This window comes from Entelurus aequoreus, linkage group LG04 (assembly GCF_033978785.1).
Source record: "Entelurus aequoreus isolate RoL-2023_Sb linkage group LG04, RoL_Eaeq_v1.1, whole genome shotgun sequence".
Taxonomy (NCBI): domain Eukaryota; kingdom Metazoa; phylum Chordata; class Actinopteri; order Syngnathiformes; family Syngnathidae; genus Entelurus; species Entelurus aequoreus.
In genome coordinates, this window is record NC_084734.1 from 59754470 (window position 1) to 59876608 (window position 122139).

General features: G+C 39.1%; 1 protein-coding gene and 1 pseudogene across 6 annotated transcripts; both read right to left on the reverse strand.

The window, feature by feature from the left end:
• Positions 1 to 21328: 21328 nt before the first annotated feature.
• On the reverse strand, positions 21329 to 97796 carry csnk1a1 (casein kinase 1, alpha 1). 6 transcript variants are annotated; one of them, XM_062045385.1, is made up of 11 exons: positions 97074 to 97796; positions 96754 to 96860; positions 59016 to 59142; positions 55004 to 55102; positions 38310 to 38393; positions 34005 to 34144; positions 33520 to 33598; positions 33233 to 33307; positions 33040 to 33146; positions 32773 to 32885; positions 21329 to 22054 (listed from the first exon to the last, which is right to left on the reverse strand). In XM_062045385.1, the coding sequence occupies exons 1-11, from the start codon at positions 97194 to 97196 to the stop codon at positions 22047 to 22049; spliced, it is 1062 nt and encodes a 353-aa protein (XP_061901369.1). In that variant the 5' UTR covers positions 97197 to 97796; the 3' UTR covers positions 21329 to 22046. The 6 variants fall into 6 exon arrangements, with proteins under 6 accessions (XP_061901369.1, XP_061901366.1, XP_061901368.1 ...); XM_062045382.1 differs by having other exon boundaries at positions 32737 to 32885; positions 97074 to 97795; XM_062045384.1 differs by lacking the exon at positions 21329 to 22054 and adding an exon at positions 28691 to 29104.
• A 5147-nt stretch (positions 97797 to 102943) lies between these two features.
• LOC133647935 (uncharacterized) lies at positions 102944 to 115450 on the reverse strand (annotated as a pseudogene).
• Positions 115451 to 122139: the final 6689 nt, after the last annotated feature.

The window sequence follows — 122139 nt, forward strand, 5'->3', positions numbered from 1 at the left end:
AAAAATAAATTAACTGATATTATAAGAACAAGCAAACGGTTATATTATCAAAAAAAACTATATGAAAACAAAAATAATATAAAAGGAACTTGGGATGTTTTGAATAGTCTAATAAAACAAGGATATTCCAAGTTGACATATCCTGATTACTTTATTGATGAAAACGGTGAAGATTATAATATGACTAATGTAGTAAACAAGTTCAATAGTTTTTTTGTAAATGTTGGTCCTAAATTGGCTGTTGATATCCCAGACAATGGAGTTACAAAATCAACTATTGAACAGAATTCTTCGTCATTCTTCCTCTCAGCTACAAATGAGCAGGAAGTGACAAACATTGTGCGGAAGTGTAAAAGTAAGTACTCCACTGACTGCCATGATATCAACATGATATTGGTTCAAAAGGTTATCCTGAATATTGTAAAACCATTAACTTATATATGTAATTTATCATTCCAGACTGGCTGCTTTCCAAGTCAAATGAAAATCGCTAAAGTAACGCCGCTCTTCAAAAGTGACAGCAAACACGCTTTCACCAATTACAGACCAATCTCTCTTTTGCCTCAGTTCTCAAAAATCTTGGAGAAACTATTTAACTCTCGACTTGAATCCTTTCTTGAGAAGCATCATATAATCAATGACGGTCAGTATGGCTTTAGGTCCAAAAGAACAACTTCAATGGCAATAACTGAAGCTATTGAGGAAATTACTAATGCACTGGAGCATAAAAGATATGCAGTTGGTATTTTTATTGACGTAAAGAAAGCCTTTGATACCATTAATCATTCAATTCTACTAGATAAAATGGGAAGATATGGAATTAGGGGGCTGGCTGGTGACTGGTTAAAAAGTTATTTAACAGGGAGGGTACAGTTTGTTAAAATGGGTAAATTTTTATCTGATACTCTTGGCATTGCTTGTGGTGTCCCCCAAGGGTCCGTGTTGGGGCCAAAACTGTTTAATGTATACATTAATGATATGTTTAATACATCCAAAATACTGAAATGTATACTTTTTGCAGACGACACAAATTTATTCTACAGTAGTGATGACTATAATGAGCTCATAAATACTGTAAACACAGAACTAAACATAGTAAAAAAATGGATGGACACAAATAAATTATCTTTGAATATAAATAAAACTAAGATAGTAATGTTTGGAAATCGCAACATAACGTCTGAACAGAAAATAAGTATTGATGGTACCCAAATTGAAATTGTAAATGAGAATACATTGTTGGGAGTAATAATTGATAGTAAACTATCATGGAAACCTCATGTCAGACACATTAAAACAAAAATCTCCAAAAGCCTCTCAATTATAAACAAAGCAAAACTATACCTCAATGAAAATGCACTCCGTACTCTATACTGCACCTTGGTACTCCCATACCTTACATACTGTGTTGAAGTATGGGGGAATACTTACTAAAACACAATTCATCCTCATATTACAGAAAAGAGCAGTGCGGATCATTCACAACGTTGGTTATTTAGAACATACAGGGTACTCATAATCTGTTTATGCAATCAAAGTTGCTCAAATTTGATGACCTTGTTAAATATAATACATTAATAATCTTATATAAAGCTTTTAACAAATTATTGCCACCTAATCTACAACGTTTTTTTATAAGACGAGTGCAAGCTCATAACTTGAGAGGCTTTGGATATTTCTTATTGCCGAGAGCTCAAACCACTCGTAAACGTTTTTGTGTGTCTGTAAGCGGAGTAAAACTATGGAACAAACTGGACTTACAACACAAGCAATGCCAAAATATTAATCGATTTAAACTATTATACAAACATGGGGTCTGGTTCAAATATAGAGATGAGGGTCTTTAATTTGACCTGCTGCTGTACTCTGTCTCAAAGTGTAACATGTGCTCAATGTTTCCTTACCATTATTGCTATGTTGTCTATTACCATTATTGCTATGATGTCTATTACCATTGTTGGTATATTCATTATTCCTACATTGTTGATACAAATGATTGTTACAGTGTAATAATTATTGTTACCTGTGGTAATGCCACTATGATACAACATCTGTATTATAATCCTTGAACAAAGTGAGAGTGAAACTCATGTGAATAATCACTGAATGGAGAACTGGGGGTGGGATTAAATAAGTTCCCTTTCAGGCAAAACTGGACAATAATGCACTATATTAATTTATATTATTATGTTTTGTCAACTTGTATGTCTTTGTCATTGCCTGAAATAAATAAATAAATGAAAAAAGAAAAAAAGAAAATGAATGCTGACACGTTGTATGATCTATAAACTGGTTTAATTATAACGCAAGGCATACTTGCTCAACAGCCATACAGGTCACACTGAGGGTGGCGTATAAACAACTTTAACACTGTTACATATATGTGCCACACTGTGAACCCACACCAAACAAGAATGACAAACACATTTCGGGAGAACATCCGCACCGTAACACAACATAGACACAACAGAACAAATACCCAGAACCCCTTGCAACACTAACTCTTCCGGGACATTACAATAACATCTACGGCTTTTGGAGCTCAGTGCACAACTGCACACACAACAAGAAGGAGACGAAGCAGAAGAACGAAGAAGAGACATGGCGACGACGAGTAAGAAGAAGAAATATGCTTGCAAGTTCCAAAATGATTGGAAAAAAGAATTTCGTTTCATTCAGAAAAGCTGGAAGGGGAAGGGGTATGCTGCCTGCACCTCAACCCCGCCCGCCCAACCCCGCCCCCGCAACCACCAATGTAGGATCCTGTAACGACTTGGTATCGGATTGATACCCAAATTTGTGGTATCATCCAAAACTAATGTAAAGTATCAAACAACAGAAGAATAAGTGATTATTACATTTTAAAAGAAGTGTAGATAGAACATGTTAAAAGAGAAAGTAGGCAGATATTAACAGTAAATGAACAAGTAGATTTATAATACATTTTCTACCACTTGTCCTTAATAATGTTGACGAAATAATAGAAGGGAAAATGACACAATATGTTACTCCATATGTCAGCAGCTAAATTAGGAGCCTTTGTTTGCTTACTTACTACTAAAAAACAGTTGTCTTTGTTCACTTTATTTAAGGACAAACTTGCAATAAGAAACATATGTTTAATGTACCGTAAGATTTTTGGTTAAAATTAAGCAAATAATGCAATTTTTTGTGGTCCCCTTTATTTAGAAAAGTACTGAAAAGTTTTGAAATAATTTTGGTACCGGTACCAAAATATTGGTATTGGGACAACACTAGCCTTGACATTGAGCAACTCAAACATAATGTTGAAACAACATGCTTTTTGACAACGTTTAATCAATGTTTTGTCCTGACGTTGATTTGACCATTGAATTTGGTCATTTTTCTACCAATATTCTACAACACAAATACAACGTTGGAACAACACGCTTTTTGACAACCTTTATTCTGTGTCAGGTTGTGACGTTGATTTGACCTTTAAAATGTGGCCATTTTCCAACCAACAACGTGGATCCAACGTTGGACACCAACGCCAAATCAAATTCATCAGGCCGACGAGCATGTTTTATTTTGAAAATTGCATTTCCGCTGCAATAGAGAGCGCGCGTAGAGGCAGTGGCATCACAACACCACGACAACGTAACAAGTGGTGTGTGTATGTGGCAGTGAACCACGGAGAGGTTTTTAAAATGTTATTGCTAAAACACACCTGTCAAAAGAGCAATTTAAAAAATCATAAAGTGCATTTATTAGGGAGGGACGGGGGAGTTTATGGCAAGCAGAAAAATAATTGTTTATTTGAACTATTTTATGTGTGTTCAATTACTCGATTAATCGAACAAACTAATAAATAAGTCACTTACTAAACCTATTGATTAGAGATGTCCGATAAATACTTTAAAATGTAATATCGGAAATGATCGGTATCAGGTTTTTTATTATCGGTATCGTTTTGTTTTTTTTGTTTGTTTTTTTTTTTAATTAAATCAACATAAAAAAACACAAGATACACTTACAATTAGTGCACCAACCCAAAAAAACTCCCTCCTCCATTTACACTCATTCACACTCATTCACACAAAAGGGTTGTTTCTTTCTGTTATTCATATTCTGGTTCCTACATTATATATCAATATATATCAATACAGTCTGCAGGGATACAGTCCGTAAGCACACATGATTGTGCGTGCTGCTGGTCCACTAATAGTACTAACCTTTAACTGTTAATTTTACTCATTTTCATTAATTACTAGTTTTTATGTAACTGTTGGAGCTCAAAGTAAAGCCGCTGCTCCTCCACATCGAGAGGAGCCAGATGAGGTGGTTCGGGCATCTGGTCAGGATGCCACCCGAACGCCTCCCTAGGGAGGTGTTTCGGGCACGTCCGACCGGTAGGAGGCCACGGGGAAGACCCAGGACACGTTGGGAAGACTATCTCTCCCGACTGGCCTGCGAAAGCCTCTGGATCCCTCGGGAGGAGCTGGACGAAGTGGCTGGGGAGAGGGAAGTCTGGGCTTCCCTGCTTAGGCTGCTGCCCCCGCGACCCGACCTCGGATAAGTGGAAGAAGACGGATGGATGGATGGATGTTTTTATATTGTTTTACTTTCTTTTTTATTCAAGGCAAGGCAAGGCAAGTTTATTTGTATAGCGCTTTTCATACACAAGGCAGACTCAAAGTGCTTCACAGACAACAAAGTGAAATGAAAGAAAATAAAAGCTAAATTAAAATGCAGACAATAAAAATAAAAACAGTGCGGACGTTAAAAGATTAAAAGATTTAGCTGAAAGCTAAGGTGAACATAAAAGTCTTCAGTCTAGTTTTAAAAGTAGTCAGAGTTGGGGAGAGTCTGACATCTTCAGGAAGTTTATTCCAGCTATGTGTTGCATAGTGACTGAATGATGCTCTCCCTTGATTTGAGTTTACTCTGGTAACCGCTAACAGATTGGTCTCAGAAGATCTTAGTGATCTAGAGGGCTTATATAGTGGGAGCATATCAGTGATATACTTCGGTCCTAGACCATGTAGTGATTTATATGTGAGCAGGAGGATTTTGAAATCAATTCTCTGATGTACAGGGAGCCAATGTAAGGATTTAAGAATTGGTGTAATGTGCTCACATTATTTGGTCTTTGTTAGAACTCTAGCAGCAGCGTTCTGAACAAGCTGTAGCTGCCTGACAGTTTTTTTGGGAAGACCTGCAAGGAGACCATTACAATAGTCTAGCCTACTGGTAATAAAGGCATGTACAAGTTTTTCAAAGTCTTGAGCTGACATGAGCCCTCTAAGTCTTTTTACATTTTTGAGGTGATAGTAGGCCGATTTTGATACTGATTTGATGTGACTGTCGAAATGTAAATCAGAATCTAAAATAACCCCAAGATTTCTGGCCTAATTTGAGGTTTTCAGGGACAGTGATTGAAGGTGTTGGACGACTTTAAACCTTTCTTTTTTAGCACCAAAAACAATCTCAGTTTTATCTTCATTTAGTTGTAGAAAATTTTGACACATCCAGTGTTTGACTTGCTCAATGCACTGCACAGAAGATCTATGGGGCGATAGTCATTTGGTGATAGCGCTACATACATTTGGGTGTCATCGGCATAGCAATGATGGTCAATGTTATTATTTTGCATAATTTGTCCTAGTGGGAGCATATAGATGTTAAATAAAGTCAAGAAAATGTTTTTAATTTATTTATGTTATTTTATTTTATTAATTTAAAAAAAAAAAGGACCTTATCTTCACCATACCTGGTTGTCCAAATTAGGCATAATAATGTGTAAATTCCACGAAGAAATTTGGCGTGACAAAGCCCTAGTACTGTATAGTGGGCGTGTCCTGGGATTGACAGGTCAGCAGTTCCGGGTGCCTCTCGTCAGATGTCACGTGGCTGAACAGCTTGATCTGATTGGTTGGTCTCTTCTAGTGGCTAACACTGACGTGCTATCGATGTTTTTTGTACATATAGCCATTTTCATGCTTGCCAAAAAAATTGTAGAATATGCTTAAAAATCTGCAATGTGATGTCGACTGTATAACTTTGTCACGGGAAGTTCTGATCTTTCTTTCGATGGAAAGCCGAATGCGTATTTGTAGACATGAACCGCCGTGTTCTGGCCACCAGGTGGTGCGAGTTCAGTTGCAGGACGCAGAGGTCCGCTGACTCAGCATTTTGTCAGCGCGCACGGGCACGCGCGTGCTCACACGCACACGCACACGTCCAGAAACGCCTTCTTCCTCCCGGCGAATGACGTCATTCATTGACGGAACATGTTTTCAACCCACAAGAGCTCAAACTTTTTAATATCTCGTCTTAAATGTGTCCTGCTTGCTTGAACTCACTAGGTGCAACAGTGACACATGGGGAACATTTCGGAGTTTTTGTCACGTGACAAGTATGATGAACATTTTGAACCTTTTTCAAAATAAAAAAAATAAATAGATAATGCTTATTAATGTATTTAATATGTGTTTACTTACTATGGTACATTATGTATTTATAATTGATTTATTCACTGTTCTGTTACAAACAAAGAACAAGGAAAAGGGATAAAATTGCTATGGTATGACAAGGGGTAAATTAGGATTAAATAAACTCTGCTTTTTCCTACTTCTTTTCAGATGTGCTGTAATGAATCAACTGGAAATATGTGATGCATTACATTGTATCGTATGCATGCTCGAAATAGACATTTGTACACACTAGCCCAGTGGTTCTTAACCTTGTTGGAGGTACCGAACCCCACCAGTTTCATATGCACATTCACCAAACCCTTCTTTAGGGAAAAATAAAATGTTTTTTTTTCTTCAAATTCAAGACAAAGTTATATGTTTTTGGTAACACTTTAGTATGGGGAACTTATTCTAAGTAAGAGACTTAATTTAGAGTTGTTTGGACACTAGGGGAACATATTCTAATTTAAAGACTTAATTTAGAGTTATTTGGACACTAGGTGAACATATTCTAAGTAATAAAGACTTAATTTAGAGTTATTTGGACACTAGGGGAACATTCTAAGTAACAAATACTTAATTTAGAGTTATTTGGACACTAGGGGAACATATTCTAAGTAATAAAGACTTAATTTAGAGTTATTTTGACACTAGGGGAACATATTCTAATTTAAAAACTTAATTTAGAGTTATTTGGACACTAGGTGAACATATTCTAAGTAATAAAGACTTAATTTAGAGTTATTTGGACACTATGGGGAACATATTCTAAGTAACAAAGACTTAATTTAGAGTTATTTGGACACTAGGGGAACATATTCTAAGTAACAAATACTTAATTTAGAGTTATTTGGACACTAGGGGAACATATTCTAAGTAATAAAGACTTAATTTAGAGTTATTTGGTTAGGGTTAGGGCCAGGGTTAAAGGGTTAGGGTTATAATAAGGCCATGCCGAAGAAGGCATTAATAAGTACTTAATAATGACTAGTTAAGAGCCAATATGTTACTAATTTGCATGTTAATAAGCAACTAATTAATGGTGAATATGTTCCCCATACTAAAGTGTTACCATGTTTTATTACTGGTGCACAAAATGAACTGTGCATGAACATCACCTTGTTCAAACAACAAAACCAACACAGTGCATAAACTGAAACTCACAACAAATTACACACCTGCAAACCAGTCAGCTGTTGCTGTATCCGTAATACGCCGATAGGGAGAAGTTTTTATTTACACGATGAGTCGGGTGTGTTTTGACCTCCGCCGAACCCCTGAGGCCGACTCACCGAACCCCTAGGGTTCGATCGAACCCAGGTTAAGAACCACTGCACTAGTCTTTAAATAGACCCCCCCTTTTAGACCAGTTGATCTGCCGTCTCTTTTTTGCTCTGCCCCCCTCGCCTGCGTGGAGAAGTTATTAGGTGACCACAGATGAGCCGCTAGCTGTTCAAAGTCAGGACCCGGGGTGGACCACTCAACTGTACATTAGTTGGGGACGTCTCTGCACTGCTGACTTGTCTCCACTCAAGATGATACCCCGCTGGCCCCACTATGGACTGGACTCTCACACTATTAACTAGTTCCACTCGACGTCCATTGCACCGGTCGCCCAGGGAGGTGGGTCCAAGGTTTCTCATATGGTACTCCCATACACTAAAGTAATGTCCGATCACTACCTTGTAGAATTTGAAGTTCTGACTCATTGTCAACAACCTACTAATAACCAATGATTTAGCAGACGCGACATTAATGCTGTCACAACTACGACCCTTGCTGGCCTACTGCCTAAAGTAATGGCACCTTTCCCAAATTATGTGGGCTCTCTTGATAACCTCACTAACAACTTTAACGATGTCCTGCGCATCGCCATTGATAGTATAGCACCACTAAAGCTAAAAAAAATCCCCCCAAAACTCGTACCCTCTGGTTCACAGAAGAAACCAGAGCTCTTATACTATAATGTAGAAGGCTGGAACGCAAATGGCGTGTGACTAAACTTGAAGTTTTCCATCAAGTATGGAGTGATAGTTTAATAACTCATAAACACGTGCTTACCTTAGCTAAAACTAATTACTACTCCAATCTCATCCGCCTCAATAAAAACGATCATAATATTTGTTTAGTACAGTAGCATCGCTAACCCAACAAGGGACTCCTTCCAGTAGCTCCACCCACTCGGCTGATGACTTTATGAATTTCTTTACTTAGAAAAATTGAACTCATTAGAAAGGAGATTAAAGATAACACATCACAGCTCCAACTGGGTTCTATTAACGCAGATACGAATGTATGTACGATGGATACTGCCCTCCAAAATAATCTCTCTCTCTTTGAAGAAATAACATTAGAGGAACTCCTGCGACTCGTAAATGGGACAAAACAACAGGTTTACTTGACCCACTTCCTGGGAAACGTATCAACGGACGTTTAACAATTTCATCCGTTATCATTGAACTACGTGGCAATTTAATAGAACATACATATATGATGTATGCCTCTATCAGTTGATTATTTGAAAGTTAAGTTTAAATTGTCACACACGTGGCCTCTCTGACGCGTCACAGCTTTACAAACATTTGTACTAAACACAACTTATCACAAACAACTTCAGGCTGGCTATAATAGGTAAACAAAGTTTTATCTACACATTATTATTCACATCCAGCCAGGAAGAAGACGCTGTTGTAGCATGCATACACACACGATATCACCATGGCATCACACGTACATGTGACAAGCACTGCCTGGATTGATACGGTCTTTTTCAATTTAAAGTGTTATCTTTTTCATGGATGTCAGTGTCATTCATGTGTTAGTAAAACTTCATGCTCTATGATTTTCCACAAAGCCAAGGAAAAAAGCGTCACGCCCAAGTCCGCATTGTTAGTATTGAGCCTGCCTTCATGCACGACTTAAGCACTTCTGCCTAATTGATGCGGGGTGGGTGTGTCCACAGGCTGGTTGGGAGAAAACGAGTAAGAGAAACGAGCGTAATTACAAGCGTGTAAAACAATTGAATGCAAAGAGGGGGAATAGGACCCTTAATGCAATACGGTGCATAACAGTATACAAAAGCAAGTAATCGACAGTCCTTCATATTTAATGTTAGTAACTGTATCAGCACAATTGAGAGACACATGGAATGCACTGGACAAAGACTTGGCAGTCGAAGAACAAAGCGCTGATACTAGCTGATAAAAAAGGCGCATTCAGGCCTCCTGAAGTGGCCTAAAGGCGTGTTCACTAATGTGGGATGTCCCTCCCCTGAGTCAACACACAGACACATCACATGATAGTTGTTCGCCAAAAAGGAGTGGCGGAGAAGCACTCCAAACATTGTGTGTGTGTAACAGGAGCACACCTTGCAGGGTGTGTCACCTGAACTTCACTGACTCACTACTCTGCTATGAAAGTGGTTAGTCTGCACTGTGTGTGATTACATGAATGCAGGGTTTAAAGTGGTAGGCTATACACACTTTGGACGTTCTACTTGGGTCAATGTACGAAATGTGATTTTTTTGGGGGGGCTGCAGGTATATTATATTAAAACATTTGCCAACATTGAAAAAACAAATGAAGCGACATGATTCTTCTGGCATAACCTTCCAGTCAGCAGATCTAGAATTGTTGTTGCAACATCACTTTGTGGAGTTTGCATGTTCCCACCGTGCTGGCGTGGGTGTGCTTTCTCCCACATTCCAGAAATATTCATGTTATGCATTTGCATACACTTAATTGCCCTCAGGTGTTAACGTGAGTGTGAATGGTTGGTTGTCTATATGTCATGTGTGCCTGTGAGATACAAGATGACTTTTAGGTGTTAAGCTTTAAAATTGCTATGGAGAGCCTGGAGTGACAATATACAATTTTTTAAAAAAATACGCTCAATTAGTTTCACTGTTTCAAAGATTTTCAATGCAAACAAGTTCTTTGCTTACCGTATTTTTCAGACCGTAGGGCGCACCTGATTATAAGGCGCACTGCCAATAAGCGGGTCTATTTTCATACAAAAGGTGCTTTAAAGGGGTCATATGATTTTGTATTTTTTTTTACATTTAAAGCACTTCCTTGTGGTCTACATAACATGTAATGGTGGTTCTTTGGTCAAAATGGTGCACACATGTTTTACAGACCATCTTCAAGCCGCTTTCTGCACCATCTCTTCAGGATGCGCCGTTTTGTGGGTGCTCCTATTTACGTGGCTACACTTCGACAGCGTCATCTTTGTTGTACTGGTAGTTTTTAGCGCTTCCATAGCGAGTCTACGGACAGATTCAATTAGAACTGCACGCTACTTTGAATTAGAAATGGCAACAGTGGAGGATGAATGCCTCAAACGAGGATAGAGAAAAAGAAGGAGCTTATTGACTACGGCGCGGACTACAATGGCGGACGCGCATACATTTTCGGGACTTATGCAGAACCCATAAACACATCAGCAGATAAAAAAAAGTTGGTTTTGCATAATATATTGACACACAATTCCAGGTAATACGTCTCATAACGTGCCATTTTTGGGGTCCTTATACACACACACCAAAATAATACCTGTAATGCACCAACGATCCATCAAGCGGCGCTACTTCGTAGCTAACCAAAGTCGTACTAAAATATTTTCACTACTTTTTGAGCAGCGTGTGTAATGTTCTGTATCCTCGATAAAAAAAAACAACGATTTGGGCTCGCTTGCTAACCTGTACTTGCTAGCGTCATTTATTGAACAGAGAGCGTCAACTTGCAGTCCACACGTATATCATGTCTGACTGCCATCTACTGTTCACACTTATTATCACACCATGTACCAAATAAATTGCTTTGAGATCACAACTAAAGTTAATACATACATTAGGCGCACCAAGTTATAAGGCGCACTGTTGACGTTTAAGAAAATGAAATGATTTTATGTGCGCCTTATAGTCTGAAAAATACAGTACATTTATAGTACAGAAGAACAACACAGTGTCAAGTTTGATGAAGTTTGGTGTGACCCCAGGATGCAGAGATGGAAAGTGGCGTGCAGGTTAAAAGGTTTAATTCTTTAAGTAGAATGAAAAAGGGACTAGTGCAAGGCACGTAGCAGCAACAAATATGAAACATAACACACCGTGGTATACAGGAAACAATGAAACAGTTTTGAGAGGTAGATATGTAAATCCTCCTGATTGGCAATCAGGGACAGGTGAGGAGAATAGCGCTCAGAAGCAGGAGTAAAGACACTTCCGAACCAACCACAAAACAGGAAGTCAAACTAAAGTAAACTCCCTAGATAAAAAGTAACACTGAACAAAACAAAAACAACCAAACCCAAAAACAAAAGTTATTCTTAATAATACCATTTTAAATATGTAGCATCACACATCTTTGACATTACTTAGTATTTTAGAGAAACCATCAGAAGTGTTTTCTATGTCTTCAATTAGTTTTTTCCACCATTAGTTGATTTTAAGCAGGGATGGGTCTGGGTTCTTACGGGTTGTAAGAAACGTGAATGAACATCACTAAATCAGCGTCATTGCCCAGCTATGTTTTTACTGCCGGACTCTAGAAAGAGGTCCCGCAGCCTCCGTAGCAGAACCTCCAGGTTCTGTAACAGCTTCTTCCCTCAGGCCGTAAGACTCTTGAACGCATCATAATAATCCCCACAATTCCCCCCCAAAAACGGATTAACTCGCTGGAATATAAAGACAGTATAACATACATCCATAAACGTGGATGCATATGCATAAGTGCAATATATTTATCTGTACAGTAATCTATTTATTTATATCTGCACCTTATTGCTCTTTTATCCTGCACCACAACGAGCTAATGCAATGAAATGTCGTTATTATATGTACTGTAAGTTCAAATTTGAATGACAATAAAAGGAAGTCCAAGTCTAAGTTAACACACAAGGAATTTGACTTGCTCGACTGTGCTCTTTGTACAAGGTAAAGAATAAGTATCAACAAATAACTGGCATGTGCAGGCCTAATAAGACAATAGTGCAGTGGTGGGGAATATAGCAAAAGGATGGTAAAGTCAACATTAGCTCGGACATTTACAGTGACATGTTGCCAAAGATCACATGATCAACTAGGTCGACACTATGAGCAGAGACACAGGGATAAGCCTTTGATACGCCATCATCATAATGGTCCACTCCTTCATGAGCCAGTGAGCAGGAAGTGCGTTCTTACACCTCACACTGAGTCATCACATAGCATTTAGTAGTGCTCACTGTTGCTCTATGGCGCTTACTTCCTTTCCCAGGGAGCAGCTTAGTTCTTTGCACAGCTGAATTGTCACAAACTTTGCTTCCATGGTTCACACACATGTAACCCTCTTTTACAGCCGGACAATGTTTAATAGCCTCGCTTTATAAATGTGCAAAATGTGTTCCTTTACATTCAATTCAGTACAGATTGTAATTTGGTCAATATTCAGGATTAAAGTTAAAGTTAAAGTACCCATGATTGTCACACACACACTAGGTGTGGCGAAATTATTCTCTGCATTTGACCCATCACCCTTGATCACCCCCTGGGAGGTGAGGGGAGCAGTGAGCAGCAGCGGTGGCCGCGCCCGGGAATCATTTTTGGTGATTTAACCCCCAATTCCAACCCTTGATGCTGAGTGCCAAGCAGGGAGGTAATGGGTCCCATTTTTATAGTCTTTGGTATGATAGTTGTATCTCTGGGGTGTATTTCAGGCATGCAGGGTAAGTGAGAACTTGCAAAAACCCTGAGATGAGGGAAATTCTGGGGTTTCCGTTAAAAAAAAGAGAGAGGTAAGTCAAACTTAGAGTCAGTTGGTAACTTACTCCGTGAACCTAACCTGTTCGCTGGCAGGTTTTCTTGAACTGTTTGTTTTTGTACGTCTCCTCCCTCCTGATAAACCTGAAGCAAACTGTCAGACATGGTCATGTTTATTTGTACACATTAGAAATTAAAAGTAAATTAATTCCAAAAGATTTATGCCAGGAGAGGATTTTGAGTGTCATGGTTAGTTAAAATATACTATTATATAATACTGCAAAAAAAAAAATATATTGTCAGTTAATAAAAATAAAAAAAATCCTTGATTTTATATATTTAATATTAAATGGATTTGTTTGGATAAAAAAAACAACATAAAGATGTTTCCGTTTGTTTGTTTTTTAATCCAAATAAACATTTAGTTTTTCATTATTGTATGTAAATTAAAATATGTGCTATTTCCCATAGTCGCCGATCCCGTGGGTGCTTCAGGGCCCGAGCACCCACGGACAATGCCGAGCAACCCTGTTGGATTGATGGCATATTTCAATCTTTAAAATAATTTTTGAAAGATCAATCTTGTTGTAGTTAATTTTGTGGCGAGTTTAGCCCGTTTTACAAAATAATAAAGCCACAAATCATATGGGATATTAACTTCGCTGGATATCTATTTTTTTTTTAATACACACACACTGAGCACTCACTGGCATAAATGCAGATCAGCGCTTAGTATTTCCTGTTCGCAAAAAATAAGTAATTTTTTAAAAAACTTAGATTTCAGATATTTAATCCATGTTGGTCACAATTCAACTTGACATATTTTCATTTATTTAATTAAAAAGTAATTTTTGGGGGGGATTTGATCACCTATCCAACTTGACCAGAGTGTACCGATTGCAGCTGAGATAGGCTCCAGCACCCCCCGCGACCCCGAACGGGATTTGATCATTGTAAATATAATTAATTTGTGAGTAAATTGATCGCAATAAGCAAAATGACCTTTCCATAAGAGCTGAAATGTTTAATATATCTCAGATTTTAGTACATGCAATCTATGATCTGCAAAAAAAGAGTGCCTAATTATCCATCCATCCATCCATCTTCTACCGCTTGTCCCTTTTGGGATTGCGGGGGGTGCTGGAGCCTGTCTCAGCTGCATTCAGGCGGAAGGCGGGGTCACCCTGGACAAGTCGCCACCTCATCACAGGGCCAACACAGATAGACAGACAACATTCACACACACATTCACACACTAGGGCCAATGTAGTGTTGCCAATCAACCTATCCCCAGGTGCATGTTTTTGGAGATTTTGCCTCATTAGAAATATGAAAAATAACCATTCTATAAAAATTACTTTGCAATTGCATTGAATTTACACGTCAAATATAATTTCAACAAATATTTTCAGCTGTCTTCATGTGTTTTATACTGGTGGGATAACACCTAAATTAAAACAAGCTGTTATTCCATATCAATCCTCCACTTTTTTACCTGTGGGATCATAATACAATGTGATTAACCATTGAACCAATCAATTACTGCATTCAAACTTATGGATTGATTTGGGCGGTAATTATATCTCACTTCAGTCTAATATTATATTACTGTATTCCTTTTCTTTCTAGAAAAAAAATTGTTCATACTCACTATAAATATACATTAACACTTTCACTTCTAGCTGTGTAAAAAAATAACCAAAAAAAAGGGTTTGTTTTCTCAGTACCTGCATTATGATTTCCCTATCAAATGAATAAATAAATATTAAAAAAAACAACAAAAACCCAATTTTGGACAGTTTTTTGTTTGTTTTTTACTGTAAAATCTGATTATTTTTTATTTTTTTGCAGCATACAGAAAAAATATATGTAATAGTCAAAGGCATGGGCCACATAATATCATGAAGCAAATACATTTTGGTTGGTAGGGGGATCCAATACTTCACTCATTCAAATGCATGTTTAACATTTCTTTTTCCACATTCTATAAAGGAGACCTCATATGGAAAACCAACTTTTCTTACCTATTGGTACCTGTTTTTATGTATTTGAGATCTGCACAAGTGCAAACATTTTTTTAAATCAAACCATGGAGGCAGGGCGGAAAACACTGTTGCCTTCTATCACACTTCCTCCAAACAAGTCGTTTGGAATTTGCCCCATTAGTGACGTTTTTCCCAATTGAGATAGATGTCTGTTGATATCTCCATATATGGTAGAAATGTACCCAAAGTGCTTTGCGCAAGTCCGCCATTGTAGTTTGACTGTGTAGTCAATAAGCTCCATTTTTGCTATCCTCTTGTTGAGGGAAGGACTGGCTCATACATGCACATGCACATCCGCTATAGTAATGTCTAATACAAATTAGTGTACAATTCTAACTTATATCTGTCAGTAGGCTCCATAGGGAAGTGCTAAAAACTACAACATGGCTGACGGAGAGAAGACGCAGTCAAAGTAGAGCCATGTAAATAAAACCGCCCACAAATCTTGAAGAGACAGTCAGAAAGCAGCTTGAAGATGGTCTGTAAAACATAATTTATGCAACATTTTCATCAAAAAACCACCATTACACGTAATGTAGACCACAAGGAAGTGTTTTAAATGTAGAAAAAAAAAATCATAATATGACCCCTTTAAAACTTAACATAATTATCAACGGCTCTTTGTAGGGGTTAAAAATGGATCAGGGAATCAAATACTAAATGCTTTCAAGGCAACAACAACAGGGCTGGACATGTCTCACACCTTGACATACCACGAGTCACACCCATTCGTCTGATACTACCCTAAAGCTGAAAAGCAGACGTTGGTGCGGTTCACATAGAAGAGTAAAACTAAAAAGAGAAAGAAAAAAACACTTCGAGAGGCACTTGATAAGCTAATATTTACTGCAAAGTAAATATGTAGTTTATTTTTTTCATATTTGTATTCAGGAAGATTTTTATTTTTATCTAACTGCAGTAATTTTTGTTTTTGTAAGTCAAAAGCTTACATGTTTAATGTGTCTGAATGTTTGATATATGATGCTATTTATACATAACTAAATATAGTCACACAAATAAAGATTGCCTTCTAATAAATGCTCTAGTAGCCTGGTGCCCTCTACAATTAAGAAAACAGTCATTAGTGTTGGCTTAGTGTTGCTGTAAACGTGTTCTTGCAGGCAGAAGAGAATAAACTATGCATGGCGTGTCTCCATTTGTCCGTTTGAGGACTGGCTTCACAGGTTACACTGGTTTTCTTAGAGTTAGAACTATTTCCAGGAAGACTCTCAGCTGAGGTTTTCTACACCACTTAAGTTATTCCTGAATGGGTTTAACTGGACACTGGCCGAGAGTTGTTGGGCAGCCGAGGGTGGAGTCGGCTCTCTTGGTTACTTTGTTGGGTCTGCTCTTGTCTCTGGCCATGCTCCCCCCATCCCAGCAGACGACGGCTTGGAACACCGCAGAGGCCACTACAGTGTATATGTTTCATTGTTGTTTTACTTTTGCATCAGCGCTGCTCTTTTAATGTCTTTAATGTCCTTTGATGTTTCCATCTTACACACATTTATGTGTGCTATGGCTATGAGGTTTTTCCCCCTTGGCCTCAGTATGGACCCCCTCTCCAGGGGCCCAGCGTTGACTTGTTTCTCACCTTTTTTGTAAGGGGCGCCGGAAGTTGGCAGACCCGTCAGCAATCCTGTTCTGTCTCCCTGTAATGTATCTGCTCTTGAATGGGATTGTGCTGAAAATCTTAATTTCCCTTCGGGGATTAATAAAGTACTTCTGATTCTGATTGTTCAAACTATGTAGTAATTTATATATCTGCAAAATGAGCAAAACGTGTTAACATTAACACTTAAGTAGGTATGCTAACATGCTAAAAGTTAACGTGTGAAATTAAATATTGCAGTATTGCAAAACTATCTACAAAGCTAGCATGCATGAAGTAACAAAGTGTTTGACTCTAAAGTGTAAATCTGCAAAATGAGCTAAATAATAAAATAGCATGCTAACGTTAAAATGCGGCAAGTAACAAAATATTTGACTCTGAGGCATATGCCAGCAAAAATTTGATAAAATGCTAGCTAGCGAATTTCTTGTTACTTCACACATTGACTAACATTACCAGAGAGCATTTGACCTATGGAACAGTTTGAATCAGTTGAGAAATGTGAAAGTAGTAACACTTTTTAACAGAGAACACGTTTTTTAACGGAACAGTGGGAAATCGGGAATTTTTTTGGACCTAAAAAATAGCCTGAATGTTGAGGATAAGTGTAATGTGTTGATGGTAGAATGGTTTAAATCGGTAAAGAAATGTGGGAAAAGGTGGCAATTGAATAATTGTCCATTTGTTTTGAATTTAAAAAATGTACAACATTTTTTTTTACATTCTTAGAAATTAAAAAACGGTAGCAACAGCAAGCGTGACGTGAATGAGGTGAACATTTTGAAAGTGGAATGGTATCTGATGAATAATGGGGCATGCATGAGAAGGTGGACAAAGAAAAGGATGGGTAATACAAACCCCAAAACCAGTGAAGTTGTCACATTGTGTAAATCGTAAAATAAAAACAGAATAAAATGATTTGCAAATCCTTTTCAACCTATTTTCAATTGAATAGACTGCAAAGACAAGATACTTAACATTCAAACTGGAAAACTTTGTTATTTTTTGCAAATATTAACTCATTTGGAATTTGATGCCTGCAACATGTTTCAAAAAAGCTGGCACCAGAGAAAGTTGAGGAATGCTCATCAATCACTTATTTGGAACATCCCACAGGTGAACAGGCTAATTGGGAACAGGGGTGTGCCATGATTGGGTATAAAAGCAGCTTCCATGAAATGCTCAGTCATTCACAAACAAAAATGGGGCGAGGGTCAGCACTTTGTGAACAAATTTAAAAACAACATTTCTCAACGAGCTATTGCAAGGAAATTAGGGATTTCACCATTTACGGTCCGTAATATCATCAAAAATGTGTCTCCTCAGTTCCCAAACGTTTACTGAGTGTTGTTAAAAGGAAAGGCCATGTAACACAGTGGTAATAAGCCCTTGTGCCAACTATTTTGCAATGTGTTGCTGCCATTAAATTAAAAGTTAATGGTTATTTGCAACAAAAAAATGTTTCTCAGTTCGAACATTAAATATCTTGTCTTTGCAGTCTATTAATAATAATAATAATACCTGGGATTTATATAGCGCTTTTCTAAGTACCCAAAGTCACTTTACATGTTAAAAACCCATCATTCATACACACCTGGTGGTGGTAAGCTACTTTCGTAGCTACAGCTGCCCTGGGGTAGACTAAGTAGTATATTAAATTGAATATAAGTTGAAAAGGATTAGCAAATCATTGTATTCTGTTTTTATTTATGAATTACACAACGTGCCAACTTCACTGGTTTTGGGTTTTGTAATTAAGACACATTGTGTGAATGCTGAGCAGCATTCACAAATTCTTTCTTTATCTGCCTTATGGGTCAGGTCAAAGTCTCTATTCTTGATATGCTTGTGTGGATGTGTGCCAAATGAATTGGTGAGTGTTCATTCTTCACCCCTGTCAAACAAATCAGCCAACAAGCTTGTTCCCATCCCAACCTGTTCAACATGTTCCTGGTATGTCACCTACTTCACATACTGGCTCTACCACAACCAGCATCCATTCCAAGGAGCTGGGCGGGGTTCCTTCCAACTTTGCTGTCGGAGTACAATAAGTCTATTGCAACGTGTCCTTGGGGTCTAAAAGTCAAGCTTTTCCTGTCTGTTTAATGCCCATTTCTCTATTCCCTTTACACCTGTACATGAACACATTTCCCTTTTACCTTGAGGTCTCCAGTTGCCCCTTAAAGGGGAACTGCACTTTTTTCTAAATTTAAGCCCATCGTTCATGATCCTTATGAGACAAGACAATTTTTTTGTTATTGCCTTTTAACTTGTAATAATCTGCTCGTTGCAGGTGGCTAGCAATGCAGCTAATGGGAGCAAGCCATTCTTCCTCTAAATCACTTTGAAAATGCATCTAAAAAACCTCCAAAAATACTTCAGTTTCGTTTCGTAACCCGTATAATTACCAATCTGTAGCAACATTGTTACTGTTTTGTAGAAACACATCGCCATGCTACAGCGTTAGCCGTAAGCTAGCTAGCTATGGCAATTGATTGATTGAAACTTTTAATAGTAGATTGCACAGTACAATACATATTCCGTACAATTGACCACTAAATGGTAACACCCGAATAAGTTTTTCAACTTGTTTAAGTCGGGGTCGAGGTAAGCGAACAACAGTGTCAATGGCTTTTGAGTTTTTTAATGCACAACACAATCAATTGGACACCAATCTGTACTGACTGAAAAACACAATCATATTACAGTATAGTAAAGTGTTATTTCATGTTTTGTTTATAAACAGCTAGCTCGACAGCGTATGTACTGTAGTGTACGGTATGAGTTGCATGTATCATGAATAATATTGTGACTCACTCGATGGACAGCTGTCCGTTTGGTCGAGCTGGCTGGGGACATTTCTAGTTTATTTGAGTAAGCAATCCATCTATTTCCGCTTAGCTTGGCTCCAAGTTCCACATTTGCAGCGTGACCAAGGCAAGCCGACCTCACTCTCTCGGCTTCCGTCTGCTTCAATGTTTCACCCTTTCTTCACGCTCACTTCTATAACCAGTAGTTCATCCTCCATATATTCAGCTTCAAAAAGATAAGGTTGTGAATCCTCATTTGTCCAAACATAGTCGTCTTCATTGTCTGTAACCAAGTCTGCCTTGTATTTGTTTACGGAAGTAGGAAGTGTGCTGCTATGGAAACAGAAATAAATACGCCGGAGAAAGAAGTTCCGTCCGGTATTGCTTAAAATGAGCAAAATCCGGTAAATATACATATTGTTATGATCGTGTTTGTTACTACATTATATATCAGTGGTTCTTAACCTTGTTGGAGGTACCGAACCCCACCAGTTTCATGTGCGCATTCACCGAACCCTTCTTTAGTGAAAAATTAAATGGTTTTTTTTCTTTCGAATCCAAGACAAATTTATATGTTTTTTTTACTGGTGCAGAAAATTAACCGTGCATGAACATCACCTTGATCAAAGAACAAAATCAACACAGTGCATGAACTGAGAACAAATTACACACCTGCAAATCAGCGTGACTTCTGCTGTTGCCTTCGAGAGACCAGTTTAGATATGCGTGGCTTCACCTTGGCAAGTGCCACTCTCATGTCATTTTCGCAACAAAGTCTGTTCCTTTTCTTAGTTTTTATGTCCAGCATCCTCGAAAAGGATCACTCGCAAAGACTGGGGGTATCCATAATTTGCCGATAGGGAGAAGTTATTTACACGATGAGTCGGGTGTGTCTTGACCTCCACCGAACCCCTAGGGTTCGATCGAACTCAGGTTAAGAACCACTGTTATACATTACACACTAGTGTATATATAACTTAGTAAACCTTCCAAATGTCAGAAGGTCTTCACATTATTTCCTAAGGCTTTGAAAGCGACAACGGTGACTCTGTAATTAGCCACATCGTTTTATCTTTAAAAAAGAAAAATACATTAGTTGGTCTTTCTAAGAACGGTTGTGAATAGGCAAAAGTCGCCTTTAAGAGTGAAAGCAAATTATTTACAGAGTTAATCATTTTATTATATATACATATACTAACTTTTTGCAAAACAATGTGTGGTTTTCTTTCGTACACAGAGCGCCATGGCGAGCAAACCAAAGAACAAGACATTTCTTTTTAAATCCTTTTCACAAATTATTTTGGCCCGACAGTGCCTTTGGTGTGTTTCTACTATGAGATAAGCATGGTAAGGATAAGAATAGACATTTTTACTTGTGGCATCTAATCATCAAATCTAAACTGTCAGTTACATGTGTGAACAGCTTAAGCTTAGCTTGTTGAATTGCTCAAAGTGTGTCAATTACATTTTTCTGATTTATAAACATGTACAGTGCCATAGCATGCAAAAACCTGCAATTAAAGTACTTTATTTTTTAAAAGTCAACTATTCTTACAACTGTGGCAAAGAAATACATTTGGCAAAACCTTGTCTTCAATTCACAAAGGGAGCTTGTTACCTGTCGGACACATTTAGACTATTCATAGGGTTGTGCATTAGGTAGAAAATGATTTGTCCCCATAAGTCTGAGTTGTGTAATGTTTTATTTGTATTTCTGGAGAAGACCATGGGTTTTACAACAGATTTAATTATAAGTCATAGCTCTAAAGAAAGGGATAGAGCCAGAGTGTCAATCTACTACAGACTGTTGCCATCAGCTGCTTATAATGTCAGCAGGGAAACTCCTAACCACCATAGGAAAAACAAAACAAAAAATGATTCGTCAAAAGTTCACCTTTCTGTAAATAACCAGGGTTCTCTCAATCAGCTCTTTAGAAACAAGGTAAGAGTTTTTAGGTTTACATGTTTAAACATTTGCTTGGTAAAGCAGAGTGAAATAAGTGAAGAAAGGGAAGTGATTCTTTGAGATATTCACACAGAGAGAAAAAAAGGCCAGAGCTGACTAGTTTTCAACAAAACTTGTACAAAAAGTCAACAATGAAAAGGAAGACAAGACAGGGATAGATGAAAAGGTATGTCAGGTCAGGGTTGGGGCAAGTGGGTTACAGCTTCCACATCCAGAAGGTCCTCCTATTCCATTCTTTCTTTCAGAGTGTAGAGTTTTATTATATACAATAACAAATATATAGATGTACACACGTGTCTGCTGTGTTATCTATATATTTCCATTACACAGATAAGATAGAAGGGGGACACAAACGTTCTCTTTGTCGCTTGTCTAGGAAAGAGCCTTGTTGTTCCTGGTCGCCAACACTTCTGAAGCTATGCTCTGGGAAGACTACTCAGAAACCTATGGGCACACAGACAAGTGTCATCGTTAGCACAATTCTCACAGAGCAATGGCTGTAAGTGATGGCAAGATGCACATATTCAGCAAAGTTAGTAACAGAAAAGGAAAAGTGAACAGACAGGACTGGATTTACTCGAGCATTTACAAAAATGCTCTTAGAATTTATATTATCAGGCAATAATGTGTATGTGTGAATGTGGACTGAATGAAGGAGGGGTTGTCAGTTTTGACTGTAAAGAGCTTTGAGTGTTAAGGTATTTTCTATATAAAAGTAATCCATTATTAATATTATGTAAATGGTAAAACTACTGTTACCATTTTATTAGTCTGTATAGATCACCATATATCAGTTTAATTTGTTATTAAAATGTCAACTGTTGCAATGAGTTACTGTTTTTCACCTGCACAGACGACGAGGACCTGGTAAAATAATGGATTTGAACGATTATGGCTCAATATCTTTTAAATTTAGCAATATCGATATATGAAGCGCACACTTCTGGCCCCACAAAATCGCTGGCAAACTCTTGTCTGCTTTCGCTAACAGAATAAGACTCCCAGAAGAAGACTCCCAGAAGAATAGCTTTCAAATTTAAGGTTATCATTTTGTACTTGAAGAAACAATACCTTAACACAAAGTGCAGTAATAGAATATTGCAATACAAGTACACTTGCACTCCTTTCTTATTCCAAAAAGTGCAATTAGAGACTTTTAAGAAATTTAATATTTAGGTGCAGTTGGAATCAAATTTCTCGATTTGAAATTGAAATTTATTGGATTTGGAAAAAGGGCCATGATACTGAGCTCTACCCACTACGGTGAGCCTGTAGCTAAAACAACAGCTATAAAATTGATTATACTTCATAAGATGCCGACTCTGCAAACTGCAAGACGTGCTTGAAGGTGATACTGTATGAAGTATCGTCTGGTAAGTAACAGGACTCTTGCAAATAGAATGAACTAGGAAACACTGGTGTACCACTTGTCTAACATCGCAATTGTGCGGAATGTATGCACTTACGTACTCTAATGAGGCAGGATGACACAACTCAGCCTTTTATTGGAATCAAAGAAAAAATATATATATATTGAGGGGATAACTCCCAAATTTCACCAGATCTCCAACTACTGCGGCTCTCCTCTTCAGCATGGCATTTCCATTCTAGTCAATGTGTCAGTTTCCACCACCTGTGGACGTGCTGCTTCATAACTCTGGAATGGCTGCAGTAGTCCGGAGCCCTCCACTACATGTACGCAGGACTCTGATATTTGTTGGTTGAGGATGAAAAGCCTCATCAATTTCACAGAGATGAATTTATTCCATATACCAATTGTCTGGCCCAAATGGGCGCCATTTCACCACAATAACTTGTCGGAGATGTCACTCAGGTCCGGAGGAGCTACAACAGTGTGCATTACAGACACAGCTGGTGAGTATTGGCAGATACATTCCGCAGTGAAGAATAAGACACATCAGAAGGGTTCTGTGGTGCCAATTTTGCAACATTGTCGCTTTATTCAACAAAGAGAGGTATGCATTAAACACAAAAGAGAGGAGTGTGTCTTGGGTTGTGCATTTATCTGGTAATACATGTGGTCATGAAAGGTGAAGATTTCGCAGCGAGCCCAGACAGCGTAGTGTGATATAATAAATCTACAAGTACCAACATACAGAAAGCCTCCAGAAGTAACCCAGCATTTACCACCTCGATTAATGGCAAGAACTTGAAGCCACAGCTTGGAGACATTTTTTACAACACTTTGTACTCTTAGTGAAATAGGCAAACCGGTGGTGTTAAAAATTTGTGGAACACTTTTTTTTTTATGAACTCGCACATTGTAGAAATGAAATAAAACAATGAAAAACTGCAACAAAAAGGCATAATGTTATGAGAAAAAGCTGAAATGTTGACACATGAAGACACAGATGTGTCTTTAAATATATGTACGTTTTTTTAGCCTATTTCACTACATTTCATAACATGAGGTAACCTGACAAAACATGACGCACTCCTGTATTGTCTTCTGTAGTGCTTACCAAAAAAAATCTCAATATACCCTATATGAAAGTGTGATTATGTTTTAGAGCTGTCCCATGAAAACATAAAATATTTGCAGAAATGTTTAGTGGTAATCAATACAAACACTCTACTTGTTTGTCGTATCCAGTCTTATTTATCTGTTTACATATTTCACAGACAAAGCGAAATCTTCTCACTAAACAGGGACTTAACAGAAAAAGGTCTGCAGGTTTTGGCTTCTTCTTGGCAGGATTATTAGCCTCTTGCTAATCAAATGCTGGGATGTACAGTCTTTGTTTACAAACTACTGACTATCAAGAAATAGTCACACTTCCTGCCCCCACTCAGGAACTTGGTATGCCTCTGTTCCAAACCGTGTGGTTGGCTTTGGAGCACTTGATAAATGCAATGTGTGACATGAGAATGAGAGAGAAAGTTTGATGTAAATAAAAAATCTCAGCAAGTAGCACATAGTGTTTTTTCTTGTATTTATTTTGTGTATCTTAAATGTCCTTGTTTTCTGTGCACAGTGTGAGTGACTTAAGAGTTAATTTGTATATTTTAGGTATAAGATCCGACTTACACTAGAACAGGGGTCGGCAACCTTTACCACTCAAAGAGCCATTTTGGCAAGTTTCACAAATTATAGAAAGTAATGGGAGCCACAAAAAAAAATTTAAAATTTAAAATGAAAATCACCGCATACAAAGCTTACATGCTTTGTGCTATGTTAACCAGGGGTCTCAGACACACGCACCGGCACGCACTTTAATGTGGAAATTTGATGTTAGTGCAGCCCGCGAGTTTTGAATGAATGTCGCTTGATAGCCGCTTGATAGCGTCATACTTGCCAACCCTCTAATTTTTCCCGGGAGACTCCCGAATATCAGAGCGTGATGACACTACATTTGGCGCCCTCTACAGTCTGCCCTGACAGTGTACCTGCTCGACCGCAAGTGGAATGCTGTTCTAGCTTGCTCACGTAAGAGACAGCAAGGCTACTAACTCAGCAGCTACACATCTTACACTGACGGTACCAATACCCAGAATCCCATGCAGCCCTAACTCTTCCGCTCAACCAACGCACGGAGAGGGGCGGGGGTTGATGTGTGGGGGGATTTGGTGGTAGCGGGGGTGTATAATGTAGACCGGAAGAGTTAGGGCTGCATGGGATTCTGGGTAATGGTTCTGTTGTGTTTATGTTGTGTTACGGTGGGATGTTCTCCAGAAATGTGTTTTTCATTCTTTTTTGGTGTGGGTTCAAAGTGTGGCGCATATTTGTAACGTAACAATGTTAAAGTTGTTTGATACGGCTACCGTCAGTGTAAGCTGTGTGGCTGATGATTAAGTATGCTTTGCTGTCTCCTGTATGCAAGTAATGACAACATGCAACATGTGGCTGGACTGGCACGCTGTATGTAAATGCTATAGAGGACAATTGCTGCAGTGCAATTAGGGCACGCCCTTTATTTAGTAAGTAAGAGTGTAAATAGGATTATTTTTTCCCTGGGAGTAATCTATGAGAGACACTGAGATCCATAAATCTCCTGGGAAAATCGGGGGGGTCGGCATGTATGTAGCTGAGCCGCATCAGAGTGGTCAAGGAGCCGCATGCGGCTCCGGAGCCGCGGGTTGCCGACCCCTGCACTAGAACTTACATCACTGTTTAAGAATGGCAACACGTTCGTAACCCAAGGACTACCTGCATTAATGTGGACTTTTCATTCATATGAAGGTAACTCCACAAAGGGTTTTTGCAGTAACAAGTATTGGAAAACAAATTGTTTACCTGCAGTGCATTTTTCTCCTTTTTTTCATCTTTTTAATGGGCCACATGTATTAACATCAATTAAACCAAAATAATTTCAGTGGTTCCCATACATTTACTAATTTGTAGTGGGCCCCCCACAAAAAATGATGGACGCCACACCCTTTTTTGGGGGCAAAAATGTTTATTTTAAAATTTGACTTACAGGAAAGTAACACTTGGCTAAGTGCTGTCCTCTTCTGGCAATCATGTTACACATAACACGGACTACTACGTTTTTAGTGTGTGGGGTTAGATGCAACAGGCTTTCATAGCTACTCAATGTAATTGGTTAGTGTATTTTCTGATCCGATGTACCAGTACTGTCAAATCTATAAAATCTGTGCCAGTCAAAGTGAAACCTAAAATACTTCATTGACTATAAAGTCCAGATCCATATAAGGCGGCGCCTGGGTCCATATAGGATGATGTCTCGGTCAATATAGGACAACGTCTGGGTCCAAATTCGGACCGCCAGTTAATAAATCTTTTTATAGAATAATGTATTTAATGGGCATAAAAAATGTATTGATTGTGAATCAGAAATCAGTTTGAATGGAAAAATTAGTTAAATTGAGAATGTATTTTAAATTAAATCACCACTCCAAGAATCTGAATCAAACTGAATTAAAAACAATAGATTTTATCTACCTTAGAGATCAAATGTGTTGTCTGAAAGGGGAATTGTGTCATATACACATACATATCTATATATGTTTGTATGCATGTATTACATATATTAAGTGCTGTCTAGCGCTACACTTTTTTATTCATTTTGCTCTGTAATTAATCTAATCTTTTTTTAAAGGGAAACTTCGGTTTTTTTCAACCTGGGCCCTGTTTTCATAATTTTTTCTGTATATGTGAGTGCTGGATAAAACATTTTTTGAGGTCGCGCCAGTATTGAGCAGGGCAGGCAGCCTCCAGCCCAGCTAACGCTCGTACACAGGGCAACTGGCTCTCGTCAAAATTCGGCCTATAAACATGCATTTTTTTCACACTGACAGGCTCAGATAGTTACAATGAGTGTCCGACAACATACTAGAAAGGAGAAATTAACGTATGTCTCTACCTTTAGCTGGAGATCGCTGTTTGTTGTGAGCAGTGTCCAAATCTCACCACGCTACAAATCTCGTTCCGAAATCTCGCGATAACTCGCGACAAAACACCGGTGGAAAAACAGTTACCTGACTGAGGTGAAGAGAGATGACTGAAGTGATTTTCTGTTGGATTACCGAAGTAATCTTCGGTAATCCAACAGAAAATCACTTCAGTCATCTCTCTTCACCTCAGTCAGGTACCGTATTTTCCGCACCATAAGGCGCCCCGTGTTATTAGCCGCACGTTTAATGAACGGCATATTTCAAAACTTTGTTTACCTGTTAGCCGCCCCGTGCTATTAGCCGCACCTACGCTACGCTAAAGGGAATGTCAACAAAACAGTCAGATAGGTCAGTCAAACTTTAATAATATATTACAAACCAGCGTTCTAACAACTGTGTTCACTCCCAAAATGTAATGTACAAATGTGCAATCACAAAAATAGTAACACTCAAAATAGTGCAGAGCAATAGCAACATCAATAACTCAACGTTGCTCATACGTTAGTGTCACACAACACACAAAATAAACATTTAAAGCTCACTTTCTGAAGTTATTACTCATCTACAAATCCCTCGAATTATTCTTCTTCGGTGTGCTTCACTTGTTTTTTGACACCATCTGTGATGTGGACGCGCATGCAGTCGTAGATCAACAGGGACGGCGCTGCGTGAAAAAAGTCACCCGGTGTCTTCGCGTAAACGTCTATCAACCACTCGCTCATCTTTTCTTCATCCATCCATCCCTTCGAGTTAGCTTTTATGATGACGCCGGCTGGAAAGTTCTCTTTTGGCAAGGTCTTCCTTTTGAATATCACCGTGGGTGGAAGTTTCTGGCCGTTAGCATGGCAAGCTAGAACCACAGTAGGACGACTTCTCATTCCCTGTGGTGCGAATATTCACCGTACGTGCTCCCGTTGTATCCACAGTGCGGTTCACATGAATATCAAAAGCCAGTGGAACCTTGTACGCGTGTCTCTTAGTAGGAGACATTTTGTTGTCTTTACAGAAAAACAAATGAAATTAAATATCCGCGAGCTTCTTCTTCTACGGGGGCGGGTGCTCACCTTGGCGGTTGCTTACAGTAGAAGAAGAAGCGCTTCCTCTTCTATGGGGCGGTTGCTTACCGTAGAAGAAGAAGCGCTTCCTCTTTTACGGGGAAAAAAGATGGCGACTGTTTACCGTAGTTGCGAGACCTAAACCTTATGAAAATAAATATGAATATTAATCCATATATAAGGCGCACCGGGTTATTAGCCGCACTGTCTGCTTTTGACAAAAATTGTGGTTTTTAGGTGCGGCTTATGGTGCGGAAAATACGGTAACTGTTTTTCCACCGGTGTTTTGTCGCGAGTTATCGCGAGATTTCGGAACGAGATTTGTAGCGTGGTGAGATTTGGACACTGCTCACAACAAACAGCGATCTCCAGCTAAAGGTAGAGACATACGTTAATTTCTCCTTTCTAGTATGTTGTCGGACACTCATTGTAACTATCTGAGCCTGTCAGTGTGAAAAAAATGCATGTTTATAGGCCGAATTTTGACGAGAGCCAGTTGCCCTGTGTACGAGCGTTAGCTGGGCTGGAGGCTGCCTGCCCTGCTCAATACTGGCGCGACCTCAAAAAATGTTTTATCCAGCACTCACATATACAGAAAAAATTATGAAAACAGGGCCCAGGTTGAAAAAAACCGAAGTTTCCCTTTAATCTCACCCAAAGAAAAATTGGTGAGAAAAGCCCTGAACTTGAGGTATTTTCATTTAAATTCATTACATCATTGTGACAGATAAAAATATTTGTATATAACAAAAAAAGTGGCTCTGCAGTCATTTATTGTTTTAGCAGGCTTCAGCAGTCTTAGCCTTTCACAAAAAATGCTTTTCTGATGAATGTAAAAATAGTCAAATTAACATAAAAAACCCCCTGTAAAAACACTTTTTTTAAACAATACCAAAACCAATACTGAATATTAAACTTTGTTTTCCTTTTTCTGGATGTTGCCATCACTTAAGATTGCTAAATCTATCACCACTGCCGTCTTCTGTTGTTTATCCACCACCACTACGTCAGGCTTGTTCATCACCATTTTGTCAGTTTGGTCTTTTTGGATTTTAGCAAATGGCTGCAATGAAACAAAGAGTGAACATTTTAAAGGGGTCTGAATACTTTCCTTAGCCACCGTACATATACACACACATCCATACAAAATATATACATACACATACATATATACATGTGCATGCACTCTCTGATAATGTGATAATGCCTTATGAAAATCTACTTGCTAATTTCCTCTTCTTAGCTGGTTGGGCTCTGCTGTAACGGGGTTCTTATTAGACTACTGTTGAAGTGTACAAAGCATTTATTCTCTTTCTGTTTCACTACTTCATTGTTAAGATCAACCCAAATACTCCCTATTTTCCCTTCTTCTTAACCCTCCTCCAGGCTTTAGCATCTAGTGCTATTGCAAAGCGTTGAATATGCTCCTTGGGATTTGGACGTTGCTCGAGTTTTGCTACGTCATCAACTAGAGATGGGAATTGGTAAGATTTTTTCAGTTCCGATTCGACTTTCGATTCTGCTTAACGATTCAGTTCCTTAACAGTTCTCTTATCTATTCTTGTTTGGAAAAAAAAATGCATCCGATAGTTACGCCTTTAAATGTTGGACTCACGTGTGTTTTTAGACACAAAGCAATAGTAAAGGGTGAATGGAACGTACAGACTTCACAAAGCTGTACCATGTTACATTACTGACAAGGCAGAAAACAAGAAACGCGGTGTTAAGAAGCAATAACCTATGGTAGCCTCAAATGCACTGCTGGCTTATTGTAACGAGCGGGAAAAACATAGAATAAACTATTGAAGACGTGGCTCATGTGGCTGAGCGGTTTATTTTTTCGCCATTGATAAAACAAAAGGTACCGCTACTTTGGCAAAATATACAGGAACACAATTGTTTTAAAAAGCGATAAAAAAATAAAAAGTAAAAAGATAGGCAATATTTACTTGGAGCAAAGGATGAACATCTGAACAAAACCACCAGCGTCATTATTATGAAAGTCAATAATTAAGCATATTACTTACATTTGTAGGCTTCTCTTTATTTTCTGCCATTGTTTTTAACAGGCATAGTGTAAAGTTGAACATTTCTCCTCTCCCTCAATATCCTAGGGGGGTCTCGGGGCACACTTTATTTAGAGGGCTCTGAGGCCCTCACACTTGACCCTTTCCCCTTACTTGACGGGGAATTCGGACATCACTTCACAGACCTGAACGCGCATAACGAAGGGGGAAGGGCTAAAACAAGGGGCGAGGGGGAGTATTTGGATTGAACCTTAAACTATCTTAGCGCCACAGCAAGCATTAGCTTGTCTTCACCTCCTCCCTCAGTGTGTGTCCGCGCTAACCCAGTCAATGCATTACGTTATGAGAAACTTAGCTAATGGTTTGCTCATGCTAAGTTATATAAGCAAACCTAGAACAAATGTTTAAACATTAGCATTAATGCCACATTTTATAACTCTGTATTAGTTTAACATACGTAACTAATCGCAATTAAGTGTCCATCAATTCATGAATCGTCCACGTTCTAATCGTGATGCATTGGAGAATCGATAATTTTCCCACCTCTAGTTAACGGACAAATGTCTTACAAATGTTGGACCCATTAAAAAGCCTTTTAAATTTTTAGAGTTTTTAAGAGTGATCCAAGTCTTTTGTGACCCATTTTGTCTGTGGAAAGAAAGTTGTTGGAAGACCACACCCTCCCTCATTCCACAAAAACATCATATATATTCTCAGGGAATTTAATCGATCGCAATTGGAATTTTCAATTTGTTTTAAAATATGTTTTACCTCTCATCCAAGTAGGCTTAATAAGTTCAGCCTGCACCTGGGATCCTGTTTGATTTAGTAAATCTAGGTCTCACCAATCTAAATCTATGAGCATAAACTTGGATGAGGCAAAATGTCTTCAAATACAAACTGAAAATTACAGTTGCCATCTATTGAAAGCCTTGAGAATACAATGACCTGGATGAATGAGAACATTCATAAAGATCACCATGTATGTTAAAATTCATTATATATTTAGGTATATGTAGCAATGAGTTGGAAAATATGCATAAAAACGGTATGCTCAAATTACTTAATACTTGTGTGTATAATGTACTTGTTTGTGAGTCATGAAAAACCTAAGTACTGTTCATCAGTTTTCCTCTGTAAATGCTAATGAGACACCATCTTGTTGCAAGCGTTAATACTGTTGACAGCTAAGTTCAATGGGAAAAAAATGTTAAAAAAAGAATAGATACAGGTAAGGACAGTCAAGAGTTAAGTCATCAGAATGAGTTAGTCAATAGTCGCAGTGAAAGAGAGCCCATTGTCCAACCCCAACAAAGTAACATACTCTCAATGCAACAAAGTTAGTAGTCAAATTCCCCAAGGACGTCTTTGCTATAGCAAGACTGACCAATTGTATCACTATCTCATTCCTTTGACTTTTGGCTCTTTTGTGATTATTCCTTTCTGATTTGTCTAAGGCATCATTTCAAACAGCTTTGTCATTTTTGATTTTCATTTGGTTCTTTTAGGTAAGGGCACTGGGGCGTCTTATGTAATAATAGAGGGTTTTAGATTTTTCTACATTTCCCACAAGGCATTGCCGTTGGCCATATTAGAAGGCTTTGTTTGTATCAACCTCATTGCTGCTGATCATTCATCCAGTGATATTGATAATACTGAAATGTGCGATTGTCAACTGCTACAAACAAGGTGGGAGCGATATTACTAGCTTTTTTAAAATCACATTCTTAAGTGTATTTCTGGACAACGAAAGCGGCTAAAAAAAGAGTTAACGGCATGGATTGCTGCACTCAACAGAGATATGACGTGATATGATGACTTCGTGTTTGTTTGGATTAATTCCATTTCAGGTAATTAAGAAAATTTGGTAAGTAGAAATTAATCTAAATAAACAATAGCCCCACTTTTCGCTAACTGGATGTGCTTGGTCGAAAAAATGTGATAGTGTATTGATAAAAATAGTAATCACTTCTCTCTTCTGGATTGTAGCTTCCATATAAAACAAAAGTGAAGCAACATAAGAACAGCACTCTCCCGATCCTGCCTTAAAGTCACCGTGTGCTGAGATGACATTTAATTGGTTATCCGTGACCATCCAGGGTGTTAAACTTGGGTCAGTTCATTTCTGCGGGTGCACGCCTAGCCTGGCTTTGCGACACGATGTCCACTGGGTTTTTACAGATAAACAAAGATGTCATGAACCCATCCACAAACAAAGCGGTCATAGCTTTCTATACTCTTAAAATTTTAAAAGTCATTCAAGGTGTAAAATGGGTTGGGTCGAAAGTAAGTAAATCACAAATTCCGGGTAGTGGACATCGGGGAAGATGTTGTGGTCTCTACTCCACTCAGACTTGTCGATCTTGTACGGATCCTTGCATCCAATTACGACTGTTTTCTCCTTATAACAATGAAGGGACTTCTTATCCTATGACTCACAGTATTCTCCATCGAATCACCATGTTACCTTCCACTGAATAGTTTGGAAATATAACATGTACCGCTACCGTGAATGATGACGCTAGCCTTCTAATATGGTTTCTGGCAATGCATTGTGGGATACTTTAGCCAAAAATCTGAAGCCCTCAATAGCTAATGCCTGTTTACAGTACTGAGACTAAGCAATTGGTGTCTATAAAAAAACGTCGCTTGGCTGTTTGCTACTAACCTTTCATGTTAGGCTTGGGTTTGTCAGTTTGCTTGCCTGTGGGGGTTTGTGCCTGTTGGCCCTGGCCCCCGGTGGAAGCCCCCTGCTGCGCTGCTTTCTGTTTCAGCATGGTCCAGTCAAATGTATAGTCATATTGGTGGTTCAAAGTCCTAAAACACAGCAAAGACTTTAGTTAAAAAAAAAAAAAAATTGCCTAAGTTGGAGAAAAAAAAAAGAACCAAAGTTAAACGTTGTTGCCTTTTGAGTAGTACTGGAAAAATAGGTGGTCTCAAATTCATATTGTTCTAGAGACAGATGGTTTACCTGAAGAGGATGCGGAAGAGTTGGCGAAGATACATATAATCTGGAGCCTCCTCAAAGCGCAGACCACGGCAATAGTTCAAATACATGGAAAATTCTGCTGGAAAACCCTGGAGACATGTTTATTATTATACAGCGGGTTGTTCTGATGTGGAGGAAAATCATGTTAAGAAGTTCCATGGTTGCTTGTCTTTACCTTACAGAGAATCTCCACAGGAGTAGACATCTTTTTCTCCGAGATTTTCTCATATTTCTGCTTCTTTGTGGCAGCCTGACAACATCAATATTCAGTGTCACAGAAGCTTTAAACTTGTGTGAGACTGTTTTGTCTTAAAAACTGTACCAGAGCAAATATCTTTTTGGCAAAATTACCACGTTAGTATTCAAAACTGTCTGCCATTAACAACAGTTAGCAATATATTCAGATGCTTACTTATACCAAAAGAACATACAGAAACAGAAGGTATCAGCCACATCTCATACCTTCAGTCCTTGCCATGGTAGACTGGTTCTGTTGAAGTACATCAGCACATAGCCTAGTGACTCCATGTCATCACGCCGACTGAAAACAACAATTTCAGTTTAGCATACAAATTATTGTGCCCCTTGGGTTATAGCTTTGGGGGGCTGGAGTGCAGTGATGAACACCGACACAAACAAGTGCACATGTATCTGTATGGAGCTATAGCATGACAAGTATGTGTGTGTGTGTGGGGTGGGTGGGGTGTGTTGGGATGCAAAGGTAGTGAAACCACAGCAAGTTGGAATATTGTTTTAAACAAAACAAACAGTTTACGACAAATATTTAATCATTTACATAAAGAAAATTAACCTTAAAGTTGTTGCCAATGTTTCAACCCTCTTCACACTTAAATCATGTAATTTAAGTTGCTTCACATCACTGACAAATGCAGACTCCTTAAATTGAAGCTACTCAGGAATTACATTGGGCTACGGTTTCAACAGACCTCTGTTCAATGCCCAGGTGTGCATTGATGGAGGCATAACGTGCTGTGCCGGTCAGGTTCTTGTCTTCTCTGTAGGGGATGTGCTGTCGTGTTCGGTTATCTCTGTACTTCTTCGCCAATCCAAAGTCAATAAGGAACAACTGTGTAGAGAGACAGATAATGCATCATTTGTATTTAGACCGTAGGGATAGGAAATGAGCATGAACAACTTTATGTCAACAGTTTTTCTGTTACAATTGTAATCCAAAAGTATACTCTCCTATGCTAATAAGATTAGGGCCTGCGACCAAAGGGATCAGGTTCAATTCCATTCACCGCATAGACAGCAGGGCCTTAAAAACTGCCCACTGTATCACTTAAGGTGAAGAAATGCGGTGACCAATGTGATGACTATTACTCTCATGTTAATAATTTGTTGAGTATCCAAGGTTGTGGATGTGCCTGTAGTTTTGCCATGCAGCAGATTTGAACAAATCATATAATCTAGGAGGCAATATGGTTTTAAAAGTATGCCAACATTAATGATGTAATTGGAAGTGACATTGTGAAAAAAAACAGGCAAATCAAATGTTAAAAGCTGTGATGTCTGTGCTGATCAAAACTAAAATTTTCATTCATGCAGCCTCATGAAACTTAAATTTCACAGCCAATAGCTATTGCCGCACAAAGTCCAAAAGACTGTACTTTTCAAGTCAGTCAGCTGCAACCCTAAGCCGGAAGTAAAAAAAATATTGCAAAAGTCATTTGGCAAAAAAATGACTTTTGCAATATTTTACTAAGGTAAAATGACAAATCCCCGTAATTCTGTTCAGCAGCAGCTGTCAAAAAGGAACAGTGGTACAGTATGTTCTACTCAGTTGTGAAGTGCTAAATATGAATTATATGAATATACTGTTTCCAAATAGCCTTAGTGATAGAATGCTATTGTGACTGGCCCAAAAACTGTATTACAGTATATCCTTCAAATTCCAATTACTCAAACAAGCAGCTTTTAAATTAGTACAAAAAATTATACAGCCCTGCAATAAAACAGAACTGAAAATGATATTTTGTGCTGAACGACAAATTACAATATCTGAAACCGAACTACCACATAGAAATTAGAGTGTACTGTACATTTAACTTTTTCCCAAGATCAGGAAAAAAAACAGACAAACACATTGCACCTTTCCCCAAATATACTTAACATATGTCCACATTGCTCATGCTTTCTGCATCAGTGTTTTTTTCCCCCTTTAGATGTTGCAATTTTATAGCCCCAGTTGAATTTAAGTGTTTTACTTTGCAATTTAATGTCACCATAAAATAGAATACGTCTTACTATATTATTAATTTACTTTGCTATCTAAATTTTCAAATTACACAATGCCGCCATCAGTGTAAAAAATATAAAATAAAATAAAAATAAAAATGAACATGAAAAACGTGAAAAAAACTCCAACGTAATAAAGATGCAACATCAAAGGCAAAACAATACTTTTTGGTGGAAGCAAAAGCTGACAGAAAAAGCAGCATCCTTTGTACTTACAATATGATCATAACTTCTGATTAAAAATAGTTCTCGACACGTCTGTGAAGAGACTCTGCAGTTCTGTTAATACAGAAATTGTAACGTAAATCAGGCAAAGGTTGCAGTCTTTAGTAACTTGGCTAACCAACTACCTCATTAAAACATGGGATTTGCAAAATTATACTAATTTTATTTTTGGGGTGGGAAAATCGATCAAGTTTGATATACTGATTTATTTGTTAAAATACAGCATGGTACAATACTGATTGGTGGAGTTGATGATCAAAATAGCTACATTCAACTGGAAAGTTGTGCAGGTGTGTGCGTTTGCCTCTTTCCTTTCCCTCTGCTCCTTACTTTCGTCCCTGCTTATACCGTCCCAATGTGCCTGCGAACAAACGCTCGCTCCTGACTGCTCAGCCCCGGCTAACCACTGTTTTCCACTGGATGCTTAACGGTAGCAGAACGGCGCCGGACTATTTCCGTTGTCATTCAAGTAAATGTGTTCAGTTTCCACATCTGCGGAATGGCACCAACATGGAGGTTCCGTATTCTTGAGCTAAATACACGCAGAGCTTCTATATTTGCAGGTCGGCGCAATACATCCGTTCAATTTAGCTACAATCGGCTTGTGTTGGAAAAGAAGTCATGCACAAACAAAATACATTTTCCGGTTTACTTTCAAAATGAAATCCTCTTAGGCAGATTGTATTTTACATTTTGAAACGTCTGGATGGGCATGAAGTGGACCTTTCATAGGTTTTTAGACGTAATTAGACCTTGTTGACCCAAATGCTGATTCTGAAAGCCCAAAATTAAAGAATCATGTACAGACAAATCCCGCGCAGCCATGTGTGTACATGGGGTCCTGTATCAAATGCCTGCTGATATGGGGGCTTGGAAAGTAGGTTGTGGTTTGTGGGAGTTCAAAAGGATGTGTGTGTACAGCGCTCGCTAGCGATGAGCTTACTGTTGTTGTTGCTTGCTACAAAAACACAATAAAGTGGTCATTCTGCAAGGCAAAAGTGTTGTCTTTTCCACTAGTCAATTCAAGTCAGTGCCGTCATAGGCGCCCACCTGTGGGTATTGATAGACAGCAAAACATGAGAAGTTCCGCAATGTTGCACTTCAGCAGCCATTTTGAATCTCGAATAGCAGGACGAGTATTTGCTTCTGATCTTCTGGAAGAACAGAATAAACTGTGTTCGCTTTTTCTACAGCCACTTGTCACTCCCGTTACACATCCAGTGGAAACTCGGGGTAAGGCTAAAAAGTAAATTTGGTGTGTAAAAAGAAAAACTAGGTTTTATTTTGAGATGATTAGAATGCTGCACTCGAAAGTAGATACAAACAAAAACTCCCCCACATCAGTGGGCAACATTATTTAATGTTTAAGTGTTGGAGTTTGCCTTGTTCTGTACTTGCACTTCATCACTCTATTGTTGGAAAGACTGAAAACTTGGCCCAGAGGTCACTTTATTGTTGTGAAGACTGAAAACTTGGCCCAGAGATTAACAAGTTGAATTTTCCTGAAATATTTTTTCCACTTTTTTTTTTAAACAAAAAAAAGCTGATAGACAAAAAGTGTGTCTGGTGTGGGATTTCAAAATCACAATCTTCATATTTTTATTCACTGCATTTAATTTAAAAAAAGCAAACTCAAGCCTCAAAGATCCAGCTGGCTTAGCAGCAAACATGCATGAATGTATGCTTGTGTATGTACAGGATATTTTCACTCTCCATTTGTTTAGTCCAGCCTAGCGTCACAGTGTGTACTGTGATTGGCCAACATGTCAGGCACTGCTCATGCAATCATTAGTCATCTATAAACCATCACAACCACAACTTTGCTTAGTGAGATATTTCATACGTATATGGCACTTTATCTTTATCTCCATACTGTAGATTTTATGCCTACATCAAAGTGCCACCTATGTCTATCAAGCTCCATGTTCTGATGTTTAAATGTTACTTGTCTGGTTGTGGTTGTGTCTGCGCTTGTGTTTTTGTTCTGTTGTTTTTGTGTATGTTAAGAAAGCAATAATGCACTGTGCCCAAGACAAATTTCCCCGCGGGGACAATAAAGTTGAACCTTGAAGATATATATTTCTTTAAGTCTGTCAGGTAGGAAACATGAGTGTATTAACTTTACCAAGAAAAGGTAGAATTGTGAGCAACTATGACACATGGCCGATATTGGCCTGTCCCAAATCAGTTTGATTAAAACCCATTGCTAAAGGAAAAATTATATCTGGAAATTGTTCTTAAAACTTAAGTTATTTAAACTAGATAATGGTGTAAATTGAGGCATCCACTTTATTTTTTATAACCAGTGACAGTTTATATGTCTATTAGATTGGCTACCCTCCACCAACAATATTTTCTATCACAAGAACATGTAGCTCAAACTTCATCTTTAACATTCATCCCAAACTGTGCTTCTGTCTTTTGAAGAAGAGTTACACTCTCGCACCATGTTGTACATTGGTTTATTAAAAGCCAAGGCGGATTAATTTACTCACACGCCAAACATCACACAAGAGACTGCCTTTAGGGTAGGTAAGAAGAGCAATCCTCCAACCAATGGGGATATTACAAGTAGAGATATTTTTTCTAGAGCAGGAACATTTTTACCCTACTCTCCCAATGGAATGAAGTGCACACTAGGTGGTTTGGTATAATAATTGCAAGATGAGCGCTAATGGTCCGATTTCCTCAAAGCCTGTATAGTTAATTATAATTGCAAAGCGACAACTGCTGTTGTGAGGCAGCTGGTGTTGCGGTAAAGGTCACACCTGGTTTAATCCTGAGAAAGATGGGTCCTGAGAAGAGCTAACCGCCAAGCTTCTTTTCCTCTTCCCCACTGATGAGTCTAAACACTAGGGCAGACAGTAGAGGGGCAGGGGTCAAAAATCACAGCCTCTATCGACCTTAATTCACAATTAGCATGAGTACAACAGGCAATTCTAGTTGCACCCACTTAGTTTAATACTAAATACTTCTGTACAACAAAAGTACAAGCACTTCCTGTACATTTAAAATTGGACCTACAAATGTCTTATTTGGGTCTTTTTGCTTTATGTACGTATGAGCAAACTGGCCATCAGTCTGGAAGAATAACAGGTGTGGGTTTCTTCTGTCAGGACAATCAAAAGATCAATGTTGCACAAAAAGAGATATTGCTAGAAAAAAATTAAACTTCCATATCTTCTCTGAGAGCAAATGAAATAGTCAGGGAAGAATGGGCAATGGGATAATATATACTGGACTCAAAATTTGGGGGCATAAAAAAATAGACCATGTTTACATTTACAGAAAAGAAACTATGCCTTCACATCTACATACCGGTATAATTTTACTTTGCGTATTCAGTCAGTCAGTTTAAATTACCAAGCTCTATCTGAATATACATGTTAAAGGGGAACCACACTTTTTTGGGAGAATTTTGCTTATCATTCAAAATCTTTATGTAGGACAAGCACACATTTTTATTTTGTTGATGCATTATAACTAGTAAATACATGCAATCAAAAGTACGCTTACAATGGAGCCTATGGGAGTCGCTCTATTATTCCTACAAAGCGCTTAAAAAAACATCCAAAAACCTCTATCAAGGTTTTATATTCCCGCTGTAATAATATATGTATGTAGTAACAGGTACATTCATAACATGCAATATTTGCTTATTTTGATCATGTTAAGCATACAGCGGCACATTATTTTCAAAAACGCATCACAATGTTCGCTTTTTCCTTTGACAACATCGCACTGATTAATACTTGCTGCAGACTTCATGAGAGCCAACAAACAAAGCATAACTTCAGGTCTGTACGCTTAGCTTTTTCCCGAATAGCACCGTTGCTACCAGATGAAAAAAAAAAAAAAGCACAGAAATTTTTTTGTAGCACAGAAAAAATTCGGAGCAGTATGAAATGTCTTAAAGATCACAATTTCATTATTTAACACTCAAACGTACACATGTGCACTCATACATATAAACACATCGCCATCATAGGCCTAGTGTAACGCACAATTAAACACAGAACATCCCTGAACTGTGGAAGCACTGTCGCTTACGACTGTAGGGCTGGGTAATATGGACCACAACTCATATCCCAATATAGTTTGGCCCATAAACTAACCCATGAATGGAAATATCTGTTGATGTACAATGAAGAAAATAAATATTTGAACACCCTGCTATTTTGCAAGTTCTCCCACTTAGAAATCATGGAGGGGTCTGAAATTTTCACGGTAGGTGCATGTCCACTGTATGAGAGATAACCTAAAAAGAAAAATCCAGAAATCACAATCTATGATTTTTTAACAATTTATTCGTGTGATACAGCTGAAAATAAGTATTTGAACACCTGTTTATCAGCTAGAATTCTAACCCTCAACAACCTGTTAGTCCGCCTTTAAAAGTCCTCCTCCACTCCACTGTATTATCCTGAATCAGATGCACCTGTGTGAGGTCGTTAGCTGCATAAAGACACCTGTCCACCCCATATAATTAGTAAGACCAAAACATTCAGCATGGCTAAGAGCAAAGAGCTGTCCAAAGACACCAGAAACAAAATTGTACAACTCCACAAGGATGGAAAGGGCTACGGAGAAATTGCCAAGCAGCTTGGTGAAAAAAGGTCCACTGTTGGAGCAATCATTAGAAAATGGAAGAAGCTAAACATGACGGTCAATCTCAATTGGAGTGGAGCCATGCAAGATATCACCTCGTGGGGTGTCAATGATGCTAAGAAAAGTGAGGAATCAGCCCAGGACTTGGTCAATGACCTGAAAAGAGCTGGGACCACTGTTTCCATCGTCACTGTTGGTAATACACTAAGACGTCATGGTTTGAAATCATGCATGGCATTGAAGGTTCCCCTGCTTAAACCAGCACATGTTAAGGCCCGTCTTAAGTTTGCCAATGACCATTTGGATGATCCAGAGGAGTCATGGGAGAAAGTTTTGTGGACAGATGAGACCAAAATTGACCTTTTTGGTCATAATTCCACTATGCGTGTTTGGAGGAAGAAGAATGATGCGTACCATCCCAAGAACACCATACCTACTGTGAAGCATGGGGGTGGTAGCATCATGCTTTGGGGGTGTTTTTCTGCTCATGGGACAGGACGACTGTACTGTATTAAGGAGAGGATGACTGCAGCCATGTATTGTGAGATTTTGGCCAAAACCTCCTTCCCTCAGTCAGATCATTGAAGATGAGTCGTGGCTGGATCTTCCAACATGACAATGACCCAAAGCACACAGCCAGGAAAACTAAGAAGTGGCTTCGTAAGAACCATATCAAGGTTCTGGAGTGGCCTAGCCAGTCTCCAGACCTAAATCCAATTGAAAATCTTTGGAGGGAGCTGAAAGTCTGTGTTACTCAGCGACAGCCCAGAAACCTGACTGATCTAGAGAAGATCTGTGTGGAGGAGTGGGCGAAAATCCCTCCTGCAGTCTGTGCAAACCTGGTGAAGAACTACAGGAAACGTTTGACCTCTGTAATTGCAAACAAAGGCTACTCTACCAAATATTAATGTTGGTGTTCAAATACTTATTTTCAGCTTTATCACACAAATAAATTGTTAAAAAATCCTAGATTGTGATTTCTGGATTTTTCTTTTTAGGTTCTCTCTCATACAGTGGACATGCACTACCATGAAAATTTCAGACCCCTCCATGTTTTCTAAGTGGGAGAACTTGCAAAATAGCAGGAAGTTCAAACACTTATTTTCTTGACTGTAACTAAATATATCCACCACGCCTTCATTTAAAATTTCTGGACTGATGGGGATCCAAAATAAACAGTTACCAACAAGTAAGAAAAGTAGGTTTTGCATAATAGGACTCTGATTTAAGAGGTGTTTTGAGATTTTAAAAAAAGCCTTGAAAATAATAAGAAAAGTCAAACATAATCTTCAATCTTCTATCATCTTTAAACGGTTTTTTTTTTTAGCCAAATGCTAAATTCTTCAGCTAACAAAAACAAAAGAAAATATGAAATGAAGTGCCCTGGTTTAAACGTTAGCAGCAACATGAAAATAATTTACCTTTAACAATAAACATTATTATAGGACATAAAGATTTTAGCCAGGAACACAAATCTGCCAACTGTTTCATGATGTGTGACAGGCTGTGTTCTGAAAATTACTTCAACCTATTCCAGCTGAACTTGGGCGAGAGGCAAGGTACTATGAAAATAATCAAAACTGAAAAAAGCATTGCAACCATAACGGATAAAGGTTGGCTCGTATGTTGCTAGCAATGCTAACATATAATGGTCGGCCCCATTGACACGTTAATGAAAATCAGCATTGTGATCTTTTTAAAATTGTACAAACGTTTAACAAATTAGATTTTAACGTAACAAAATTGACACAAATCATTCAATTAATTTGTACTTAAAGGCATCAGTGTGTGAATGTGTGTGTGAATGGGTAAATGTGGAAATACTGTCAAAGCGCTTTGAGTACCTTGAAGGTAGAAAAGCGCTATACAAGTATAACCCATTTATCATTTATATAGTCACCAAACAGTGGAAACGAAGGGTGACCATCAAGTTGGTACATCTTGGCCAGTCTGCTGCTCAACACTGAGTGCGCTAATTAGCCATGTGAGCCTGTTGCTAAATGCTGCTCTAAATAGGGCTTCGGTTATTTTGATTAGTCAACAATTATCTTAACGATTAGTCGGACAATAAAGCGTACATGGCTCTAATTTTTCCATTGACTTTTAAATGCATTTTAAGTTATTTAGGCTTGTGCTTACTAACAAATATGACTAATTCATTCATAAATATGTTTTTTCACTGTAACCGTGCTGTTCATTCAGCTGCTAAAAATTAAAATGAGTATTGACCATTTAAAAAAAAAAAAGAGGCAAATTGCTTAAAAAACCCCCAACCTTTTTAATGTATTAAAAAAACCAGCTAAAATAGCAGCAATGAAAACAAAACACAAAATCAACTTCCTCAAGAAGAAAAAAGCATTTTGTGATGATGTTCAAAAAGTCGCACACTGGTATATTGACTATTGATTAACTCTTGGCAGTTTTAGCACTCTAATAGACTTAATGGGTAGAAATGTATATTTGATTCATTCTTAATATGTTGGCTATTTAATAGATTGTATGTTTAAACTTATGATACCTCCGCATTGGTGCCTGTCAGTCTCTTTGTGTGTTTGTGTGTGCCTGTTTTAAAAGGCATTGCAAATTGATGCTGCGTTAAAATGTACTCAAATTAAAGGCCTACTGAAACCCACTACTACCGACCACGCAGTCTGATAGTTTATATATCAATGATGAAATCTTAACATTATAACACATGCCAATACGGCCGGGTTAACTTATAAAGTGACATTTTAAATTTGCCGCTAAACTTCCGGTTCGAAACGCCTCTGAGGATGACGTATGCGCGTGACGTAGCCCGACGAACACGGGTATGCCTTCCACATTGAAGCCGATACGAAAACGCTCTGTTTTCATTTCATAATTCCACAGTATTCTGGACATCTGTGTTCGTGAATCTGTTTCAATCATGTTCATTGCATTATGGAGAAGGAAGCCAAGCAAGCAAAGAAGAAAGTTGTCGGTGCGAAATGGACGTATTTTTCGAACGTAGTCAGCCACAACAGTACACAGCCGGCGCTTCTTTGTTTACATTCCCGAAAGATGCAGTCAAGATGGAAGAACTCGGATAACAGAGACTCTAACCAGGAGGACTTTTGATTTGGATACACAGACGCCTGTAGAGAACTGGGACAACACAGACTCTTACCAGGATTACTTTGATTTGGATGACAAAGACGCAGACGTGCTACTGTGAGTATGCAGCTTTGGCTTTTTTTTGCGTATGTACGTAACTTTTTTAAAATATATAAGCTTTATGAACCTTGGGTTAGGTGAACGGTCTTTTGGGCTGAGTGATTGTGTGTGTTGATCATGTGTTTGAATTGTATTGGCGTGTTCTATGGAGCTAGGAGCTAGCAGAGGAGCTAGGAGCTAGCATAACACGTACCGTACCGTAAGTGCGCGTCACGTACGTAACTTTTTAAAAATATATAAGCTTTATGAACCTTGGGTTAGGTGAACGGTCTTTTGGGCTGAGTGATTGTGTGTGTTGATCGGGTGTTTGAATTGTATTGGCGTGTTCTATGGAGCTAGGAGCTAGCAGAGGAGCTAGGAGCTAGCATAACAAACACGCAGGTGTTATTATGCAGGATTAATTTGTGGCATATTAAATATAAGCCTGGTTGTGTTGTGGCTAATAGAGTATATATATGTCTTGTGTTTATTTACTGTTGTAGTCATTCCCAGCTGAATATCAGGTACCGTGAGTATGCAGCCTTGGCTGCTAAACATTCGATAACTTGACCGTATGTGCGCGTCACGTACGTAACTTTTTAAAAATATATAAGCTTTATGAACCTTGGGTTAGGTAAACGGTCTTTTGGGCTGAGTGATTGTGTGTGTTGATCAGGTGTTTGAATTGTATTGGCGTGTTCTATGGAGCTAGGAGCTAGCAGAGGAGCTAGGAGCTAGCATAACAAACACGCAGGTGTTTTTATGCAGGATTAATTTGTGGCATATTAAATATAAGCCTGGTTGTGTTGTGGCTAATAGAGTATATATATGTCTTGTGTTTATTTACTGTTGTAGTCATTCCCAGCTGAATATCAGGTCACCCCCGGCTCTCACAGCATCTTCCCTATCTGAATAGCTTCAACTCCCCACTAGTCCTTCACTTGCACTTTACTCATCCACAAATCTTTCATCCTCGCTCAAATTAATGGGGAAATTGTCGCTTTCTCGGTCCGAATCTCTCTCACTTCATGCGGCCATCATTGTAAACAATAGGGAACTTTGCGTATATGTTCAACTGACTACGTCACGCTACTTCCGGTAGGTGCAAGCCTTTTTTTTATCAGATACCAAAAGTTGCAATCTTTATCGTCGTTGTTCTATACTAAATCCTTTCAGCAAAAATATGGCAATATCGCGAAATGATCAAGTATGACACATAGAATAGATCTGCTATCCCCGTTTAAATAAAAAAAATTCATTTCAGTAGGCCTTTAAATCAAAGTTTAGCGGGCTGACTTTGGCCAAAATGATAGTTACTTTTCACACAACTTCGTCTCACACTTAGCTACATTTCTACATTATACAGTATAGTGTACATGAAAACACGTATAGTAGGGCTGGATATTGACAAGCACTTGAGTCATGACAATACAGTGTTGCAATGTATTACAATATTCTACATAGTTCATCAATACATTCAACATGTAGCTTAAAATACAAGTTGTATATATTACAATAGACGCCAATAAGAATTAACTGCACAAACTGAGTCAATGCTGTTCAAATGATCCACTTCCATTCATTGCAATTCTAAAAAAACCCCAATAAAAAACATCCATCCATCCATTTTATACCGCTTGTCCCTTTTGGGGTCACGGGGGGTGCTGGAGCTTATCTCAGCTGCATTCAGGCGGAAGGCAGGGTACATATTGCCGCTTAAATGTAATTTTAAAAAAATCCTCTACTTTTCAACTGTTGACTTCTTGTACTGCCTTCCTCACAACTACAGTACACACGCACATTGAGGTGGTCAGGCATGTGATTTGAACTTAATGAAAAAGACTGAAAATAAGCTGTGGGTCTGAGTGCCACAGGTCCCCAGCCAGGTGGGGACCTGTTTCTGGGGACCTTATCCCCCCTGGTGATGGGGGGGGAGGGGTAAGGGGGTGCAATAACCAATTTCTGTCTCTTCAACTCCCTCTCCACTTCTAATTGCTCCAAATGCAAAAACCATAAAGAGTACAAACAATGTTTATTCTATTAGCTAACTTCCTTTATCTGAATAGCCATTTGTGATTTATAGCATGAAATAAATATCTTGCATTCATGTTTGTTTCAAAATGATTCAACTATTCAATGTCAAAATATAAACCGTACAAATAATTAACAAAATGTCAGCTACTGTCTTGTTCTAAAACACCAATAAAAATAAAATTTAACATTAAGACCAGCTATACTATAGCAAAAGTCATCACGTCTGCCACAATCGTGTGTTATTAAATGTGTATTCCACGTCTTCATTGTCGAGAGCAGTTTTGATTTGGAGAATCCCTCTGCCATCTTCCACTAGTTCTTTTAATATATAAATCGCCCGATTGAATATTCCCTCTTCTCTTCTTCAACTCTGTCGCCATGTGGGATGTGCGTGTCTGTTGTGATTTCCTTTCCTGGTTCGATGACCCGCCCTATCTTAGACTTAGACTTCCTTTTATTGTCATTCAAATTTGAACTTTACAGTACAGATAAGAACAAAATTTTGTTGCATTAGCTCATGGTAGTGCAGGATAAAAGAGCAATAAGGTGCAGATATAAATAAGTACATTACTGTACAGATAAATATATTGCACTTTTGCATATGCATCCACGTTTATGGATGTATGTTATATTGTCTTTATATTCCAGCGAGTTAATTTATTTTTGGGGGGAATTGAGGGGATTATTTTAATGCGTTCAAAAGTCTTACGGCCTGAGGGAAGAAGCTGTTACAAAACCTGGAGGTTCTGCTACGGAACCTCTTTCTAGAGTCCAGCAGTGAAAACAGTGATAATATTACCTCTGAATGGCCTGTACGTAATGTTTTGCCCAAATCTAATGGATTTTCTTATATGTAAACCAACCAATCATCATTGATATTTCCCGTATATTTTGTCCTCTGCCCGTGGAGTTAATAATTTTTAAGGGAAAACCGTAGTTTTTACCACTGGATTATCAAAAACCGTCCTCATTACGGGAAAACCGTAGTTGTTGGCAGGTATGGCAAAGAGACGGATCAAGATTTTAACACTGATTGTACGTCGGAAAAAACGAAGGAAAACGGGAAATATTTTTTTTACATTTTTACAAAGATAAAGACAAATTTTTGACTATAGACGGAAAAATCACATGCCTGGGTAGTAGTGCAGCAACAGTTTGTGGAGCAGAGCAGCGGAAGTTGGCCCAAAAAATGACTTTTACAAAAAAATTGATATTAAGTGGTGATGTTGCTAGGTACGCATCCTACGTCCCTTACACATTCAAATTTGAAAGGACGCAATATCCATACGTCCTAGGGACGCACCTCATTTTCCACATGAAATACGATACATTGATAATGAAAAAACAATCATTGTAGACGTTAATTCAATTATGAATACAAACAATAGCTTGGGGTGTGGGATATACTGTAGCTCTTTAAAAAATTTGGGGAGCCATATCACGCATCTAAAACATTTGTAATTTGAGTTGGATCAGTTTAAAGGCCTACTGAAATGAATTTTTTTTATTTAAACGGGCATAGCAGATCCATTCTATGTGTCATACTTGATCATTTCGCGATATTACCATATTTTTGCTGAAAGGATTTAGTAGAGAACGACGACGATAAAGGTCGGAACTTTTGGTCGCTGATAAAAAAAAGCCTTGCCTATACCGGAAGTAGCGTGACGTCACCGGAGGAAGGACTCCTCACATTTTCCCATTTTTTACAATGCAGCGAGAGAAATTCGGACCGAGAAAGCGACGATTACCCCATTAATTTGAGCGAGGATGAAAGATTTGTGGATGATGAAAGTGAGAGTGGAGGACTACAGTGCAGTGCAGGACGTATCTTTTTTCTCTCTGACCGTAACTTAGGTACAAGGGTTCATTGGATTCCACACTTTCTCCTTTTTCTATTGTGGATCACGGATTTGTATTTTAAACCACCTCGGATACTATATCCTCTTGAAAATGAGTTGAGAACGCGAAATGGGCATTCACAGTGACTTTTATCTCCACGACAATACATCAGCGAAGCTCTTTAGCTACTGAGCTAATGTGATAGCATCGGGCTCAAATGCAGATAGAAACAAAATAAATAAATCCCTGACTGGAAGGATAGACAGAAGATCAACAATACTATTAAACCATGGACATGTAACTACACGGTTAATAATTCCCAGCTTGGCGAAGCTTAACAATGCTGTTGCTAACGACGCCATTGAAGCTAACTTAGAAACGGGACCTCACAGAGCTATGATAAAAACATTAGCGCTCCACCTACGCCAGCCCTCATCTGCTCAACACCCGTGCTCACCTGCGTTCCAGCGATCGACGGAAGGTCGAAGGACTTCACCCGATCATCCGTGCGGTCGGCGGCTAGAGTCGGCTAGCGCGTCTGCTATCCAAGTCAAAGTCCTCCTGGTTGTGTTGCTACAGCCAACCGCTAATACACCGATCCCACCTACAACTTTCTTTTTTGCAGTCTTCATTGTTCATTAAACAAATTGCAAAAGATTCACCAACACAGATGTCCAGAATACTGTGGAATTTTGAGATGAAAACAGAGCTTTTTTGTATTGGATTCAATGGGGTACCAATACTTCCATTTCAACGATTGACGTCACGCGCATACGTCATCAAATATAGACGTTTTCAACTGGAAGTTTAGCGGGAAATTTAAAATTGCACTTTATAAGTTAACCCGGCCGTATTGGCATGTGAATGAATGAATGATATTTATTGTCATTGTGCATGTACAGGTACAGGTCCAACGAAATTTTGGTTGCTTCCCTAAGGTGCTTTGCATTTAAAAATTGCAATGTTAAGATTTCATCATTGATATATAAACTATCAGACTGCGTGGTCGGTAGTAGTGGGTTTCAGTAGGCCTTTAAAAAACACACAATTCAAATCTCATCACGGCTTTGTGTTCAGTATACATTGTCTTTTTTACCACCCCAGAATATCCTAGATCCCAATTATCCACCATTACCATTTCAGTTGTGGTTCACACATAACACACTCCAAATTCATTAGTAACACGAATTTAAAAAACAAAAATATGATCTAAATCAGCTGGACAATTATTCAAATTTTAATCACAAATCCGTTTTAGGCTTCTACTGATCATAAAACTATAATCGGAAAAAACAATGGGCTGTGCAGCATGCATTCACATTCCTAAGCTTGCAATGGTAAAACGGATGAGGAGCAAATGGAAAGTGAGTGAAAAAAAAAACATGTCTAGTAGAAGTTTGGGATGTAACAATGGTAGCTACTTTTTATTGGACACAGCGCTATTATATCTAACCATAATCAATAATCACCAAACAACAAAAAATGTGGGGCATATAATTTCTCATTCACGTAACCAGTGGACAAATTCCGCTGTTAAAACGCAGAATATCATGGAAATTTACATAAGTGCGATTGAACTGCTGTCATTGTGAGGAAAGGGAACATTTGTTTGGGAAACTAGTGTCCGGGATCGCTCATCCATCCCAACTGCCCGGTCCTGAACTAAATGTCGAGACGGCCACTTAAAACGACTTAACTACGAAGCTAAAGCAATCCATACACCTACAGCAAATCTCATCTGCTTGTGTTGTTGTGAATGACATCATCAATGTAATATCAATGTACAAGCAGGACAGCAATTGTAACCTGAGAGGCTCGCTCTTTTTGTGTGTGTGTGTGTGTGTGTGTGTGTGGGGGGGGGGGGGGGTATAGCCCCAATACGTGTGAATATTTTATAATTTAATTACCAATGTTTGTATAACACAAAAAGCACATACCCAATGGTGGTAAAATAAGTATAAAAGGAAAAAAATGGAACAAAAAAAATAGGAAAAGTTAATTTTATTTTTTATATTGCTATTTAAAAGTATTATTGTTACTTTATTCTTACTTGTTTGTGACTAATTGATATGCAGTTGTGTGTGGTGTTGTGAATGACATCCATGTAATATTATTGTACAAACAGGATATCAATTGTACCTTAAGAGGCTAGGTCTTTTTTTGTTACAGCCTCAAGTTGTTTTTAGACATCAAGCTCAGAACTGCAGGACACTTCCCCCTTTCTAAGTAAAAGCCCTGTGCGCAACATCCAGTCTGACTGCACTAACAAAAAAGATACTTTACACAAGCATAATATACTTAACTTAAAGCACTTAATATATTTTCAATATTATTATGCATAAACTTAAAAAACTGGTCAACATTGTCCATAGATGTTTTGCACCAATACATGTGATTTTGGCATTTAATATATGACAAAAAAAAGGACATACACTTAATTCTCTCACACGGAGTAAAAGGTAGAAATGGAACAAAAAAAAATGTATTTTATTTTTTCATATTGCTATTTACATTTATTGTTCCTTTTTTTAACTTGTTCATTTGTTACTAATGTATATTCAGTTATTTTGAAAGATATATAAAGTTGACTTTTGGGAGTACAATCAATACTCATGTTTTCAGATAATTAATTAATCAGGTCACTAATCGGGATTTCAATATCAAAATCATCATGATTACTATTTTTACCATAATTTCTAGTTAATCTCATACTTTTTCATCCAAGTAGGCTCCTTAATTCATGCTCAGATTTAGATTGGTCAGATCTAGTCTAGAAGTTGGTGGCAAAACCCCAACTATTTATCCTCCAAAACAAGAAAAAAACAACTGTTGGGATGCAAAAGTGCAGCCTGTCATTTGCAACGACAAATAAAATGGCAATCTCTGTTAGCATTGAAGTATTTGAAGTATTGTGTTGCAAAAATGATTGTTGTGGACGATCAGCCCAAAACCAGTCAGACTGAAATCACCAACGTTAACATTCCATTCACTTTTAGAAATGGCACAAAAGGAGCATCTGGGACCGGAACGTTTCTAACTCTTGTTATTCTTATAAGAATGGTTGAAAAGATAGTGTTGTATGTCTACATCTATAAGCCTGTTGCAATTGATGAAGCCTACTTGGATAAGAGGCGAAACGTCTAAGAAGAAGACTGAAGAGTCCAGTTGCGATTTATTGAATACCCCGAGAATAAATTGACCTGGATAAACCCCATGTCTTATCAAAACGTGTTTTATTTATACATTTTCTAAAAACTTAAGTGTAAACATAGTTACATAAATAAAAAGTTTGTATGCTGTACATGAAATGCACATTCTACATAAGTAGCAGAAGTAATTAGCTGTAGCCGTTAATGCCATTGAAAGATTGGCGTAGCATGCAAAAGACTCCTCTCTACTTGCGTTGCAATGACGGGTTTCACAGACCACAGCACAGACCACATGTTAACATAATTCAGGAGATGTTTACTATAGGTGTGACTAGATCTTGTGTCACTAGATTAAAATGTGACCGTATTTCTCTTTTAAAGAAAAGCTGTTCACGGGCAGAACGCAGTCAGAAGTTGAGCTTTTTCCCCCCCCATAGTCAGAAGTAGGGCTGGGCGATATGGCCTTTGGCCTTTTTTTAATATCTCAATATTTTTAGGCCATATCGGGATACACGATATATATCTCGATATTTTGCCTTAGCCTTGAATGAACACTTGATGCATATAATCACAGCAGTATGATGATTCCATGTGTCTACATTAAAACATTCTTCTTCATACTGCATTAATATATGCTCATTTTAAACTTTCATGCAGAGAGGGAAATCACAACTAAGTCAATTGACCAACGCTGTATTTATTAAACAGTTATTAAGCAGTGGCACAAACATTCATGTCATTTCAAAACAGAACGTGCAAGATTGTCAGAGACATTTTAAAACAAGCTATTAGTGCACTTTTGTGAATGATGTCCTCAAGATGACAAATCAAAACACTAAATTAAAGTGCACTTTTTGTACAGAACGCCACTACAATAGTTTAAAACAAATAGTGCACTTCTGTGCATGATGTCACACAAGATATTTCAATAACTGTCAAATAAAAATTAGCTGCATAATAGGAAATCAAATTGTGTACGTCCTTCGCTATGTGGTAGGTTCCGGCGGACGTTATCTCCTTATGTTGTGGACAATTTTTTGCCTCTGCATTTTGTTGGTGTGGCACCGAACGGAGATGTTGACGTGCGGAGTAAGCACTCTTCATTCTTGAGCGGGTGACTTTTCAAATGATGCTACATATTAGCAGTAATGCTACTTTTTGTAGCAACGCTTTCGCCCCACACTTGACAAATATGTTCAACATATTCCCACTTGAAGCCAAACCACCGCCAGACGATGGACCCCATACTGTTTTTCTTAGGAATTAATTCTTCCTTCATTTGTTATCAGATTCGCACCTTCTTTCTCTCGTATTACCACTCGCACCACAGCTAACTTTAGCCATGCTGCTACCTCTCTGCTCAGCAAGGGCGTATACGTATGTGACGTATGTAAGAAGGTGCGCTTGTTTACGTCTCTGTGAGAAGGAGAGACTAGAAAGAGTGAGAAGAGCCTGTAGTGTAATGCCTGCAGCTAAAAGCAGCTGCATGAGAACGTATACCCGAATATCACGATATAGTCATTTCTATATCGCACAGAGACAAACCCGCGATATATCGAGTGTATCGATATATCGCCCAGCCCTAGTCAGAAGCATATATGCCGCCCTTCTTAATTTTGAGTTTAACAGCCAAAGCGCCACGCCATGTTTATGTCCAAGCAGAAGCAGGCTAAATTGTCAATCATGGACACAAAGACCTGACAAAAAGCACTCAGGACACACTGGATTGTAACCCCCAGCATCAAGATGCCACCACAGCAACAAAAATATACAGCTGATTCATCGATACATTGGCAGGGTTTCCCCCAGCTTGAAATCTACATGTGCCGGTGGGGGCACGGCTTGGGGCGTGGTCAAAGTGACATCATATAATTTGCACATTTGTTGATGATGCAGATATATATATTTTAATGCTAAAAATAATTCACATGTAAAAATAAGTGTTTTATTAGTAATACAATTTTTGTTATATAGTTTTTTTCTATTTTTATAATTGTTATTGTACAATGTAACATAGGATGTATAACAGTGGCAGCTGCTGGTCTTTCAAGTAGGGGAAGCTATTTATCAGCTACTCTTTAAACATATAGTCTTCAATAACAAATAAAACATATACACATGCTAGATTTTACAAAGAAAACTTAACTTAAAAAAATATAAATATCTCCATAACAGCAACAAACCGAATGAAAGTTTACAAAATGCTTTGGCAGTGTTTCAAATTTCAAGATTGCTGATTTGCTCATTTTGATGTCAGTCAAAAAAGGATTCAGCCCAGACAGGTCAATCAATCATGCGGAAGCCCGGCTACCCACTTTCGATCACTCTTATTTATTCGCTCATTGTCCGTGGGCGGGACAAAGTCAAGTATTTATCCAATGATAGTCTCGTTTGGCTCCAGCACTGAGACGTTATCACATCAATGAAAAAAGTCGCACCAACTGTCGCCAAAGTAGCTGATTCTAAAAACTTAAACACATTTAGTCAATGAAATGCAAACAAAATAATATTTTTTACCACTTTTTTTTACATTTTAGGAAAAGCTGAACTTCCCTTGTAGTCTTTAGCAATTGCCAATGCGGTATATCTGGCATATCATGTTAAAACAATGCCGCAAGTAAGAGAAGTCGGCAAGTCAGATCCGTAACTTCAGGACAAAAATTGGCTCTCATGGCTGGGTGGGTCTTGCTGGAGTGCAAAGCAGCGCTGTGCGCATCCCGCTGCTGGAGAGCCGCCACCCCATCGCTCTAGCCACCAGAGCAAAGGTGCGGCAAAGCAGCCGCGCGGGCTTCGCCTCGTCTTACCGCTGAGGCTCCAGACACTCGCGTGCGTCTTGCTTACAATTGATAAAAGTTTTTCAGTGGCCACATTTTCTGCGCATCACTGGTCAATAGTGCTTAAATAATATAGGCTATATATCCATTTATACTATATATAACTTTAATTTGTATCCATGTAAAAAAATCCTCATTTTTAAAAAGGTGTGACAGCTTCGATTTAGCCGTGGCACCACACCACAATCAGATACACATAGGGGAAACCCTGTCTTGACAACTGCAAAATCAGAGATGCAGAACACCCCTTCTACAAAAAAAGAAATGTATCTTTTTACTTTAACTTTGATTTTATTTCATTTTAGTATTTTATTTTGCAAGTTCAACACTTCAAAAGCTCATACACAAAATGTCATGCATGCGTCGTGCAGCCAAATTAAAAAATGTTTTTCTTGTCTAGTCATATACCTTGTCATAGTAGTTTTCTTAAAAGCAGGGGCGCGGTCAGGAATTCTAGGCCAAATAACAGTACATGGAGTCAATGACAGACAACAACTCAACTCTTTAACCAAATGCAACTATCGGTGGCCTACAAAGTGTCATCCAGGAAACCACTGCTCCAGCAAAACTTTACCCTTCCTTTGAATTACACCAATGCCATTTATTGTTGAGGTATAGATCTACCTTTTCCAAGTGGCATGTTGTGCCAGCAATTTGAAGCGCAGAGATAGAATTGGGAAAGTTAAGACATGTGACAAAATTTGGGGAGACAACATTTGGGGTGGCTAACTGGAACAAGCAAGCATGTAGGGGAAACTTTCAATTTCATACGAGTCTCTTGATCACCAAAAAACCCTATGGAAAATTAGCTAATTCTGGGCCAGAAGACCCAGGCCCAAAACAGAGTAGTGGAAAAAACTTGCTTACGAATGTCTTCCCAAGGGCAAACAACCTAAAGTCAAAGGTTAGGTTAATGACCATCGATGTCAAAACACAGTCAAGTTGTTCATCTTCCCCCACTGGCAGGATTAGGCTTATAATAGTCAGGTATGTTGATGCAATTTGGGTCCTCAGGAGAATTCTCTTAGCCACACACATTTCTGCTCAAGTGGGATTGGTCAAACCTGAATCACCCAGCAGGTTAGGGTTGCACAAAATCTACACCAACATGAAAGTTGGTGTGTATACCACTGCATTAGAAGGTACTGTAAATCGTGATGAAGCATAAAGCTTTTGTAAATTAAAACTGCATTGTCAAGATGTCATCATAGAATAAACCACTATTTGAGCATATATTGGTTGCTCTCTTGAACAGAAAGCCCAATGTCATTCACTGATGGCCTTGACCAGCCAATTTATAATCATAAGCCCCCTTTTCACCGCATCAACTTACCTGGGATTAAAAACAAAACAAAAAAAAAACTCTGCACGTTTCCATTGAACCCAGAAAAGACAGATGAAGGGCAAAAAATTATTTCTCAATAACCCCAAATTTCTCCAAAAAAAAGTACTTTGTGGGTCTTTTCAGAAACCAACATTCATTTTAGGGCAGGCTGTGTGCACAGAATGGTGATTGGTGCAACCAACTTGTTTCATTCACACACAATGTTAAAGATGGCGTGCAATTGCAAACTTGTTTGTTTCATTGATTGGACAATGCAGCAAAATAATAGAAACTATGAGAAGTGCACGGACGACTCTTCAAAGTTGGTGAAAAAGGGGCTAAAGTGTACTTTGGCAAGTATTTTTGTGGCTTAAGTCATAGCCATGATTACTGGTAAAACATCTTTACATTTAGACTGTAAAGTTCATATCAGCCATAGCTGGCGACAGCTTATATACAATCAACGTGTATTGAAAACTGTTTTTTGCATGTCTTACCTTGTTACAGTGACGGCCGATGCCCATGAGAAAGTTGTCTGGTTTGATATCTCTGTGGATGAAGTTCTTTGTGTGTACATACTCAATTCTGCTGATCATCTAAAATGAAAAGGTCAAATATTTCACTTTTATCTCCCAGACATTTGCAGATTTTGACTATTTGTGTTTATAGTTGTTCCTTCACTTAGATGAACTTGCTGAGCTAAAAACAGCAAGTATGCAATAAAAAAAGGTGAAATTCAATTATCAGCTTTCTGATAACTTTTTGAACTATGGCCCTTTTTGGACTTTTTTGGAATTTTGCCTATCCACAATCCATACGTTTTTCCCTTTTCTATGCATTTTAGAAATTGCTGGGATGAGGCGGCTAACAATGCAGGTAATGGATGGATGGTAATGGGGATTCTACTAATTAGTCTATCCAAACCCACAAAAAAACAAACTCGCCAACAACGCTCCATTTACATGCAATGATCTGCATATTAACCAAGGTGTTGCATCAATGTGATTGTAGGAGCTAACAGAGGAACTACTTTTCTGGTGCAGTGATACTGTGCTTTGCTCACAGCACCCCAGGCTACTATTGAGAGCTCAGAGATAATGCTTGCTACTGGAGTTGATGCTGCAGAATCGCCATTGAGTTTGAAAAAGTTTGACACTTACAAATTCCACACATTACCAGCTAATGATTTGGACTGACTGAATCATTAAATATTGTCTCTCAAATTTGATTTGACGACATCGCTACAAACCGAGAGCATAAGGCCCCCTTGTTCTAGCGCTTTACACTTGGTTTTACGCGTTCACGTCAATCAAGTGGTGTACGAATTCTCCGTAAGGTAAAGAGAAAGGGCTAAGTGTTATATTTTGCTAGAAACACCTGTAACTTTGTTTGATCAATGTAGAAAGAATAAACAGTACAGCCACACAAGCAATGTTTTCAATTGTTTATTGCATGTTTTAACAGCTTTTTTCAACGAGCTGGCAACGCGGTTGAAGCCATTGTCTGTTGTTTCGAAATACTGTGCTCCTTGTTTTTCTTATCTGCCTCATCAGCGATGTAACATGTTACATGTTTGTGAAAAGTCTGTACATTTACAGTCAGACTTGGCTATTGTCTGGAAACACACGAGAGGCCAACGTGTAATGGCATAACTATCGGATACATTTTTTTCCACAAGGACACACGTCAACTGATCCGCTTCAAAAATGACAACAAAAACGTCTAACTTTTCTTGATGCCTAGCAAAGCCGAACATCCTGTGCGACGGCATCTTGAAAGTAAACAAGCATCTGTTTTACGTCACTGCCAGCAAAGCAGCGAGGGTTGATGACGTAGCGAGACTCAAGCGATGTCTGAATTCCTAGGAGAGTAATTTCAACACTTTGCCATGGCATTAGATTCTAAGGGCCAAAGGGGAGGGTTAACACTAGGGCTGCAACAACTAATCAACTAACTTGGGGACGGCGTGGCGCGGTTGGGAAAGTGGCCGTGCCAGCAATCTGAGGGTTCCTGGTTCAATTCCCACCTTCTACCAACCGAGTCACGTCCGTTGTGTCCTTGAGCAAGACACTTCACCCTTGCTCCTGATGGGTCGTGGTTAGGGCCTTGCATGGCAGCTCCCGCCATCAGTGTGTGAATGTGTGTGTGAATGGGTGAATGTGGAAATAGTGTCAAAGCGCTTTGAGTACCTTGAAGGTAGAAAAGCGCTATATAAGTATAACCCATTTACCATTTAACTAAAACAATTAAAATAGATTATAAAAATAGTTGGCGATTAATTTAGTCATCGATTCGTTGGATCTATGCTATGCGCATGCGCTGAGGCTACGTTTTTTTTGTATTTTTTATTTTTGTTGAACCTTTATTTATAAACTGCAACATTTACAAACAGCTGAGAAACAATAATCAAAATAATAGGGGTGTAACGGTACGTATATTTGTATCGAACCGCTTCGGTACGGGGGTTTCGGTTTGGTGCGGAGGTGTACCAAACAAGTTTCGACACGGACATATTAAGTAGCGTACTGCACGTTGTGTAAACAATACTCAAAATGCCGGACATTTGAGGCATTTAAGAAACTCCGCCCTGACAGCTCCGCAAAAGAGGACATGTCCGGTGAAAAGAGGACGTATGGTCAGTCTATCGTAGCCCGTTAGCTGCTAGCATAAGAGGACATGTCCGGTGAAACAGACCGGGCTAGGTCCTGACCATACGTCCTCTTTTCACCGGACATGTCCTCTTTTGCGGGGCTGTCCGGGCAGTGTTTCTTAAATGCCTCAAATGTCCGGCATTTTGAGTTAGGGTTGCGTGTATTTTCAAAGTACGTTCAGGGTTAAGAAGGTTAAAAACAAAACAAATTTTGCGTGCAGCAGCATTCGTGAGGGAGGGGGAGAAACAGAGAGAGTGAGAGAGTTGTGATAAACGCGCATGCGTCGTCAGGCTCTGCTTTTTAACGATACATTTATCAGATTTAATTTTTTATTATCTATAGCAGGGGTGTCAAAAGTGTGCATTTTTGTAGCATTTTCCTTGTTTTATTTGGCAAGTTGAAAGAACATGGCGCCAGTATGCTGTTTTTTTCCCCAATAAAATACTGGAAAGGATAGAAATGTAGTTTGTCTCTTTTATCCGATTAATAATCGAAGTAATAATCGACAGATTAATCGATTATCATATTAATCGTTAGTTGCAGCCCTAGTTAAGACAAAGGGGGAAAGGGTAAGAGGGAGAATTTGGATTAAGCCTAAGTCTTGGGCTAAGAGATACAGCCATCCCATCAGTCGCCATACCACTGACAGTTCTGTCATGTTCTTATTTTGTTGAAACGTTTAGCACTAGTGTTTTTCATTAGCACAGTTTCATTAGCACTTTGTCATTACAGCTGGATCTGCTTAACACACAGCTTCTAAAACTTGTAGCTCATCCTCTGTATTTTCAGGCTGAAAAATATAAGGTTCTTGATCGTCATTTGTTCCAAAGTAGTTGTTGGCTCTAATGAAGTCTGCCATGATTAGCAATAGAAAACACAGAACACACTCTCAATGGTCTTGTTTTTGATGCTAGTGTTTTTGCATTTTGAGAAATCAATGCGCCCAGGTAAGAAGTTGCAGAAATTATTAAAATGACCAAAAATACTGTTTTATATGCTACCTAAAGTGCTACTTCGTAATTTTTGCCACAGAAATTTTTTATTGGAAAGACTATCACAAAAACAGCACTGCCGAAACCAGGATGTTGGAATGATGTAAGCTAAAAACATGCGGTTTGCCTGGAGTAGAGGCAGTGTGTCTATGATGTGGATGTACTTCAAGATATCTGAAATAGACCAGCAGACTGTTCTGCAAAACTCAGCAATATGCTCAATTGCTATTAGCATTTTTACTTCAGGACTATTCTGAATTTACCAGCTCAAGAAGAGCGCAGGTTTTTTGATGAAAGCTACAGCCTTCCATTCAGTCTGCTTTCCAGTGAGAGTGGACATTGCGACGGTTTTGTTACAGTTCGTTCTTATTTTGCTGATGAAAAATTTAGGATTAGTGCTCCATGATAACACTCCGAAGTTTTAACTGAGTCTGCCGTGAATAATAGTAGGAAAGGCACCAGTTGCTCTTTATGCTGTTGACAACATTGCATGTATGGAAAAAAGAAAGACAAAAAATTGAAGTATGACGGAAGTAGCCTAAGCGTTCTGTAAAATCAATCCGGACAGGAATAAAAAACATATTTAAGTATTACATGCTATTATGAATGCGCCTGTTTCTACATTACATACTTACAGCTTGTATACAAAACATTATTGGTTGTTTTTTTTTTTTTAAAGGCTTTATATGTGGAATAAATTAATCCCATTTACCTGCTTTGTTAGCCACCTTGCGATAACAGTTTTTACTATATAGAACACAATCTAACATTTGAATCCTGGATAAAATAAAAAAGTGCAGTTTTCTTTCAAGCAAAAATAATCATCAGAGAAGACGGCATTGAAATTTAATGTGTGTTTTGGCTACCTGGTCTGCCAACATAAGGACTGTTTTCATGGTGAAGCGGCGAGAGCAGAAGTTAAATAGGTCCTCGAGACTGGGGCCAAGCAGGTCCATCACTAGGACGTTGTAATCCTTCTCTTGGCCATACCACCTAAAAAAAGAAGTAATGAGGGTGAGTCTTTGTTGATACTATTCACATGTGTGATTGGCAAAAGACAAAAAAGTAGGTAAAAAATAGGCAGAGTTTCCCCTACATGTAAATGACTGTGCACCGCCACTGCAAGATAAATAAATGCTGCCACACCTTCAAAATAATATTTTTTTTTTTACATGGAAGCATTTTTTTTTAACATGTATACAGCTACAAAAGCGAAATAAAGATGACCGTAATATCAATCGTGCACCGAGGGACCCTGTATCCGTCCACCTCTCAAAGACTTGCAAAAAATAACGGATAGACAATTTTATTTGGCCAGAGACATATGTCCTATATATACTGTGAGCAGTAAAATAAATGTGTTCCTCTGTATGTGCCTTTCATGCATAGTAATATTTTTTCACTTGTTTGCACTTTATGATTGCACTCAGCAATGTCATATTTATTTTAGTTAGCCCTTTGTAAATTCTATTAATTTTTATAGTTTAATTTTTAAATGAAGGCAACGTTCACATAATGTTTGTTTAAAAAAGAAAGTGCAATAAAATATGTTTTAATTAGCAGTAAATAATCGTGATTAATATTCTTGATTTCAATATTGATGAAAAATAATTGTCATTATTATTTTGGCCATAATCGTAAAGCCCCAGTGTGGGTTTTCTCTGGGCACTCGAGTTAGCTCCCACATTTTAAAAATATGCATATTAGCTTCATTGGAGTCTGTAAATTGTTCATAGGTAGTATGAATGTGAATGTGAAATATTGTTCGTCTATACATGTACCCGGGCCAGGCTACTTTGGATTAACCTGTTTATGAGTTTGTCCATTGTACTTTAGCATCAAGCTAGCGGGATTAGAGCTCAACCTTTATACTACATAACTCAGGATTTTCCCTTAATGTTGTGGCGCACCGACAACATTTTCATTACCACCACACCTTGGAAACATATATATATATTTTTTTAACTTGAAAACAAATTAAAGTAATACAACTTATTTGTAGCCCCCAGAAGATATCAAACAAAGTCCAACGCTATTTTAAACTTCCTCATTCTCCGCCAATCACCTTTCAGGCACAGACGTGTGTTTGCAAACATGGGAAAAAACTAGAGATGGCCAATAAATGCTTTAAAATGTAATAACGGAAATGATCGGTATCGTTTTTTATTTTTTTATTAAATCAACATAAAAAACACAAGATACACTTACAATTAGTACACCAACCCCAAAAACTTCCCTCCCCCATTTACACTCATTCACACAAAAGGGTTGTTTCATCAGTATAGATCAGGGTTCACCAACGCGGTGCCCGCGGGCACCAGGTCACCCGTAAGGACCAGACGAGTCGCCCGTGGGCCTGTTCTAAAAAAAAAAAAAAAAAAAAAAAAAAAAAAATTCAAAAAAAAAAAAAATATATATATATATACTTTTTTTAAATTAAATCTACATAGAAAAAACACAAGATACACTTTCAATCAGTGCATCAACCCAAACAACCTCCCCCATGCACACTCATCCACACCCACTCACACAAAAGGGGTTAATTCTTTCTGCTACCAATATTCTGGTTCCCACAACACAGACAACACATCTGCAAGGGACACAGTCCCTGAAGCACACATGATTGTATAGGCTGCTGGTCCACTAACATTTTCATTAATTACTATTTTTAATGTAATTATTTTTATATTGTTTTACTTTCTTTTTTATCCAAGAAAATGTTTTTTATTTATTTATCTTATTTTATTTTATTTTTAAAAAAAGGGCCTTATCTTCAACAGACCAGGTTGTCAATGAAATTAGATTTGTTTAAAGGGTTTTTTAAACCAGGCCCAGTCCAGATAATGTCCAAGTCGGACTCAGCAACACACACCTTCATTCATGTACACAGAAAAAAATTAGGGAACACAATAGATTGCATATAATTTATAAACAAAATTACATTTTCAAAATAAGCATTTATGTACAGTCCAGATTATGTCCAGGTCACTCAAATTAGGGAACACAACAACAGATATCATATAATCTATAAACATAATTATACTTTCAAAATAAGCCTTTGAGGACTTCTCATCTTTTTTTAAATGTTTTTTGGCATCATTATCGTTTTCAACCATGTAACTTTCTAAAGTTAGAAAATACTGAATAAATGTTTTAAAGAAAGTAATACTAAGTGAATATCTGTTTTTGGCCTTAAAAATAAACATTTTACCGAGTACTATAATTAAATTGACTAAATCATGATTGTCAATGAACTCTCCTAAAATAACAGAAACCACATTAAGCTTCATAAACAAACCAATCCTTAAACACATTTTTTCAACTTCCACCCAAAACAAAGACACAATATGACAATATCAAAACAAATGCAGGGTGGATTCAGGCTCCTGACAACAAAATCGGCAATCATCTGACTCTGTCATATTTCATAATTTTAACATTTTCCCTGTGGGTAAGAAGTTATAAATAATTTGAATTTGAAAATAACGATTTTGCACATCGATAGTGGTTTTATAGATTAGTTTGAATATGGCATCCCATGGCAACGGGCAGTCAAAAAAGTCCTCCCATTTTCCATTTGTGTTGTATGAGGCAGCCTTCAAAGATTTCTTTATTAAATAAAAATTATATATTTTTCTATTTATTTTAGTTCATTTTTGCCAACTAGAATTTCTTATTAGAGGTTTACAAACTAATAATTTAGTAGTTCCATAATTAATTATTTGTTTCCATCTTTTCCCAATTACTCCAGTTAGTTGATAAAATGAAAAGCTTGAGCAAGCATCACCATACATAGCTCTAAATTCATCATACTTCATAATTTTACCATTCTCATTGATAATATCATTGACAAAAATGATTCCTCTTTCAAACATATTTTTCCAAAAGAAAGGCTTTCCATCTATTACAATATTAGAGTTCATCCATATTAACTGCTGCAAAATATCGCCTCTTTTTTCTGGCACATAAAAATTGAAAACACCACTATGAGTGGATTGTTTCCTTTATGAACCCCGCCATGTTTCCCAGCAGACTCTCTGGGAGGGGATCACTTGAAAAAAGGATACAATTTCTTTTGATACAGTACAAGTTTTTTGTCCAACAGGCTATTTGTGTACCACTCAATGTTTAAATACACCTTTGGAACAATTGATGCTTTTAAAGACAGACACATAGCTTCAAGGTTGAGAAGTTTCAGGCCCCCATATTCATACTCTTTGTACAAAACCTTTCTTTTAATCTTTTCTGGTTTGCCGTTCCAGACAAAATCGAAGACCGTCCGCTCATAAATCTTAAAAAAGTTTTGTGATGGAGCTGGTAATGACAAAAACAAATAAATAAATTGAGGAATAATTAACGAGTTGGCAATAGACATTTTACCATACAAGGTTAGGGATTTCCCTTTCCATAATTGCATAATTGTGTCCTGCTTTCTTAGTCGATTATCATAATTTACTGAGCCTAGATCTTCCAGATTTTCTGGGACAACAACACCAAGTATGTTAACCGGTCCATCTGTCCACAAAACAGGCACTTTGCATTCCATTCGAAAGGACGTTCCCTTTAGATTTCCGATCCTTAACATTCTACATTTATCATAATTAAGCTTAAAGCCAGATTGCTGTGAAAATATGTCCAAAAGATTAAGAAGGTTCCGCAAACAATGAGGAAAAATCTTATCTTTGTGAATCAGCCTTTTCTGACATGAACTTCATCAAGAACAAACACAGAACACACCTCACTGATGCACATCTGCAAGACTCACTCAGAGTTGCAGTGTCAAGTTACACACCAGAGTACAACACACTAGTTAACAGCATGCAATGCCAGGCTTCCCACTAACTGACAAAGAAACAGATAACAGATTTGGTGTCCAGTTCAAAGTGTGACATGATTTAAAAATTTGAGAGTTTACTTTTGTATTTTACATGAGTTATTATTTGTACAAACATGGTGCAAAGTAATTCATGATTTGTTAAAAAATGTTAGTGGCTAGCTAGTTAAAATGGGATATTGTGATTTCACAAGACTGTCTTAGAAGTGATCATTTGAAAATGTTCAATTTGAAAAATGTGCACTTAGAGAAAATATAAAAATAAAGTGTTGCATATTGATATTTATCTGTTTCTATATATATTTATTGTGAGAAATCATTAAGATGATCAGTGTTTCCACAAAGATAAATATCATTAATTATTAATAATAACAGAGTTAAAGGTAAATTGAGCAAATTGGCTACTTCTGGAAATTTATTTAAGTGTGTATCTAACTGGTAGCCCTTCGCACTAATCAGTACCCAAGAAGTAGCCCTTGGTTTCAAAAAGGTTGGTGACCCCTGGTATAGATCAATACAGTCTGGAGGGATACAGTCCGTAAGCACACATGTTTGTGCGTGCTGCTGGTCCACTAATAGTACTAACCTTTAACAGTTAATTTTACTCATTTTCATTAATTACTAGTTTCTATGTAACTGTTTTTATATTGTTTTACTTTCTTTTTTTATTCAAGAAAATGTTTTTAATCTATCTTATTTTATTAATTTTTAAAAAAAGGGCCTTATCTTCATCTTCACCATACCTGGTTGTCCAAATTAGGCATAATAATGTGTTAACTCCACGATTGTATATATATCGGTATCGGTTGATATCGGTATTGGTTGATATCGGTATCTGTAATTAAGAGTTGGACAATATTGGAATATCGGATATCGGCAAAAAGCCATTATCGGACATTTCTAGAAAAAACTAACATCAAATCCAAGCCACACGAACAAAAAACATTAACACCAGCTGGTCGTTACAGTATGAATTATTATGTATAGCCTATTTGCGCACTATTTACAAGTGATGTACTGAAAACTCAACCACCAAAAAAAAACTGATTACCAAAAACCGTGCCGCCGAAACCGGATGTAAACAAATCGCACGCCATTGTCTGGAGCATTGTCAGCATGTTTGCAATGTTGACGTAATGATAATATATCCCAGATATATCTGTGGACAGCGATCTACAAAATGTGCAAATATTAAGAGGACAGTGGTGGCTTTTGAAAAGGGAAAGTTCAACTGAAGCAACAGCACAAAGCAAGTGTGACGTGATGCTCGCTGCTGCTCGCCTTTCGTCAGGGACTTTGGAGGGACAGAAGTAGAGTTCTAAACCCGACTACATACTAGATTTGTTGCTCTTTGTTTGTAATAAGAAAAAAACTCTGGACACTTGAAAAAAAATCTCAACAAAGTATATTGTGCAATAAGCAGCAGCAATAGAAAATATGTCAAAACGATAAAAAAATGAAAATATTAGTTTTTAAATGTATACATTGAGCCTTTTTTAGGAAACAAATATCATCATGGCAAATTGTGCAAATTACTCAACGTCATGGTGACCACACTCATAACCACGGCCCTGACCACGCCCTCACTGCCAGAGGTATCTTGGCAGTCTAGGGGAAACTCTGCAACAGTATGTTTTTATTTTATTCCAAACTAAATTATTAATGTAACATTATTTCTACATGCATGTGCACTTCATGTGCTTAGTTTTACAATTACTCTGTTGTGGAGAATAGCAACAAAACACCAAGTTATCTTTTTTTAACTCTAATTAAAAAAAAACATTTACATATTTGGCAAACGAAATTGGAAAATTCAAGGGGTGCAGAACATAGAGTAGCCTGTGTTACCTTTTACAATAAGCAACAGCAATTAAAATTACATTGAAAAAAAAAATGCATGCGCACACTAGGGTTGTACGGTATACCGGTATTAGTATAATTTTTGGTACGATGCAGTCTCTGAAACGTACCGGTCCCGCATCCCCCCGCGCCCACGTTGAAGTCACGTCGTGACATTGCTGGTTTACGAGCAGACAAGCATGTTCGGCGGCACACAATCACAGAGTACCTACAAGCAGACAGTGTGTAGACAGAAAAGGGAGAACGGACGCATTTTGGCTAAATAACTAATGATAAAGGTGAAGTTATAACACTGAAACGCCCTCAGGAAGAGGTGCTTTAAGACATAGCTAGCTAGCTAGCGGCTAACGTCCATCCGCCGTCGGCAGTGTTGTAGCTACTTCTAAATCACTAATCCTCGCCTCCATGGCGACAAATAAAGTAAGTTTCTTACAAGTATCATCCCTGTAGGACGAGGAATTGCTAAACATGCTTCACTACACACCGTAGCTCACCGGCATCAAAATGTAAACAAACGCCATGGGTGGATCTACACCTGACATCCACTGCAATGATATGAAGTACAAGCACGTATAGAGTCGAAACTACTGTGATTACGTAGATATTTTTTGGCATCACAACATCTTCTTTCGTTTAAAAAAAATGTATATTATATTTATAAACTCAGGAAATATGTCCCTGGACACACGAGAACTTTGAATATGACCAATGTATGATCCTGTAACTACTTGGTATCGGATTGATACCCAATATATCATCAAAAACTATTGTAAAGTATCAAACAACAGAGGAATAAGTGATTATTAAATTTTAACAGAAGTGTAGACAGAACATGTTGAAACAGGAAGTAAGCAGATATTAACAGTAAATGAACAAATAGATTAATAAATAATTTTCTACCACTTGTCCTTAATAATGTTGACAAAATAATAGAATGATAAATGAATCAATATGTTACTGCATACGTCAGCAGACTAATTAGGAGCCTTTGTTTGTTTACTTACTACTAAAAGACAAGTTGTCTAGTATGTTCACTATTTTATTTAAGGACTTAACTGCAATAAGAAACATATGTTTAATGTACCCTAAGATTTTTTGTTAAAATAAAGCCAATAATGCAATTTTTTTGTGGTCCCCTTTATTTAGAAAAGTACCAAAATAATTTTAGTACCTGTACCAAAATATTAGTATCGTTACAACACTAGCGCGCGCACACACACGGCGTACTTACAAGCAGACACGATGTGTAGACAGAAAAGGGAAAATAAACGAATTTTGGATGAAAAACTAACGATAAAGGTGAAGCTATAACACTGAAACACCGCTCAACAAGAGGTGCTTTAAAACATGGCTAGCTAGCTAGCGGCTAACATCCTTCCACAGTCTGCAGTGTTTTAGTGATTTCTACATCACTAATCATCTCTGTGGCAACAAATAAATTAATAGCTAAAGATGGTTCACTAAACTTTGTTGGAGGATACAATAGCTCATCCTTAAAGGCCTACTGAAATGAATTTTTTTTATTTAGACGGGAATAGCAGATCCAGTCTATGTGTCATACTTGATCATTTCGCGATATTGCCATATTTTTGCTGAAAGGATTTAGTAGAGAAAATCGACGATAAAGTTCGCAACTTTTGCTCGCTGATAAAAAAAGCCTTGCCTGTACCGGAAGTAGCATGACGTCACAGGAGCTAGTATTCCTCACAAGTCCCCGTTGTTTACAATGGAGCAAGAGAGATTCGGAGCGACAAAGCGACGATTACCCCATTAATTTGAGCAAGGATGAAAGATTCGTAGATGAGGAACGTTACAGTGAAGGACTAGAGAGGCAGTGATGGACGTATCTTTTTCCGCTCTGACCGTAACTTAGGTACAAGCTGGCTCATTGGATTCCACACTCTCTCCTTTTTCTATTGTGGATCATGGATTTGTATTTTAAACCACCTCGGATACTATATCCTCTTGAAAATGAGAGTCGAGCACGCGAAATGGACATTTTAAGTGACTTTTATCTCCACGACAATACATCGGTGACACACTTAGCTACTGAGCTAACGTGATAGCATCGTTCTCAAATGAAGATAGAAACAAAAGAAATAAACCCCTGACTGGAAGGATAGACAGAAGATCAACAATACTATTAAACCATGTACATGTAACTACACGGTTAAAAATTCTCAGCCTGGTAAGGCTTAACAATACTGTTGCTAACGACGCCAAGGCTAATTTAGCAACTTAGCAACCGGACCTCACAGAACTATGATAAAAACATTAGCGCTCCACCTACGCCAGCCAGCCCTCATCTTCCCATCAACAGCCGTGCTCACCTGCGTTCCAGCGATCGACGGCGCGACGAAGGACTTCATCCGTGGGTTTGGCGGCAAGCATCGGCTAGGCGTAGTAAGTAGTCCTTGTTGTGTTGCTGTAAGTATTGTACTTAGCCGCTAATACACCGATCGATCCCACCTACAACGTTCTTCTTTGCAGCCTCCATTGTTCATTAAACAAATTGCAAAAGATTCACCAACACAGATGTCCAGAATACTGTGGAATTTTGTCGAAGAAAACAAGAGGTTTTTGTATCGGGTCGATGGGGTCCAACCACTTCTGTGGATTTTGTGACGTCACGCGCATAAATCATATCCAAAGGAGTTTTTCAACCGGAAGTGTGGCGGGAATTTTAAAATTGCACTTTATAAGTTAACCCAGCCGTATTGGCATGTGTTTCAATGTTAAGACTTCATCATTGATATATAAACTATCAGACTGCGTGGTCGGTAGTAGTGGGTTTCAGTAGGCCTTTAACAAGCCGGCACACCTCAGTGTTAAATGCCATGGGCGGATTAATGCTGTCGCAACTACAGCTCTTGCTGGCCTACTGTCCTACGGTCTTCGGTAATGGCACCATTCCCAAATGATGTGGGCTCTATCGACAACCCCACTAACAACTTTACTGATGCCCTGCGCAACGTCATTGATAATATAGCAATGCTAAAGCTAAAAAAGGCCCCTAAAAGGCATTAGTACCCCCTGGTTCACAGAAGAAACCAGAGCTCTTAAACTATCATATAGAAAGCTGGAACGCAAATGGCATGTGACTAAACTTAAAGTTTTCCATCAAGCATGGAGTGATAGTTTAATAACTTAAACATGCACTAATCACTCACCGGAGACAGCCCTCGCAAAAACGACTAAAAATGATCTATTGCTAACTATGGATGCTGATGAGTCATCCATGTTGCTGCTTTCAATACCGTTGATCATAACATTCTATTAAAATGTATCAAAACACTTATTGGTATGTAGGACTTAGCCTTTTCTTGGTTTAACTCCTATCTTACTGACAAGATGCAGTGTGTCTCCCATGTGAACTCTGAGTATGTTATGGTAACGTGCAGAGTTCCACAGGGTTTGGTTCTTGGCCCTGCACTCTTCAGCATCTACATGCTGTCGCTAGGTGACCTCATACGCAAACACGTTGTTAGCTTTCACTGTTATGCTGATGACACACAACTCTACATGCCCCTAAAGCTGACCAACACACCAAATTGTAGTCACCTGGAGGCGTGTCTAAATAAAGTTAAACAATGGATGTCTAGCAACTTTTTGCATCTTAACGCTAAGAAAACGGAAATGCTTATTATCGGTCCTGCTTGACACCGGCCGTTAATTAATAACACCACTTTGACATTTAACAAGAAAACAATTACACAAAACAACTTGGTAAAGAATATCGGTATTATCTTCGACTCAACTCTCATTTGAGTCACACATTAAGAGTGTTACTAAAACAGCCTTCTTTCATGTCCTTAATATCGCTAAAATGTTTCCCATTTTGTCTACTATCGACGCTAAAATCATTATTCATGCATTTGTTACGTCTCGATTACTGTAACATTATTTTCAGGTCTCCCTATATCTAGTATTAAAATAATACAGTTGGTACACCATGTGGCTGTTAGACTTTTGACAACAAAAAAGTTTGATCATATTACACCCATACTGGCTCACCTGCACTGGCTTCCTGTGCACTTAAGATGCTACTTTAAGGTTTTACTACTTACGTATAAAATACTACACGGTCTAGATCCAGCACATCTTGCTGATTGCATTGTACCATATGTCCCGGCCAGAAATCTGCATTCAAAGATCTCCGGCTTATTAGTGATTTCCAGAGCCCAAAAAAAGTCCACTGACTCGTCTCCGTTTAAGATGATCCCCTGCTGGCCTCTCAATGGACTGGACTTTCACATTAACCCTTGTGTGGTGTTCATATTGTTGTTACTTAGCCAGTGTTTGTGGGTCTGATGGACCCGTTGTATTTTGTGGCTTTTAATGCCTCACAATCAAACACTTTTTTGTTAAAATACTGACTTATCCCAAAAAACATCTGTAATGAAGTGCTTCGAGAGGCTGGTAAAGGAATACATTGTCTCCAGACTTCCCCCCACATTCGACCAATACCAGTTTGCTTATCGCCCTAACCGCTCCACAGAGGACGCCATCTCCTCTGTACTCCACCTGAGCTTAGCACATCTGGAAGGAAAGGACACACACGTGCGGATGTTGTTTCTGGACTTCAACTCGGCATTCAACACCATCATCCCGCAGCACTTGGTGAGCAAACTGGCCCCCCTTGGATTCAGTACCCCCCTATGCAACTGGCTGCTTGACTTCCTCACAGACAGACCCCAGTCTGTGAGAGTGGGCAACAACACCTCCAGTGCCATCTCCCTGAGCACCGACTCCCCCCAGGGCTGCGTCCTGAGTCCGCTGCTGTTCACGTTGATGACCCATTACTGCTGCGCCAGGTCCACTACTAACCACATTGTGAAGTATGCGGACGACACGACAGTAGTGGGCCTCATCCGCGACAACAACGACATGGACTACAGGGAGGAGGTGAAACATCTGGTTGACTGGTGCAGAACCAACAACCTGGTCCTGAACGTCGACAAGACCAAGGAGATCTTCGACTTCAGGAAGCACCAGTCCAGCCACGCTCAACTCTTCATCAACGGCACAGCGGTGGAGATGGTAAGCAGCACCAAGTTCCTGGGGGTGCAGATAACTGACAATATGACCTGGTCCCTACACAACGGAGCTCTTGTAAAAAGAGCTCAGCAGCGCATGCACTTTTTGCGTCGGATGAAAAGAGCACAGCTCCCTCCCCCCGTTCTCACCACATTCTACAGAGGCACTATAGAGAGCCTGCTGACCAACAGCATCTCTGTCTGGACTGAAGCAAGCAGTGCCTCAGACTGGAAGTCTCTGCAGAGAGTGGTGAGGACGGCGGAAAAGATCATCAGGACTCCTCTTCCTCCTATCCAGGAGATCGCAAAAAGCCGCTGCCTGACCAGGGCTCAGAAAATCTGCAGAGACTCCTCCCAACCCCACCAAGGACTGTTTTCACTGCTGGACTCTAGAAAGAGGTCCGCAGCCTCCGTAGCAGAACCTCCAGGTTCTGTAACAGCTTCTTCCCTCAGGCCATAAGACTCTTGAACGCATCATAATAATCCCCTTAATTCCCCCCAAAAATGGATGAACTCGCTGGAATATAAAGACAATATAACATACATCCATAAACGTAGATGCATATGCAAAAGTGCAATATATTTATCTTTACAGTAATCTATTTATTTATATCTGCACCTTATTGCTTTTTTTATCCTGCACTGCCAACCAGCTATTGCAACGAAATTTCATTCTTATCTGTACTGTAAAGTTCAAATTTGAACGACAATAAAAAGTAAGTCTAAGTCTAAGACCCACAAACGCTGGCTGAGTAACAACAATATGAACGTTGCATGGACATTTCAGTTTCTGCATCCCACAGGGATTCTTCTTTTGTGTTTCTGCACCTGCGGTTCCCACACAAGGTTGCAACATTGTTTGTCAACACTGTCTGCTCTCATTTTGTCGCACATTTGACCCTCTGATGTTCTGTGTACCAACACTCTGTCCTCCCCGTCTAGGCCTGCTCTGTGTGTGCGTGTGTGTATTAGCCCCGGGTCCAGTGGACCCCGGACATCTTATATGTAATAGAAATGTGTAGGGGGGGTGTATGGTGTGTGTTCATTAAATATGTATTCTGATATATATCCTTCACAGAAAATGAGCCAAAGCCAGTGAGTCTCAGTTTGAAAAATTAATTAACTGTATCATTTTTCTTTTAATAAAAATCGAAAACGGGTCCCACAGACCCGAACACCACACAAGGGTTAAGTTGGGACCCGGGGTGGACTACTCCTTATGCATCAGTTGGTGACGTCTATGCGCCCCGACGTGTCTACACGCAAGAGGATCCCCTGCGGGCCCCACTATGGACTGTACTCTCACATTATTAACCGTATCCACTTTCCATCTATTGCACCTGCCACCCAGGGGGGGTGACAAGTAGGGTTGGGTATCGTTTGAATTCGAACGATTCCGATTCCGATTCTTTGTTTCGATTCCGATTCCTGACGATCCTCGGTTCCGATTCTTTTAAGAGGCAGGGTCAAAAAAAAGTTTAGGATATTTTAAATGAGCTAGCTAACCTACAGTCTTTCTGAATGAAATAGTCTGACATTCTCCATCAATTTTAATTCTATTAACTTTTTATGAACTTTACTATAAATTCCTCACAGGGCTGTTTTCAACTAGAATATAAATATCAAATCTATGAACTTGAATATAAATATTATAAATTATGAATACATTTTCCCAGGGGTACACTTTCCTCAAGAGAGCTTTATTTTTGAAAACCTCATTAAAACACATTTACACACACAAGTATATGATGCTGCAGGTACTTAAAAATGTTACCGTGCTCCCACTGATGGGCTAACCTGGTGCAGAAAAGCAAATAAACAATAAGAAACAACTTGCAAAACCCAGTCCAGATTAGCAGCAGGTACAGTATAAAATCAGAGACAGTTCTTGTTTAGGAAAATGACCATATCCACCTTCTCAGGCAGGATGCGTGAGCGTTCTGGACAGATAGTGTCTCCTGCTGTGGAAAATACACGTTCGCTGGGTGTGGAAGAAGCTTGAACGCATAAATAGGAGAAAGCGCGATCTGACAGCAAAGGATAAGTCTTTTGTTGGTTCCACCGGACCACCACCATGCAGCAGGGTCGTCAGACATAAGTATCGGTGGAACGTCCTGGTACATCTGCAGCTCTCTCTTCACTCGTTTCTTGATGGATATGGAGCTCTGTTATTCCGCGGTTATTTCTTTTTTTTTTGTAAAGTAAAGCCACACTTTCGACCGCCGACGCCCGCTATCCATGCTTGAGCTTGACTGACTCGCTCGGCTATGCTAACACTTCCGGGGGTGGGCGCTTCTTCGTTGGTGCTCAGCGGCTTCTTCTTCCGGTTCGGCGGACATTTTTTTAAATTTATTTTTTCCCGGTCGGCGGACTGGGTATCGAAAATAGGAATCGAAATTTAAACTTTTGAACGATACCGGGAGAATCGGAAAGTTAGTCCCGGTTCCAATCGATACTCGATACCCAACCCTAGTGACAAGGGCCACATCTGCGGTCCCTTCCAAGGTTTCTCGTTGTTCCCATTGGGTTGAGTTCTTTCTTGCCCTGATGTGGGATCTGAGCCAAGGATGTCGATGTGAATTAAAGTGAATTATATATTTATATAGCGCTTTTTCTCTAGTGACTCAAAGCACTTTATATAGTGAAACCCAATATCTAAGTTACATTTAAACCGGTGTGGGTGGCACTGGGAGCAGGTAGGTAAAGTGTCTTGCCCAAGGACATAACGGCAGGGACTAGGATGGCGGAAGCGCGGATCGAACCTGGAACCCTCAAGTTGCTGGCACGGCCACTCTACCAACCGAGCTATACCGCCCCATGTGGCTTGTGCAGCCCTATGATGCAATTGTGATTAACGGCTATATAAGTACATTTTGATTGATTGATTTGAAGTACCTCCCTGAAGCAAAGTGAGCTTGCAGACCTCCCTACACTATCGAGTGTGAGGAGAAAAATTACTAGAAACTAGGGGTGTAACGGTACGTGTATTTGTATTGAACCGTTTCGGTACGGGGGTTTCGGTTCGGAGGTGTACCGAACGAATTTCCACGCGAACATATTAAAGGCCTACTGAAATGATTTTTTTTTATTTAAACGGGGATAGCAGATCTATTCTATGTGTCATACTTGATCATTTCGCGATATTGCCATATTTTTGCTGAAAGGATTTAGTATAGAACAACGACGATAAAGATTGCAACTTTTGGTATCTGATAAAAAAAAAGGCTTGCACCTACCGGAAGTAGCGTGACGTAGTCAGTTGAACATATACGCAAAGTTCCCTGTTGTTTACAATGATGGCCGCATGAAGTGAGAGATTCGGACCGAGAAAGCGACAATTTCCCCATTAATTTGAGCGAGGATGAAAGATTTGTGGATGAGTAAAGTGCAAGTGAAGGACTAGTGGGGAGTTGAAGCTATTCAGATAGGGAAGATGCTGTGAGAGCCGGGGGTGACCTGATATTCAGCTGGGAATGACTACAACAGTAAATAAACACAAGACATATATATACTCTATTAGCCACAACACAACCAGGCTTATATTTAATATGCCACAAATTAATCCTGCATAAAAACACCTGCGTGTTTGTTATGCTAGCTCCTCTGCTAGCTCCTAGCTCCATAGAACACGCCAATACAATTCAAACACCTGATCAACACACACAATCACTCAGCCCAAAAGACCGTTTACCTAACCCAAGGTTCATAAAGCTTATATATTTTTAAAAAGTTACGTACGTGACGCGCACATACGGTCAAGTTATTGAATGTTTAGCAGCCAAGGCTGCATACTCACGGTACCTGATATTCAGCTGGGAATGACTACAACAGTAAATAAACACAAGACATATATATACTCTATTAGCCACAACACAACCAGGCTTATATTTAATATGCCACAAATTAATCCTGCATAATAACACCTGCGTGTTTGTTATGCTAGCTCCTAGCTCCTCTGCTAGCTCCTAGCTCCATAGAACACGCCAATACAATTCAAACACCCGATCAACACACACAATCACTCAGCCCAAAAGACCGTTCACCTAACCCAAGGTTCATAAAGCTTATATATTTTTAAACAGTTACGTACGTGACGCGCACGTACGGTACGGTACGTGTTATGCTAGCTCCTAGCTCCTGTGCTAGCTCCTAGCTCCATAGAACACGCCAATACAATTCAAACACATGATCAACACACACAATCACTCAGCCCAAAAGACCGTTCACCTAACCCAAGGTTCATAAAGCTTATATATTTTAAAAAAGTTACGTACATACGCAAAAAAAAGTTGCGCACATACGGTCAAGCGATCAAATGTTTAGAAGCCAAAGCTGCATACTCACAGTAGCACGTCTGCGTCTTTGTCATCCAAATCAAAGTAATCCTGGTAAGAGTCTGTGTTGTCCCAGTTCTCTACAGGCGTCTGTGTATCCAAATCAAAAGTCCTCCTGGTTAGAGTCTCTGTTATCCGAGTTCTTCCATCTTGACTGCATCTTTCGGGAATGTAAACAAAGAAGCGCCGGCTGTGTACTGTTGTGGCTGACTACGTTCGAAAAATACGTCCATTTCGCACCGACAACTTTCTTCTTTGCTTGCTTAGCTTCCTTCTCCATAATGCAATGAACATGATTGAAACAGATTCACGAACACAGATGTCCAGAATACTGTGGAATTATGAAATGAAAACAGAGCGTTTTCGTATCGGCTTCAATGTGGAAGGCATACCCGTGTTCGCCGGGTTACGTCACACGCATACGTCATCCTCAGAGGCGTTTCGAACCGGAAGTTTAGCGGCAAATTTAAAATGTCACTTTATAAGTTAACCCGGCCGTATTGGCATGTGTTATAATGTTAAGATTTCATCATTGATATATAAACTATCAGACTGCGTGGTCGGTAGTAGTGGGTTTCAGTAGGCCTTTAAGTAGCGTACCGCACGTTGTGTAAACAATGCACACCGAGGCACAACACACGGCATGCTAGCAACGACCGGGCTAGGACAACATGCAAAAGCCAGAGCTGGAAGACCCTCCTGCCTCGTTAAGATCTCCCTTTTGGGAACACTTTGGCTGCGCGATACAACAATGGAGGACGGAGGTATGCCGACATTGTTCAGCAGCTGCTTCTGACAACACGTCAAACAGGCTAACACATTTGAAGCGTCACCACCGCATTCAAGCAGCCTCTCCTCGGCGAGTCAGGAAGGTGTTATGAGAGTAGCGTATGTGTGTGGGGCCCTTTAATATGTGACAGCATGTGAGGTGAGTGACGTGAGTGTGTGGGCGAGAGAGGTGAGGTAGCGGTAGCGTGAGTGCGGGGAGTGGCCAGTGTTTTGTTGGATTGGCTGTGTGCAAGACCTCAATAAAGCCACAATTTGCAACTAATCGCCGGACTCGTAATTTACCCTGGGGTCCGGAGCTGTGGAGACCCACTGCCGGGTAGAGTGAAAGGTGTTTTCCCCCGAGAATACATCGGCCCTGGAGAAGTGTCTCCCCTGCGCTCCTCGACTACGGTCTGGGAGCCGGAAGCAGGAAAGGTGCAACACAGGGCTAAAGCAATAAAAAATGTTTTCATAGCAGCAGATTTAACACCATATTGCATTAAAAACTAGATTTTGACCCACTTCTATGGTGAAAGAACAATAAGCCCATATATCCTCTTACTGCCAAGTAAGCCAGGCTGGGGGGGGGGGGGGGGGGGAGAAAAGTTAATCTGAGGCTGAGTTGACTTGAAACTGTTTAATGTTGCACTTTTTATATGTAGAAGAAAAGTTTTGTCATTTTATTCAATCTGAGCAACAACTTGAGGCAGTTTAATGTTGATTAACTTGGATCCCGACTTGAACAACGTGTTTGGGTGTTACCATTTAGTGGTCAATTGTACGGAATATGCACTGTACTGTGCAATCTACTAATAAAAGTCTCAATCAATCAATCAATCAATCAACAAAAGCACTTTATACGTAGAAAGGTTTTGTTAAGAAACCATTCTGAGCCTTATCTTATTTAGTTTTTATTTTATATATGTTGACCACATTAACTCTGGCAATGGACCCTGTGTGTATATGTACGTTATGCCATTGTTTACAAATTTGGTAAATAAATAACCAAAAAATTTGTATTTTGTTGTTTTCTTACTGTACCGAAAATGAACAGAACCGTGACCTCTAAACCGAGGTACGTACCGAACCGAAATTGTTGTGTACCGTCACACCCCTACCAGAAACACAAAAAAGCCCAAAATTGTAAGTAATAAGCGTAATTAATGATTTCCATAATTACACCTGTGGTTTTTGTCAGGCTTCAAACCTATACTACAGCACGTAAATATTGGCTTCAAAACACAAATACACAAACACATTTTACACACCACAAGCTGACGTGCCAGCACTTGCATATTTCCCCCAAAAAAGTCTTTCAAATGTCTTTTTAAGGTCAAGTCAGAGACAATCAAAGAAAACCAGCAACACCATCTTGAAAGTAAACAAACATTTGTCACATCTGCCTTACGTCACTGCTGACAAACAGCGAGGGTTGATGACGTAGCGGGACTCAATCGACGTCTGTATGCATAGGGGCACTAGATGCTAGAGCCAATAGGGAGGGGAAGGACGGGGAATTCGCATTGAGCCTTAAAGTTGGAATACCCTTTCGTGTCACGTAGCTTGCGTCCCCTCTGACGGCGTCTTGTTTGATTTATAGTTCTTCCATGTGGGTGGTAACAGATATATAATTCTCTTTTCTTTCAAAACACTAACCACGAATTTCCACTGCATGTGTAATGGCTGCGGGCCGACTTCACCGCTGGAGGGCGCCACCATCTGTCGTCTGGCAATCACCACCGCGGTTCTGTTGCGGCTTTGTCGTGCAGCGATATAGCGCGGACTTTTACGATATCTGGCAATATAGCGCATAATCACGTGATAAGGCAGTTAGTAATAAAGCAAATCACAAAACGTTTATTCTGCCCTTCCAGAGAATCAAAAGCTAATAAACTTGGTCCTGCCACAACATCACCCCTGGTGAGCATGTCAAACAATCAGTCTTTTGCTTCCCGGTTTACACATCAGCTGATATTTGACACAGGCCCCGTACCACCATTTAGCTGCCTGGGATATGCCTGTACATTATTCTTTAAATGTGGACCTGTAGAATCAGCATGTCTTCCTACATTTGTGTCAACAAGATTAAATTAAGTCCGAAAAACTTTAACAAGTTCAATTCATTAGGACCTTTCAAAGTGTAAAATTCAGTCTTTTATTTAAGATACTTATTTCTTGTGAAGAGTGACGATAGACGACAACCACATGGATATCTTTGTCTACACTGGAACTAATCGTTCAGAATCATTACATTACTTTTTAAATTACGTTTTACTACTCATCTTGCAGTGTTTTTAATCAGCCATAGTCTTTAAACTATATGCATTTTATTGTTGTTTATTATTTTTACAAACTTTATTTTGATACGTCAAGTGGACGGACTATTTTAAACGCATTTAAAGAGAAATATGAAGCCGGACTCGAAGCGGCGACCTCAGCTACCAGTGTTGTACGCTTAGCTTTTTCACTAGTAGCACCAGTGCTAAAAAAGGAAAAAAAAAATTAATAGCACAGAACATTTTTTGTAGAAATATTAAATGTCTTAAATATTACTATTTCATTATTAACACTCAAACAAGGTACACATGTGCCCTCATACATATAAACACAAAACCATCATAAGGCTTAGTGTAACGCCCAATTAAACACAGAACATCCCTAAACTGTGCTAGCACTGTCGCCAACACATGTGTAGGGATCACATGTGGATCAAAACTCACATCTCAATATATTTTGGCCCATAACTAACCCATAAATGGGAATATTCGTAGATGTTAGGGCTGGGCGATTATATGATCGTAACCGATCACGATTAATTTGAGTTGATCACGCTGATCAGCTGTTAGCATATTTCCTCAATCAAACATGGCGAAAAATGTGTGTTCGAAGTCACCGCAGTAGTAAACAGTAGGGAAGCAATGATGCTTAGTATAATCCTGCACAGAACAATCCACCTTTATTGACCGTGATCCTGAGTGTGTGTCTGTGAATGTGTGAGTTTTTGTACGTTTGTGTGTGTTTGTGTGAAAGTGTGTCCGTAACAACCATCTCCTTCCACAGTCTCAAAAGTCAGTCTCCTCACGATGTAATTAATGTTCAATCGCATTGTGCCTCGTCCCCTTACACAGCTGGAAGTGCAGCCCAGAAGAACAAGATAGATATTAATAATAAAATAATAATAATGAATTACATTTGTAACACACTTTATATTTGTTAAAATCTCAAAGTGCTAACAGTAGCATATAAATTGAAACATTTGGAAGGAGCACCGACTTTGTTTTCACTCTCTTCTGCAGCTACTGTAAATCCTGCCCCGAATGAGGACTTGCAGGCACGCAGAGAACGTCTGTATTGGTCAGGACTTGAGGATCAACACACCCATTAATTTAATCGGAAAATGACACTTTGAGTTCCATGTTTGTGGATGCATTTTTTTCCCTGACAATCATTGAACTTGTTTTGTGTTGATACACATTTTACAGTGCCTCAAATTTAAACTGCACTTTAATGTATTTTCATTCAAAATAAGATACTGAATTTAAGTTTAAAAAACTCCACTATTTGGGTCACCGCTTGCTTGCAGTTTGCTAAGCACTGATGTCCATCCATCCATCCATTTCCTACCGCTTGTCCCTTTTGGGGGGGTGTGGGAGCAAGTAATTAAAGAATACAAATTTGTCATTTAAAAGTGTTGTTTAGTAAATGTTGACCTGAAATAAAAGTCCTAAGTATTCACTACAGCAATTATACGGTTTACTGCAGATTGTTTGTGATGACAAGCAAAAAAAGTAAATAACTTTGAAAGGAAAAAAAAAAAGTGGTTTTCTCTACCCTCACAAGACGTACCGAAAAAGCAAAACTGTAACCCTAAAACCGAGCTTAGGACCGTAGCGTGGGTTACATGTACCGTTGCACCTTTAGTAAACACAAATATAAATATGAACAACATGACTGTTGTCAGCTGTTTGCATATATTACCTCAATCAAACATGGTGGAAATGTTTGTTACAAGATATAGTAAACAGTAGGGATGTGGCACTTGGTATAGTCCTGCACGAAACAATTCGCTATACAAATAATAAAAAAATGTGTGATACTAATCGAGATCTGATAAGTATGAAAAATACGTCTTTTACTGACCGGTTCCTCCAACGAAGATCTAGTTTCATTCATGTCGAATTGAGTGCGTGACCTAGGAGGAGCAGCCTTGCTCCCCTCTGTGCATGGTGCAGGTGGGATAGGGTGGGATGGGGGTGAATACACACTGCTCTCAGCACGAGTGATCCATCATTTGGTTAAGGTTTAAATTTATTTCAAACATGCTATACAGATGGGTGAAAATTTTACTCTAGTTTTATCAAATTTGGGTGGATTTATTTTAGGAACAAAATGCGATAGAAGGGTTAAAATCCCTTTTTGCACATGTGCGACAGGGTGTTTTTTTAAAGTAGCAAGGTCTATTTTTAGTCGCATTTGTGAGTAAATTGGTCACACTCGACAGACTCCATTTGATAAATGTGGAAAAAAAGGAGGCAGCACACGAGTGGAACAAAGGTAAACATCACATATTTATTTACTTTATTACATGTAGTAAAAGTAGTCAGTGACACTCCATTTGTGTAGTTATTAGCCTCAACCGAGTGAACAGAATGCTAAAGCCGATGTGTTCATGTGAGATAAACAGTGACATTTATTATTTATATATTGTTATTTACAGCTGAAATGGACAATAAGAAATTGTCTGACCCTCCTGAATTCTTCATTCACAGACCATGTATTTAAATTACTTAATTTTTAGTAAAAGAACTGTGACCTAATATTGTCTATTTATTACCATGGTATCAGTATAGAAATATACTAAACCACACGTACATACGTCAGCCTGATTTGTATAAACTACCCTGAACTGTGAAATGCGGTGAAAACAACAAACCGCACTTCTACAGGAACCTATAGATCTAAGAACCAAAGGTTCCTGAACCTTCGATGGAAAAGGGCCTAATGGTTACTTAAGTGCTAAATTTGGTCTCAAAATAAAGCTGACAATAATATTTTTTATCTGTAATAATTTGTTTGACAATTAGGGCTGGGCGATTTGGCCTCTTTTTAATATCTCGATATTTTTAGGCCATATCCCGATACACGATATACATCTCGGTATTTTGCCTTAGCCACTTGATACATATAATCACAGCAGTATGATGATTCTATGTGTCTACATTAAAACATTCATGTTCATACTGCATTAATATATGCTCATTTTAAACTTTCATGCAGAGAGGGAAATCACAACTAAGTCAATTTAGCAAAACTGTATTTATTAAAAAGTTATTAAGCAGTGGCACAAACATTCATGTCATTTCCAAAAGGTGCGCTTGTTTTAAAGTCTCTGTGAAAAGGAGAGACAGGAAAGAGTGAGAAACACATGCAGTTTAATGCCACGCAGCTAAAAGCAACTGCGTAAGAACTAAGGCTGCAGCTAACGATTATTTTTCTATCGATTAATCTATAGATTATTTTTTTCGATTAATCGGTTAATCTATAGATTATTTTTTTCGATTCATCTATAGATTTTTCCTTCTACCGATTATGTTTTTATTCAAAATGAAGATGAAAAAATAAATGTAGGCCAGTTTTTTCAAAAGGCATGGCTTTTATTTACAAAAAAAAAGAAGTATGGCCACTCAGTCAACATTGACAACAACATGACAAAATATTCTGTAACAATGTAAACAAATAAACATCCAGTCCAACACAGTACACAATAACCAACTCTACTCATTCCAGTGAGTGACTAACAGTTGTAATGAAGAAAGGTTTGCATGTCTACATGCTCTGGTTCTTTTCTTGTTTACAATATTCCCAGCAGCTGAAAATAGGCGCTCAGAAGGGGTCGATGTGGCTGGAACTGAGAGCTAATTACCGGTAGCCTTCACCTCAAGCCAGGACTGCGAGTGAGCTGAGCTCCAGTTTATATTCCTAGAAGGTCAACGGGCTCATAGTAGGGATGTGCGTATCGATCCTGTGGTATCGATATATCGATACTCACACGCTACTCATTTGGCATCACTTTTCTGAAAAAAGTATCGATATAAACCAAAAAACGGCGTGTGGGGGGTGCAAGCATCACTTTCAGATGTTTTTGATGACTTACTTAACTTACTATGTGCTGGGACACCCCTGTACCTGGCAGAGTATAGAGCTGGCCCAGTCACGTGACAGGAGACAGCGAATGAGCGTAGTCAACGTGCAACACGCACACACAGCCAGCCGACAGCGATGCAGCCAGGCATATCCAGTGTTGTCCAATTGTTGACTTAAAACAGGCATTGTTTTTTTTTTTTAGTAATGTTTACTGAATATTTTTGTTTAAATGATTATCCTAAATTCAAATAATTTCCACTCAGGGGAATTTACTGTTAGTTGAAAATTGCTTGAGTATTTAAAACAAGATAAGAAAGAGATACAATTTGGAGATTCTTCATCTTTGCATTACAGTTTTATTTTTTTCCAAGAAAATCTTGAAATATATGATTGAATGTGATTTTGGTTTTAATCTGTAACATCATTTCTTACATTTCAAAAACATTAGCCTATTTCATATTTCATTAATTGCTAATTATATCACAAACTTTAAAAAATAACTGCAGCTTCTTGCGATTCGGATTTGACAGTTAATTGGAAAGCCCTAATATCTAATTATTATTATATATAATTATTATTATATATAATATTTAATTTATTTTTCATATTCATGTTATTTATTTTAATTTTACTTTTATTATATATTGACCATAATAAATGTGGTATAAATTGTCTGTATTTGTCTTGTGATTTGTCTTAAATAATAACAATAGTAATAATATTTTTGAGTCACTGACAAAAATTGCCAATAAGAAATAAATGGTATCAGTATCGATGAAAAGGCAAGATAAAGTATCGGTATCGTATCGAATCCTAAAAGTGTGGTATCGCCCATCCCTAGCTCATAGTGATGTTACTAGTAGTTGACTGGGAGGTGTTTATTATCATTTGGGGAGAGTCCGCTGCCTGATGCTCACCTGCTAAACACCTATCTGCTCCACGCTGAAGCGCTGACTACATGCGCTCTGAATACACACTGCTGATTGGCTGGTAACGTTTTGAATACGCACTGCTGATTGGCTGATAACGCTTTGTATAACGCTTTGTGTGTACCAATCAGATGGTTGTGTGGGTGGGACAATGCTGCGTGCTGAGACAGAGGCAGCCGCAGAAGGAGCGAAGCAGCTAAAGTTAGCTTTAGCTTAGAAACTCGTTCGGTACACCCCCGTACCGAACCGAAAGCCCCGTACCGAAACGGTTCAATACAAAACACGTACCGTTACACCCCTAGCAGATACAAATGACACATTCATGTTTTTGTGTAATGATAACGTATACTCGCGCGGACGATTGACTAGTTGATGGTTTTCTTTTCAAATGTTCGTTCATAGCCGTTGTGCTGCTATGATAGGCCATTTCCGCTCGACACAGTGTGCATACAACAACATTATTAGGCTGTGTATTGAAATACTCCCACACTTTTGACCACTTTTGGCGTGATTTTTTCCCCCTCGCTCGCACAGTCTGCTTTGCGCTCCGCCATGACGGTAGTGTGACGTAAATATGCGACGCGTCGACGCACAAAAACGGCGTCGACGTATTTACGTAACAGATGACGTCGACTAAGTCGACGCGTCGTTTCAGCCTTAGTAAGAACGTATACTCGAATATCAACATATAGTCATTTTCTATATCGCACAGAGACAAACCCGCGATATATCGAGCATATCGCTATATCGCCCAGCCCTAGCGACAATATATCATCCGGCCTAGATCTAGTAAGTCCTTCAGTTTATTTTTTTTCTACATGTTGGAAGCCAACATTATCAAAGTGAACAGTAGGTTAGTGATGCTTCATGCACAAGATACCAACCAGGGGCCAGGATGAAGGAAACCCATATTAAGTATGCCTGTGAAACGATATTGCACAACTCTAAAGATATCGATTAAAATTTACTTTTTTATACAGCCTATGTATTGATGTAACTCAATAGTTCCTTAATGTTCTCAAAAAAAATGTTTGGGATAAAATATGTGCAATGCGTTGGAACATAAAAAAAGCATAGGAATGACAAGCACTTTTCAACCAATGACTGCAACATGTGGACAGCAGAGTAAACAATAAGGGAGCATTTGGGAGTGTTTGTTTTCCAAACTGTGCATTAATTAGTGATGAAACAAGGGATGGTAATCGAAAACTGGTTCTTGTTGAGAACCAGTTCAGAACGTTTAAATTCTTGGAATTCGTTTGCAAAACTGGCAAAGATTCTCGAATCGATTCCTGTGGATGACGACAATAGGGATGGGCGGTATGGCTTAAAAACTATATTGCAATATATATCCCAGCCTCTAGCGATAACGATATATCACTTTATATTTGGCATATTAACTTTCGATAGCCTGTTAACGAGCTGGTCCATTGTACGTTAGCATTAAGCTAGCGGCATTACAGCAAACCATGATTCTGTATAATTGTTAGAGGTGGCGGCTTTTAATGGCTGTTTAGTAGAGGAGACATGGACATCAGCGTGGATCAAACGAGAACTTTATTTTTCAACTCACATGTAAGCAAATACACCACAGCGTAAATTCCATTCCTTTAACAATCGATATTTCTTCGAAATTAAAATGTATATTCATATATTACGTATAACCTATTATTTGCGCACTATTGACTTAAAATAGACTTTGCTAACCGAAACATCAAAATGCATTATCACAAGACGATAGTATTAAAATCTTTATCACCGGCCAAATTGATATCATTCATATCACGCATTTGCTAAGAAGATCACAGCACAGGATTTCCCCCAGGTGGCCAAGATACCTGTGGCGGTGGGAAGCGTGACTAGGGGCATGGTCAACATGACACAATCATATAATTTGCACAACAATATATCTAGGATATTACGGTACGTCTACATCAAATCCTATTGCTTACGTCATCACAACATCGGGTTTCGGAAGCCTAATTTTTTTGCCACCGTACATTTAAAAAACAAATCTGTGTTAATTAGTTAACATTTTTTTGTTTCGCTCTATTTTGTAATTGTTGCTGCTTATTTTACAATGTACTTTGTAAGTTTTTCAAGTTTCTAGAGAATTCTACAATTCTTTGTGACTTTTTCTTTATTAAAAACAACAAGCAAAAAATCAAACATCTTTTTCTGGTGTTATCGAAGACTGAACTTGTGTTTAGAGACCTTTTACTTCTGTTACTCCTTGTATGCGACAAACAGCCAGAGCTGCACCGGGGCTGACGTCTGACTTGCTTCGTGCTGCAGTAAGCCTCTCTCTCTTTAAATGCTGCCACCGTCCTCTGAATATTTGCACATTTTGTAGATCTCAGGCATGTGATATGAACTTAATGAAAAAGACTACAAATAAAAATAAGCCGGGGATCTGGGGGCCGCAGGTGGGCGGAAACACCCCCGATGCTCCTGGTTTTTCAGCAATTGAACATGCAAAAATTAGCAAAAAGAAGCACCATTTAAAGGTGTTTCAGTGTTTAAAGAATTGAAAACTTATGAAAAGAGTTACATGAATACATACCCCATTTATCCAAATGAATCACTATGTATGTTTCAGTCAATATGTTATTTAGTAAGTAAAGTAATTATTATTACAACTTGTGTTCACAGCTACAGGAACCACATGGGTTAGCCTACTCTATACAGTATTTACAACCTAACTAGTGTTCACTTCACAGCCACAGATGGTTCATTTAGTTATTTACATTTACACATTACTTGGGTTCATTCACACATTAATTTGGCATTTTTTCTTTATTGGCTCTGACATGAGCCTTCCTGGCAAATTTCTGAGCAGCTTGCATTTTCTTTTGTTTCTGCTTTAGTGGATTCTGCCTTGGATTTTATTGCCAATTTCTCTCTTTGACTCCCTCTCCACTTCTAACTGCTCCAAATGCAAAAATTATAAAGAATACAAACATTGTTTATTCTATTAGCTTACTTTTTTAATATGATTTAAAGCATGAAATAAATATCTTGCAGTCATGTTGTTTGTTTCAAAATGATTCAACTACTTAATGTCAAAATATAAACAGTAGAAATAATTAACAAAATGTCTACTACTGTCTTGTTTTGGGGCTACCGGTATGGCATAGTGGGTAAAGCGGCCGTGCCAGAAACCTGAGGGTTGCAGGTTCGCTCCCGCCTCTTAACATCCAAATCGCTTCCGTTGTGTCCTTGGGCAGGACACTTCACCCTTGCCCCCGGTGCCGCTCACACTGGTGAATGAATGATGAGTGAATGATAGGTGGTGGTGGGAGGGGCCGTAGGCGCAAACTGGCAGCCTCGCTTCCGTCAGTCTACCCCAGGGCAGTTGTGGCTACAAATGTAGCTTACCACCACCAGGTGTGAATGAATGATGGGTTCCCACTTCTCTGTGAGCGCTTTGAGTATCTAATAATAGAAAAGCGCGATATAAAATCTAATCCATTATTATTATTATTGTTCTAAGACACCAATGAAAATTAAATTCAGCATTTAGACAGGCTATACTGTAGCAAAAGTCATCACATCGATCCATTATTTACCGCTTGTCCCTTTCAGGGTCACGGGGGGGGGGGGTCTATTTCAGCAGCATCCGGGCGGTAGGCGGGGTACACCCTGGACAAGTCACCACCTCATCGCCTCTCCTCATCATTTATATATATATATATATATATATATATATATATATATATATATATATATATATATATATATATATATATATATATATATATATATATATATATATATATATATATATATATATATAAATATATATATATATATATATATAAATATAATCAGAGCCGACAAACTACCGCTGCTAGCCTGCTAAACTAACAAAACAGCTTAAATTCAGACTCGCTGACGTCACTAGGCAATAGTAAAAGGCACACACACAATGCTCTCATATGAGACTTATCTCAACTGCATTATGCCAGATATTAGGGCTGCGAATCTTTGGGTGTCCCATGATTCGATTCAAAATCGATTTTTTTCTATTCAAAATCGATTTTTTTCTATTCAAAATTGATTTTTTCCGATTCAAAATCGATTCTCAATTCAAAAACAATATTTTCCCGATTCAAAACGATTCTCTATTCATTCAATACATAGGATTTCAGCAGGATCTACCCCAGTCTGCTGACATGCAAGCAGAGTAGTAGATTTTTGTAAAAAGCTTTTATAATTGTAAAGGACAATGTTTTATCAACTGATTGCAATAATGTAAATATGTTTTAACTATTAAATGAACCAAAAATATGACTTATTTTATCTTTGTGAAAATATTGGACACAGTGTGTTGCCAAGCTTATGAGATGCGATGCAAGTGTAAGCCACTGTGACACTATTGTTCTTTTTTTTTTATAAATGTCTAATGATAATGTCAATGAGGGATTTTTAATCACTGCTATCTTGAAATTGTAACTAATATTTATATTGTTGATAATATCCATTTTTGTTTCACTACTTTTGGTTTGTTCTGTGTCATGTTTGTGTCTCCTCTCAATTGCTCTGTTTATTGCAGTTCTGAGTGTTGCTGGGCTGGGTTTGGTTTTGGAATTGGATTGCATTGTTATGGTATTGCTGTGTATTGTTTTGTTGGATTGATTAATTTAAAAAAAATAAAAATAATAATAATAAATAAAAATGAAAAAATAAAATAAAAATAAGAAAAATAGATTTTTTTAAAATGAGAATCGATTCTGAATCGCACAACGTGAGAATCGCAATTTGAATTCGAATCGATTTTTCCCTACACCCCTACCAGATATTATAATTTTTTTTAAAGTTTATAAAAAATTACTTTCCCTAGTAATTTATTCCATTTATTAAAGATGCATTCCATTAGTAATTCATATACTTTTTTGTTTAGTCAAAATTGTGGACAATAAGATTTGACGTCGGCAATTATATTTCATCACTCGTGTTTTTTTCTGGGTGAAAGTGGGTCGCACGCAAAAAGAACGCCGGTGATAACATGTAAAGTTTGAGATGACCTCTTTTTCTTGTTTAAAAACAAGAATACCCTGATAATTTGGTAAAGTGGACCTTGTTTTTATGGCAGTACATCAGTGATATGTGAGCATTTAAAGTGGGGGCATAATGTCTGACATTTGGAGGGAAGATGCGGACTCAACCTTGGTAATAAGAGTATTAGCTTCTACCTTGGTAGCCAGCTAACAATAATGAGACGAAGTTGTGTGAAAAACCAAAGTCAGCCAGCTAAACTTTGTCTACATCAATTCAAGTATGTTTTAATGCAGTGTCAATTTGCATTGGCAAAAACAAAGGCACTTTTACAAACACGAACCGCGCGGGCACAACCGCACACACAAACACACAAAGAGAGACAGACAGGCACCAATGCGGAGGTATCATAAGAGTAAACATACAATCTATTAAATAGCCAACATTTTAAGAATTATTCAAAGACAATTTGACACATTGAGTCTATTAGAGTGCTACAACTGCCAATAATTATTAATCAATAGTCAATATACCACTGTGCAGCTTTTTAAACATCACAAAATGCTTTTCTTTTTGAGGAAGTTAGATTTTGTGTTTTGTTGTTTGTTTTCCATCTATCCACCCATTTTTCTACTGCTTGTCCTTTTCGGGGTCGTAAAGTAGACAGTATTTTAGTCGTTTTCATTTGTGTAACAGCTGAATGAGCAGCACAGTAACAATATAAATATTTATGAATGAATTAGTCATATTTGTTGTTTGTAAGCACATGCCTCAACATACTTAAGCTGCATTTAAAAGTTCATGGAAAAATTAGAGTCAATAAATACGTGTACTCTTTATTAGCTGATTAGTCAACTAATCGTTAGGATAATTGCTGACTAATCGACTATCAAAATAATAGTTAGTTACAGCCCTAGTAACAAGTAACCATAATAAATTACCTATAAAAGTCATTTTCAGAACACAGCTTGTCACACAGCATCATGAAGCAGTTGGCAGGTTAGTGTTCCTGGGTAAAATATTTGTGTGTATGTCCTATAATATTGCTTACCTATAAAAACACCATTGTTAAAAGTCAATTATTTTTATGTTGCTGCTAACGTTTAAACATGTCCTCTTAAACCAGGGCACTTTATTTTACATTTTGTTCTTTTATGTTTTTGTTAGCTGAAGAATTGAGCATAGCTAGATGTTTTTTTAAAAGAAGATTGGAGATTATATTTGACTTTTCTTATATTATTTTCAAGGCTTTTTTTCTTTCTTATCTCAAAACACCTTTTAAGTTGGGATCTTATTATGCAAAACCTACTTTTTTACTTGTTGGTAACCGTTTTTGTGTATTTGGGATAAGGCTGAAACGACGCGTCGACGTAGTCGACGTCATCGGTTACGTAAATACGTCGACGCCGTTTTTGTGCGTCGACGCGTCGCATATTTACGTCACACTACCGTCATGGCGTACCGCAAAGCAGACGATCAAAGCAGACGATGCGAGCGGTGCGAGCGAGGGGGGAAAAGCATGCCAAAAGTGGTCAAAAGTGTGGGAGTATTTCAATAAACGGCCTAATAATGTTGTTGTATGCACACTGTCTCGAGCGGAAATGGCCTATCATAGCAGCACAACAGCTATGAACGAACATTTGAAAAGAAAACCATCAACTAGTCAATCGTCCGCGCAAGCATACGTTATCATTACACAAAAACATGAATGTGTCATTTGTATCTGCTATGGGTGTAACGGTACGTGTTTTGTATTGAACCGTTTCGGTACGGGGCTTTCGGTTCGGCACGGTGGTGTACCCAACGAGTTTCTAAGCTAAAGCTAACTTTAGCTGCTAAAGTCTTAACAAGCTGCTTCGCTCCTCTGCCTCTGTCTCAGCACGCAGCATTGTCCCACCCACACAACCATCTGATTGGTACACACGAAGCATTATCAGCCAATCAGCAGTGTGTATTCAGAGCGCATGTAGTCAGCGCTTCAGCGTGGAGCAGATAGGTGTTTAGCAGGTGAGCATCAGGCAGCGGACTCTCCCCAAATGATAATAAACACCTCCCAGTCAACTACTAGTAACATCACTATGAGCCCGTTGACCTTCTAGAAATATAAACTGCAGCTCAGCTCACTCGCAGTCCTGGCTTGAGGTGAAGGCTAATTACCTCTCAGTTCCAGCCACATCGACCCCTTCTGAGCGCCTATTTTCAGCTGCTGGGAATATTGTAAACAAGAAAAGAACCAAACATGTACACATGCTAACCTTTCTTCATTACAACTGTTAGTCACTCACTGGAATGAGTAGAATTGGTTATTGTGTACTGTGTTGGACTGGATGTTTATTTTACACATTTTAAAAGCAATACTTAATGTTTACAGTGCTCCAGAATATTTAGTTTGGCACTTTTTTGTATTGGATGTTTATCTTTATTTTTGCACATTTTAGCAAATAAGCAATACTTTCACTTTTGTTGAAATGTTTACACTGTTGTTACAGAATATTTCGTTTTGCACTTTTTTGTATTGGATGTTTATCTTTATTTTTGCACATTTTAAAGCAAAATAAGCAATACTTTTACTTTTGAAATGCTTATACTATTGCTGAATATTAAGATTTGCACTGGATGTTGACTTTTATATTTGCACATTAAAAAGCAAATAAGCTACTTTTAATTTTGTTAAATGTTAAAAGTTTTAAATGTTTACATTGTTACAGAATATTTAGTCATGTTGTTGTCAATGTTGACTGAGTGGCCATACTTCTTTTTTTTGGTAAATAAAAGCCATGCCTTTTGAAAAAACATTTATTTTTTCATCTTCATTTTGAATTTAAAAAAAAAATCGGTAAAAGGAAAAATAATCTATAGATTAATCGATAGAAAAATAATCGTTAGCTGCAGCCTTAATTTGGGATCCCTATCAGTCCCCAACATTTTAAGTCAGGGCATGGTGGAGATATATAGTTAAGTCAACGGATATTTCCATTTATGGGTTAGTTTGTGGGCCAAACTATATCAGATATGAGTTTTGATCCGTATCACCCAGCCCTACACTCATGTTTGCAACAGCGCTAGCGGTTAAGGGATGTTTTCTGTGTTTGAGCATTACAGTAGGCCTTATGATGGCATTGTGTCTGTATGTATGAATGCACATGTGTACCTTGTTTGAGTGTCAATATTGAAATTGTGATATTTAAAACTTTTCATATTGCTACTAAATGTTTCTGTGCTACATGTCGCTTGAAAATTATCTTTTCTCTTCTGCGACACTCATCGTCATTTGGGATGTCTGTTGTGTTCTCCCTTCCTGGTTCCATGCCCCGCCCTATCTTGCCTCTGATTGGCCTGTCCCTAATGTTTGGCCCACTTTTAAACAAATCGTGACTCATCATAGTAAACCAACCAATCATGAATGTTCTTATACGTAAACCAACCAATCATTGATCAAGCTAAGGGCAGTGAAATAAATGTCAGCTGTGACTTGGAGTTATATAATAAAGTTAACTGAACATTTGTTGTGCGTCGGTGCCCTGGGGTGAAAAATGTGATGTGGAAGATATGTTTAAGGACCTGTAAAAGTACTACCTAGGGCTGGGGGATTCACAGAAAAAAAAATCTAAACCAAATTTTAGACCTTTTAACAGACGGGAAACTGCTACGTAGATTATTCCATTTTCCTCCCCTTGTAATTCTCTCTCTAATACACCATCCCCTTCAAATACAGGACTGATTGTGTAGTTGCATGACAGGAAGCCAGGTGTTGCAAAGCACGAAGGCCACCAAAAACCATGGCAGAAGAAGAAGTAGCAGCCAAGCAACACTGTTCCATCCAGTTTGCTACACATAAGCGTCATGAAGAAAAACTGAAACACCGAGCCAACAGTACAACGTGAAGTAAGCAGTTTGTACCCAGAATGAATCCTGTGCACCTTTGGCTACAATAAGGATGACGTTAACCAAAGAGTAGAGTTGTAGTTGAGCCATAGTACCACCAAAGTAAATATATGGAGAGCGTGTAATTCTTGCTGCTGCTGCCAGCATTCACAGCATTAGCAGTTTACGGTGCAGCCATCGGACCAATACTAAAAACCTGCTTTGTTATTAAATACGATACACATTTACAAGTAGAAATGATGTGAAGAGCATATGTTTCCTAACATTTGGAAAATTGTTGTTTACCTTTCAAAATGTCTTCATTATCTCCAAAATAAACACTGTACCACACTCAGGAGTGTAAAAATACTTCACTGTGTTATTTGTTCTATGTTGAGTAAAAAGTTTAAATATTTTTCTGTGTTCTTATATTGTTTAATTTGCTGCATTTACTTAGTTTGTTATTAAAAACCAATCTAGAGTTTTAGTTTTTAGTACAGATGCTTTAAAACTGTCAGGTTAAAAAAGTAATTGATCAAGATCAGATGATATTAAAATAATATTTAATAATGTTTTGCCACATTGCGCAGCCCTATGTCACACCAATATATCTGATGACATTTAAAAATGATCCGATAACCATAAGAATATATACAATGCTCCAATGAGGTGAGATTACCAGTACTGTGATGTTGGTGGGTTAGGGTAAGGAAAGCGCACATCTTCTCCGACATGCCTGTCATAAACCTGCCACCAGCTCATTGTAAACAAACATGGTGTCAAGCGAGTGGGATTTTCACTGTTTTAGAGGAAGACTTTGCGTGCTATTTGCGCCAAATGTTCTTTAAACATTTGTGAGGAGGGAAAAAAACATTGAGCTTCAAAACATTTAAACTTCACCAGATATATAAAACACCAGCATTGCTACAACGGGGTTTTGAAAGTCTACAAAGCTGCCCTTAAAGGCCTACTGAAAGCCACTACTACCGACCACGCAGTCTGATAGTTTATATATCAATGATGAAATCTTAACATTGCAACACATGCCAATACGGCCGGGTTAACTTATAAAGTGACATTTTAAAATCCCCGGGAAATATCCGGCTGAAACGTCGCGGTATGATGACGTATGCGCGTGACGTAGTCAGTTAAACGGAAGTTATGGTACCCCGTAGAATCCTATACAAAAAGCTCTGTTTTCATTTCATAATCCCACATTATTCTGGACATCTTTTGCAATTTGTTTGATGATCAATGAAGGCTGAAAAGAAGAAAGTTGTAGGTGGGATCGGTGTATTAGGGACGGCGTGGCGAAGTTGATAGAGTGGCTGTGCCAGCAATCGGAGTGTTGCTGGTTACTGGGGTTCAATTCCCACCTTCTACCTTCCTAGTCACGTCCGTTGTGTCCTTGGGCAAGACACTTCACCCTTTGCCTCTGATGGCTGCTGGTTAGCGCCTTGCATGGCAGCTCCCGCCATCAGTGTGTGAATGTGTGTGTGAATGGGTAAATGTGGAAATACTGTCAAAGCGCTTTGAGTACCTTGAAGGTAGAAAAGCGCTATACAAGTATAACCCATTTATCATTATCATTTATTAGCAGCGGACTACAGCAACACAACCAGGAGGACTTTGTTGGAGAGCAGACGCGCTAGCCGGCGACCTCACCTTGACTTCCTACGTCTCCGGGCCGCCAAACGCATCGGGTGAAGTCCTTCGTCCTTCCGTCGATCGCTGATCGTTGATGAGCAGATGAGGGCTGGCTGGCGTAGGTGGAGAGCTAATGTTTTTATCATAGCTCTGTGAAGTCCGGTTGCTAAGTTAGCTTCAATGGCGTCGTTAGCACAGCATTGTTAACCTTCGCCAGCCTGGAAAGCATTAACCGTGTATTTACATGTCCACGGTTTAATAGTATTGTTGATTTTCTATCTATCCTTCCAGTCAGGGGTTTATTTTTTTTGTTTCTATATGCAGTTAAAGCACGATTCTAACACGTTAGCTCGTAGCTAAAGCGTTTCGCCGATGTATTGTCGTGGAGATAAAAGGCACTGAATGTCCATTTCGCGTTCTCGACTCTCATTTTCAAGAGGATATAGTATCCGAGGTGGTTTAAAATACAAATCCGTGATCCACAATAGAAAAAGGAGAGAGTGTGGAATCCAATGAGCCAGCTTGTACCTAAGTTACGGTCAGAGCGAAAAAAAATATGTATTTCACTGCATTCTAGTCCGTCACTCTAACGTTCCTCGTCCACGAATCTTTCATCCTCGCTCAAATTAATGGGGTAAAGGTCCGAATAGCTCTAGCTGCGTTGAAAACAATAGGAAAATATGAGGGAGTGAACAACTGACAACGTCACGCTACTTCCGGTAGGGGCAAGGGTTTTTTTTATCAGAGACCAAAAGTTGCGAACTTTATCGACGTTGTTCTATACTAAATCCTTTCAGCAAAAATATGGCAATATCGCAAAATGATCAAGTATGACACATAGAATGGATCTGCTATTCCCGTTTAAATAAAAAAAAATCATTTCAGTAGGCCTTTAAGCCGTGGCGTTTGAATAGTGCAAAAAGTTTGCTAGAGACGATCCTAAAGGGATCTGTGATTTCATCGTGGAAATGATGGGGCTGGACGACCAGCCCTTTGCCATACTTGAAGATACTGCCGCTGGTATATCATTATTATTGTGATCACCAGTTATGTGCTCAGAAAATACTTCTCCACACACTGAAATCTTTTAACCAACCTTTATTTTTTTTTCTTAATGAGTAAACCAAAGCAGGGGAGCTCAGTTGCTCACACAGCAATGTGTTTATACAAGTTTAGCTAGCTACCCACTAGCGCTGCTAATGGCGAGCAAGAAATCAGCACGGTAGCTTGCTTCTTCAGGAAATAGAAATGTGAATCACAATTTTATGATAATTAAAATTTGAAACAATACCACTGACCGTGCAGAGTTTTACCATCAATACCGGTAATTGTTAAATACCTAGTCATGACAAATCTACAGGTACAGTTTGTCAAATACCTTTATTTATTAAGTATTTTACATAAACGTGTACACAATCTTATATTTAAATAGGATTTAAATCTAAATGTTAAAGTTATTAGATGCAGTCTCCGTTCGGGATGGTTTCCTGCTGGCCCCACTATGGACTGGACTCTCACTATTATGTTGGATCCACTATGGACTGTACTTTCGCTGATATGTTGGATCCACTATGGACTGGACTTTCACAATATCATGTCAGACCCACTCGACATCCATTGCTTTCGGTGTCTCCTAGAGAGAGGGGGGGGGTTACCCACATATGCGGTCCTCTCCAAGGTTTCTCATAGTCATTCACATCGACGTCCCACTGGGGTGAGTTTTTCCTTTCCCTTATGTGGGCTCTGTACCGAGGATGTCGTTGTGGCTTGTGCAGCCCTTTGAGACACTTGTGATTTAGGGCTATATAAATAAACATTGATTGATTGATTGACAGTCAACAATTGAGACGTCAAAATCAATTGTGGCAATGGTCCCCAACCACCGGTCCGGGGACCGGTACCGACCCGCACAGAAACATTAAATAATTTGTAAACGACTGCATTTTCTCTGACCTAACTTTCGCCTATCCCACTAGACACACCAATAAGCTTGTTTAAAGATCCATCCATTTTCTACCGCTTGTCCCTTTTGGGGGCGTGGGGGGTGCTGGAGCCTATCTCAGCTGCATTCAGGCGGAAGGAGGGGTACACCCTGGACAAGTCGCCACCTCATCACAGGGCCAACACAGATAGACAGACAACATTCACACACTAGGGCCAATTTAGTATTGCCAATCAACCTATCCCCAGGTGCATGTTTTTGGAGGTGGGAGGAAGCCGGAGTACCCGGAGGGAACCCACACAGTCACGGGGAGAACATGCAAACTCCACACAGAAAGATCCCGAGCCCGGGATTGAACCCAGGACTATTCAGGACCTTCGTATTGTGAGGCACATGCACTAACTCCTGTGCCACCGTGCTGCTCCCTGTTTAAAGATGTATAATAAAACTCTTCATAGTAAGTTGCCATTTGTTATAACTTTGTGACATGATACAATGCACATTAATGAACACCTATTCATCCATTTTCTACCGGTTGTCCCTCTTGGTTTCATGGGAAGTGCTGGAGCCTATCCCAGCAGCATTCGGGCGGAAGGCAATGTACACTCTGGATATGTCACCACATCAATGAACATATAAAATATTAATCTTCTCGCCCAGAAAAGGGTGGAGTGCCATCTCCGGGTTGGGGAGGAGACTCTGCCCCAAGTGGAGGAGTTCAAGTACCTCAAAGTCTTGTTCACGAGTGAAGGAAGAGTGGATCGTGATATCGACAGGCGGATCGGTGCGGCGTCTTCAGTAATGCGGACGCTGTATCGATCTGTTGTGGTGAAGAAGGAACTGAGCCGGAAGGCAAAGCTCTCAATTTGCCGGTCGATCTACGCTCCCATCGTCACCTTTGGTCATGAGCTTTGGGTTATGACCGAAAGGACAAGATCACAGGTACAAGCGGCCGGAATGGGTTTCCTCTGTCGGGTGGCGGGGGCTCTCACTTAGAGATATGGTGAGAAGCTCTGCCATCCTGGAGGAGCTCAAAGTAAAGCCGCTGCTCCTCCACATCGAGGAGCCAGGTGAGGTGGTTCGGGCATCTAGTCAGGATGCCACCCCGAACGCCTCCCTAGGGAGGTGTTTAGGGCCAGAAGACCCAGAATACCACGAGAAGACTATATTTCCCGGCTGGCCCGTGAACGCCCCGGGAAGAGGTGGACGACGTAGCCGGGGAGAGGGAAGTCTGGGCTTCCTTGCTTAGGCTGCTGCCCCCGCGACCCGACCTCGGATAAGCGGAAGAATATGGATGGATGGATAAAATATAAATGTGAGAGATTGTAGCCAAAGGCTGATTTCCATCTGCAGTCCCCAGCAGTTTGATCTCATTGCAAAGAAACAAGCCCAGGGCTCCCACTAATTCACTGTTATAGTGAGTTGTATTTTTCATGTACTTATTTTTGCTGTATTTATCTGACACAAGTGGAGAGCCGGTCCCTGAAAATAATGCCTACATTAAACCGGTCCGTGGTGCAAAAAAAGGTTGGGGTCTACTGGATTAAGGCAACATTCAATGCTGTATAAGAGATTAAATCACACTGACGTTTTTATAAGAGTTTCTGCACACAAGATCACACACTATAGTGTACTTTACTCATGGACTCATTAAAGTCTAGTACTAACCTCCAAGAAAATGTACTTAATTCAAGCTCAAATGATGTTAGCAACCAGAAGTCATTCCAACTTTAAAAATGTCCCTGAAACTAACAACTTGCGCACCGTTTATCAAGTTTGAATTGAACAGTTTGCATCACCTATCTAAAATGAAAAACAAAAACAAATCTGCTCATTCTGGCGCAGTTAAACCACTCCACGACAGGCTCAAGTTCTTATTTCCCCTACTGTGCTTGGCCGCCATTTTCTACTCCGAGTCGAGGAAGACATGTTAAGAATACAACAAAAGAGGAGCGGCCATTTCCACACAGAGCAACCTTTTCCTCACCCGCAACAACTGTCGTTGACGATAAATGAACACAATATGAGTGCGGCACATTAGTAACAGAACTACGAACGACAACGAGATGAATGTTGTGAAGTAACACGAAGGCATTGGAAGCGACATTGTTAGCATAGTTGGTTAGCCTTGAGGTGATCTTACGACAGCTTAATACAACTACAGTAGATGTATACTATAGACAAAGTACACGCAATAATCGACTTAAAACAGTACAATGACAATACAAGGTAACAAGAAGGCCCTTACCGTATATGTGGAATGCCGACACCACCTTGTAGTATTTTATACAGCTTACTTTCGTATAACAACTGTGGATGCCTGGCTTTCTGGGACTCCAGTTTGACTGCTACCTCCTAAACATAACACACCAGACAGGTGACAGTTACATGTCTGATCATCACATATGTCACATGTTAAAGCGTTCATTTTATACATGCAGCAAGGTTCATGCGTAGGATAATCAAGATACAAACGCAGGACTGAGTAAAGTAACCTTAAAGAATACATATGTTCGTTAAAATCAACTGCGGTGACAAATAGGGATGGACAAATATGAAGAATATTACCTCTCCATTTGTGACGTTGATGGCCAAATATATGTCACCGAAAGACCCCGATCCAATTTTTCGGACAAGCTTGTATTTCCCACCGACGATAAATTCGGCTTTCGAGCCGCTGCTGCTCGCCATAATATCCACCAGATGACAATCGCCGCAAGATTCACCTCAGAGAAATGTGTTTTATGGGCAGCTGCGAAACATAAAGGTGGCCCCGAGTCAGCTGGCGTTGGTGGCTATCGACCACTGTTAGCTACTTTAAAAAAAAAAAAAAGAACTACGGCTAACGTAATGCGCCGGATGGGAAAAAAATATCAGTGCGTTGACTTTTTTTTACGCTACCATTCCCAAAAGATGTTCGTTGAAACACGAATTCCTTTAAGAAATACTGTATGACGTGGCAGTAACGACATACAATTCGATGTAAATCTGAAAGATGTTGCGGCCTTGTACGACCAGCCAGTTACAGCTAAATGCTATCGCGAGGATCGTCGCGGGGGGAAAAACGACCTAAAAAAACGTATGACTGAAACGCCAATACAATTACGTTCCTGGCGATATCGCTTTTCTATCCAAACATTTCGGTCCTAAATATCCAATGGACTATCTTCGAGGGTCGCAACCGTTTGCCACAGCGCAACCCATTCACTCCGCCATTTTGTCTTCTCTACCCTTTCTCTCAGCTGTTTACTGTTGGAGACGAATTGCTATGGTTTGATAGCGCATGAGCCCTTCAGGGGCTGTCGGAAATATGGACTTTTATCTCACGGCGGCTGTCAATTAGAGTTACTGTAGTTTGTGCATGCATTTTTTAAGATGTATAATTATTTTTGTATTCAAGCATGATTATGCACAAATATAAGGATTGGAATGTTTATATTAACGCAGACGAATGAAATGTGAAGGGAACTTTGCATTGATATTGTACAATTACTCGTGGACATCCACGAATTAAAACTTCAGACTGTAAAAAAAACAACCATTAAAAAAAATATATATATTACACATATGCGGTTTCAATACAAAAACGAACGCTCACGAATAGTTAAAAGTGTTATAGTGTCTGGTTGAATAACATTTACTAGGCAAATGTTACCACCTAGTGTTGATATACTGTTACTACAATCATGAACACAACGACCACTAATTGTTATAGCCTGTAGAGCAGGGGGTTTTAACCTTTTTGAACTCGGGGCCTAACTTTTTCACTACAAAAAGGCCTGGGACCAACTTTAACACTGAATTCGTAATATTACTCTTGATTTTAATTGTATTAATAATTATATCTAACCGACTTACAGTTTACAACTTTGTCGAACAATATGAAACCCTGTGTTAATCACAATTGATTATTGTCAAGGCTTAGATCAGGTTGGTTACAAAAATAAACACTAATCAAATATAAAGGTGAAACTCAAAATATAAGGATATGGAGCAAAGGTTTGTTTGTACCAGCAATTCGATTTACAAGGGACAACTAACATATAACATAGGCTTACAATATGCAATTCAAGATTCCATCCATCCATTGGAGCCTATCTCAGCTGCATTCGGGTGGTAGGCGGGGTACACCCTGGACAAGTTGCCACCTCATCGCAGGGCCAACACAGATAGACAGACAACATTCACACTCACATTCACACACTAGAGCTAATTTAGTGTTTCCAATTAACCTATCCCCAGGTGCATGTCTTGGGAGGTGGGAGGAAGCCGGAGTACCCGGAGGGAACCCACAAAGTCACAGGGAGAACATGCAAAGTCCACACAGAAAGATCCCGAGCGCAGGATCGTACCCAGGACCTTCGTATTGTGAGGCAGACGCACTAACCCCTCTGCTTGATATCATTTTGATGATTATAGTTTGCAGCTTTTGAAAACAAACTGACATTTTCAGAAATGTTTAGGTTTTCAAAATCTGTAAGCCACGATCATCAAAATTGTAACAAATAGAAGCTTGACGTATTTTTACTTTGTAGGTAATGCATTTATATCACACATTAGTTTCACATTTGATGTTCAATTGCTGAAATTAATGGACTTTCATCTCAGTTTCACCTGTACTGCAAAAGAAAGGATTCATAAAAACTGATGAAAAATAAATGTACGCATAATTATGCAGAGTTTAAATTAGTAAAATAACAATAATATATATGTTTCTTAAATAAACTGTCAATAAGATTTAATTGCAAATGACAATTCAGGGTCACCACTTTAGTCATAATTTTTGTGCTTCAGAAACTTTTCTATGACTTTAGCTTCGGACTTCTTCTGTTTGTTTGATAAGTGGACAATTGTATTCCAACCGAGTACTGCTGCGGCCAGTACAGACCATAAACATCATATATCCATCCATTTTCTACCGCTTGTCCCTTTCGGGGTCGGGGGGGGGGGGGGGGGGGGGTGCTGGATCCTATCTCAGCTGCATTCGGGCATAAGGCGGGGTACACCCTGGACAAGGGCCAACACAGATAGACAGACAACATTCACATTCACACTCACATTCACACACTAGGGACCATTTAGTGTTGCCAATCAACCTATCCTCAGGTGCATGTCTTTGGAGGTGGGAGGAAGCCGGAGTACCTGGAGGGAACCCACGCAGTCACGGGGAGAACATGCAAACTCCACACAGAAAGATCCCGAGCCCGGGATTGAGCGCAGGACCTTCGTATTGTGAGGCACATGCACTAACCCCTGTACCACCGTGCTGCCATAATCTCATATATATATATATATATATATATATATATATATATATATATATATATATATATATATATATATATATATATATATATATATAGTTATATATATATATATATATATATATATATAGACATGACATATAAAGCGGACCGTGGAAAATAGGTCATGGGGGATTACTTTCCACAAGTAAGAGTGAACATGACTATTGGTTATATTTTGTGAATCGAAGATTATCATACTGTATTTATGCCCACCAGCCATCACCACTATGTTGCCAGCTAGCTATACGCTTAGCAGTGGTGGGCCGTCAGGGCCAGCAAGGCCTTCTCTCCTGGCCTAACATAACCAGAAATCATGATCATAATTAAATATAAAAGTAATTTTTAATTTACTATCCCTAAATATCTAAAAGTATTCATATTCTCTTCATGTCATATTATGCTATTTCCTGTGCAGTTGTTTTCGGGTTAGAGTTTGTATCCAATCAGAATTCAGCTATCTTATGTTGCCAAGCTGTACCAAATCTGCCCGGGGCCTTCAGAATCAACAATGCAGGCGTCTGTGCACTCTAAGTGAACGGACACATACGGTTGATAGACAGTTGCCATAGCCAATCAGATCACGAGATGTTGCCAGTAAGGCCTACTAGCTGGCCTTACGCTGTGATTGGATACTCACTTGGGAGTCCCGAGCGAGTATCCAATCACAAGTTGCAAAAACAGGAAGTGGCACCGGAGCCATACGAGCCATTGAAAATGACAGAAAATTCACCAAGGAGAGCAAAACATTGATTAGGTGACAGATATATATTTGCAAGGCCATTTTCAAGAAGGATACTTAAGAGAAACTGCATCTTGTGAGACGAGGTCGGCCGCCACTTTCACACGAATCAAACAACTACTACGAGCAGTACCACTGGCTTATACAAGTTTCTCGTGTTCCTTCTTCCCGATGTTGGCGTCAGCTGGGATTGCCACATCTATCACCACCACCCTTTTCTGCTCTTTGTCCACCAACACTATGTCTGGTTGGTTAGCCAGAAGCTGTTTGACAGTCTGGAAGCTGAAGTCCCACAGAACCTTGGCCCTGTTGTTCTCAGCCACCTTCTGTGGTATGGCCCATTGGGATTTGGGTACTTCTATTCCATACTGGTTGCAGATGTTCCTGTATACTATCCCAGCCACTTAGTTGTGCCTCTCCATGTACGCTGATCCAGCTAGCATTTTACAGCCTGCTACTATGTGCTGGACTCTCTCAGGGGCTTCTTTGCACAGTCTGCATCTTGGGTCTAATCTACTCGGGTAGATTCTGGCCTCTATGGCGCTTGTGCTTATGGCCGGTTCTTTTGATGCCATGATTAGTGCCTCTGTGCTGTCTGCCAGTCCGGCATTTTCCAGCCACTGGTAGGATTTCTTGATATCAGCCACTTCCTCTATCTGACGGTGGTACATGCCATGTAGGGGCTTGTCCGTCCAGGTTGTCTGCTCCTTCTCCTCTGCACTCTCATCATATACATATATATATATATATATATATATATATATATATATATATATATATATATATATATATATATATATATATATATATATATATATATATATATATATATATATATATATATATATATATATATATATATATATATATATATATATATATACAGTATACAGTATACAGTATATATTCAAGGACTTTTGTCATACCAGCACACATGAGATGGCATGAAATTAGTACCCAATGTACCAGATTTAGTCCAATGAGTACCACAACAACATAATGTATTAAGAAAAGTAGGTTATAATAAGCACACGTTAATAAGTAGATATTATAAAAATAATAGTGTATGTATGTGTTTAAAGTGTTTGCAAAATACCTGTCTACAGTCTAGTTCGAATATTGTATCATTGTTAATCCCACTGTGAATACTAAAATATGAAAAATAATTTGCACTGTATCATAGTTACGGTACATTCATCAAGTTTGCATTATAAAATCCACATGAAAATCAGTAAAGTATTCAGAAAGTTTTGATGGTTTATGGTTTGAGTTTGTTTCGAACATGCATACAATTACAACATGATACTTCACAATCTCCAGTGCATTAAATGGACGGATTAAATGTGCTGACACTTCATTGATCCTGTCACTAGAGAGAGATATTGACCGGTTCAAGATGGCGGCCCCACGGCTTGTCAGCGCCAACAGGCAGTAGCGGGCGATGCCGCGTCTATGTAAGATGTCTATAATACAGACCACAGCTAAGAACTAGATATTTTTTGCTGGACCTGTCACGCCAATTTTCTTCCCATTACAAAAACCTTCCTACCGCCCCCCCCCCATTTACTTCCGGGGTCATTCCCGCTTACGTCATTTCCTCTTACGTCTTTGACAGCGATTGATAGCACTTCGTTTGACTCTTTTTTATAATACAGCGTTAACAAAACGTCTGTATTAATCGGACAAGTATTCATGTGACAAATTAACTTGAGGATATTCCTGACTGCACATTTGACTCGTGGACATATGCGGAAATGAATAACAGTGTACAATAAGTTAATTAATTATCAATCAACATTATTAAACTTTATTAAAACTAAATGTATTCGTTAAATTCAGTTTTTTTTAGTTCTCTGTGTAAGTGAACTAAATTAAAATTACATTTATGTGCACATATGTACCTCAGTGAAGTCAGATGACCCGTGGTCAGACAAACGACAATATTTAGAATAAGAACATAAAAATAAAGAAAAACCTTGGGTATTTCTTCAAGACTTTAAAATGAGGCAAAAAACTGCAATGTAAAATTATTTTTTATTGTTTACAAATGTTTTGTTCCAAACATTGCGCGAGCTGCACCTAAAGAATGGGGAACACAGATAGCGTCAATTATAATCACAAGTGGTGGTCACCTCAGAAGTAGACATGTTATAGTGAAAAGCTCTTAAACCACATCAAAGTACAAACCAATAAAGGCTATTAGATTATTATTTTTGAACCAGTTATTTTTTCCCCCAGCTTACATATTTCTTCAATCATTTTTTTTCATGGAGCAACATAGGTATGATACAATTTATTCACTTTTGTGTCATGGCATACCAGTACTGTATTCAGTTATTCTTTGATGACGCAGTCGATGGCCTGGACTGAGTTTCTGGATACTCTAAAGACTGGCTGAAGAATGCCCTGCAATAGGCCGCTCACCTTGTCTGTCCAATAACAGAACCTCCGGCCATGCCTTTGGGGAAATTGAAGAAAAGCTCTTCAGATTACAGTTACTAATCCATCCATCCATCCATTTTCTACCGCTTGTCCCATTTTGGGGTCGCGGGGGGTCGCTGTAGCCTATCTCAGCTGCATTCGGGCGGAAGGCAGGGTACACCCTGGACAAGTCGCCACCTCATCGCAGGCAGTTACTAATCATGATAAACAATACATCAGATATTTCAAGAAGTTATCCTACCCTTCAATGCCAAAGCGCTCCATTAGAAGGACACACCACCAACGCCGGATTGACTGCATGTCCAGCTAGAGCAGATATAACAATGAGTTAATTATTTTTACCTCTCAGAGCTGCTTATTTTGAAATCTTTTAAATATCTAAATACTTACCACACTGTAGTGAAAAGTAGTGTCCGTACAGAGCCAGAGGGAGTACTAAAAATAGAAAATAGTCATTTTTCTGAGCACATGTAATAATTGTGTAATGAAAAAAATATTTCTCTACTTTGTAATAATCTACTAAATTGATGAAAAGAGCCGTCAACATCAATACTGGAAATGTGATGGATATGAATATCTCTGGAAGCAATAATTGCAACCAAATATTTTTGTAATTTGATACTGTGTTTCACATCATTGTGGGGGAAGTTTAACCTACTCTTCTTCTTTAAAAATGCTCAACTTACCATGAGCATGAAAACACCACAGTTATTCCCCGAGGTCTGGCGTGGGATCTCCTGGTAATACACATTAGCACCATGAAAATGTATACAGCCTTTGGGTTTACTACAAGAAATTTATATTTTATAGAGTAAACCTATTACCTGCATGTCTTTTCCAGTGAGCTCACTCCAGCTTCCTGGGACGATGTGCTGTGCAATGCTCCTGCAGTAAAAAAGCCAAATGTGAATAAAATAAAATGCAATAAGCCACTTGGCATATTTAAACATGAAGACAAATTGTAAATAAACAAGTGAAAATTCTATTAGAACACTGCCAAAGCATGAACAAAATCACGTTTCACCAGTACTGGTCCATGACTCTGTGGTTGGGGACCCCTGTAGCACACCACTGGAACATGGCTAGAATGGGAACATAGCCGAAAGAAGAACATGTCTAAAACATGAGCATAGCGGGGAAGGGAAAGATGACTAGAACAGTAAATGTTTCAAAAATGTTTGAAAAGGTAGCACATCCCAAAATTAAGACTAGTAGGACAAAATACTCACATTTCACTTGATTTATTGCTCACATCAAAAAAGAGGAACGCTTACGCGTTTCGGCACGTGGCCTTCGACTAGAACAGAATCATAGCCAAAACCAGAACATGGCTGGAACAAAAAGTGGCCAAAATGGAACTGTGGCTAGGATTATTATAAAGGGACCTAAATATGGCTCTGTACACCTCATCACCAAAACCAGATGGCCAAAGGGCAAACTGAGAGTCCAGCAAGAGAATTTCTCTCTTTGCCGGCCTCAACACCTACAATGGTCAATGCAGAAAGAGGCATAAATAATGTAATTGCACAAGAATTATAAGATATCTCCAGTATTTTTCTTTTCAACACTTACACAGAGAAGGTAATGCTCTGGCCCGTTGTGCTTGCTCCACGCTGGGAAGAGGAGTGCATATCCTTTAGATGTGCATCCTTCTGTAGTAAACATTTATGAATATTTTAGAAAGAAATTTCAGATTAGTGTAGCTATTATCATTCAAATTTCATTGTACTCACTGGAAGGCTTGACATTGGATCAACGTCTTTGTGCTTCCACGTTGGTACAATATACATGTTGGCAATGAAGACATCTTTTCCCTGTAACACTTTTGAATCCAAAAACATGAGGATATGTGAGCTTTTATATTAACCATTGAATCCGATTTTTTAATGACTAAAAGCAGCCTCTGTTGTGCAGCTCTAAGAAATCATACATGTCTCTGAGCAGCTTCCTGAACCAGCTGGAGGCAAGCATTTCCGATCTGTCATCACATTACAGATGTAACAAAGTTATACATATCCATGGAATAAGCAGTCAAGTGAAACAAACATAACAGTTACAGTACTGACCGTGGAGTCCATGTCTTTGGACAACCCGAGAGACCAAAACTCTTCTCGGGTTAAACACACCCCTCCCTCTTTAACGATCAGTTCCATAGCTGGACGATCGCAGGCCAAAACATAATCGAGCTGTTCATGAGAAAATTTTACATTACTCGACTTGAAGATAACCTTGGCCACTTCACAAAGCAATAATAATAATAATTATATTAGTACAACTAATAATTACAATATAATTTTATATATATATATATATATATATATATATATATATATATATATATATATATATATATATATATATATATATATATATATATATATGTATATATATATATATATATATATATATATATATATATATATATATATATATATATATATATATATATATATATATATATATATATATATATATATATATATATATATATATATATATACATACATATATATATATAAATATATATATAAATTATGCACTTTAGTGGCTTTTTCCCTTTCTGATTATGGCCATGGGTAAGTGAAACACCAAAATATAAAGAATACCTCCTTCACATTTGCTGTTGTCTTTTTTGGGAATGTTCTTGCTTCAACCCACTTGGTGAAATAATCGGTCAAAGTGAGACAATATCTGTTCCCCTTAGACGACTTTTTCACAGGTCCAAAGAGGTCCACACCTAGAGCATGAATTCCAGTTCTCAGTTTAGCAAATATTTGAATGTGGACTGACTTTTTGTATAGTTGTGCGTGAAAAGGTGAGGGATGTGTGAATAAACCCACTCACCAACCATGTACCAAGGTGATACGACCTTGATGGGCTTCAGCTCAGGCGCCTCGGTCTTTAATTTTTCAAAGCGCTGGCAGTCAGGACATGTGCGCACCTAAAAGCAGTAATAAAGGGAAACATGATTCCACCCCTGGGAAAGTTTACGCCAAGGTACTGGAAAGGAGGGTCCGGCCGATAGTCGAACCTCAGATTCAAGAGGAGCAATGTGGATTCCGTCCTGGTCGTGGAACAACTGACCAACTCTTTACACTTGCGGGAATCCTGGAGAGGGCCTGGGAGTATGCCTATCCAGTCTACATGTTGTGGATAATGCATATGTTTAAGAGTTATTTCTTTATTCATAATCATGTTTGAATCAGCTCATATTTTTCCATGTATACTCTGTATACTAGTTTCTCTTTGTCTTCAGATTGCCTGTTTAGACAGGGTCGTAAACCATCAGGAATGTGAACACAACCCCCAAGTCTCTCTTCTTATCAGTGTTGAGAGGGGGGGTGGGGGGGGTGGGGGGGGTTGGGGGGGAAATGGGGGCTTTCTTTGTGTGAAAAGAGTTGCTTTTTCCTTTGGAATGCCAGATCAACTTGGGCTGCGCATTCGTATGTGTTGTTCGAGGCTGGTCTCTATTCTCAAATATTTGACAATAAATTACAAAATACCTATTCTGTGCTGGGTGGTACCTTTGAGTCAGTTTATATGTCATCTAAGGAACTTGGGACTGACCAGCGCTTTACATCCCACTTGGAGGAACATCTGGTCAAACGCAACAATTTGGGGGCTCGTCCGGGATGACACGCTGACAATTGGACCTTCTCTTGCAATCTTCTGGACAGACTCACATGGCCAAAACATAATTCAAGGTAAGCAGAACCTTTCTTTTTAGATAAAATCTGCATTAGGAGTCTGTCCTGAGGTCTGTAAGTCAAACACAGAATTGTACCCCAGACACAGAGTGGTGATTTTGATTGATTGATTGCATTTTGATAGATTGGTTGCATTTTGCCACCATTGCATAAAAGTTGTGAATACCACTCACGTCGATGTGTCAAGATTACCGTGTCGGGCTGCTTCACTGACGAGTAAGCAAATAGTAACGAGTTAGAGTTAGAGGCTCTGGCTGCGTATTGTACAATAAATAGTAACGGGTTAGAGTTAGAGGCTCTAGCTGCGTATTGTACGATAAATTGCACGGGTTAGAGTTAGAGGCTCTAGCTGCGTATTGTACGATAAATTGCACGGGTTAGAGTTAGAGGCTCTAGCTGCGTATTGTACGATAAATTGCATGGGTTAGAGTTAGAGGCTCTAGCTGCGTATTGTATGATAAAAGTACGGGGTTAAAGGCCGCCGTATGGTTCAGGGGTTTGAGGCCCCTGAAAAAAAAAAAAATGGACACAATGGCCAAGGAGTGTGACAGACAAGAATGTGATGGCGGCTGGGGAAAATGTGATTAGTCATTACTTTGTAATGATCAATTGAATGGACGGTTGTCGAAAAGAGAACGTTCCTTGAAAGGGTTAAGAGGGAGTTTACAATACTCGAAAAGTTGTGAACTCAAACGTCTGGTAAAATAAAAAATAAAATAAAAAAGTAACTGGAAGTTTTATGGTAAAGTGAAACGCAGAGAGAGAGTGCTTACGTGTGCGTGTGTGTGTGTGTGCGTAGGGCCGTAGGCACTTGCTTGTGTGTGCGTGAGTGCTTACACGTGCATGTGTGTGTGTGTGAGCTGGATGCGCGTGATCATGTGTGTGTGTGTGTGTGTGTGTGTGTGCGCTGGTGAAAATGGAACAGGCAGGTCAAGAGAAAAAAGAGCAGGGTTGGTGCTCGAGAATTTAAGAGTTTGGCGTATGATAAAAGTAAACAGGGATTACGTGGAAAAACGAAATGCAGCAAAAGAACAGATGATTCATGAGACAAATATGACAGATGGATTGATTGGTCTTTTGCCTGCCGCGCATGCGTAAGACAATTCAAACGACCCGCCCAGACTTTGACTAAGCCACCGCCCTATGACGTAAAGCCGGAGGCGTCTTTATACCCACTTTTGACAGTCACAGGAGGAGCCCTGGTGGTCGAAACAGAAACAAAGCTCTCTGGTTCACCCCCTACTCCTGTGACAAATGAGGGCGGTGCTCACACAGCCTCTCTAAGATTGAACCCTCCTCCAAAACTAACGCTGTCTCCTGAGTGTAAATCACATCTGGTGCCTAAGCCCCAAAATAACATCCACCCAGCGGAAAACCTCCCGAATATGCCTAATCTTACTAGACAGCAGATAATGCATGAGTCAACGCAAAACTCCTCACTTTACACGCCAGACCATTTTGTTGCCATAAACAAATGCCCTCCCCCAGTAGATGACAGCCTCTCACGTGCACATCAGACATTCTTGAGCAACACACAACAGAGCCAGACTTTGTGGTCTCCTGTAACTGTTAATGGCTCAATGGAAGGCTACATTGACCAACACCCACATGAACCACATGCATACAACATACGCTCAAAAAAGCTGGAGGGACACGCATATCCACTTTTTCCTGATAAAAGCGGCAGACATGCAAGCCATTGTTGACAAACTTCCACCTGTGTCTGAAGGTGGGAGTCTTTTGCTCAACACATTAGACAAGCTAACAGCAGGATACACTCTCTCCGTAGCAGACTTTAGAAGCATTTTGTATCGTTGTGTTTCAACACAAGATGGCAAAAATACAGAACAACAAGCAGGATTAAAGGCTGAATCTTCGACCTCACTGATAACACCATACGTTACAAACATAGCTACTGCTATGCGCAGTCTCTTTCCTCAAGATGAGGATGATAAGTTTAATGACAGAGCAGCAAGGAAGCAACTCCTTAATTTACAGATCGCTGAAGATAAAAGGTCAAAAGAACTAATTAGTAAAAAATCAGCTAGGGATATTCAGCACTGGGTGACCTTGCTTCTGAGTTCCAACAGGTGGAGGAAAGAATCCTCAACAGACGTGCGACCAGACGGTTGGACTCGGGTGGTGGACAACACGGTGCTTCAAAGCCAGTCCGGGGTGGAAGCTGTTTCGGCTGTGACCAGCCTGGTCACTGGAGTCGTGACTGTCCGAACATTTCCGAACAGGAAAGGTTCCGTAGTGCCAACAAACGAACACAAAAGCGTGGCAAAGGACGCCCACCGCAGGAGCCCCAGCAGGAGATACAGACTGGCCCCCTGCTGGACATGAGTGTCAACGGACAATGTTATCAGTTCGTGATTGACACTGGCGCCACCCATTCGATTCTGAATGCAGAGGTACCAAAGAAACTGTGTGCTTCCTCTTTAAAGGTCGAAGGCTTCGCTGGGGTCACAAGGTTACCTGTCACCAAACCACTTCCGGTTCAGATTGCTGGACCTCCTTTACAGACTGTACCCTGACATTCAAATCGCACAGAAGGAACATTCCTGGTGTTACCTGACGGCTCAACCACCAAGCTGCGACACCACTACCAAGGCTCCTACCACAGCCTGAAACAACAGGAATGGCTGACATCCAACTGCTCTAACAGTGAAAACCCTGACTGGCTGAGATGCTTCCGTGTGTTCTGCCACCAGACTCGCCATATGTTATGATCACCAGTTAGACACTCATACCAGGAGAACTTTGACTCCTTTGTATATTTATATATGTTGGAACTCAAGGTGTGGTTGCTCATGTTGACCTATCTTTGAAACAACTAGCATGGTATAAGATGGACACAATTGTGTCCCACATTGTTCACTTGCTCTCTGTCTCGCCTACAAAACCAAAGAACTTAGGTGCAATGATAAGACACGGCGTAGCTGCCAAACATTACACCGACACCCAAATACCACATTTTCAATTGTTTAGGTTTAGCACATAGTTGTGTTAAACACATAACTATGGGCTGCACTTTAGACACCTGTAGGCTACGAGGAGCTAGCAGCTACACAACAGCTGAGCTAAAACGACACATTACACATTTAAGCATATCAAATAATTATAGTTGCTCATTACATACACAAAGTACCCATGGCAGAAGTCTGATAGAAAGTATTCAGTAACAAACGTGTCCGCATCATTCGACTTTCTACAACATGAGCTTGACTTAATCAATTATTGGGGCCACCAGGTGTGGTAAAATTTCAAAATACTATTGCTAAAGCATCCGCCATAAGGGTAGTATTTTTCTTGTATTTGTGACAATATAAATATGAGCATATGTTGTTACTTTCACCATATTGAATAATTTACATAAAAGTTAGGGTTTAGTTGAGTTTGAGTTATTTGTGATATTGCTAAGGGGTCCCCTACCCTAACAACACCCCCCAGTGGACCACAGAGGCTAAAGAGACTATCATTGACTTCAAACATGACTTGTCCTCCGCTACTTGACTATTAGCTGACCTTTTTCTTAGATGTTTCTGAAAGTGATTGTATGACTAACACAGTCCTTTTTCAGAAACAGAAGGGGGTGAGTGAGGGTGGATACAGACTCCTTGGAACAAAATCGACAATAATCCGACTCTGACACATTCCATAGTTTTAACATTTTTCCCGTGGGTAAGAAGTTATAACTACATTTTAATTTGAAAATAACGATTTTACACATCGATAGTAGTTAAGTAGATCAAATTTAGAATAGGGAGGAGGTGAGGGTGAACCATGTATAGTCTTTGATTTCACTGATATGATCAATACGGTACAAGGGAAAAGGTACGTACTGACTTGTGTTGACAATCACAGTGGTTGGCTGGAAGCAACAACAACCTCAAAAGAGGATGCAATATCAGTAATTAAATGACTTGTGAATGACCTAGTACCCCGACATGGTTTCCCCAAAAAAATTAGGTAAGACAACGGCAACCATTTAAAAAAAATACTCACTTAGCCTTGGTCGAAAAGGCTTTCGGACTAGAACACAGGTTTGGGGTACCATCCTGAGTCCCAAGGTAAGGTTGAAAGGATGGACCAGAATATTAAAAACTAATTGGCTAAAATCTGTGCACAGACCAAATTTAATTGGATTGACATGTTGCAATTAGCGTTAATGATCATTCGAAGGTCCGTGAATAAAACTGTTTTACCGCCCTTTGAGTTTTTCACCCTATGAGCTGCATACAGGTCAGCCATTCACAGGACCAGCAGCCCCCCATGGAATGAGGACTCAGCGTAAAACCAAAATGGTATTTTACACAAAAAATGCAGAATTTGTGTGCCAGTTCTTCTGTACAGATACAAGGATGACAGCCCGCCACTCCAGATTCCCTTCCGCCCGCTGAGAGGGTCAAGATCTAGGTCATCAAACGCAAGTGGAATGGACGTCCCACGCCCTTCGACTGGCTGGTGGAGGGGACACCTGGTACCACCTCTCCCTCTGCACTACAGCTGAAGAACCTGACAGATCACCAGGGGATATCATTGCTGACATCGCCACTACATCTGCCCCACTCGACCCCCCAGCAGCGCCTTTTGAGCCTGAGGCATTTGAAGAAGAACGGGAGCAGAAAACGACTCATTTTTAGTGTGTGTTACCGAGGTAACACACATAAGGGGTGATTGTGCTAGTAACCTCTCCCCCTCTAGGTCATAGAAGAGCGAGGCTTTAATTACACACACATAATCCTACAGCACAGAAGACGACGCGGAGAGAGAGATTTTCTACCTATATTACTCTTTTTAACTTCTATATTGTATATCCTTATTTGAGACCAGCCTTTATACTCGAAGTTATCCAATTTCTCTTGCTTGTTTTCAGCATAACTACATGTGTCTTTACATTAAGTGAAAAGTTTGATGTTTATCCCCGTTTTGTTACCTAAATTACTCTGATATTGATAGACGAAAGGCAGGATGTTACACCCGGTAGTGTTCCCTGACGGACTGGTGCTTGGGCGTGTTCTACTGTTTTTGTGTCTCAGTTCATCCTTCCTGACGACAGTGACTGACAAGTGTCTAAGAACATACAGCGGACTTTAAATAGACTGGGTCAAAGGGGATAGCAAGACTTATTTTTTGACCTGTGCAGTGTGATTAATTACGGGGGACACAATAGCTATTACCGTGGTAATAACCTCTATATTTGTTACGACTCAACCCTGAACCATTGGTGTCGGATGCAGACAACATACTATGGTAAGTGGTGCCCATCGTCCCTTTTATGTTGTTTTGGGGGTTGACCTGACTGATACAGACTCTAAAGGAATTATTAAAATTAATGTCCTTGAGAGGGCGTTAACTACCTCTACACCCTCTGTAGCACCTAAAGTACCACCCCACCTTGGTGGTGTTTCAAAGGCTCTCACATCTGTGCGTGCTAATGACATCACCACCGAAGGCCTGGTAACTTTGACCTTAGGAGCGGGTACAGGTAAACCTGTGGCTCAGGTGGATGCCAAAACCTGGGTGACTGTGTTGCTTGTTCCGCTGGACGTCCTTTTCCCCACACTTACCCCGCCCCTTTTAAGTTGACTGACATAAATGGCTCAAACTGTCTTATTTCCTTGTTCTCTGAACCCACGCCACCAGGGTGCGATTTGTTGGCTAGTGTGTACCCTCCTGTTGACAATTCCACCCGACTTCTTCCATTTGTGGCCCAAAAGCTGAATTACACGTGTTTTCAATTCAAAGGACCCTCTTCGTCCCCCAACAAATTGGGTGACATTAACCCTTCCTGGTGCACCACACTGATAGATGGCTCAAGGATAGGCCCTTGGGCACGAGCTGACTTATTCTGGTATTGTGGGGAGCACAGATTGTACATTAGAATCCCAACGTTATCCGTAGGGCTTTGTGCTATGGTTAGACTGGTGACCCCACTCACCCTAGTGGGTACCAAATTAACTCCCCTTGTAACTCCTGTCTCAGCGGCCTCTCTAACTTCTCGCCGCCGCCGCCATGTTTTATCTCGAAGGAGTGTAAAGGGCTCCTTTGATCTGATGAGAAACCCTGATGGTGTTTACTTTGATGCAATTGGACAACCAAGAGGGGTCCCCTCACAAAACAAATTGTGGTGTGAATCCTGTGCAGGTTTCGAGAACCTTCCTATCATTGGTGCTATTTTCCCTGTGACTGCTACTAAAAATGTAGAACGCATTAACTATGTTTTTTATAATCTGTTGAGACTGACCAACCTGACTCGTGACGCCGTTGAGGGACTTGCTGAACAACTTGCCCCGACCTCCCTCATGGCCATCCAGAACCGCATAGCCCTTGACCGCATCCTAGCCAAGAAAGAAGGTGTGTGTGCAATGTTTGGTGACCAATGCTGTACCTTCATTCCTAACAACACTGCCCCCGATGGCTCAGTTCAGAGGGCCTTAGAGGGCCTCCAGGCCCTGTCTAAGGAACTTACTGAAGTTTCAGGGGTCTCTGACCCCTTTAAAGATTGGCTCCAAAGCACCTTTGGCAGGTGGTCTGACCTAATTAAGTCGGCCCTGGTCTCCATTGGAGTTTTTTTGGCCGTCATAACCTCATGCGGATGCTTTATTGCCCCTTGTGCTAGGTCTCTATGCACCCGCATCATTGTTAGAGCTGTCAAAGGTCAACCCCACCCTGGTTCTGGGCTTGCTATGTCACTGAAGGGGGTCAAGCATAGTGGTGACTTTCAGGGACAGTTAGTTTCCTTCCCTGACAATGACGACATTGACGTTGACTCCCTCCTTCTCTCTCCCATGTAATTATGGTTTGATTGTTTATCGATAGCTTGCTCGAAAACCAAAACAGCACCTACTTTAATGTAGGGCGTGCTTTAGAGGTGTTGCTCTCGTAGGAGAGATCTTTTGGATAAGATCTGAAGGGGGATTGTGGATAATGCATATGTTTAAGAGTTATTTCTTTATTCATAATCATGTTTGAATCAGCTCATATTTTTCCATGTATACTCTGTATACTAGTTTCTCTTTGTCTTCAGATTGCCTGTTTAGACAGGGTCGTAAAGCATCAGGAATGTGAACACAACCCCCAAGTCTCTCTTCTTATTAGTGTTGAGGGGGGGGGGGGGGGGGGGGAGATGGGGGCTTTCCTTGTGTGAAAAGAGTTGCTTTTTCCTTTGGAATGCCAGATCAACTTGGGCTGCGCATTCGTATGTGTTGTTCGAGGCTGGTCTCTATTCTCAAATATTTGACAATAAATTACAAAATACCTATTCTGTGCTGGGTGGTACCTTTGAGTCTGTTTATATGTCATCTAAGGAACTTGGGACTGACCAGCGCTTTACATCCCACTTGGAGGAACATCTGGTCAAACGCAACAATGTGTTTTGTGGATTTGGAGAAGGCGTATGACCGCGTCCCCCGGGAGATCTTGTGGGAGGTGCTGAGGGAGTACGGAGTGGGGGGAACCCTGCTGAGGGCCATCCAATCTCTGTACAACCAAAGCGAGAGTTGTGTCCGGGTGCTTGGATGTAAGTCGGATCCGTTTCCAGTGGGGGTTGGTCTCCGCCAGGGCTGCGCTCTGTCACCTATCCTGTTTGTGATTTTCATGGACAGGATTTCTAGGCGCAGTCGTGGCCATGGCGGAGAGGGTATACGTCTCGGGGGGCTAAAGGTTGCGTCACTGCTGTTTGCAGATGATGTGGTCCTGATGGCACCTTCGGTTCGTGACCTTCAGCTCTCACTGGATCGGTTCGCAGCCGAGTGTTCAGCGGCTGGAATGAGGATCAGCATCTCCAAATCTGAGGCCATGGTTCTCAGCAGGAAACCGATGGTTTGTACAGTCCGGGTATTGGACAAGACTCTGTCCCAGGTGGAGGAGTTTAAGTATCTCGGGGTCTTGTTCACGAGTGAGGGAAAGATGGAGAAGGAAATCAGCCGGAGAATCGGAGCAGCTGGGGCAGTATTGCAGTCTCTCTGCCGCACTGTTGTGACGAAACGACAGCTGAGCCAGAAGGCAAAGCTCTCGGTCTACTGAGCTATCTACATTCCTACTCTCACCTATGGTCATGAAGTGTGGGTCATGACCGAAAGAATAAGATCGCGGATACAAGCGGCCGAAATGAGTTTCCTCAGAAGGGTGGCTGGCATCTCCCTTAGAGATAGGGTGAGAAGTGAAGTCACCCGAGAGAGACTCGGAGTAGAGCCGCTGCTCCTTCGCTTGGAAAGGAGCCAGCTTAGGTGGTTCGGGCATCTCGTGCGGATGCCTCACGAGCGTCTCCCTAGGGAGGTCCTTGTTGCACGTCCCACTGGGAGGAGGCCCCGCGGCAGGCCAAGGACCAGATGGGGGGATTACATCTCCTCTCTGGCCTGGGAACGCTTCGGGATTCCCCAGGAGGAAGTCGCAAATGTTGCTCTGGAGAGGGAAGTCTGGGGGTCTCTGCTGGAGCTGTTGTCCCCGCGACCCGATTCCGGATAAGCGGTTGAAGATGGATGGATGGATGGATGGATTTGATTTCACAACACTTTGCAACCTACTACTAACTACTAACCTGAGTGTTTCAACTAAAAATAAAAATTAAAAGCAAATATATTCCTTCTAGGAGCTTGCTTACCCAATCCAATGTGTCCTGTGTGATGGACCGCCAATAAAACCGGGGAGCAATCTTCGCTTGCATCCTCCGTGGTCCAAAATGGCCTGCATGGGCTTTGGTTAACACAGCCACTTTCTCCTCCTCTGTCAAAATGACTCTTCTGTTCCCATGGTACAGGACCTCTTCTACACAGGACAGCAGCACACACAATATTGTAGTGAAATGGTTTCAACAATAATGTTGATTTAAAGTACAGACATTTAACAGTATTACATATTAATTAATATTAGTGAAATGGTTTCAACAATAATGTTGATTTAAAGTACCGACATTTAACATTATTATATATTAATTAATATTAGTGAAATGGTTTCAACAATAATGTTGATTTAAAGTAGTACAGACATTTAACATTATTATATATCAATTAATATTAGTGAAATGGTTTCAACAATAATGTTGATTTAAAGTACAGACATTTAACATTATTATATATTAATTAATATTAGTGAAATGGTTTCAACAATAATGTTGATTTAAAGTACAGACATTTAACATTATATATTTATTAATATTAGTGAAATGGTTTCAACAATAATGTTGATTTAAAGTACAGACATTTAACATTATTATATATTAATTAATATTAGTGAAATGGTTTCAACAATAATGTTGATTTAAAGTACAGACATTTAACATTATTATATATTAATTAATATTAGTGAAATGGTTTCAACAATAATGTTGATTTAATGTAGTACAGACATTTAACAGTATTATATATTAATTAATATTTTTTGCACGTTACCACGAAGACAGAAGTTCCCAGCAGCGGCCCTAACACTCCGCTTGAAATGTTGCAAAGCCTGCTGGTGTTTGACATAAGTCCCCTGGGAAAGATAAAGACAAATATCATTCAGTGACACCACCATTTTCAGGAGATTTGGATTCTATCGATCGCTGTCGATGACGTAAGAGGAAATGACGTAAGTAACAGGAAATGACGTAAGCGGAAATGACCCCGGAAGTAAATGGGGGGTAGGAAGGTTTTTGTAATGGGAAGAACATTGGCGTGACAGCCCTCGAGGGGGTACTCGCAGCCCAACAACTTAATTACAAACAAGACAGAAGTTTTATTTAACAAGTATATTTAATATATTGGCGACTGTAACATTACACAAGTATAAACAGCAACTTGTTTGAAAAAAGGAAAATAATAAGCTGTTCTTAAATAATGAATCAAATAAAATTAATTGCAAAATAAGTTAAATAAACATTGTAATAAAAATATAATATTAATAATAAAAATAATATCAATATTGATTACATGTGTTCTGCGTGTTGATTGGCTGGGTGACAAGGAAAGGGTGGACGACAATGTGGAGAACATTCGGTTCCCACATGTCTTGAGTGACAGAAATGACGGTTGTGTTTGTGTCCTAATTGTTTATTTGGCGTCGACTACGGCCTACAATAGTCAGCTTTTAATAACTTCCATTGAATGCTGACAAACCTTTGATGACGGCTCGAATCACGTCATTACAATATTTATTAAGTGACTGTTTGGCATACCAATAGATGGGTTGGAATGCATACCAAAGTTTGAGAATCACTAACTACCTTTCCATCCACTAAATTAGTCTAATTTCTCAAATAGTTTTATTTTTGTATTTTCACACCGTCATGGGAAGTGCAAGTGTCCAAGCACACTCTCTAATGCGACTATTGGTCATACGCCTTGTGTCTCCCGTACACTAGGGGGCGCCTATTTGCTTTTAGCGCGGATTAATGTATTGCTTTTTCGGTTGACCTATGCATAGACCTAGGCATCTGCAGCTCTTTACAAATAAACAGTCTCTGTAGCTCTGTAGTAATTGATGTCTGCTGTAATATTGGCACAAATTTACAAATATTATGTCTCTAATGGCTACGCTGATGTTAAATAGCTACATGAATCAAGAAATGATCTTGGATTGCGCTACAAACATGACGTATACGACCAAGAATGTATCGGAGCGGATGCAGGTCCGAAGCAAAGAAAGACCGGGGGAGAACATTTCTTCGAAGGAATTTTTGGACAGAGAATCATGGAATAAAACTTTCGAATGTCTAAGAGTTCATTCATAAGGCTCTGTGAGTCTGTTCGCATCTACAATTACAATTACCATTTACAATACAGGCCAAAAGTTTGGACACACCTTCTCATTCAATGTGTTTTCTTTATTTTCATGACTATTTACATTGTAGATTACCACTGAAGGCATCAAAACTATGAATGAACACATGTGGAGTTATGTACTTAACAAAAAAGGGGAAATAACTGAACACATGTTTTTTATTCTAGTTTCTTCAAAATAGCCACCCTTTGCTCTGATTACTGCTTTGCACACTCCTGGCATTCTCTCCATGAGCTTGGGGATGTCGTGGCGCAGTTGGGAGAGTGGCCGTGCCAACAACCTGAGAGTTCCTGGTTCGATCCCCAGCTTCTACCAACCTAGTAACGTCTGTTGTGTCCTTGAGCAAGACACTTCACCCTTGCTCCTGATGGCTCGTGGTTAGTGCCTTGCATGGCAGCTCCCGCCATCAGCACGTGAATGTGTGTGTGAATGGGTGAATGTGTCAAAGCGCTTTGAGTACCTTGAAGGTAGAAAAGCGTTATATAACCCATTTACCATTTCAAGAGGTAGTCACCTGAAATGGTTTTCACTTCACAGGTGTGCCTTATCAGGGTTGATTAGTGGAATTTCTTGCTTTATCAATGGGGTTGGGACCATCAGTTGTGTTGTGAATGAGAAGGTGTGTCCAAACTTTTGGCCTGTAGTGTATACAGTATATATTTGATGCCTTCAGTGGCAATCTACAATGTAAATAGTCATAAAAATAAAGAAATCACATTGAATGAGAAGGTGTGTCCAAACTTTTGGCCTGTACTGTAAATGGTAATTGTAATTGTAGATGCGAACAGGTATGGTGTGAAAGTCTGTTGAAATAAAAAGTGTTTCTCATCTTCCTGTCAGTCGTTTTTTTCTCAATACTGAGCTCGCAGCAGCCAGCGTCATCTCACAAGATCTTCGGGTGCCATGAATGTCAATCAAGTGACAAAAGTGACGTCATAGTGAAGATTGATGATCGCTAATTTTTTAACGACTATTTTTTTAATGCCTGGCTGGGGATTGACTGACACACCTTCCACGATCGACCGGTAGCTCACGATCGACCTAATGGGCACCCCTGTTCCAGACTATTGGGGACAAACAGAGGGTCGTAGGAGGTCTGCCTCCATGTCATAGAGGAGTGGTCAACCCCTGGTCATGATTTAGAACCGCTAACGCCTCCTCCAGACTGGTACCTCTCCAAGAATTATCCGTGATTATCCATTTGATGAAATTAATAAGAAATGTATGTTCATTTTTAATCTAGCAGCTAATTGTGTACTTCTATACACTCCCCTAAATTAATGATAATCCCCTCCATTAAATCAAATAATCTGCATTTCCTAATATTTTAAGTGTCGTAATTAAGTATTAGGACAAGGCTAAACATGTTACACACCGACATAAGCAGGCAAGATAACACCTAAGCTAGCTGCTAAAATAGCTACAAACAACAGAAGAAATATGTGCTTAGTGAAGTGTAAAAAGTGTAGCGAGAACTACGTTGCAGAAAAAAGTAAGCAGTTATTATTAGGAAATTAACAAGTAGATCACTGCTTCTCAAATAGTAAGGCGGTCTCCCCTGGGGGTGTGGGGGGCGTTGATGTGATGCCAGGTGTCACTTCAGGGAACATGCTGTATCAGTATCATGCAGTGTCATGCTTCAAGCCCTGCTTCGAAAAGCTGTTCGCTACAAAACATGCTCATTGTAGCCAATCCTGACTTCCTCATTTTGATGAAACAATTAAAATCATTACAAATAGTTTTATTGATTTTTGTTTTGTAGGTTAAAGTGTTTTATATATTTCGCTCCAGAGTTAACGTTGCTGATCAATTGGAATCTATTGTTATTTATTGAGTTTATTTTTTTGTATTTTTCAGTATCAAATGGTTCAAGTTGTCAAAAAAATGTTTATTGTATAATTAAGGATTTTTATTTTTATTTTTTAAGGCAAATTGATGCACATCAAATATTTTCTGTTGCAAACTAAAACAATGGTAATAAAATGATTATTTGTTGTATGTTGATCTATTCTTTTGTGTCATACCAAAGATTATATTACCTCCCTGCTTGGCACTCAGCATCAAGGGTTGGAATTGGGGGTAAAAATCAGCAAAATTATTCCCGAGCGCGGCCACCGCTGCTGCTCACTGCTCTCCTCACCTCCCAGGGGGTGGAACAAGGGGATGGGTCAAATGCAGAGGGTAATTTCACCACACCTAGTGAGTGTGTGACTATCAGTGGTACTTTAACTTCAACTTTTATTTAATGTCAATAAGATACAATTTTAGGGGGGGCGGGGGCTGGTTATGAATCATAATCCGTTAATAAAATTACAATAGACCCACATTTTTTTCCAGCACAAACGTATGGAAGTAGAATTGTCTCACATCAATTTATATATATCAATATGATATTAATACATATGCATATATTAATAAATTTACAAATACAAATACAAATACAAATGTCGTATACAAATAAATAAATAATTTGTATAAATAAACGCCTATTTGTAAATATATTTTTGAGATTTGAAAATATATACAAATAAAATGTATAAATATAAAACTGTGACATACAAATAAATCAAGAATTTGTATAAATAAACGTGTATTTGTAAATATACTTTTGAGATTTCAATATAAATATGCTTGATTTTGTATTTGTATTTGTATTGAATTTGCATATGTGGATCGCTTTTTTGCTTTTGTGTCGATGAGACATTCCTACCACAAACCAGATGCACAAATAAATGTGACCTACACACTCCCCTGAACAACCAGTAGAAGGCACTGCAGCCAGAGCGGTCTGGGTCACAGAGCATAATATGCATTATATGCAAAATGCCCGGAGTTCTCTGCACAAAAAACAATCCATGTCATTACAGAGAGAACGCACAATGGCCCTGAGCTAGCTAACGTTGGTGTTGTATTAGCTAATGCTAATTCATCCAGTTAATCTGAAAGACCGTGTTAGCTACTTATTTTATTGTATCAATGCTGTTTAATGACCTTGTCACGATGTAGATACTGATCTCTTATTAGTGCAATGTGTGTCAAATCATCCCAAAAGTCATGACGTAATATGACCCTCCCTAGTGTGCCTCTGATTGGCTCGCCAGTGTCTGACCATGTCTGTGACCCAGACCGCTTTGGCTGCAGTGCCCTCTGCTGGTTGTTCAGGGGAGTGTGTAGGTCACATTTATTTGTGCAACTGGTTTGTGGTAGGAATGTCTCATCGACACAAAAGCAAAAAAGCGATCCACATATGCAAATTCAATACAAATACAAAAGCAAGCACATTTATATTCAAATCTCAAAAATATTTTTACAAATACACGTTTATTTGTACAAATTCTTGATTTATTTGTATGTCACATTTTTATATTTATAAATTTTATTTGTATATATTTTCAAATCTCAAAAATATATTTACAAATATATTTATTTGTAATATATTTATTAGAAATATATTTATAAATAAATATTTATAAATATATTAATTTATAACGTTTATTTATACACATGATCTATTTATTTGTATATCACATTTCTATTTGTATTTTTATTATTTTATATATGCATATGTGTTAATATCATATTGATATATATATATAAGTTGATGTGAGACAATTCTACTTCCATACAAACGGAGCACAAATGAATGGAACATATTTAGGGAAATTTGGACATGTTTTTTGGGGGGGGTGTTAGGATTATTGACACTCTTAAAAAACATACAGCGATAAAAACTTAAAAACTATAACAGTTGGACGAAACAATCGCACAAACAAATAGAACACGGGGTGATGTGGATAAGGTGCGGGGGCTAGATGACGTCACTAGTCAGAAAATGTGTTTTAAAATAACTTAGAAACCGTTAAGAGCGGACAAGAACAAATATGGGGACACGTTTGGGGCGATTTGGACAAGGCGATTGATTGATTCAAACTTTTATTAGTAGATTGCACAGTAAGGTACATATTCCGTACAATTGACCACTAAATGGTAACACCCGAATACGTTTTTCAACTTGTTTAAGTCGGGGTCCACGTTAATCAATTCATGGTGCGTGTGGTTGATTGATTGATTGAAACTTTTATTAGTAGATTGCACAGTACAGTACATATTCCGTACAATTGACCACTAAATGGTAACACCCCAATACGTTTTTCCACTTGTTTAAGTCGGGGTCCACATTAATCAATTCATGGTGCGTATGATTGATTAATTGATTGAAACTTTTATTAGTAGATTGCACAGTACAGTACATATTTCGTACAATTGACCACTAAATGGTAACACCCGAATACGTTTTTCAATTTGTTTAAGTCGGGGTCCACGTTAATCAATTCATGGTGCGTGTGATTGATTGATTGATTGATTGATTGATTGAAACTTTTATTAGTAGATTGCACAGTACAGTACATATTCCGTACAATTGACCACTAAATGGTAACACCCCAATACGTTTTTCCACTTGTTTAAATCGGGGTCCACGTTAATCAATTCATGGTGCGTGTGATTGATTGATTGATTGAAACTTTTATTGATTGCACAGTAGTACATATTCCGTACAATTGACCACTAAATGGTAACACCCGAATACGTTTTTCAACTTGTTTAAGTCGGGGTCCACGTTAATCAATTCATGGTGCGTGTGATTGATTGATTGATTGATTGAAACTTTTATTAGT

Excerpts from the sequence above, each read along its gene's own strand:
- csnk1a1 (XM_062045381.1), bottom strand. The coding sequence starts at position 97,196 with ATGGCGAGCAGCAGCGGCTCGAAAGCCGAATTTATCGTCGGTGGGAAA. Across the intron at positions 55,103-59,015 it reads TCCTTATGTTGGCAGACCAG|ATGATCAGCAGAATTGAGTA; the intron begins GTAGCCAAAACA and ends TTTTCATTTTAG. Across the intron at positions 34,145-38,309 it reads CTTTCTCAGGATTAAACCAG|TTGTTCCTTATTGACTTTGG; the intron begins GTGTGACCTTTA and ends CTCTCTACACAG.